Source organism: Elgaria multicarinata, chromosome 1, assembly GCF_023053635.1.
Source record: "Elgaria multicarinata webbii isolate HBS135686 ecotype San Diego chromosome 1, rElgMul1.1.pri, whole genome shotgun sequence".
Classification (NCBI taxonomy): Eukaryota; Metazoa; Chordata; class Lepidosauria; order Squamata; family Anguidae; genus Elgaria; species Elgaria multicarinata.
The window spans coordinates 210,188,215-210,306,015 of NC_086171.1; the positions used below are offsets into that span (position 1 = coordinate 210,188,215).

Consider the following 117,801-nt stretch of genomic DNA (forward strand, 5'->3'; position numbering starts at 1 on the left):
TAAAGCAGTAATATTTAAAGTACAAGAATAAAATAGGAATTAACAATAATGTTGCATTAAAAGTGCATATTGCACAGGAACAAATATCCAACATAAACAACATAAAATGAACAGGCCAAATGCGTTTCATCGCAAAGTCTTCATCAGTGGCTAATGTAAGCTGCTGTATGCTCCCTGAAGATTTAATTGGGCTGACTTTACAGTTCCCACAGTTGTGTGGTACAAGGTGTCACTCCCTTTTAAAGGCAGTACAGGGCCTCAGCCTTTTCCAAAACCGCCTGGATCATAGCCTTTAGATAAATGGCGTTAATGGAGAACTGACACAGCAGGAGTCAAGGAACAGCATGCTTTGCCATCAAACTACCAGCGCCCATGGCGACATGGTCTTCACACTAGTATAATAGATAGTATTTATAAAAGATACTCTACCTCAAAATAGGTTCAGCACTTTGGATACCTCCTTTGGAGTTCTGGCTGGTCGTGAGTGAAACCCAGAATGGATTCACAGCCTCACTGAATTCAGAGTCACCAGCTTCCAATGAACTTTTGGTAGCTTTAGGGTAGCCGAAAGAGAAAGGAAACCCCAGATAATGAGTGAGCAAAAAAGCCAAAAGGCAAGGGGTGGAATCAGGAGATGTGTGTCCGAAAGGATTTTTTATTGCCAACACGTTTCGGACTAAATCGAGTCCTTCATCAAGGCAATTCTTATAACAATATAAAATCACTTATCTCCTGAGGGACGGTGTCCTTTGTGTGAACTTATGGTAGCTTTAGGGTGCCATTCTATGCATGTCTAGGCAGAAGAAGAAGAAAGTCTGACAACGCCCAGCATTCCCCAGCCAGCATGGATCCCACCCTAAAGCTCATATTGCCCGGAATGAAGAAGCATTTCAACTTTTCAGAATGTGGAAAAGGCAGCGAAGGCAGGGGGCGCAGCGGGTGGATAGTCCTGAGGCTCTGGTACAGGGATCATAGGCCCTGCTTGGAGGAAGTTGCTAAGTCAGGATGGCATTGACCCAAATCAACTGCAACAACCCAACCAGAGTGAAAACCCAAAACCCAAAAGGCAAATGCTATTTTGGGCTGCATTAATAGAAGTAGAGCTTCCAAATCACGTGAGGTACTGGTTCCTCTCTCTTCGGCCCTGGTTAGGCCTCATCTAGAGTATTGCGTCCAGTTCTGGGCTCCACAATTCACGAAGGACGCAGACAAGCTGGAGCGTGTTCAGAGGAGGGCAACCAGGATGATCAGGGGTCTGGAAACAAAGCCCTATGAAGAGAGACTGAAAGAACTGGGCATGTTTAGCCTGGAGAAGAGAAGATTGAGGGGAGACATGATAGCACTCTTCAAATACTTAAAAGGTTGTCACACAGAGGAGGGCCAGGATCTCTTCTCGATCCTCCCAGAGTGCAGGACACAGAATAACGGGCTCAAGTTAAAGGAAGCCAGATTCCAGCTGGACATCAGGAAAAACTTCCTGACTGTTAGAGCAGTACGACAATGGAATCAGTTACCTAGGGAGGTTGTGGGCTCTCCCACGCTAGAGGCATTTAAGAGGCAGCTGGACAACCATCTGTCAGGGATGCTTTAGGGTGGATTCCTGCATTGAGCAGGGGGTTGGACTCGATGGCCTTGTAGGCCCCTTCCAACTCTGCTATTCTATGATTCTATCACCTCTGCATCAACTGTATCAAACAAGGTTGACACCCCAGAGTATTTAAAAGAAACCAGAACAGCTTGCCACTTGTGACAGTCATCGACATTAGAACAGCCATATTTGATCCATCTAATCAATCCAGATAGAAAAGTCATACATTAGGCACCGATAATAGCTGAACAACAGTTTCAACTGTCTGTGTTCCACCCACACATACAGAAGCTGGTAGCTCGCTTCTGTGAAAAGGGTCTGTGGTGAGGAGGAATTTCCTCTTTCACCAAGTTGCCTTAGTAACAAATCAATGGCAGGAAAGTTGTGGTTAGCTAGAGATTCCCGCTGTTTCAAACAGCTTTCTACGCATGCTCTATTTTCTTGTCGAATTGACTAATAAAAAGCTGACACACCCAGAAATCCTCAGAGAAGAATTTCCTTGGCAAAAGGATAATGTCTTCTCCCATTGCAATGTAAAATGCTTCCTTTCTATCAATAAAACATGTGTTGGACCTTAGGAAGCGTCTTCGCAATGTTTCGGGCCACAACACACTAAAAAAAATATTTTACTCTAGAGCTCCACATTGAAAGTTTAGAGCTGGAAAAAAACCGATTCTAGCTCGCTTGCATTGGCTGCCTATACATTTCCGAGCCCAATTCAAGGTGCTGGTTTTAACCTATAAAGCCTTACACGGCTTGGGACCACAATACCTGACGGAACGCCTCTACCGACATGAACCTACTTGCTCACTGCGCTCAACATCTAAGGTCCAACTCTGAGTGACTACTCCGAGGGAAGCTCAGAGGATGATAACAAGGGAGAGGGCCTTTTCAGTGGTGGCCCCCCAATTATGGAATGATCTCCCCAATGAGGCTTGCCAACATTGTTATCTTTTCGGTGCCAGGTCAAGACTTTTCTCCCAGGCATTTCACAGCGTTTAACAACATATGCTAAGTTTGATTGTTTTTTAATGGACTCCAGAACTGTTGTTGTTTAAATGGATACTGTTGTTTTATACTGTTGTGTTTATATTTTTGATGGTTTTAAATTTTGCATATTTTTTAATGCTCACTGTTTTTAACTTTTGTAAACCGCCTAGAGAGCTTTGGCTATGGGGCGGCATATAAATTAATTAATTAAATAAATAAATAAATAAATATGCTTCCCCAACTAGGTGATCTCCAGATGTGTTGGACTGAAACTCCCATCATTGATGAGAGTTGCAGTCCAACACATCTGGAGAGCACCCAGTTGGGGAGGATTGGTGTATACCATTTGACACCAAATAGTGAAATGGGTTTCACCTTGCAGTTAGCAACAACAGGGTTTCCTTTGTTTCTGGCAATCCGCCCTTCTCTCTACAAATCTTGGAACCACAAGCAGAAAGGTACCTCCCGGAGGGATCGCAGTGATCATTGGCATAATAGGGACACTTCCTGTTAAAGTCACTCCACCTGGTGCGGGATGATGGCTTTTCTTGGCACGGTCGGTGTAACCTGCTGTCACCACTGGAAAGGTAGTGGGTGGATCGAATTGTCCCGACTCAGCACTGGCAACGAACAGCTCCCACTTTCAAAAGCCTTATGAATTTTTTAGAGAAGGCCTAAAGTGCCTTGCTGAGTCAGCCAATCAGAAGCGGCGGATTGGCGAGTCGTCTCTTAAATTATTAAGCAAGCAAAGCTAGATGGGAGGTCGAGCAGGAGAGACGGAGGAGCTCGTTTCTCTGAACTGAAAGACTTAAAATGGTCAGGGGCACAAGAGCTCCAGCAGCTGGGAAGGCCAGAGAGGAAGAGGTCTCCCTAGGGAGAAAGAGAGATCACGCTACAGAAGAATGGCTGGAATCAGTGAAGCCTCCAGTGAAAATGTGTTTGTCTGCTGTTCAGAAGTAGATCGATACGTTCTATAAATCTTGGAGCTGCCACTTTTAACTGGTAGGTTCATCAAACTGATTGTCAACTGATTATTGGGGCCCCAGCAGTGGTGGCTGGTGGCTTCAAAGTCGATGGCGTAATACATCTGTTCTGGGTTTCAGTCAGAACCATCCAGAACTCTAAAGGAGTTGTCCAAGGTGCTGAACCCAAGCCCCAAAATGGGCTCGGCACTTTGGATAGCTCCTTTGGAGCTGTGACTGAAACCCGGAGCAGATTCGCGGCCCCACTGAAATTGAAGCCACCAGCCTCCACTGTGGGCAAGTTTAAACTGTGAGAGTACATTTTAATGGATGGGGCTGAGAGTTAAGAGGCTGGAGCCAGCTTCTAAGAGAGGGTGGGCAACGTCTGACCCTCCAGATCTTGTTGGGATGCATCTCCCATCAATCCTATCCAGTGGAACTAATTTGGAGGAAGGAGAGTTGCAGTCCAAGAGCACCTGGAACGCCACAAGTTGCCCAGCCCTGTCCTAAGGGGTGATGTCTGGTTCTCCAGTTGTCAACAAAGAGGAAACAAAGGACATGGAGAAACAGCACTGGTAGCCATAGGACTTGTATCAGGAACTATCAGGGCTTGAAGCAAGAGCCTTCAGATCTGTGCTCTGCTGCCCACCTTGAAGTGAGGCACTCAGGGCTGCTAATTAAAGCTATGATGTGGTCCCAGCCTCCAGAGTGACTCCACCTACCCAGGACCAAATTGGGGTCCAGTTGCTGGAGAACATAAGAACATCAGAAGTGCCCTGCTGGATCAGACTGAGAGTCCATCTAGTCCAGCGCTCTGTTTACACAGTGGCCAACCAGCTGTCGACCAGGGACCCACAAGCAGGACACGGGTGCAAAAGCACCCTCCCACCCACGTTCCCCAGCAACTGGTGCACACCGGCCTCGGATCCTGGAGGTATGTTCTCTTGGTCTGATAGACCTATAAAGACTTCCTGGAGGTGACCTTAGTGGCTGGCCGGCCCAGTATTCCTTGCTCCTGTTCTCCTGCCTGCGGGATTGCTGGCATGCCCCCAATGCAAGGGTGTTGAACCTCTTTCTAGCCGAGGGCCGAAATCCATTTTGGAGACGCTCTCAGGGGCCGCATTCCACTGGTGGGCGGAGCTGAAGGCAAAGGGGGTGGAGCAAAAACACCAGGATATTGTCGCTTGAAGCTCTTACGGACTGTATCTGAGCCATATGAGAGGCATTTCAAGCTTTTAGAGTGGTGGGGGAGGGAGTGGCCTTCAGGGGAGGTGAGAGGGCCAGATTAGGAACCCAGGAAGGGCCACATTTGACCCCTGAGCCTCGTGTTCCACACCCTTGCCTAGCTAGGGCTGATAGGAGTTGGAGTCCTATCGGATCTCTTCTCGATCCTCCCAGAGTGCAGGACACGGAATAACGGGCTCAAGTTAAAGGAAGCCAGATTACAGCTGGACATCAGGAAAAACTTCCTGACTGTTAGAGCAGTGCGACAATGGAATCAGTTACCTAGGGAGGTTGTGGGCTCTCCCACACTAGAGGCCTTCAAGAGGCAGCTGGACAACCCTCTGTCAGGGATGCTTTAGGGTGGATTCCTGCATTGACCAGGGGGCTGGACTCGTTGGCCTTGTAGGCCCCTTCCAACTCTGATATTCTATGATTCTATGATTGTATGAACCTGTGGAGGACCATAGGCTGCTCACCGCAGCATATTGCTGGGCCTACACAGATCATATAGCTCTGGTCCTTCGCCATCACTTTGTTGAAAAGTCCTTTGTTGTGGGGAGATCCTAAGAACAGGAGGGATATCCAGATCAGAATTCACTCTCTAGTTCAGCCTTCGCCAACATGGAATTGAAGTCCAGAGGTTTGGAACATCAACCGCCATTATCCCCAGCCAGCATGGTCAATGGTCAGGAACGTTGGGGGATGTAGTCTAAAACCTCTAGAGAGTACTAGGTTTGGGGAAACTGTTCTAGTTCATCCTTATGCTCACGGCAGTGAGTGCTTCTTCTTTAACGCTACACCTTTGATCTTATTCATGCGAAGGTTTCACGCAGCCACTGAGGATGCAATCCTATGCACATTTAGACAGGAAAAAATCTCCTACAACTCCCAGAATGCTGGGAGTTGTGATGGGGTGGGGGGTTCTGTCTAAATAGGATTGCACCTTAAGTTCCAGATCTACCCCAATGTTTGGGGCGTTTCCAAGCCCGAGAAGAAAATGAGGTGTTAAAGTTGGCATCAGCAGTTGGCAGAGGGCATTTTTCATAGATGCTGAGTCCCCACGCTAAACCCTCCTCTTGACATTGGAGCTGCAATACAGCACAGTGCAAATATCGCTGTGTAAATACTGGTCCCCCAGGAAAGAAATTATGACAAAGTTTGCAGCAAATCCAAGGTTAATCACTCCATGACAACAACCTACACTGCTTTGCTGTTTGATTTAAAAGAGGATATGGGTGTTTTTGTCTCCTGGAATAGCAATGTCCCTGGACCACGGATACTGCACCCTCTCACTGATGCCCACCTACTGACGGAAAGCAAGGGGCTTGCGGAATCAGCCCTTAAATGCTTCATAGTTAAGAATTGCAAAACCCAAACAACCTTGTCTCGCTGCAGTTTTTTGGCCGCTGGGCCAGTTGCTAGAATGTTTTGTGCAACTGCTAGAATTATTATTATTATTAAGTAAAGCTGGATTTATTTTTTTTAGCAAATGTTAGAAGTGTCCCAGGATCATGATTTTTTGCATTGCAGCACCTGGTGAAATTCCCTCTTCATCACAATCGTTAAAGCTGCAGGAGCCCTGCCCTCTTTTTATCTGGTCAAGAAAGCAGGGCTGCTGCAGCTTTAACGGTTGTGATGAAGAGGGAATTTCACCAGGTGCTGCATGCATAACAATGACACCTGCTATAATTCCCTTTTCTATGCAACTCTTAAAGATACAGGAGCCCAGTCCTCCTTTCCATATGGTCACCCTATCAGCACCCTTAAGAGCATAAGAGGAGCCCAGGCAAAGATCTTTATTTTCTCGCAGGCATTTTAGAGACCTAGTTCTCGATTTTTATGGATGTTTTACTGATTCCTGCCCTGTTTATTGTATTGTATTGTATTCTTTCAAATATTTGTATTGTATTTTATATTTTTAACTATTTGTATGGCAGTCTTTTAACTGTAATCTGCCCAGAGAACCTTGCTTATTGGGCAAAATAAAATGAAGTAAAAACAGTAAATAAATAGTGGAGAAGCCAAGGTGTGCAGGTGGACCTGTCCGCCATTTTTGCGACATGTTTTGGATGGGTATTGGCATGTTTCATCACTGAGTGTCTTTGTTGTTGTTTTTAATACAAACATATCTCTGCACTGGAGCGCAGATTCATAGAATCATAGAATAGCAGAGTTGGAAGGGGCCTACAAGGCCATCGAGTCCAACCCCCTGCTCAATGCAGGAATCCACCCTAAAGCATCCCTGACAGATGGTTGTCCAGCTGCCTCTTGAAGGCCTCTAGTGTGGGAGAGCCCACAACCTCCCTAGGTAGCTGATTCCATTGTCGCATTGCTCTAACAGTCAGGAAGTTTTTCCTGATGTCCAATTGGAATCTGACTTCCTGTAACTTGAGCCCGTTATTCCGTGTCCTGCACTCTGGGAGGATCGAGAAGAGATCCTGGCCCTCCTCTGTGTGACAACCTTTTAAGTATTTGAAGAGTGCTATCATGTCTCCCCTCAATCGACAGAGTGCCTGTCCTCCCTATTTTTTGTTGCGTATCTGCGCTACTGCGCACCCCTCAAGTCATTAAAAAAAAAACACAACTCTGCCCCGTAGCCATCTGCCTAGCCCTGCCCAGTTATTATTATTATTTATTTATTTAGAATATTTATATACCGCTCCCCATTGAAAAATTTCAGAGCGATGTACAAGGTAAAATGAAAATAAAAACAGAATAAAACAGTTAAAACAAAATTTTAAAAGAAGCAAAAATCAGAACTCCAAGGCTGCGTGTTAAAGAAAGGCTTCTTGGAATAAAGATGTTTTCAGGAGGCGCCGAAAGGAGTACAAGGTCGGAGCCTGCCTGACCTCCAGAGGCAGGGAATTCCACAGTTCTACCAATACCCATGCAGAAATGCCGTAACACTGCACACGTGCTCCCAGAATGGCACTCCTGCAATTGCAGTAAAGATCAGTTGCATGTGCCCTGTGAGTGGCAATTACAGAAGGGAGCATCCTTTTTCTGTAGCGAACGGTGTAGATTAGCCCTTAGGCTCTCTTAACCGTAAAGGCATAACTGGACATCAGGAAAAACTTCCTGTTAGAGCAGTACGAGAATGGAACCAATTACCTAGGGAGGTTGTGGGCTCTCCCACACTAGAGGCATTCAAGAGGCAACTGGACAACCATCTGTCAGGGATGCTTTATGATGCATTCCTGCATTGAGCAAGGGGTTGGACTCCATGGCCTTTTAGGCCCCTTCCAACTCTACTATTCTATGATCTAAGTTCAGTGATCCTGAGTCTACTACACACCTTCGCTTATAAGGGTATTGAAAGTGGCTTGCTGGATCAGAGCAAGTTTTGCCTAGTCTAGCATTCATTTTTGGCAAGGATTCCAATGACCAATAGGTACTTCGTGGTCCACTGGAACTTGGCCAGGGATCCACCAGATGATCACAATCTGTTTTCTGCCTACTCCTGCTATGGAGCTGTCTTTTCACTAGGCTATTGTCGAATACAAATTCCTATTCATACCCACAAGGCGGTACCACTGAGTCTTACTATAGGCAGCAACTAGATTGCACTGAGGGTAGAAAGGCACGTCCTAGTTGTGTGCATTGCACATGCAAAAGACACAGAACAGGGAAACACAGGGTAACAGAGCCAAGCCCAAACCTTAGCATCGGTGTAACATCAGAATTGTCTACACATCCTCCAGTGTATTTCAGCCTGTGTGGATACAGCCATCATGATCTCTATCCAGTGCACCATAAGAACATTAAAAGAGCTCAGTGCATAGTTCATTTCCTGCAGTGGCCAAACAGGGAAGGGCTGTAGCTAAGCGGTAGAGCCCTTGCCAAATGCATTTGCATGTAGAAGTCTCCAGGTTCAACCCTCAGCATCTCCAGGCAGGGCTGGAAAAATCCCTGCCTGAAACCCTGCAGAGCTGCTGCCAGTCAGTGTCGACAATACTGGGCTAGATTCTCTGCATGTGCATAAGAACTCAATGGAAGGGAGGAGTCAGGCCTGGAAAAGGACTGGGTGACAAGAATCTCTCTAGTCATTTCCAAGTGGCCAGCCATCCGCCCGCTCACCATGTGGAATGGGCCCGTTGCTTCACGACTTGTCTCCAGGCTGCTAAAACATATGCTTGTTGGCAGCTGGTGGCACCATAGGGAAAATGGCTCCCTGTAAAAAGTGAAAGCACCAATCACCTATCCAATGTTGGCAGTGATGCATCCAGCTCTGGTACTAATCCTGGCAGTCTCATGCACAGACCAGAACCCATTTCAAATCTTGCATAAAGAGCTTTATCACACCAGCATTATACTGTGCAACCAATGTGAATTGCATGCAAAGGACTCCGAAGTTTTCCGTCTTATAATCTGCTTTGATTTGTGAAGTACTCTGAAGTTTTCCAGTTTATAATCATAGAATCATAGAATAGCAGAGTTGGAAGGGGCCTACAAGGCCATCGAGTCCAACCCCCTGCTCAATGCAGGAATCCACCCTAAAGCATCCCTGACAGATGGTTGTCCAGCTGCCTCTTGAAGGCCTCTAGTGTGGGAGAGCCCACAACCTCACCAGGTAACTGATTCCATTGTCGTACTGCTCTAACAGTCAGGAAGTTTTTCCTGATGTCCAGCTGGAATCTGGCTTCCTTTAACTTGAGCCCGTTATTCCGTGTCCTGCACTCTGGGAGGATCGAGAAGAGATCCTGGCCCTCCTCTGTGTGACCTCACCAGGCAACTGATTCCATTGTCAATCTTTCCATTGTCAATCCACAGTCAATTGTGATTCCATTGTGATTGTGATTCCATTCCAACTGATTGTGATTCCATTCCAACTGATTCCATTGTCAATCCACAGTCAATCTGCTTTGACTGTGAAGTACTCCCATGCATCCTGCTTGAATTGTGCTTCAAAGGCAAAAGACCTGCCCTATTTTGGTACTACTTTTGGAGCGAACCATTTGTTGTTTTCCGAGCGGCCACTGGGGGCGCAGGAGCAGGATTTGATATGTTTAAAGAACAAATTAAACAAACGCTTACATCTGCGTAAATTTTAAAGATATAGACATCAAAAATTGGCACAGTAATAGATATTAAGGAGAGCTTTAAGCATACCAAATTTGAATCGGATTGGGTCATCCGTTGATTTTTTTTAATGATTTTTTACATTTCCCCCCTTAAACCCATTTCCTGGTATGCAAAGGATCTTAGGAGCGCTGCCGCCTGGGGTGTGATTTAGCTAGCAACAACGACGACAACAACCACAGCTAAACGCTGTAAGGGATAATTCGAGGGAAACAGGTACATGGGATGAAGCTTAAAGACTGATCTCTTCCGGCAGGCCTACCCAGTTGAATTTTAAGATGCCTTTTAATAATGTATTAGTTTTATATGGTTTTAATCAATTATATCTATTTTATGGTGCTTTGTACTTGTGCTGTACCCTGCCTTGATCCAGAGAGAGATGCAGGTGAGAAATAAATTATATTATTATTATTATTATTATTATTATTATTATTATTATTATTATTATTAGGGATGCACATGTGCCAATCTGCTTCTCTTCTGTGCTTGTCATTCTTGCTGGATTAAAACATTTGTTAATCCTTCCTGCTTGCGTTCATGGCACAAGGTGACCCAAAAAAGTGTCCCCAATTTCAAATGGCCTTCATAAGATAGTGGGTTTGTGTATAACTTCTCCGCTGTGGAATGAGCTCCCCAGAGAGGTCCGCCTGGCGCCTACACTGTACTCCTTTCATCGCCAGCTGAAGACCTTTTTATTCTCTCAGTATTTTAACACTTAATTGTAACTTAAATTTAAATGTTACTGTTCTAACTCTGTATTTTAAGCTTATATCAATTTTGCTGCGTGGTTTTTATCCTGGTTGTGCTTTTTATACTGTATTTTGTGTTTGTGTTTTTAACCTGTTGGTTGTTTTATTATGGTTTTAATTTTTGTGAACCGCCCAGAGAGCTTCGGCTATCTTGTAAGTTTGCCTCCTTACAAACTTAAGGAGTTTGTATAAAATAGCGGTATAAAAATGTAATAAATAAATAAATACCATTATGGCAGTTGTATTCCTGTCTGGGAATGAGAGTTCTTAGAAATGCGAATCTCTCTCTCTCTTCACGCAGATACACAGGTACAACTCCCAGAATTCCTTTGGGAGGAAACCATGGCTGCTAAACCAATTTATGTGAATCAGCAGCACATTTTAAGGGAAATCCCTGGGGTCCCCCACTCTCCTTCGTTCTCCCTCCCTCCCTCTCTCTCTCTCTCTCTCTGAAACCACAGTTAATTACATTGGATAATGATCTCTACAGATCATCTGTAGCTCCACCAAGAAATCCCTGTGGACATATAAATGGTAGCTTACTTTTTATTAAAACTGCAAAATGTATTCAGTAAATGGGGCTTCTTTGCTCTGTTTTGTTTCTTTGCAAACTACAAGGATGCCACAAATACTGTGGGTCGTTGCACAAGGAGGAGAAAACTATAAATGGCTACTAGCCCTGATGGCTATGTGCTACCTCCAGTATCCAAGGCAGTAAGCCTATATGCACCAGTTGCTGGGGAACATGGGTGGGAGGGTGCTGTTGGTCCCCGGCCGACAGCTGGCTGGCCACTGTGCGAACAGAGTGCTGAACTAGATGTCCTCTCAGTCTGATCCAGCAGGGCTCTTCCTGACTGTTAGAGCAGTACGACAATGGAATCAGTTACCTAGGGAGGTGGTGGGCTCTCCCACACTAGAGGCCTTCAAGAGGCAGCTGGACAACCATCTGTCAGGGATGCTTTAGGGCGGATTCCTGCCTTGAACAGGGGGTTGGATTCAATGGCCTTTTAGGCCCCTTCCAACTCTGCTATTCTATGATTCTATGTTCTTATAACAGAAAGTGGATGAGATAGGTGCACAAACCACTCTGAGTGCTTCTTCCAGACAGAGGACTCCTAGCACTATCAATGAAAAGGGCCACCACATTAAAGACGGGCCTTCAGTGTGGTGGCCCCCTCCTTATGGGACTCCCTGCCACTGGAGGTCAGGCAAGTGCCGTTGTATTATTTACGGCGCCTCCTGAAAACTTTATTCTTCCAAGAACCTTTCCCGGAATCACCAGCCATGGTTCAATCTGTACCTGTTCTTTTAAAATCTAATTTTTCATGATGGTTTTTATTTCGTTTTTATTCTTTTATCCCGTTTGTTCATCGCTCCGAAATCCTCGGAGAGGGAGCAGCATATAAATATTGTAAATAAATAAATAATAAATAAATTGTACTGCTATTCCATCTTTTCACCTTCATGGATTGTTTGTGGAGAGGAAAACAGACAGAAGCAGTGGAAAAAACATGAAAGGGTAACAGGCAATAGATGACATGATCTGGATCTCCTGTTAAAATTCTGGGGAAAAGGCAGGGTGACATGTACATAATCTGACAACTGGCCTAGAAATAAAATAAATAAACAAACAAACAGCCGTGCTGTGATGTGTGTGTGTGTGTCTGTTTTGTCCTCGTTGCTTCGTCAGCTTTGATCAACAGTCCCTCCTGCTGCGTTTCTACACACCTTTGTGTCTGTTGAAGTGGAGAAATACGCTTTCGAGACCTGTGCATAGGGTGACTCAAAAGTCCCACTGTATGTTTAATGGAACTTCCTCCCAGTTGGGCACAGAACTGCGGTTTTACTCATAAAAACGCAAGGGGAGGAATGATAGGAAGACCATGTGGATTATTGCTGGAGGATGTCTCAGGTGGCACCTCTTTCTTCGGGGCTGTGATAGGAAGCAATGGCAGGCTTGTCTGGTTGCCTAGCACTCCTCTTCCACTGTTAGGATTGCACCCGAGGAAGCCTCCTCAGATGAGGAGGAGGCAAACTTACAAGAAGTAGAGGGTGTTTCCTCCCCCGCAGCCGGACCAGAGACCAGTGCGCAGTTGGTAGGGAGTCATTCCATGGAGGAGAATGCAGGTCCCGTGGAGGAGCCACGGGCCAGTCAGTTGCTTCCTCTGCCTGTTGCTCCTGAGGCTGAGTCAGACACGGAGGTGGTTCGACCACCCAGCCCCCACGAAAGGAGACGAAGGAGAAGGGCAGAACAAATGCAGGTGGTGAGGCGAAGCATGCGCCTGCAGAACAGGCAGGGAAAAGACGCTGAACTGTAGGAGGGGGTTGGGTCAAAAGGTGGAGGAATGAGGCACAGCTGGGATCTGGGTGGGGTCATGCTGGCAGGGTTTGAAAAGGGAGAATCTGACTGCTGGTCTGGTGTAGCAAACACCTTTCGTTCTTCCGGTTGCTACTGTGCCCCGACGCCTTGCCTTTTGACTGTGACTCTGGATTGCTGACCTGGACCGGCTTGATTGACTCCGCTTGAACGTGTATCCCTGGGACTCTGGACGACTGACTCGGCTATTGATTTAGGACTGGACTGGACCTTCGCTTACTCCTGGCTCCTTGATGCCCACACCCTCTGTTTTGGTGCTTCGACCCGGACCGGTAGGCTTACGCTGCAGAACGTGCCTCTGGCTAAGAACTCTTGGACTCTTTTTAAAAGACTGGGCTGTTCTTAAAACAGCAGCAGCTCCCTCCTGCATTCCTGGCCAGAGATTTATGGCCGGGTAATTGACCATAAAACCCTAAAGCAATAAAACCATTTAGAGGAACGCTTGACTGGTCACTGAAATCCTCAAAGGAAAGGGAAAGGAACCTCTCGTGCAAGCACTAAGTCATTACTGACTCTTGGAGGGACGCCAGCTTTTGCTGACGTTTTCTTGGCAGGCCTTATATAGTGGGGTGGTTTGCCGTTGCCTTCCCCGGCCGTTATTACCTTTCCCCCAGCTAACTGGGTACTCATTTTACCGACCTCGGAAGGATGGAAGCCTGAGTCGTCCCGAGCCAGCTGCCTGAAACCAGCTTCCGCTGGGATCGAACTCAGGCCGTGGGGAGAGTTTATAAATACCAGTGCACCTTGCTGGCATGAAGCTAGCAGGAAAATTGGAGCAACAGCTGTTGGTACTACCTAAGTTCAATGTGGCAATACAGAGAAACAAACAGAGCTCCCCAGGAAGTATTGAGATCTCTTTGGGACCAGGGGATCTCCTGACAATGTTCCAAATTCAGGAGGGAGGCAGGGGGATGTTTCTTATTAATTCTGTGTATTTAAATACAGAACTGCTCCAACCCTGGGCATCACCAGACGAGCATTTTATTGCACGCTCGTTAATGGGCACTCACGGATTTTCGAGGGTCCCTCTCACGACGACGTCTGCCTCTGCCCCTTCTAGCCTTCTTTGTGCGACAAAAGAACAGCCCAGTAAGTCCGACTTATTTTTAAAGACGGATATTGCCGCTATCTCCTGCTGTGTGCAGGAGAAGCAGCGGGATCAAAACGGCCCACTGAATGGGCCACGCGCACGTTGTTTACTTCTTCTTTCAAAAGAGGAAGTATTGAGGGACAAATGCGTGGCTGGAGAAGCGACGGTAAGCAAACACGATTTTCCCGTGTGTGATGGCGCTCCATGAATGAAGGTGAAGTTCATCTGGCTTAACGCTCTGTAGCCCCTGGGTGTTTTTCACTCAGCGCCAGGATCATGTTGGGAGCTCAGAGAAGAAAAACACTGAGGGAGAGAAGGCAAGTGGAGGGCGGGGGGATGGTTCAGCACTCAATTCTGGGGCAATTTTGAGCTTCATTACACCAGCGTTATACTGTGCATTCACTGTGAACCCTACTTTATAATCTGCTTTTATTGTGAAGTACTCCGATGCATCGTGCTGTGATGGCGTTGCTTCCCTAAAAGAAGCGCCAAAAATAGAATGGCAGAAAGAGCGACTCTTCTTACTCCCCCCACAATTCCAAGGCTAATTTTAACATAGTTCCTTGTCCTTCTCCGAGCGGTCACTGGGGGCGCAGAAGGATGATTTTTAAACTTCAAATTAAACAAATGCTTATACCTGTGTAAGTTTTAAAGATAAAGACATCAAAATTGGCACAGTAATAGATATTAAGGAGGGCTTTCAGCATACCAAATTTGAAACGGATTGGGTCATCCGTTGATTTTTTAATGATTTTTTTACATTCCCCCCCCTTAAACCCTTTTCCTGGTATGCAAAGGTTCTTAGTAGCGCCGCCAACTGGGGTGTGATTTAGTTAACAACAACAGCTTTACGCTATGGGGATAGAATCATAGAATCATAGAATAGCAGAGTTGGAAGGAGCCTACAAGGCCATCGAGTCCAACCCCCTGCTCAATGCAGGAATCCACCCTAAAGCATCCCTGACAGATGGTTGTCCAGCTGCCTCTTGAAGGCCTCTAGTGTGGGAGAGCCCACAACCTCACCAGGCAACTGATTCCATTGTCGTACTGCTCTAACAGTCAGGAAGTTTTTCCTGATGTCCAGCTGGAATCTGGCTTCCTTTAACTTGAGCCCGTTATTCCGTGTCCTGCACTCTGGGAGGATTGAGAAGAGATCCTGGCCCTCCTCTGTGTGACCTCAGAGGACCTCTGAGTGACCTCCTCTGTGTGACCACAGAGATAGTCCGAGGGAAACGGGTACGTGGGATGCAGCTCTTTGTTGATAGAACTGGACCTCTGCCCTCTTTTTATACTTGCTTAGGGCTGTGGAAACATCATTAGAGATGGGTGAAGTATGTTCCAGGGAAGGTTACCGGCCATTACGGATCTTCTCATCAAGAAATGTCTGAATTTGAAAAACCAGTTGTCCAACCAACCAATGCATTCAAACACACATACACACACACACACACACACACACACACACACACACACACGACACCCAGATGTTTTCGTTATGGATGTTGTACCAGTTTTATTGGTAAAATTTAACACAAAGCCTCACGAACGCTGGGACATGCTTTTCCTTTTAAAGAATTTCCACTGGACCTTAATAGTGAGCATCCAGTCGTTGACGTACAAACTCTTACAAGCGGATGTGCACACATGCGCCTCGGGGAGAAGGTGACGGCATCCTGGTCGAGGGGATGGTTTCTGCGCGAGGCACTGGGCGCCTACGATTCATTTGCCAGCTTTCTGGGCCTTCTGTGCCGACTTGGTGACTTTGCCGGCGCCACCACTCTTCTTCTCCACGTTCTTGATGACACCCACCGCCACGGTTTGCCGCATGTCGCGCACGGCAAAGCGCCCTGCAATGGAATCGAGAGATGTCAGGTAGAGAGCGGCGCCACTCCGCGGAGTCCGTGGTACTCTATCCCCCCCCTAGTGGTGAAATGTGGCCATGCAGCTTATAGAATCATAGAAGAGTAGAGTTGGAAGGGGCCTCTTTTTTATTACTACTACTATTATTATTATTATTATTATTGATTAACAATACATTAATACAATACTACAATATTCTCAACACAAGACAACAACAAAACAATAAGAAATACATGATACAATCTTATTTATCCTTATAACATTTCTAATTAATATTTTACAATATTACATAACATATAGTGCACACCCCCACCCCGGGATGTATTTCCTGTTTCCAAAATCTCATTGATTCTTCTGGAGGTGGTCTTCCACTTCCCCTAGATAATACATATTCCTACTGAGTCCAACCCCCTGCTCCATGCAGGAATCCACCTCAAAGCATCCCTGACAGATGGTTGTCCAGCTGCATCTTGAATGCCTCTAGTCTGGGAGAGCCCACGACCACCCTAGGTCATTGATTCCATTGCCATACTACTCTTACAGTCAGGAAGAATCTGGCTTCCTGTAACTTGAGTCCATGTCCTGCACTCTGGGAGGATCGAGAAGAGATCCTGGCCCTCCTCTGTGTGACAACCTTTCAAGTGTTTGAAGAGTGCTATCATGTCTCCCCTCCATCTTCTCTTCTCCAGGCCAAACATGCCCAGTTCTTTCAGTCTCTCTTCATAGGGCTTTGTTTCCAGGCCCCTGATCATCCTGGTTGCCCTCCTCTGAACCCACTCCAGCTTGTCTGCATCCTTCTTGAAGTGTGGCACCCAGAACTGGATGCAATGCTCAAAATGAGGCCTAACTGGTGCCGAATACAGAGGAACCAGTACCTTGTGCAATTTAGAAGCGATTCTTCTATTAATGCAGTCCAAACTAGCATTTGTTTTTTTTGCAGCCACAGCACACTGTGGGCTCATATTCAGCTTGTGTTCTGCAACGATTCCAAGATCCTTCTCACCTGAGCCAAGAATCCCCCATCTTGTAACTGTGCATTTGGTTCCTTTTTCCTAGGTGCAGAACTTGGCATTTATCTCAATTAAATTTCATTCTGTTGTTTTCAGCCCAGCGCTCCAGCCTATCGAGATCACTTTGAAATTTGCTTCTGTCTTCCAGGGTTTTTGCTATCCCACCCAATTTTGTGCTGTCTGCAAATGTGATAAGCATTCCCTGCACCTCCTCATCCAAGTCACTAATAAAACTGTTGAAGAACCCTGGGCCCAGGACTGGGATCTCTTATCACAGCCCAGGTCATATGATGGCACTAAGCTGGGAGTTCCAGCTTTCCTTCTGCTACACAGGTGAAGCTTTTACCACCAATTACCTGCAGCCCAGAAAAAGCTTCTGCTGCTAATTTCTATGCATTAGGGCCAAACTAGATGGGACAATGGCAGACTACGGAGACTGGGGGCAGGAGGAAGGGTTGGCCCCTGAAACTGCATTGTTATGGGATGTTCTTAGTGCTTGTTGAATTCCTAAGGCAAGGACAACGGCTTTTCCAGAAAGCCAAAGGTGACATGATAAGAACCACTGATGGCCATGTTGTGCACACTCATAGCACTGTTGTCTCTAGTCAAATAGGTTTTAGGGAGATTTGCAAGGCTTCAAAAGCCTACACAATCGGGACAAAAGAAATAAGCGTGCCTTCAACATACTACCTACAACTTCCTTTCAGAATATTGCTTGGCTGCAGCTTGAGTGCCTACCTGCTGTGGCAGGTTTTCAAATTCTTAACATGCTCTGTTACACGTCTTTGCACACTGAGGAACCTTAGCAAGGGAAGGCATCTAATCATTTCATTAGAAATAGCCGTCAGTCGTCTGCGTTGGTAGGCATTTGCCAAAGATGCAAAGAAAGAAGCAATTCTCACCCAAGGGTGGGTACTGGGAGAAGCTCTCCACACACATGGGCTTGCCAGGGATCATCTCCACAATCGCAGCATCTCCGGATTTCAAGGATTTGGGGTTGTCCTCCAACTTCTTGCCGGAACGACGGTCGATCTTCTCCTTCAGCTCGGCAAATTTGCAAGCAATGTGGGCGGTGTGGCAGTCAATGACAGGGGAATATCCGGCACTGATCTGGCCGGGGTGGTTCAAGATGATCACCTGATAGGCACGAAACGAGACAAAAAAACTTAGCCCGGGACGAATTCTGGAAGAACAGGATCCTACAGTAGGTCTTTCACATCCCAGCATGGGATCATATCACCAATTTGCTTTGGGAAGCTGAGCAATGCTGCCCTCTAATGGAAGATCATGGAAGACAGCTGGTTGGAAGAATTGGGTTTTACAAAATCAACCTCCACTTTAGTTAACATGAAACTAGTATGCTATCGTTGCATTTAGGGATGTGCTCTGCTTCTCCTCGAACCGGAGAAGCAGGAGCGGAGCGGGGGGCTTCGCCTGCCCTTAAGGTGGAGGCGAAGAGGATTGGGGGGCCGGCGGAGCGTGGCGAAGAGGATCGAGGTGAAGGCGGATCCTTCGCCTCGATCCGGAGCTCCGCCAGAAAGGTAAGTGGGGTTTACCGGGCCCTGCCGCTGTCGCCCATGCGGCGACAGCGGCAGGGCCCGGTAACCCCCCCTCCTCTCCCTTACCTGCCTCCGTCCGCGGTCCCTCGGCTTCTTCAATTGAGCCCACGGTTCAACCAGGAAGTCTGAGCCGCACTTGCAGCCCAGACTTCCTGGTTGAACCGTGGGCTCAATTGAAGAAGCCAAGGGACCGCGGACAGAGGCAGGTAAGGCCCCCCTCCTCCTTGGTCCCTTACCGGGCTCTGCCGCCGTCGCCGCACGGGTAGCGATGGCGGCAGGGCCTGGTAACCCCCCCCTGCCCTCCTCTCCCGGCCTTACCTGGTGCCACTCCCCTCCACTGCGGAGCTCTGATTCGGAGCCGGAGCTCCGCGGCGAAGAGGAGCGGAGTATGGGCGGAGCGGAGCGGGCCGATCCGAAATTTTCGGATCGGCCCGCGGGGCGGAGCGGGGGGTCCGTGCACACCCCTAGTTGCATTACCTCTCCTGTTCTTTGCCTTATAAGAGGCCAGTATGTTCTGGTTTGTGCCAGAGACATATTTTGTGTATTTATTTATTTATTGCATTTCTATACCGCCCAATAGCCGAAGCTCTCTGGGTGGTTTACAAAATAACTATTTTTCAAAGAGGAATCAACTATTGCTTGTCGACTCCAGCATGATTTACCCTGAGCTCTAAGCTGAGGCAACCCAATGCTGAGAATGCTGTTTGACACCAGCAAGCAGTTTGACTTTTAGGCTGTAGTCCTGTGCATACCAACTTGGGAGCAAGAACCACAAAAGCCAGCAGAGCTAGGGTGACCATATGGAAAAGAGGACAGAGCTCCTGTACCTTTAACAGTTGTATTGAAAAGGGAATTTCAGCAGGTGTCATTTGTATGCATGCAGCGCCTTGATTGCAATAGTTAAAGCTGCAGGAGCTATACTAGAGTGACCAGATACAAAAGAGGGCAGCTTTAACTGTTGTGATGAAGAGGGAATTTCACCAGGTGCTTCATGCATACAAGTGACACCTGCTGAAATTCCCTTTTCAATACAACTGTTAAAGGTACAGGAGCCCTGTCCTCCTTTCCATAAGGTCACCCTAGAAGAGCTGACTTACAAGTAAACATACGTCGGATCGGAAGCTATTCAAATGACAGGTTTTGTTCACACAAATATCATTTGAGCTGACAAAACTGCTTCTGAATTGTACCATACAAGAGGCTAAAACTATACAGCCCAAACATACACAGTTCTACTCAGAAGTACCTTCCACTGAATCTATTCAGACGACACTTCAAGCTCTGTGGTTAGCAAAACTGTGATTCTCTTGGGTTAGCACTAACCACGAGCCGTGCTGTCACACACAACACTTTAAGCCATGGTTAGAGCCGCTAACCTTGCTGCAGACGGTCCGACTGTGGTTAGTGAGTGAGCAGGGTTTAGCGAAACGCAACGCACAAGACACCTTAAACCTTGCTGCTTAACCAAAAGCCTTAGCCAGCAGGGTTTAAGGTGTCTTCTGAACAGGCCCAAAGTGTTCAATGGGCATGAGGTTCTCCCAGATAAGAGGGCATAGGATTCCAGCTGAGTAGCCAGTTAATCACACCAATGGATTGATTAAACCTTTCATCCTGAAAAGCTTTAGTTAATTGGGACTGTAATATTGGACCTTCCACATGAGCCACTAAAGGTACAAGTCTCTCTCACATAATCTGTGCCCCAATGGGGTGCAGACATAGCCCCAAATGTTTCGCTCTGAAGATGTGGCCTTTCAAAATGGCCACCATGTGATTGCTGCTGACCTGAGAAGTGAACTGGGCGGCCTCCTGGGGCGGGTCAGATTTGCTGTCACCGCAGACGTTACCACGGCGGATGTCCTTCACGGAGACGTTCTTGACGTTGAAGCCAACATTGTCCCCAGGCAGGGCCTCACTCAGGGCCTCGTGGTGCATCTCAACAGACTTCACCTCTGTGGTGATGTTGACGGGGGCAAAAGTCACCACCATGCCGGGTCTCAGGATCCCCGTCTCCACACGGCCCACTGGGACAGTCCCGATACCTGCAGAGGGCCACAAGCAGTGATTAATCAGTGCAACAGAATGATGTAATCCTTACAACTGAGAGAGGCACCTCAAGACCTACAGCAATTGTGGTTTCTCCGTTTAGCACCTGAGATCATATCAGATATATCAGACCACTAGAAATGAATACTAAACTGCAGATCCAATTCTAGTTCTGCTGATTTCAGTTGTATATAATTGACAGGATATATCTTCAAATACTTAAAAGGTTGTCACACAGAGGAGGGCCAGGATCTCTTCTCGATCCTCCCAGAGTGCAGGACACGGAATAATGGGCTCAAGTTACAGGAAGCCAGATTCCAGCTGGACTTCAGGAAAAACTTCCTGACTGTTAGAGCAGTACGACAATGGAATCAGTTACCTAGGGAGGTTGTGGGCTCTCCCACACTAGAGGCCTTCAAGAGGCAGCTGGACAACCATCTGTCAGGGATGCTTTAGGGTGGATTCCTGCATTGAGCAGGGGGTTGGACTCGATGGCCTTGTAGGCCCCTTCCAACTCTGCTATTCTATGATTCTATTACTGTAGTGAACTTGAGAGATGCTAAGAGCTGTTTGCAGGACTCCGTGGTACTAGGTGTTAAGAAAAAATAAAGCATTCTGTATCAAGAAAATATTCACTGTTGTGAATTGTACAGAACGGGTTTCCCACCCTAAAAATCTCAGCTGTAGAAAGTGCTGACATAGGCCGTGCCCAGAGGTATAACTTATATGTATGATGCACAGAAATCATGAAGAACTACTGGTAGACCTCTGAATAATTTGCAGCATATTGGAAAATATTTCTGACTCTCAATTTTTTAACCAGAACAACAAATGACTCACCTGTTTCCATCCACAAAAAATATTAGGCTGCTTAAACAAAGAAATCTGGAGGGGGGGGCACCGTGGATTTTGCCTAAAAGGACTTTGAGCTTAGTTCAGGCCAGGGACTAAAAATAAATCTCTGGGTTGAGCACATGTTCCTGACGCTGCAATCCTATGCACGCTTATCTGGGAGTACGTCCCACTGAATGCAGTGGAATTTATTTATTTTATTTATTACATCTATATACAGCCCCATACCCGAAGCTCTCTGGGTGGTCTACAAAGATTAAAACATGGAACATTAAAAGCAAATATACAACATTTAAAAGCATAAAAACAGATTACATACAATATCCATCTATCCTGAGTCAATGAAGAACTCAGCCTATGCTGTTAAATGCCGGTTAAACTTACTTCTGAGTCAACATGCATAAGACTGCGCTGTTAATTCTAAGTGTAATCTGACACGTAGCCCAGCACTATTTTGTACCTAAATCTGGTTAGTGGAACTTGGGGTCCTAGTAAAAAACAAAGTACATCCTGCAAGCCGGAGGTCTGCGTACTCCCCTGGTATAAATAATCCCAATTCACCAAATCCATGCTTGCTTATTTTGCGTAACCAATTTTGATTCTGCTCTTCACAGGAAGAAGCAAGGAGATATGGAGGTCTCTGCCCACCCAACCCCCTGATCACTGGAAATCCTGAGGGTTGTCTTCACGGTATTGAGGTGGCACCGTTCCACCACCAAACCCCACGGCATCGCTGGTGCGGATGGGTGACAAATAATCCCCAATTGGGGGAGGCCGCGCAGGCTTTCCAGCAGCCATTAGGCTTGCTAGGCCCGTCCCCTCCCCTTTCTGCGGCTTCCGGCGACCAATGGGAGGTCGCCTTCCGCCCAGGAGTGCCTCTAGAGCAGCGCCGGAGCAAGGACAGATGACCTTGTTCCAGCAGGAAAACTCAGGGTAAGTCCCCAACTTTTCTACTACAAATCTTTGGGTCTTTGCCCAGGGGTGACTCCGAATCGACAGCTGCATCATATAATTGATGCAGCGCGGATTCGGAGCCACCCCCGGGGCTTCAAGAAAGTATAGACAGCCCCCTGATCAAGCTTCGTTGATTTTACCATGCATTTTGCACACATTTTCAAGCTTTTCCTTGTGGCCTCAAGAAGTAGAAATTGCCTATAAAAAATAGAGGGCATGGCTAGACAGGGCGATAGCCCAGTGATCGCCCCAGGATCATCCCTGTGCGTCCACATGACGCACAGGGCATCCCGGAAGCAGGGAGCGTGTTCAGAGGAGGGCAACCAGGATGATCAGGGGTCTGGAAACAAAGCCCCATGAAGAGAGACTGAAAGAACTGGGCAGGTTTAGCCTGGAGAAGATAAGATCGAGGGGAGACGTGATAGCACTCTTCAAATACTTAAAAGATTGTCACACAGAGGAGGGCCAGGATCTCTTCTCGATCCTCCCAGAGTGCAGGACACAGAATAACGGGCTCAAGTTAAAGGAAGCCAGATTCCAGCTGGACATCAGGAAAAACTTCCTGACTGTTAGAGCAGTACGACAATGGAATCAGTTACCTAGGGAGGTTGTGGGCTCTCCCACACTAGAGGCCTTCAAGAGGCAGCTGGACAACCATCTGTCAGGGATGCTTTAGGGTGGATTCCTGCATTGAGCAGGGGGTTGGACTTGATGGCTTTGTAGGCCCCTTCCAACTCTGCTATTCTATGATTCTTTGATCCCTCCCTTGCCCTGGGATATTGCCCTACAGTTTAGTTCCGATTTTTCCGTGGTCTCGGGATGATCCTGGGACCGCAGAACGTGTGGCCCGCCGTCGCAGTTTTGTCCCAGCTCCTCGTGAGTAACTGCGAGCCGGGCATGGGACCCAGGCACAGGACATAGAGCTCCTCAGAAGCTCTGTGCTCATCGGGGGTGGGGTGGGGGGGAGCAAGAGGTGTTTTTTTAAAACAACAACAACAACAACAACTTAACAGTCTTCACAGGAGCGCTCCTGCACTCTTCTCAGATTCAAAAAACAAAACAAAATGGTGGCCGCGATGTCCTCTTCTCCCTGGGACGTTGCCGCCGCGTGTAGATGAGGGCGACGATCTCGCGATCATAAAATCGCAAGATCGTTGCCCTCCACCTCCCTTCGTCTAGCCATGCCCAGAACCTAAGATGGTTGGGGTACTGAGTTCTGCACTGAATGCCACCTTCCACACTAGTATATTATGTAATATACAAAGCCCCAATTCACCTTCCTGCTGGCACGTGTCTATGAAGATGCCATAACGTCGTAGCAATTCTGCCAATGGCTAGAGATTTTCCAAGCAACGGACTTCCTGAAATAGTCTCGTTCTGAAACTGAAATGTTCTTGCATGATTTTCGACAAATGGATTTAGAAATAAAAGCTGGGCTACGGATTGGAGAAGGTTCTTTTCCTTGGCAAACCTCTTTGTTTACCATCCTCTAGTACTTTTATCATCATACAAATTATCCCTGGATAATTACTTAACAGAAAAGAATGTTTGTGACTGCTGTAGATGCTTTGAACTACAGCTAATACTGAGTTCAATACTGAGTATTAGTGATACTAATACTAACAGTACTAATACTGTTAGTACTAATTAGTACTATTAGTACTAATACTAATGCTGTTTGGAACTGTAATTTTAAACATCTGGTAGGCACAAGCTTATACATACATAAAAGGTGGCTCAAAGAAGTAAATCGTCATCACTTCCTGCTTCTTAAATGCAAGATTGCATCACACGGGTCAGGAGAGGCCTGTGTGACGCAGGCCAGGCATTGCAGGTAAAGCTTTTGGCTCACCTCCAATCTTGTAGACATCTTGAAGGGGAAGACGCAGAGGTTTATCTGTGGGGCGGGTGGGGGGCAGGATGGTATCCAGAGCTTCCAGCAGGGACACTCCGCTGGCGTTCCCTTCCTTGCGCTCCACTTTCCAGCCTTTGAACCAAGGCATCTGCAAAACAAAATGGCGGAAGTGTACATTGAGCAGGGTTTGCCCTATGCAGACGAACCTGGTGGCACCTCCTAAAATCCATCACTGAGGAGAAAGTGACCTTCTTACATGGAACCATAGAGTTGCCAAAATGTCTGAGGAGGGACATGAGAACAGTTTCACCAAGTCACATCAATCTGTGCCTCAAGCTCAGGGCCCATTTCCATGCCTCAGAGAACTACAATTCCCAGGGTTCCCTAGGAAGAAACCCCAATTTTCCCCTGCATTTTGGCTCCCACAAGAAGTATTTTCTGTAGCACTTGGGAAGATCCAAAGCTCAGTCATAGAGCACCCACAGCCAAGAGGAGGGACCATGTTCAATCCTTAGCATCTCTGGTTAAAAGAATCTCAGTCTGCAGAGGCAGAAGAAAGTGGGGAGAAAGAACCCACCTAAAACCCTGGAAAGCTGCTCACCATCAATATTGGGCAAGATGGACCAGTGGCGTGCCTGACTCAATAGGATGCATCTTTGGGCAACACCATAAAAGATTTCTCGGGCAATGGCACCACCTGGTGGCTAAGCACATCCAAAGCCATCGTGTTTGCGTTCCTTACTGAAATACCTCAAGGAATCACAGGGAACTTATTCCAGTGCAGCCTGAGGCGCTCATGGCGGCTTCTTTCAAAAGCCTCCTGCCCACAATGGTCAGAGATACCCCAGCAAACAACCAACGGGCCAAAATGTGGTGTGGTAGCCACCAAAACACCTCCCTCACCGTCTGACTCCGTGTTGCCTCATTAGCCAATGAAAGCTCGGATCCCATATTATTCCCTTCGTTACATCATTACGAACCACATCAAAGCTACCCAAACCCTGCCAGCCACTGACAACCTTACTCTTTCCGTAGGTCGGGAGTAGGGAATGTGTGGCCCTCTAGATGTCAGGAACACAGGACTCTGCCTTAAACTGAGTCAGACCAATGGTCCCACTAGCGTAAAAGTGGTCGTTTCTACACCGGCCTTTTTCCCCAGGGTTGTCCCTGGGTCCTCCCTGTGCGTCCAAATAATCACCATGGACTCCTGGGGGCAAAGAGGAGATGGGCACGGGTTTTCCCAGGGTTAATGAAACCCTGGGAAAACCGGAATCTTCCAGCAGTCCTGGGACCGTCCTGAGACCGCAGGAGGTGTGGGCGCCCATCCTGTCTGGTGCCCACTTACTTACGAGTAAGCGCAGCACCAGAAATGGGCACGGAGCCACACAGCGCGGCTCCGTGCCCATCAAGGGAGGGGGAGGCAGTAATTTCGCCGCTCCTGGGATGGCAGGGAGGGGGGTTGGGGGGCAGTTTCAGGTGCATTTTTTTATTAAAAAAAACCCTCACATTTTCGATGGAGTGGGGCCTCGCTCTTGCGCAACCGGTCCCATTGCTTAAAAAAAAAGGGGGTATAGCTATTAATGATAAATTAACAAGTAATATTAAATGGAGAAGAGGTATAGCTAAATCAAATGATTTTGAAGGAATTTGGAAACAGTTCCTAATATTTGTGTTTTCAAAAGGAAGTGGGAAACCACCAGCAGAAGAAAGTATGAGATTCTGGAATCAGGAATGAGATCCCGAGGTGGGGGGTGCACTTGTAGGTTATTTTGATTATGTTATTAAGATAAGATTTTGTATTCAAATTGAACATTACGTAGTATGTTGTTGTTGTTGTTGTTTTTATGTGAATATAAATGTGTATGTTTAAGTATTGTAGAAAATAAAAAAAATTATAAAAAAAAAAGAAAAAAAGGGGGGGTTACCTGCACCATCCCTGGGCATGGCACGGGTGTGTGGACCCAGGGGGAGGATCTTGGAAGCAGGAAATCCCGAGATCCTCCGCCCTCCCTCCCGGAAGGCCAGGAGATGTAGTGTCAACACTGACCGACAGCAGCTCTGCAGGGTTTCAGGAAGGAGTTTCCCCTGCCCCACCTGGAGATACCGAGGTTTGAACCTTGGACCTTCTGCATTCAAAGCAGATGCTCCACCACTGAGCTATGGCCCTGCCCTGTTGTTAGCTTGCAACTCTCATCAGACTTCGCCAATATAGCCAATGGTGAGGGATGATGGCAACTGCAGACCAACATCTGTATGGCCACATGTTCCCCATCTCCAACACAGAACATAAGAGGAACCCTGCTGGATTAGACCAAAGGTCCATCTAGTCCAGCCTTCCTTCAGCTCCCATCTGCCCTGGCCAGCATGGACAATGGTCAGGAATGCTGGGAGTTGTAGTCCAAAACTTCTGAAGGGCAGCAGGGTTGGAGAAGCCCGATCTAGTCCAGTATCAAATTTCCCATGGTGGCCATCCCGATGCTTCCAGGAAGCTCAGAAGCAGGGCATGGGCGCAAACAGCTCTCTTGTACTGTTGACGTCCAGCAACTTTCAGCAGGGAAGCCCAACCTAACCATCATGGAGGATAAGGCTATCAATGGCTATTCATCATGATGGTTATATAACCTGGAGGATCAAAGGCACCATTCCTCTGAATACCAGTTGCTGGGGAACATGAGAGGGAGGGACCTTTTGCACTCATGTCCTGCTTGTGGACATTGCTTGGCCACTGTGGGAACAGGATGCTGGATGAGTCCAGCCTTCAGCCTGATCCACCACGGCTCTTCTTGCAATCTTTATGACTACTAGTAGCCTCTTTTATAGACCTCTGCTCTCCTTCATGAACTTGTCTAATCCCCTCTTAAAGTCAACAAAGCCAGTCAGCATCATCACTTCTTGTGGGCAATGAGTTCCATAAGTGAATCCTGTGAAGAAGACCTTCCTTTTGTCTGTCCTGAATTACGGTTATGTTACTGTCATATAAAGCCCTAAACAACTTGGGACCAGGATACCTAGCAGACCGCTTTCCCTTATACATACCCAGGCGACAAACCAGGATGATCAGGGGCCTGGAAACAAAGCCCTATGAAGAGAGACTGAAAGAACTGGGCATGTTTAGCCTGGAGAAGAGAAGATTGAGGGGAGACATGATAGCACTCTTCCAATACTTAAAAGGTTGTCACACAGAGGAGGGCCAGGATCTCTTCTCAATCCTCCAAGAGTGCAGGATACGGAATAACAGGCTCAAGTTAAATGAAGCCAGATTCCAGCTGGACATCAGGAAAAACTTCCTGGCTGTTAGAGCAGTACGACAATGGAATCAGTTCCCTGGTGAGGTTGTGGGCCCTCCCACACTAGAGGCCTTTAAGAGGCAGCTGGACAATCATCTGTCAGGGATGCTTTAGGGTGGATTTCTGCATTGAGCAGGGGGTTGGACTCGATGGCCTTATAGGCCCTTTCCAACTCTACTATTCTAGCTCCTGCCTATCTCTCCTCTCTCATCTCACACTATTGCCCCGCTCGTGCTCTCCGCTCCTCTGATGCCATGCTTCTCGCCTGCCCAAGGACCTCTACTTCCCTTACTCGGCTTCGTCCTTTTTCTTCTGCTGCCCCTTATGCCTGGAACGCTCTTCCAGAACACTTGAGAACTACAAACTCAATCACAGCTTTTAAAACTCAGCTAAAAACTTTTCTGTTCCCTATAGCTTTTAAATATTGAGTTTGTTCTGACTCTATACTGTTTAGCTTCACCCTACCCAGTGCCCCTGTGCCTGTTTGCATTCTCTTTCCCTCCTTATTGTTTACTACAACTTTATTAGATTGTAAGCCTATGTGGCAGGGTCTTGCTATTTACTGTGTAATCTGTACAGCACCATGTACATTGATGGTGCTATATAAATAAATAAATAATAATAATAATAATAATAATAATAATAATAACAATAACTTTAAGATCCACACAGGAGGTCTTGCTTGTCATTTCAAAATGGACGGAATGTCACCACGAAGTGCCCAAACGTCAAGCCTTTTCAACAGCAGCATCCACCAGCTGGAAACCCTCCATCACGTAGTTCAGGAGGCATCATTCAAACGCCTCCTGAAGAGACACTTGTTCACCCAGACTTTCCCTGGGCCTTAATTAAACTACCCCACTCCATTTTACTGCTCCATATTACTGTTTTTAACGCTGTGTTTTCATGCTATGTGTTTTAATATTGTATTTTGACGTTGTGAGCCGCTGAGAGATTCTATTATATTCAGCAGTATATAAATGTTACAAAATAAATAAATAAATAAATAAAATAATATCCTGTCTGGCAATTTCATTGGATGACCCTGAGCTGCAGCTTTCTTTGAATTCTCTGGGGTTTGCCTGGCAGAATGTTTCTCCTCTAAGCACATAGCTCCTGAATATCTGGATATTTGGGGCTGAATATCTGGATACTGGGGGCTCTTCAGTCTTTTTGTGTATTTATTTATTTATTTATTTATTGCTTTTCTATACCACCCAATAGCTGAAGCTCTGAGAGAATCAATACAGCCTCTGTATCTGATACTCTGTTCTATTTTAAATGCACACACATTAATGATCTTATTTATCTATAATAATAAAAGAAGACTTAAGGAATTCTGACTGTCAGCACCACAATACCAAAACCATGACACATAGGCCATAGCTAGACCTAAGGTTTATCCCTGGATCGTCCAGGGGTCAAACCTGTTCATCTAGCTGACTCACAGGGGATCCAGTGCTCAGGCAGGGGCGAACCCTGGATGATCCCAGGATAAACCTTCGGTCTAGCTGTGGCCTTAGATTCCTGAAACTTGGCATGCATACTAAGAGAATCCTAGGGATGTGCAACTCAGGTTTGTTTTTGTAAAGAAGGCAAACTCCATGTTAGGCATTATAAGAAAAGGAATTGAGACTAAAACAGCCAGTATCATATAGCCTTTATACAAATCTATGGTGCGACCACACTTACTGTGTACAGTTCTGGTCACCACACCTAAAAAGGATATTATAGAGCTGGAAAAAGTGCAGAAAAAGGCAACTAAAATGATTAAGGGGCTGGAGCATCTCCCCTATGAGAGAAAGTTACACCAACTGGGATTGTTTAGCCTGGAAAAAAAGAGGCTAAGGGTGTACAAAATTATGCATGGTTTGGAGAATGTGGATAGGGAGACATTTTCCTCCCTCTCTCAAAATACTAGCACCCGGGGTCATCCCATGAAGCTGATTAGTGGGAGATCTAGGACAAGTAAAAGGAAGGACTTCTTCACACAGCGCATAGTTAAATTATGGAACTCACTACCACAAGATGTAGTGACGGCCACCAACTTGGATGGCTTTAAAAGGGGGGTGGATAAATTCCTGGAGGTGAAGGCTATCAGTGGCTACCAGCCCTGATGGTTGTGTGCTATCTCCAGTATTCGAGGAAATAAGCCTGTGTGCACCAGTTGCTGGGGAACATGGGTGGGAGGGTGCTATTGCACCATGTCCTGCTTGTTCATCCCTGCTCAATGGCTGGTTGGCCACTGTGCAAACAGAGTGCTGGACTAGATGGACCCTTGGTCTGATCCAGCATGGCACTTCTTATGTTCTTAAAGATACACTGCTCCTGATCCAGGAGGTTTCAATAAGCTATTACAAAATCTAAATATAATTTTAAAAATGATCTAGCAAATCCAGTATAAATCAACAAATGCATGTGTCCATTTAGAGACGAGAGACTGCGTCCATCTGCTCACACATTTTCTATGACCCTGTTCAGACGACAGAGTGAATTATTTTGAGCTAAACATTATGGCTTACCGTGTCGTGTGAACAGATGACTTAGCGTGTCATGTGAATCATGCCTAACCATGGTGGCTACATAACCATAGTTTAAACACGCTCACTGACCACTTGCTACAAAGGGGTTAGCAGCCTAACCAGGGCTTAGCATGTTGTCTGAATAGGCCTTGTGTCTTTAAATATTGGGCCTGTTCAGACGACACTTCACGCTCTGTGGTTAGCAAAACTGTGGTTCTCTGAGGTTAGCACTAACCACAAGCCATGCTAACGCACACAACACTTTAAACCACAGTCAGAGCCGCTAACCCTAGGGTGACCATATGAAAAGGAGGACAGGGCTCCTGTATCTTTAACAGTTGCATAGAAAAGGGAATTTCAGCAGGTGTCATTTGTATATATGGAGAACCTGGTGAAATTCCTGCTTCATCACAACAGTTAAAGGTGAAGGAGCTATACTAGAGTGACCAGATTTAAAAGAGGGCAGCTTTAACTGTTGTGATGGAGAGGAAATTTCACCAGGTTCCCCATATATCCAAATGACACCTGCTGAAATTCCCTTTTCAATACAACTGTTAAAGATACAGGAGCCCTGTTCTTTTCATATGGTCACCCTAGCTAACCCTGTAGTTACTGAGTGAGCAGGGTTTAGCAAAACACATCTCACAAGACACCTTAAACCCTGCTGCTTAACCAAAAGCCTTAACCAGCAGGATTTAAGGTGTCTTCTGAACATTCCCATTGTTTCATTTTGAAACTTCTATGGACAACGTAACACTCTCACACACACCAATTTCCCAGAAGAATCTCTTGTCTGGCTTTCAATCCATGTCCTATTTTCCCTGAAGGAGGTCATGGAGCACTGTGGGGGTTTCAAACAGCTGCCTACGACTGTCAAATGATTCTAATTTCTGCCAAGACACCAGCACTGACTTGCTGAATTTCAGAGGAGTCACATGATGGTCGAAGAGGGGTCATCTAACTGGCTTTCACATTAAGGAAAAAAAAGAGACTAGAATATAAGAGATTTGGGGTGAAGAACCACCTGTATGGTTCTGTATGCACTGGCTGCCTATATGTTTCCGAGCCCAATTCAAGGTGCTGGTTTTGACCTATAAAGCCTTACACGGCTTGGGACCACAATACCTGACGGAACGCCTCTCCCGACGTGAATATACCCGGTCACTACGTTCAACATCTAAGGTCCTCCTCCGGGTGCCTACTCCGAGAGAGGCTCGGAGTGTGGCAACGAGGGACAGGGCCTTTTCGGTGGTGGCCCCCAGACTGTGGAATGATCTCCCTGACGAGGCTCGCCTGGCGCCAACGCTGCTATCTTTCCGGCGCCAGGTTAAGACTTTCCTCTTTGCCCAGGCATATGGCGGCACATCTTAATCATTATTATTATTATTTATTTATATAGCACCATCAATCACCCACATGTTTAGTTTTTTTAACGGTTTTTAATACCTTATGTGTGTATGTTCTGTGTTTTAGAATTTTAAATGTTGTATACTCGTTTTTATCTTAATTTTAGAATTTCTGTAAACCGCCCAGAGAGCGCTGGCTATGGAAGCGGTATATAAGTGCAATAAATAAAATAAATAAATAAGCGAGGAGAAAAGAGGGAACACCTCATTTCTGAAGTCAAACAGTTATTCAGGAAACAGACAAGCTCTGTCTGAGCAGGGAAAGCACGAGGGTAGTATTTTACTTTGTAGAATTCTCCACTGATATTTCCTTTGTAGGCTCTGTACTAGGTTACACAAATAAAGCCGATTTGTATATATTTCCAGAGTTTTTATCATTCATTCCCCCTCCTTTGTTCTCCCTCTTTCCTACTGTCCAAGCTTATTGCTGTAGCTTTAAAGTCTAGAAGCTTGATTATTATTTTTAAATGAAAGCAGACATACCCAGGCTACTGAATTTTATAACTAATATCAAATTCTTCATTTATGCAGGTGACTGTGGAATCATCGGATTAGGGTGACCCTATGGAAAAGATGACAGGGCTCCTGCATTTTTAACAGTTCTATAGAAAAGGGAATTTCAGCAGGTGTCCTTTATATGAACATGCAGCACCTGGTGAAATACCCTCTTCATCACAACAGCTAAAGTTGCAGGAGCTCTGCCCTCTTGACCAGTTACAAAAGACGGCAGGGCTTTAACTGTTGTGATGAAGAGGGAATTTCACCAGGTGCTGCATGCATACAAATGACACCTGCTGAAATTCCCTTTTCTATGCAACTGTTAAAGATAAAGGAGCCCTGTCCTCCTTTTCATACAGTCACCCTAGATACATACCAGCCTAAATTTGTTGGGTTTTATTAGTTTCTGTAGGCTGCATTCAAGGAGAGGGGAGTGTTCAGAGGAGGGGCAAGCATCCCTCTTTAGAGATTAATCATAACATCTTTTGATAAATGGTCCTCAACATTTTAGAATCCGGCCCTAAACACCAGCAGTATGTATGAGTCAAGAGTCAGGGACTCCCTGGCCTCAGCCCTCCCTCCAATTGTAATATAGATCAGTGGTTCCCAATTGGGGGTCTGTGGCATCATTCACCTATTAGCTCTGCAAGGTCTGTATTTTAATAAAAAATATGCTGTCTCCCGCACTCTGTTTGCTTCGACGGTGATGTCATGCGCGAAAGCACCTGCATGATTTAGCAACTAGCTTCAGAAATTACTTCCCTGCACCTAATCCTGAAAACTCATGGATAAGGAATGCTTTTGAATGTGGTGATGTACAACTAACAACTCTATCTACGGACGAGCAAGATGCACTTGTGATGGTTCAATGAAATCATTTTTCAAAGAATATAGACTGTGAAGGTTTTTCCTGATTATGAGAAGTTAGGTGAAAAAGCTTTGAAACATCTTGTTCCACATATCTTTGTGAACAAACATTTTTGACATTTTGTTATATGAAGAACAAGCATAGAAATTGGCTCGATGCTGATCCAGATTTGAGATTAAAAGTAGGAAATATTGAACCGGATGTGGAAGGGATTGTTCGGGACAAAAAGAGGCATGATTTCTCCCATCACATTTAGGTTTCGTAGCTTCTAGACATGTCAAAATTTGTTCAATTGTAAACTAGACATTAGTAAAATTAAATTCATCTTTATATTCCTAACTAAATCAATGTCATTTTTGCGTGGTAATATTGCAAATATCACAAATTTTATGGCCTACTTTTTAGTATACCTACATCCTTTGCTTATTAGGGGTTACCTCTTATTTTCTCCAAAAAATTGCTTCACACAGGTAACTACCATAGAGATAACTTTTTTTTTTCAAAAGTAGGGGGTCCATAGCTTGGCATTTGAAAAACAAGGGGTCCGCTGTACTTAGCTAATTGGGAACCACTGATATAGATACTATAGTGGCCAGCCTTAACAAGGTTGCTGTAAGCAATACAATGAAAGGATTGCTGAGATAATGCATGTGAAATGCTTTGAGCACAGAGAAAAACCACTTTAAAACACTATTATAATTTTTACCAAAGAAATTTAGGTAATCTAGCAATTTTCTTTATATCCCACTTTTTCTCCAAGGAGTTCAAGGCAGAGCACATGGCTCTGCCTCTCCCCTTTAATTCTCACAACAAACCTGGTTGAAAGATAATGGCTGCATTTGAATGTTACATTAAGCCAGGAATTCTGGCCTAATAAACCACAATGCAAACAAACAACATGCTAACATACAGAGCCTCTTTACTCCTGCTTTGCTCCTCCCTTCACGAAAGGAGACTAACTAACTAGGAAGAGATAACTTCACACTACATTCTGGGATTATGGTTAACAAGCCAGAGTAAGGAGCCATCTTTAAACTAGGGTTCAAGTTGACTTACAAATCCTGGCTTGTTTGGGAATACTGAACTATAATCCCAAGTATGGATGGAACATGAAACCTTTCTGGTTTGTTTATCCCTGTGAAGAGAGGAGCAAATGGGCTGTGTACACCAGTGTGCTGCCTATTCACACCATGATTTATTCAGCCAGTGTTCTTGGCATGTTCTAGAGCGCACATTCTCTTCCCCAACATGGCACCCTCAATATGTTGGTCTGCAACCCCCATCATCCCGAATTAGCTGTCATCCTGTGTAAACTGAGAGTGCCTTCCCCAAACTGGCACCCTCCAGAGGTGTTGGACTGCAACTTCCAGGATTCCCAGCGAATATCAGCTTGGGAAAGTCAGCCCCTCGGATGTGACCAGAAGAAAGAAAGAAAACAATCCCAAATCATATCATATTTGCCCCTAGGCTCTACCTATCTGGACTTGGAGTGAGGTTCATCTTACAAGCTGAGCTCTCTCAAATTCCCAACTTGGGTCTTTGACCTGGAGACATGATGATGGTGGAGAAGCAGGTCTGAGTCCACCAGGGAACTATTAATTCCAAAAAGGGGAGCTCAGCCCTGCCAATGGCCACCAAATACTTACATTGGGAGATGGCTCCAGCATGTTATCGCCATGCCAGCCAGAGATGGGCACAAAGGGAACAGTTGATGGATTGTACCCGATCTTCTTGATGTAGGCGCTGACTTCCTTGACAATCTCATCGTAGCGCTTCTCGCTGTAAGGCGGCTCTGTAGAGTCCATCTTGTTAATGCCCACAATGAGCTGCTTGACGCCCAGGGTGTACGCCAGGAGGGCGTGCTCACGGGTCTGCCCATTTTTGGAGATGCCAGCTTCAAATTCACCTACACCAGCAGCCACGATCAGGACGGCACAGTCGGCCTGTATGTCGGGAAAACACAAACCCCTTGAGAATCAGATTAAGAAGATCATGCTGCATCTCTCTGCACAGCTTGGATGCTACGCACATTTTTGATGCGTAGCTGTGCACAACATCTTGAAAACCGTGTAGAAAGGTAACCTCCTCAGAATATTTCCAGCTCACGAGTACTTGTGGAAAAATATTAAACAGCTTTATACCAAGTCAGGCTATTCTTCCATCTATCATTTTAAATGAATATATCAGCATTACTAAGCAATTTTTGAGAATTTACACCCGCACCCACTCCAGCTACAATTGTAAGTTTAAATATTCAGGATTCTAAGCTGAAGCTGTACTTAGCCATGTTTAGAGCAGACTTCTGAAATCAAATGGAGACATTACATTCCACTGATTTCAATGAGTCTATTCAAACCATGATTAAGTTTTCCTATGCATGTTTAGACAGAAAAAAAAGTCCTACAACTCCTAACATTCCTCAGTTGTCTTAACACGCATAGGATTGTGCCCTAAATCTGGATCTATCCCTATGTTTTCACACCCATGCTTTGAGGAACATGAACGCCATAAAAATTAACAGTGCATCTAGGGCCTTAGCTAGACCTAAGGTTTATCCCGGGGTCATCCCTGCCTGCTCTCGGGATAAACCTTAGATCTAACTAAGGCCTGAGTATAGCCAGTACACACCATTATTTCAGCATTCCCTAAACAAACAGGTTCATGTTGGGCATATTAGCCAACGTTCTCTTTATATTGTAATTCAACTAGTTCTGAGAATGTTGGCTTGATACCCGAAACCTGATGCTGCCATCTGCTCCTATAAATAGTAAATGAGCCTTTGGGGAGTTCATCCTTTTCACTCACTTGACGAGGGGTGGGGGGCGGTGGAGAGAAGCATGCATCAAATGTATTCTTAAGCATTTCTATAGCCCCTTTCAATGTGCAAAGCGTAATATAATCATCAGTTGGATAACTAGATGCAAAAGCGGGCAGGGCTTCTATGTCTTCTATTATATAAACCCAAGTTCACAAGGTTTCGTCATACTCCAGTGTGCTCAAAGAACAGGATCCAAAATAGGGCAACACACAAAGAGGAAGGCAGGATTCTTCTTGGCTGGATCACCCGGGGGGGGGAGGGGGAGGATGCTTACTTAACCCCCCCACATACGATATCCCCAAATGCACCTGCTTACTTTCTACTATATAGGTTCATGCTTGCCATGAATAACTAGAAGGAAAAGCAATAACTTGTGAGGGCCACCCAGCCTCAGGACCAGAATTCCACAAGCAAGTGCAATGCGGTTCTGCATGTAGACATTTTATTTATTTTATTTATTTATTACGTTTATATCCTGCCTTTTCCCCTCAAAGCACAAGGCAGCTTACATATTCCTCTTCTCCATTTTATCCTCACAACAACTCTGTGAGGCAGGTTAGGCTAAGAGTCAGTGACTGACCCAAAGCTACCCAGTGAGCTTCATAGCTGAGTGGGGACTAGAACCCTGGTCTCCTGAGATGCAGTCCAACACTCTAACTACTAGGCCACACTGGAGATGCATTGCACAAACATAGCTTGGGTCTTTGAAATAGACAAGCTCTTCCCTTTAGGTTATCCATGATAACCATAATGGTGGACATTTTGCGTGTGTGTGTGTGTGTGTTTGCTTAGAACTTTTCTCACACCTCTAAGGAACTGCAACGAGACAAGCAGCACCTACTGAAATTCCCTGCTTCCTACCATAATCAAACATGTAAATGCTTCAACATCATTTGCCAGGCAAGAGGGGTTTAAAAAGACTTCTGCAAATGCCTTGGCTTGCATAGAGGTGAGTCAGCAAGTGACGCCAATGTCACTGGCCCTTTAAATTCTTGTGTAGCTCAAATATGCACCAGTGAGCACACTGGCAGGGTGCTTCCAGACATACCAGTTCAGAATTGGTCTACAAAGGTGACAGGGACCCACCCAGAAAAAGGATACTGCTTACGTTCAAGCAAACGAGCAGGAAGTTGACTGAATTGCTTGTTTTTCCTCCTAAACCTTCTCCTCATCTCTCATTCTCTCTTACCGTCAATGATGTTACACTTACTCCAGTCAAGGAAGCTCGTAGTCTTGGCTTTATATTTGATTCCTCGCTCTCCTTTATTCCTCATATTGAGACAGTAGCTAAATCCTGTCATTTTTTCCTGTATAATATTGCCAGGATTCGATCATTTTTGTCTGTCTCTTCTGCCAAGACTCTTGTTCATGCATTGGTTATTTCTCGGTTGGACTACTGCAACCTTCTTCTCACTGGCCTTCCTTCTTCTCACATCAGTCCATTGGTTTCTGTTCACCACTCTGCTGCTAAGATCATCTTCTTGGCTCGCCGCTCTGACCATGTTACTCCACTGCTGAAATCTCTTCATTGGCTTCCAATTCACTTCAGAATCCAATATAAACTTCTCCTGTTGACCTACAAAGCTTTTCACTGTCTAGCTCCTTCCTATCTTTCCTCTCCATTCTCACACTATTGCCCCGCTCGTGCTCTTCGCTCCTCTGATGCCATGTTTCTCACCTGCCCAAGGGTCTCTACTTCCCTTGCTCGGCTTCGTCCATTTTCTTCTGCTGCCCCTTATGCCTGGAACGCTCTTCCAGAACATTTGAGAACTACAAGTTCAATCGCAGCTTTTAAAGCTCAGCTAAAAACTTTTCTTTTTCCTAAAGCTTTTAAAACTTGATTTTGTTCTGACTTTTATACTGTTAGTTTTACTCTACCCTGTGCCTGTTTGGTGCATTCTCTTCCCCTCCTTATTGTTTTATTATGATTTTATTAGAATGTAAGCCTATGCGGCAGGGTCTTGCTATTTTATTGTTTTACTCTGTACAGCACCATGTACATTGATGGTGCTACATAAATAAATAAATAAATAAATAAATAATAATGAACCAAATCTCCAATCTGCCCCACGTCTAAGCCCTGCATCTTCTCTTTCTCACCTGTGAAGTCCCAGTGATCATGTTCTTGATGAAATCCCTGTGGCCAGGGGCGTCAATGATGGTGATGTAGTACTTGGTGGTCTCGAATTTCCACAGGGAGATGTCGATGGTGATGCCCCGCTCTCGCTCAGCCTTCAGCTTGTCCAGCACCCAAGCGTATTTGAAGGACCCCTTCCCCATCTAGCAGGAATACAAAGAGAGAAGAGAGAAACCTAAGTCTGTAGAACATAAAGGCTACCGGAGTTCGCAACCTTTCTAGGTCAATGGACACATTTGGAATTTTGAGAGAGCGTTGTGGCATTCTCACAAAATGGCTGCCAGGGGGGATTGCCCATTCATAAAATGGCCGCCATGGTGGGCATGGCCGGTCACAAAATACTCATCTTCCAGAAGGCAAACTAGGAAGACTAAAGAAAAGTAATTGTCAAGAATAAGTAGGAGGCAAAGATGGATTCTAAGCTCCAAAACACAAAACCACTCTTTTGAACTCAAATAAAGATGTCACGGGAGGGCAGCACTTTGCTTTGCAATATGCCAACCTCCCCCTACAAAAAAAAAATAGTTTTTTTAAAATGTTAAGAATTTTTTAAAAAATCAGGAGGGTAGGGAGTTTGGTGGGTATCAAGAGAGATGTCAGTGGTACATTGGACTCTATGTGCACCATGTTGGAAACCCCAGGGCTAAGGCCTAGTTCCGGCAAACATCAGACAAGATTATATACCTGTGGTTGGACTGTACCACTTCATACTGCTGGAGAGGACTCATAAGAGTGAATGATCTTCCATAAAACAAAAATTCCCTGCCCCTAAAAACTAGATGTAGTGTTGTCCTGAACATGCTAGTTTTTTATGTGTAAGAATATTTTCTTCATGGGAAAGAATACCAACATGTAAGCTTTCCCTTGTGAATCTGAAATGTACAATCCAGACATTTCATTTCATTTATTACATATCTATACTGCCCAATAGCCAAAGCTCTATGGGCGGTTTACAAAGATTAGAAACTGGGTTGGACTTGATGGCCTTATAGGCCCCTTCCAGGTCTACTATTTTATGATTAAATATACATTATACAAAGTGTAAAACCATTTAGAGACAAACATATAAACAGACAGCACACACACGTAACTAAAGCAATTTCAAACAATCAGCAATAAGAAAAATCCTAGACCTGATTAATCTCATCATGTGCTGCCAAATGCCTGAGAGAAGAGAAAGGCTTTAACCTTGCACTGAAAGATAACAGTGTTGACACCAGGTGAGCCTCATTGGGGAGTTCATTCCACAATTGGGGGGCCACCACTGAGAAGGTCCTCTCCCTTGCTGCCGTCCTTTGAGTGTTCTTTGGAGGAGGCACCCATGGGAGGGCCTTAGATGCTGAACACGATGTACAGGTAGGTTCACGTTGGGAGAGGCACTCAATCAGGTATTGCAGCCCCAAGCTGAATAAGGCTTTATAGGTGAAAACCAGCACCTTTTATCAGGCTCAAAACATACAGGCAGCCAATGCATGTGGGCTGGAATCAGTCTTATATGCTCAGACCTTCTTGTCCCCGTTATCAATGTGGCCACAGCATTCTGAACAAACTGCAGCTTCTGAACCATCTTCAAAGGCAGCCCCACTTAGAGTGCATTCCAGCAATCTAACTTTGAGGTTTTTAGAGCCTAGACAACTGAAGCCAGGTTATCACTGTATAGATAGAGGCATAGCTGGGCCACCAACTGAAGTTGCTAGAAGGCACTCTGTGCCACTGAGGCCACCTGATCCTCAAGTGACAAAGATGGCTCTAGGAGAACCCCCAAGCTACAAACCTGCCCCTTCATGGGGAGTGCAACCTCATCCAGAACAGGTTGAGCACCCTCCATCCCGTCAGAAGAACCATCCACTAACAGCATCTTGGTCTTGTCTGGATTGAGTTTCAGTTTATTAGCCTTCATCCAGTCCATTGTTGCAGCCAGACACCAATCCAGCACATCTACAGCCTCACCTGATGAAGATGGAGAGGAAGTAGAGCTGTGTGTCATGCTAGCGACAACACACTCCAAAATTCTGGATGACCACACTCAACAATTTAATGAAGATGTTGAATGGCATGGGCAACAACCGACACCTGTGGAATCCCATGCTGGAGGATCCATGGGGCTGAGCAATGTTCCCATGCACCACCTTCTGGATCTAACCCTCCATAGAATCATAGAATCGCAGAGTTGGAAGGGGCCTACAAGGCCATCGAGTCCAACCCCTGCTCAATGCAGGAATCCACCCTAAAGCATCCCTGACAGATGGTTGTCCAGCTGCCTCTTGAAGGCCTCTAGTGTGGGAGAGCCCACAACCTCCCTAGGTCACTGATTCCATTGTCGTACTGCTCTAACAGTCAGGAAGAGAAACCACTGCAGTGCCGTGCCTCCCACTCCCAACTCAGACATTTGTCCCAGAAAGATAGCATGGTCGGTGGCATCGAAAGCTGTCAAGAGATCCACAAGAATCAACAAAATCACATCTCCCTGTATCTCTCCCAACGTAAGTGATTATACAGGGCCAAAACCTGGCTTGATCCCCAAAATGAAACAGATCCAGATTATCAGTCTTATCCAAGAATGACTGAAACTGGTTTGCAACCACCCATTCAAAGACCTCGCCCAAGAATGGAACATTTGCCACCATCCTAAAATTATTAAGATTTTCCAGGTCTAGGGAGGATTTCTTGAGGAGTGGTCTCACCAGTGCCTCATTCAGGTGGCCCGGGACCACTTCCTCTTGCAAGGAGCTGTTAATCTCCTCCCTGGCTAAGCTGGCAATTCCTTCCCTTATCTTTTTTTTTTTAAGCCAAGGGAGACAAGGATCCAATATGGAAGCGATTGCACAAAGCTGTCCAGCACCTTGCCAATGTCCTCCAGTTTTACCAACTGAAACTCATTCAAGAAAACTGGACAAGGCTGTGCTCTAGATACCTCACCTGATTCACCTGCACTGTTATTGAAGTCTAAGTCCTCGCGGTTGCAAGAAATCATATCCTGAAAGTACCTAGCGAATGTATTACAGTGGGCCTCAGACGGATCTACAATGTCTTTAGGGCCAGCATTTATTATTATTATTATTATTAAATCATAATAAAACAATAAGAAAGGGAAGAGAATGCACCAAATAGGCAAAGGGGACAATAAAACTAACAGTGTGAAAGTAAGAACAAAGTCAAGTTCTAAAAGCTGTAGAAAAAAGAAAAGTTTTCAACTGAGCTTTAAAAACAGTAATTGAACTCGTGATCTAAATAAGAATTCCAGGCATAAGGGGCAGCGAGAGAAAATGGACAAAGCCGAGCAAGAGAAGTAGAGAACATGGCATTCAATGAGCGAAGAGCATGAACAAGGCAATAGTGTGAGATGTGAGAAGAAAGATAGGAAGGAGCTAGACTGTGACAAGTAGGATTGCCATATTCTGAATCCACAAAACCGGAACAATTTTTTGGGGTGGGGTGGGGTGGGGTGGGGCTAGGATTTTTTTAAAAAAACTGAGCAATATGTAAAGGTCTAGGGAAAGAAAGAAAGCTATTATTATTATTATTATTATTATTATTATTATTATTATTATTTATCTATATAGCACCATCAGTGTACATGGTGCTGTACAGAGTAAAACAGTAAATAGCAAGATCCTGCCGCATAGGCTTACAATCTAATAAAATCATAGTAAAACAATAAGGAGGGGAAGAGAATGCAAACAGGTACAGGGTAGGGTAAGCAGGCACAGGGTAGGGTAAAACTAACAGTAGAAAGTAACAGTAGAAGTCTGCACAACATCAAGTTTTAAAAGCTATCTAAGCTTTAGTTATCTAAGGCCTTAGCTAGACCTAAGGATTATCCCAGGCAAATGGAGTAGTCGTCCCTGTCTGCTCCCAGTATCCCCTGTGTGTCATTTGGACATTCAGGGATGATCCCGGGATAGAGGCCTGATCTAGCCATGGCCTAACACTGCAATCCTATGTGTGTCTACTCAGAAACAAATCCTATTAAGTTAAATAGGACTTATTCCCAGTATGCACAGGATTGCAGCCTAAAGTACTTAAGCACCTGCAAATAACTAATAGGCAAAGAACAGTTTAAGCAAACAAACAGAAAAAAATGACACTAAATTACATTTCTCCACTAGTTCTCAAAAGCTAGAGGAGACTTCAATATGGAGACCTACACTCCACCGAGCAGGCTCAAAGCACCATTTCGGAGGTTGGAATTTCTCCCGCCAGCTGGAACAGGAATTGGGGATTCTTGACTGACTGGCTGGGACATTTTGGAAATGCTTGGAAACCGTGACATTCCCGGTTTTCCGGGACGTATGGCAACCCTAGTGACAAGCTTTGAAAGTCAACAGGAGAAGCTTATATGAGTGGCAGACCCCTTGGCCCAAACTAGAAGCAATCGTTGGGACACACCGTCAGCTCTGAGAGAGTTTTTATGTCTGCCTGCATCCTCTCCCTGTCAGGGCCGGTGCCAGACTATTTTGCGCCCTAGGCAGGTGATCTGCTTTCACCCACCCACCCCCACCCCAGTGTACCTGGGCGCGGGGCGCCATCTCGCCCGCCCAGCCGAAGCGAAGCCAGGACACAGGGAGAGCAACTTCTGGGCGTGTCGTTCCGAAGCTGCCCGCCCGTCCCCCTACCCCAGCATTCTGGCTTCGCTTCGGCACCCACCCAGCCAAAGTGAAGCCAGAACGCTGGAGTGGGGAGGCAGGCGTGGCTTCGCTTTGGCTGGATGAGCGCCCAGCCGAAGCGAAGCCAGGACGCTGGGGCGGGCAGGCGGCTTCGGAACGGCATGCCCGGAAGCCGCCTTCTCAGAGCTGCTGTGGGAGAGCGGCTTCCAGGTGCGGCATTCGGCGCCCCCCTTACCTTGGCACTCTAGGCGGCCGCCTGAGTGGCCTCTATGGTAGCACCAGCCCTGGGGAAGCAGAACCATGTAATTTACTTTAAGGCTCCAATCCTAAGCACAAAGTATCACTGAAATCAGCACGTCTTACTTCCAAGTAAACATGGATATGATTGTGTAGTAACAGCCTAGTAGAGCAAGGGGGGAAGGTCAGCAAAGTTTCCAACCCAGTCTATCTCTGCTATAGCACTCAGCCCGCCTCTCAAGGTGTTAAGCTGTTGAAACCCCAGCCTTTGACGGAAAGGCAATACGAACATTTTTTAAATTAAAAAGTACAGTCTAGGTTTGTGGAGGGTTATTAGGCCTGCAAGGTCCCAGGCAAAACAAGGAAGAGCACCCTCCCAGCGCCTCCCATGGTTTGAAGTTAGGTCGCTCCAAGGAACTTAAGGCCAAATTAGATGTGATGCTAAACATGTAGCTTAATGTAGCACAAATCTTTTCCACTGTAAATAGCAGCTGCAGGGGGGTAACCCTTTCTTCCAGCACCAAACAACTACAGGGTTTTTTAATCTCGACCTTGTTATGGGAAGAAAATGTTAACCTGTCCCCCTCCCTACCATCCCAATCAGTGCCCTACATATACCCTGTGGCTGCTACCGTATTTCTTTGATTGTAAGACACCATCGATTGTAAGACGCACACTAATTTCAGTACCACCAACAGAAAAAAAAAACCTAAGACACACCTGTGATTCTAAGACGCACCCCATTTTTAGAGATGTTTATATGGGGGGAAAAGTGCGTCTTAGAATCGAAGAAATAGGGTAGTTACAGGTTGTTGTTGTTTTAAAAAAAGCACAAGACATTAAACTATAGAGGTCCCCAGAGAGGTCCGCCTGGCGCCTACACTGTACTGCTTTCGTCGCCAGCTGAAGACCTTTTTATTCACTCAGTATTTTAACACTTAATTTTAACTTAAATTTAAATTTTACTGTTTTAACTCTGTATTTTAATCTTATATCAACTTTGCTGTGTGGTTTTATCCTGGTTGTGCTTTTTATACTGTATTTCGTAATTGTGTTTTAACCTGTTGGGTGTTTTATTGTGGTTTTAATTTTTGTGAACCGCCCAGAGAGCTTCGGCTATTGGGCGGTATAAAAATGTAATTAATAAATAAATAAATAAATAAATAAATACAAGTTTATTGTCACATGCAGTTTGGCCCTTAGAGAGAGGGAAGCTGAAAGCATGAGGGAAGAGTTGGTACTGGATAAATGAGCAGATATATTTAATTTATTCTCATCATAATAAATAAATAAATAAATATGCTTTAAATAAATATTTAAATAAATAAATAAATATGCTTAATGTGTGTATGTTCTGTGTTTTAGAGTTTTAAATTTGGTATACTTGTTTTTACCTCAATTTTAGAATTTCTGTAAACCGCCCAGAGAGCCCTGGCTATGGGAGTGGTATATAAGTTTAATAAATAAATAAATAAATAAATAAATAAATAAATAAATAAAATAATGCACCTGTGGCGATACCCACCTTTCTGTCCTTAGGTATGTCTGTGGGGTTTGTATGTCTAGTGAGACGAGTGCGGAATGTTTGACTGAGTGGGTGTGGCTAGTGATGCGGTGAGAGAGGGGGAGGGAGGAGTATAAATAGGTTGGCTGAGGGGATTGTGAGTTTAGTTTGAGGTTTAGTTTTAGTCTGGGAGTTTTAGTCTGGCTTGTGCTTCGTGAGAGTGTTTGGTGTGAGAAGAGACAGAATTTTAAGGGACTTGGGATTATTGTTTTAAATATAAAAATAAGCAGGTTTGATCTAAATTGAAATACCAAAGTTGTTAAATTTCAATAAACTTCACTTTGTGTTGTGTTCCCACAAACCACGTGTCAGCTCAGATTTATTACCTTCTATATTACACAGTGTAAAAACATCTAACATACACCTGCAGTTCAGTACCTCAGCAATAGAACCTATTTTCCAAAACCTTGTTCCCTCACATACAGGGGAAAGGTGTTGCTGTTTTTACCCTTTCCTCAAGCTTTTCAAGAGGTGGTACTTGGCTTGAGAAGGGTGTTCTAGGCAAGGCCTTCTGTGTGAGGTCGGTGCCGTCACAGCACCCTTCAAAAGGCAAGCATTAAATTCCAAATCAATATTTTGCAAAAGAAGATTGGACTGGGTGGCTTATGGGTCTCTAGAGGCAGTCCCTCAGGACCACAGGATGTTTGTGAAGAAGCGATCCCTGAGGCCAGAGAACATTCTGGAATTGTGTGTTGGGGGCGGGATATTCTTCTGACAAAGCCTGTGATAAAAGTCACAGAGACGGTGCCCTGGTATCCTTGGTCAATAAATAAAACTTCTTCTCTCATAAACTGAATCACTGTAATCTCTGAGGAATAATATAACTGGCTTTGCTGCTAGAGCAGTGGTTCTCAACCTGGGGCACTCCAGATGTGTTGGACTGCATCTCCCAGAATGCCCCAGCCAGCCTGGCTGGGGCATTCTGGGAGTTGTAGTCCAACACATCTGGAGCGCCCCAGGTTGAGAAAGGCTGTGCTAGAGGAAGCCACAAGGCTACAGAACAATTTCATCCCCTCCCCGTCTCCCTTCCACAACCCTACTTTATTTCTAATTCCCACATAGATTTGTCTGTTTAGCATGTCTATTACGTATTCCACACTGAAAGAATATTCTGTGCCCACGCAATCCAGATTCTGGGGTGAGAAAAGCAGGATCCTGTGGCATGTACGAATTATCCATATTTAATGGATTTTCACACTTTTGCTCATTTGCCATATTTTTTTCTGCATTTTTACTATTTTACATAATTTATTCTATTTTCCCAATAAGGAATAAGGCCCCTGAGCACAAAAGCAGAACCTTGGTGCATTGTTTTTAACAAAACTGAATCGTTGTTTTTTCTGGAAGGTGACTTCCAGGCCCACTGCAGCATATAAACAGCCCTGAGTTTGTCTAACCATCTAGTTTTTAATCTAGAATATAATATCACGGTGTTATTAATCAACAATGGAAAATTTGCAAAAGAGACCTGCTGAAACCAAACAAACCGATATGCTAAATCAGTTAGAGGGAAGACTGTTACTAGAACAAACCTAAAACCAACAGGCTATATTAGAATGGACTGAGGCCTTAATTTTGAACATGTATCCATAAGAATATTATTTAGGCTCAGGAAGGCTGACTTAAGCAGGCCCGGGAGAGGGGGCGATCAATTCGTGATCTGTATGTGTCAGTACAATTTTCCTGTGAAGTGGGCACACAACCCAAAATACTGATGATAAAAAAGTCACCACTCCTGCCCCAATGAATTGCCCATCAGCCAAAACTGGTCTCTTCTGGCTGAAAATGGAACGCACTGAATTTTTGCTGCATCACACATCACTTTGAGACAATGACAAACCTCTATTTAGTACAGTTCCCCCCCCTTACCCCCCCCCCCTTTTCATTTGGCTATATTCAATTTCCCGGAGAGATTGTAGGCCAAAAAATAAAAGCCTTTATTTTCTAGCTTAGCACAGTAACAGCTCTGTTACACGGCCTGATATGTCTTGATTTGGCTGGACAGAAGGAGCACTCACATTGTTAAGACTACAAAGGGGTTTTTTTAAAGGAAGGAAAGAAAAAGCCCTCCAAACTGTTGCTATCTCTGTTCTCTAAGCCAAGAGTCCTCTTCCATTATATTATTGTTTTAAAAAAAAACAAAAAAAACCCTAGTTAAGCAGCACCTTTGAAAATCTTATTAGAGCCAGCCTCCATTTCCTATAAATGCAAGAGAGTGAAAAGGAATATCCCATCCACAACCCTGCATCAGAAAATGGAGTCTGAAAGCACAGTCAGTTGGCTATTAATAGCGGGTTCACCTCCTTCTGCATTTTCTGCTGTGCCAGTGAAAGTGGCACAAGGCTTGTCTGATTGATTTAAAGAAATAGCAGGTCATTTTAGAAGAAACCAGATATTTCTGCATCTCTTCCGCTGATATAAATCTATCGTAGCTAGATACGACACACATAAATATTAGACTATCTTCAGCACTGTTAACCATTTCTAACATTTTCAAAATCCCAGTTTTATTTTTAAGTATCTAGTCCTTGTGATGGCAGAGATGAGATATCTATTTTATTAATTCAAATGTGTAGCAAACATAATTCTGAAAAACAGGGAAGGGAACTAACAGCACATGTAAAAAAATAAGCATATATAAAATATTCCATTACAAATCTAATTGTTAACAGCTAAAAAAGCTAAAATTCACATCTTCAGCCCTCAACTACCTTAATCTGGACACCCTAAAGCCAGCCAGCCAAAATGGAAGTCTTTAAAAATGTTTCCAAAGGATGTTTGGAAGCATCACCAAAGAGATGCATCACCCATCACCATCCCATATATAGAAAAGCCTTAAGAGACAGTATAGGATTCATTAAGAAGATGTCCAGGCCTTTATTAGATTGTTAGCTATATTTGATAGACAGATCAGAATGATAGATATATGAAAAATATATTATATTTATTTATTAATTTATTTATTTCATATTTATACTGCCCAACAGCCTAAGCTCTCAGGGCAGTTTACAACTAAAACCATAAAATCCAGATTAAAATTTTAAAATCACATAAAACCAGAATAAATTACAGTCCAGGGAAGGCTTGTTTAACTGGATCAAAAAACATGAAAGTGCTATATCAAAATGATGTCATTTTTAAACAGTCTGGGGGTTTAGTTACTAGGCATGTATCTAGGCAAGCAAGTTAGAATACACTGAAGAAGAAAACATTGTCAGAAAAGAAAACACACACAAATGGAATAATAGGATGTTATTCCCAATGCTCAGAAAGGCAAGAGAATCACCAAAGCTAGCCTGCATTTTGACACTTTTTGCATTTTTTTTCCAAGGCTAAGGCACAAATCCAACATCTTGAAGGTTGAAGGAAATTTGCAATTTATATGTGGCTGATCAGACATTAAAAATCTGTCCTTGGAAATAATAGCCCAATTGTATTTTGAGAATGGTAGAGATGGTAGCATAAAGAAGAATTTACTGAGATTTCTCTCTCGGTTCTAACATAAGGCAGGCTATGTGGCTGTTTTAACAGATGTCATTATGAAATGGCGTCTCTCTTCTCCCTGCCACAGAGGGATTTCTTGGCCTCCGTGATGCCTAACACGCAATCATGAGGCAAAGTTTTTAAAAAAACTACGTCTGTAGTTGTTACACATTTCGGTACTATGCATCATCGTCATGTTCTGCATTAAAAATAAATAAATAAACAAACAATGGGCACCAAGAAAGGACAAATTCTGTGACCCTTTCAAAATATGCAAAATGCATGACTTTCCATGCACTGTCCAATTTTGCATAATTTATTCTGTTCCTGGGGAAGAGCAAGTACTTCTGCAAAGGTACTGGAATCCTCCCTCTGGCCCCTGAGATATCATGACACATTGCTGCTTACATATTTCTAAGGCTGTCTTTTCAACTGTAAGAGCTAGAAGCTCGCTAAGTTCTGAAAAGCAGGTTGCTGAATTCTGGACCTACCGTCAACTTCCATGCTTGCACAGGATGGTCACGGAATTCCAACATTCACATATAGCTTTGCTTATCATCTATTTGTGACCTCAATGGTTAGGGAAAACTGGTCCCATCTCCTGGCCAGATAAGGAGCAAGGAAACTTTGCTTCCCTCCTACCAGCCAGAAAGAATACTGGGCTTCAAGTGCTAGATGCCAGGGGCTGCAGAACTGAAGAAAGCTCCATCCATCAGCGACAGGATGAACATAAGAACATAACAAGTGCCCTGATGCTGGATCAGACCAAGGGTCCATCTAGTCCAGCACTCTGTTCACACAGTGGCCAACCAGCCATTGGCCAGGGATGAACAAGCAGGACATGGTGCAACAGCACCCTCACACCCATGTTCCCCAGCAACTGGTATATACAGGCTTACTTCCTCAGATACAGTATTGGGCTAGATGGACCAATGGTCTGACTCAGTATAAAGCAGCTTCCTATGTTCCTAGTCCATCACTTCTTTTAAGGATCTCAGCAACCAGCAGACACTAAGTGCTCCAAGTGAAATTGGCCAGTGATCCTCTGGCGCACTGTGGTCCGCCTCCAGCCCAACCCTGAGCTATATTTGATTATTTTTTTTATTATTTATACAGTAAGTATGGACCTCCACAAAGTGCAAGAGGATGGGTCCCTGCCCTGAGGGGCTTCCAGTTTAAAACTGACACTGGGCAGACAACAGAGAAGGGAGGGAATCGAAGCAGAGGTAAAACCACAGGAAGAATATGCATTTATTTCAGTTACATGAGCTGCCAGATAGTGGAGTCATGGGAAGACTGCAGTTTTTCATGACTAATCCTAGCAGTGAGTGTAAGACAAATTAAATGAGTATGCTCAACCAGTAATCATAGAATCATAGAATACTAGAGTTGGAAGGAGCCTACAAGGCCATTGAGTCCAACCCCCTGCTCAATGCAGGAATCCACCTTAATGCATACCTGAAAGATGGCTCTTCAGCTGCCTCTTGAAGGCTTCCAGTGTGGAAGAGCCCACCACCTCCCTAGGTCATTGGTTCCATTGCTGTACTGCTTTAACAGTCAGGAAGTTTTTCCTGGTGTCCAGCTTCCTATCAAACCCCTGGCAGGACTTCCTTTTTGTAACACCTTTCCACCAACATTTCACCAATGGGCATAATAGAGGGAAAGAAGGAGGGTCTTTTTCCCTTGGAATATACTGGAAGGAGGAGAAGTGAAGCAGAAGAGACTAGGGCCCTTTCTACACCTAAGGATTATCCCAGGAAAATGGAGGGATCGTCCCTTCCTGCTCCCAGGATCCCGTGTGTCATTTGGATGCACAGGGATGACCCCAGGATGATCCCGGGATAAATGGCTGTGTAGACATGCCCTAGATTTCTTCACATTGCCCCACTCCTCCAGGTAAGGGACGTTTGCAGTGATGGGATCATTTAAGGCGGTTTCCTCCTATCCCCACTACAATTCCTTGCAAATTCCTCCTTGTTGTCCTATTTTAAAAGCAGCAAGATTAAAATGGCATGACTTGCCCATGGCCACACAACTAGTCCATGCCCTTGAATCAAATGCCAACTCCTTTCCCACTACAGAACAATGTCAATGGCAAACTGATAAGGCTGTTACTTATTTCTTCAACCTGTTCTGCTGGACAAAATGAGTGTGCAGCCATAGGCCCGACGTCAAAGGAGCTATTTAAGAATGGGATCAATGAAACTAAGAACCCAATAAATCAAGAATTATAAATGTTGGTCCATTAGAAAACAAAACAAAACACAAAAGTCACAATAGAGTAAATTCGTTATATCTTTATTAGGACCAACTATGACATCACAAAACTGTGAGCAAACTTTTGAGTTCTCCAGAACTCTTCTTCAGGCTTTTTTTAAAAAACAAACAAACAGGGGAGTAACTGCTGAGATCTTCCACATGCACTTTCTTCTGATATTACACAGCTCACCTAAGTAGACTGCTTGAGCAACTGGTTATTTACAGAAGTTATCCAGATGTGATAACATCTGCACCAGCTTTTAAGCATCTCTCATGCAGAATGTTCAGCAGCCTCATGAAACTCCCATTCCTTGGGTTCTTCCGGAGAATTGAACCAGTCTGACACTGGTTTAAATCTGAAGTATAAATAAGCTCTAATTCAGATTAAAAGACCCAAATAGATAGTATTTGGTTTGGCTAACACAGACTACAGAGGTTAGATGTTAAGCCACCTGCTCTCAAAGGACAGTTCCGCCTAAGGCTGATAGATCAGAAGCTGTAATACACACACAAAATGGATATATTAACCATAATACTGAAAATGTCCCATTATCCTCATTCAAATGACCTCGTTTCACTGCACCTCCAGCTCATCCACCAGCCATTCCTTTACTACTGTAGCTTGACCTCACTTTTTCATCTTACTTCTCATTCTTTTCTTGTCTGTGAAATATATACTGCGACCTCTCTAGGCAGGGACAGTGTTTTCTCAGCATCTGAATGGTGCAAAAAATCCCACCAAAAAGGTCATCTAATTGTTTGCCAGCTGTAAGCATCTGGTCATTTATTTTTTGATGAACAAACTCTACAGGCCGAAAGCAAACTGAGTCCATCAACTCAGTAAGGCTTCACGGTAATTCCCGTGACAATTCTCATCACATCACTACTACATTTTGCCAGCCATAATAAAGGGTGTTTTTGGTGATGGGCTTTGGGCCAGTTTGGAAAGGAAGGCGCAACAGTCATGTATGGCACCTGTTGTGAAGGGCAGAATGTACAAAGTGAGGTTTGGGCATTCAGCGGGTTTTATTTTGAGTTTACTGGGCCGAAGCCTCTGGAACCTGCTTTCAGTCCCAGAAATCTGCAAAACAGTGATTCTGAGCGTGTGCAGAGAGCATCCCCCTCACTGCTGAGTAACTTCAAGCCACTTGCCAATGTATTGGGAATTGGAGCTTGGCTTCCAGATCAGGGAGTGTGACAGCAGACAGGCAGGCCGCTGCCTCAAACATTAACCACTGAGTGGACAGTGAAGCAACGGAAGGCAGCACCCTCTTGTGTCTGATTGTAGGACTCAGCTCTCACACTTATGAACTTCGGTTGTCTTTCTTATATGGATGACTACGAGGACTACAGTGAACCTAACAAGATGTCCTTTCAGCAGATGCTGTGGATAGGTTTTTTGTTCATGTTTAGGGCTTGGGAGAGGCGAATTCCCCCTAGGTAACACTGGCCAGTAATCCTGCAAGGCTTTTCCTTTCATTTGTTCATAGTCTCTGATCCTGGAACATTGGATATAGAAAGCAGCTCAGAGCAGACCACTGCTTTATCTAGCTCAGTGCTGTCTACACTGACTGGCAGAAACTGTCCAGAGGCTCAAGTAGAAGGTGGTCTTTTCCAACACCTGCTACCGGATCCTTTTAAGTGGAAATGCAGAGAGTTGAACCGGGGGGGTTTCTGCAAGCAAAGCACACCGAGGTCTGTTATTGTGTGGGTTATCAGGAAAGGGATAGTGTTTGAAAGATTTAGTATTAGGGGAGAGAGCCCTTCTGGTCTCTTCCAACAGGGGATCGGGGGGGGGGGGGGGTGCCGGGTGCAGAATTCAGCTTCTTGAGCTTCTCAGCTTTCGTTTTCACAAAAACAAAAGAGAAAGCCTCTAGTGCTTTGGTGGGCGGCTGAGAGAGGTTCCCAGTTTCAGGGAATGGAACTTTGATGGCCTGCACAGGTGCTTGCCCTCCGCTCCCCTGCCATGACTAACAAAAGCAGAATGAATGATACCAAAAAATAATAATAAAGAAAGAAATGTAAAGTAAGCTATGCAAAGAGATATTTTGCAGATTTGTATAATTCACAATTCTCCTTTTGTTGGTGCAAAAGTAGGGTCCTTTGGACTTGGCAAAGAAATGCATTGTTAGATGGTATCCAATGCTGGCCATCTACCAGCAGAACAGAAACCAGAGGAGGAATTTCCCCTCTCCCTTGCAGCTCCTTCATGCCCCCCCCCCACATCTGCTCCAGACAGTTGGGGGCTGCATGGTACAGGGGGAGCAAAGGGAAAATCCTATTTGGAAAGCAGACATTCACTGGCATGAGTTTGGATGTCGCTTTTAATTTGTTGTTATTTTTATTAGGTTGAGCTTTATATAACTATGCCCCAAGAAGTCCAGAAAAGATAAACAGCTACAGATAACTGAACAGAAAACAGTTACGGACCATTTTCATTGTCTGAAATCTGTGTTTCAGCCAGGGGAGCTAGGAGGGCACTGATAAAAGCGTTAGCTGCAGAAGAATGTAGGTTTCCAAGTCCTAGTGCCAGAGGGTAAGTGCATGGAAACTCACCCTTAGTAGCTGTTCTTATAACAGGAGGATCCCGTTCTTATAGTCCCCTCTAACTCACAGAGCTAAAATATCCTTGCACAAACAAAAGATCTGGAACCATGAGCACAAATATTATCAACACAAATACACTGCGACACATTCAGGTGTGGCTAATTAACAACTCCAGAGAAAGACGGGGTGGAAAGTTATTGCAGGGCATCCATCCTGATCTACACACACACACACACACACACACTTCACCCTACCCTCTTCAGAGACTGAATCAGAAAGAAAGAAGGAAGGAAGGAAGGAAAGAAAGAAAGAAAGAAAGAAAGAACGAACGAACAGGGGAAAGGAACAGGAGAACAAAGACAGGCATAGAAAAACAAGGGAGAAAAACAGAGAATATTCTAAACATGGGAAGATGCTTACAAGATTGATACTTTTTTATCGCTCATTTTCTGTGCCAAAAAGAAAAGGGCAGACCTGAAGGTGAAGTGTGTGTGTGTGTGTGTGTGTGTACGCACACACAAACAAGCCTTACCTCGGCAGCTTCTTTCTCAAATTTCTCAATGGTCCTTTTGTCGATGCCGCCACATTTGTAGATGAGGTGGCCAGTGGTGGTGGATTTGCCAGAGTCCACATGTCCAATGACAACGATGTTGATATGGGTCTTCTCTTTCCCCATGCTTCCACTCGGTTTCGGTTTGTGCTTAACAGCCGATGCTAGCTAAGGGATGGAAAACTGAGCAGCGGCTGCGGACCGGAGGCTGCTGCAAAGAAGAGAGCAGAAGAGGAGGCGGTCAGAAGTGTCACCAGGAGCAACAGGAGCACAACACAGCGCCAGCCACACAACGCTGAGCCTTTCCAGTCCCGCGTCTCCAATAGACAACATGCCCGGAGGTTCCAGTAATATAGTTAAGCCTGTACTTTAGGTATTAGAGATCTTTTGCTGGATAACAGCAGCTCGAATGTAGGCCAGACAGAAGGATTTTCTGTCTGCGATTTATTTTATTTTATTATTTATTTAAGAAATTTATAGGAAAGGGATTTCAGGGCACAATACGCATAAATTAAATACTGAGAGTAATAATAAAAAAATACAATTTTAAAAAACCCTATAACAATGAAGTCATAAAACAATTTCAACTGGTTAAAAATATTGTTTTTGAAAATGCCTGGGCAAAACTCAGCATCTCAAAGAATACAAACGTGGCACTAGACATATCTCCTGCTTGAGAGCATTCCATAGTCGGGGTGCCACCACAGAGAAGACCCTCTTATCTGTAAATGTTAAATGTGTTTCACTTATAGACGGAATACACAAAAGGCCCTCCTGATTCAAACCATGATGCACCAGCAGGCTGATATGGGAGAAGGTGCTCCTTAAGATATTAGAGCCCCATGATGTTTAGACTTTTAAAGGTAAGCCCAAGCACCTTGAATTGGGCTCCGTAGCAAATGGCCAGCCAACGTAGCTCCTTCAGAACTGATGTAATATGCTTCCACCTAGGCAAACCCATCCAAACTTCCTAACCATTTTCAAGGACAGCCCCACATGTAATTCATTACAATAATCCAACCTGGAGGTGATGGGAAAAACCTTCCCTCTACTTCAGCCAAGAAAGCAATCCGTTTCTCTTCTGTTTCTACATCACACCTCAACACCTACGACCGCATTAACCCTCACTCTGCCAGCCAAAAGATAGCTGCGTCACCCCCTTCCTAACCAAACATGGCTTTCGTAGCACTAGTAACCTTATATGACTCAGGCATCTCAGTTTGCCCGGTTGCTCAGCTTCTCGATCAGGTAAATCACTCATAAATAGGAGGGCGAGTTTTATTACATCATGGTTTTATTGACATAGTATGTGCTTTCTTCCCCTCCACAACCTCGCCAAAAAAAATCCAGGTTAAATATTGCTCTCCAGTATTCATTCTTTCCTAAGGAATGAGAGAAAAGTCAGGGGGGGGGAGAGGGGTCTCCCTACCCCCCCCCAGCCAATATTCAGAATTTCCCAATAAGCTCATCTTCGGAATGGACAATATGGTGTCCACAAATGGAAAGAGCCAGAAATAGCATACCATGTGCTTCCCTAGAGCTTCTGAACTAGAAGCCGGCTGTGCGTAAAGGCTCATCCAGTGAGGGGGGGGAGGGGAGGGGGGGAGCTGGGCCTCCTCCCATGCACCAAGGTATAACATAGGCAGATACAGAAATCGTAGGTCAATTAGAAGCAAGACATCCAAGTGGCCAGTTTCAAATTCTTTTGCAAAATTCCGTGGCATCATGGCAAACAAAAACAAAAAAGTCATCTCTAACAGACGAGCAAACCAAAAACAGTTTTGTGACTCTGCAGGTAAAGATTTTCTTTAAATAAATTTGAAACCATTTTGCCAGGATAAAACCAATAACATCCACCTCTTAGTTATATACCTAAGAGTAGCAAAACCGTCCTACTCTCCTTACAGAGCTGGGAAGACAAGAGCAAGAATCTGAAATCTTTCTTTTTTAAAAAAGAAGAAGAAGATGCCAGCTGTTTGCAAATCATGCACTCGGGTTCTCCAAGTCCCAAATACATCGCGCATAATAAACCACCATATCTGGTTCCAGAAACCTCTATGCATGCAAATAGATCCCCGCCTCTTTCTATCGCTCTTATTTCAGGACCAAAGAGCTAAATTCATGATGTCACTGTGCAAAAAAAGGTTATTCGGATATTTTGAGGATGGGAGAGGAAATCTCATGATCGCCGTCGGTCCATCACCTGCCACCCACATGTGTGATCTGATCAGTCTCACAGGCACGCTCTCCACACCAACCCCCGCCCACTAGTCACTTTGCCGTGGGTTATTTTTAAAACCCGAATGACCCAACCTAGGCTATTTCAGATCCCCTATAAGCTGAACACCGGATAAATCTCCAGCGGGTAGAACAGGCTAAATTCTGCCAAAATGCAAAACGAAAACACATGCACAAACATACAAATCGGGGGGGGGGGCTTGCCCCTTCCTTGATCCCCAACCCCCTGGCCCACCCACACCACCGCAACAAAAAACAACACATGCAAAAAATTAGATATATATATTAAGGTGATTTTTCAAATCTTATAATCTGGCTGGGGTATGGGAACAAGGTCAAATGGAGCACCCAGCTTCATGGGGGAGGAATTCCCCCCCCCATGGCTTTGCTCCCCCCCTACACACAGGCAAAAAAGGAGGGGGGAGGATTCACTTTGTGCATTCTAAGGCCCTAGATGTGTAGGACGAGGGAGCGGGGGGGGCACAACGATCAAACGGGGGGTGGGGTGGGGGGTTTGGGTGGATGACATTGCAGTCAGCAGCCTGCCTAGAAGCAAAACCGGTAACAGATCCCAGAGACCCTAGCAAAGAACATCCCCAAGTCCGACCTTAGAGTCCGCTTATTACGCCCAGGCGCCTGGACTGATTCGAAGCCTGCCTGCCTGCTCCTGGCTTAAGCGCATCAGGGATCGCGCTCCGAAACCAACGTGCGCTTGGGAAGGGGGGGGGCTCCAGCTTCTAAAATGTCACCTGCGCAGCTTGCAGTTGGAGAGGGAGGAGGGCCGGGGGGGGGGGGTTATACATCAAGACGCGCGCAAAAACGGCTTGCAAAGCATCCTCCTCGTCAAAGAATATGCCCGCTATTTCTCCTTCTGGGATCCATCTTCCAAAAAGGAAAAAAAATGTATCCAACGCGTTCACCACCACTATTTATTATTATTATTATTATTATTATTATTATTATTATTATTATTATTATTAAGAAGGCTCCAAGCCCAGATCGCGCGCGCCCCCCGCACCCCACCCCATTGCACCTGTTCCAACTCTGTCCCTGTTATGCAATGTATCTCTTCCCCCACCCCTAAAGAAAAAGCAGGAGGTGGGGGGGGAGGTTGTGCGTTGTTATTATGCAGCAAGCTGCAGGAGCTCTTACCGGCAGCTGTGGTCTCAGACAGCAGAGGCTGCCAGCTTCGACTCCGGCGGCTTTATTGCACCGGGAGGGGGTCCACCTATTGACGGTGACGGCGCAATGCAGTCACCCCCTCCTTCCTCCTCCTCCTCCTCCTGCCCTCCCCTCCCCACTACAGCATTGCGGTACAGAGAGAAGAGGGAAGGGGGAGGAGGAGGGGAGAGGAACGAGAAGGAGCCTGGGAGGAGGAGGAGGAGGAGGAGGGAAAGAGGGAAGGCGAATGCATGATATGGAGGCAGGCAGAGGAGGCCGCAGGTGGAAGAAGGGATGGAGAAAAAGAAGGAGCCAGAGAGTGAAAGGGGGCAGGGCCGGGCAAAGCTGGTAATAGGCCCAGGCCAGATGGGAAATGTAGGCCCCATTTCAAACTGCTCATTAAGTGTTTTTTTTTAAAATCAGTTCAAAATACATATGAACTAGAATGATTTATAAGAGAGCTTCAGCTATTGGGCGGTATAGAAATGCAATTAATTAAAATTAAATTAATTAAATTTAAAAAAGGTAATGGCAGGCACTTTTATTCAAGATGTATATAAGACATCACTGCTTCACATTCAGAAATGCTTTATGTGCTTTGGGCAAATTCATCATCAGCGACAGAAAAATCAAACAACTTTGCCTTCTCAACGTTAATGTTCAAAACGGCTCATCCATTCAAATGTTCTTGCACCGTTGCGGACCGAAAGTATTGTCCCACAAAAAGAAAGATTCGACCGTACCTCCAAAGAACACAACAGCAGAATGCATTATTGACTGCACTGCATTACTAGATATCACCCTTGCTATCCAGTGGACACTTTGGCTTTTGGGCTGTCTCAAAATGGAGTCAGTACCGCTCACAGGAGAGCTACTTTGTAACAAATCTTTACCAAAGGGTCCCCCGTTGCCTCTACCAGGGAGACTTGGAGTGGGGCCCCTCAAAATCGTAGGCCCATGCCAACTGGTCCCACTGCCCCCACCCCCATTGCCCAGCCCTGAAGAGGCAGAAATGGGCCTTGATTGGAAGCAGTGTTAGGACTCAACGCTAGACAGGTTGTTCGGGTTATTATTTATGACTGAAACTCTGATCAAGGGATTTTGATGAATTAGTCGTGTGAATTTCAATCGATGCATCCAGCAGTTAAATTTGCATGTGGGCAAAACCAACATTTCCAAAGCCAAAATATATAACGATATAAAAACACTCACTTTCTTTCTCTTTGGTGTGTGTGTGTGGGGGGGAGTCATCAGCCACCTCAGAAGAGGCATGCATGCCCTCCTCCTTGGTGAAAGGAAGGGGAGGCCCCTTTTAAGATGCTGCTGGGTATTTGCGGTTTTTATAACCACTTGTATTAAAAAAAAATAGAAACGTGGAGGCTTGGGGTGGGGTGGGGAGAAAACAGAAAGAATTAAGGGGAGGAGCTGTTTTTTCCCTAGGGAATTTTGGAAAAATTGGGAGAGGGATACAGTTTCCCCCCATTTTTCTGCCATGCCTTAATATTTCTAAAATATATATAGTATACACACCTTGGAATAGTGTCTGATTAATCTAGCCACCTTTTTAGCCAATTAAGCATTTTAAGACGCAATCCTGTCTATGTTTAGATAGAGAGAAAAAGGCCTACAGCCTCCAACATATCCCATCAGGCCATGCTGGGAGTTGTAGGCCTTTTTTTCTGTCTAAACAAAAAGTTAACCCATGGTCACCACAGGTGGACAGTCAGAGCCCTTTTGACAGGCTTATAGTATCACATTGGATGTATAAATGTTCACCTCCCATAATGCAATGGATCGAGGACCTAATAACATTATCAACTTTTGAACGGGTGTTATATAGGCACAACTTGCAAGTGGATAAATACACGGATATCTGGTCTGCTTTTCTTGAAACCCTTGTATAACTCTCCCCCCCCCCTTTTTGGGGGCGGGAAACGGTACATATGATGGAAATGACAATAATCCTATATATGCCATGTATGGGGGGTTTCTTTCATTTTCACAATGTATTTTCTGTTCCGTTTTGTTGATATGCATAATAAAATTGGTTTTTTTTAAAAAAAATGGTTCCTGAAGAGTTCAAAAAGCATTGTTTTAGGTAATAATGCCACCACAAATGTTTGCTCTAGTTTAACAACAACATCACCCAGAGGAAGAGCCCCTCCTTTGTATACAGAATGTTCCAGGTTCAATCCCCAGGTAGGTCTAGGAAAGAATCTTGCCTGAATCCTTGGAGAACTCTGCCGGTCAGTGTTGACAATACTGGCTAGATGGACCAATGGCCTGACTCAGTGACCCTGTTCAGACGACACACTAAGCCACGGTGGTTAAGCATTTTGAGCTAAACATTATGGCTTAGTGTGTCATTTGAACCATGACGTAGCGTGTCATGTGAAGTATTCCTAACGATGGCGGCTACATAACCATTTATTTTATTTTATTTATTTATTTAATTACATTTATATACCGCCCCACAGCCGAAGCTCTCTGGGCGGTTTACAGCATTTAAACCATGGTTTAAACACGCTCACTAACAATTTGCTGCAAAGGGGTTAGCTGCCAAGCCATGGCTTAGCGTGTTGTCTGAACAGGCCCAATATGAGTATAAGGCAGATTCCTATGTTCCTAACAACAACTGTAGTTAACTGATTAATCAGTTAGGTGACTTTATATAAAAACAAAACATCAGCTACATAGTTATTGAAATTAATCCTGCAGCAGATTTTTAAAAATATGTTTAAATATGAGTTCTTATTAAAAACAAACAAACAACTATTGGTGACAAATGCCATGGTAGGAATTCCCTTGATGCAAACATCATATTGTCCTAACTTGGAGCAAGATTAAACTATCCTGTAATGTCCTAAATTGGTCTTACTGCAGTTCATAGAAATAGATCACCCACTTCATCCATACAAAGGGTTACCCATTCTGTCTATTATTGGTGCCAAGTAGGTAAAAGTTTCTCTCTCTCTCTCTCTCTCTCTCTCTCTCTCACACACACACACACACACACACTTCCCTATGGGCAGGGCTGGTGCCAGACTATTTTGCACCCTAGGCAGGTGAGCTGCTTTCACCCACCCACACCCACACCCACCCCACTGTACCTGGGCGCGGGACACCATCTCGCCCACTCAGCCGAAGCAAAGCCAGGACGCTGGGGTGGGTGGGTGGCTTCTGAACAATGTGCCCAGCCGGAAGCCGCTCTGGGAGAGCGACTTCCGGGCGTGCCGTTCCGAAGCCGCCTGCTCACCCCAGCCTCCCGGCTTCGCTTCGGCTGGGCGCCCACCCAGCCGAAGCGAAGCCAGGACGCTGGGGCAGGTGGGAGGCTTTGGAACGGTGCACCTGGAAGCTGCCTTCTCAGAGCCGCTGTGGGAGAGCGGCTTCCGGGTACGGCGTTCGGCACCCCCCCCCCTTACCTTGGTGCTCTAGGCGGCCGCCTGAGTGGCCTCTATGGTAGCACCGGCCTTGCCTATAGGACTCTTAGATGAGCAAATTTAAGAGACTATAGCAGTTCATAAGTAGCCAACCAGCATTTCTTGTTACTTGGGGTAAAATCCATGTAAGTCCTACTTAGAATAGTCCCATTGAAATGAATGGGACTTAAGTTACTCATGATTAATTTAAGTCCCATTCCTACCAATGGATCTACTCTACATAGGACATATGTTGGGTTTTACCTTTGGTTTCCTTTCTTTTCTCCCCATGAATCTTTGTAATCCCCCATCACAATGCAAACTTATTTCTGTATTGTTGCATTTTCAGTCAAAATTCACCTCCATTTTGTCCTGAAATGTGCATCTATAAATCATCCTACTGTCTTATTGCCTTTTAGCTATCTTAAAACCTAAACTGGGGACCGAAACAAAATAAAATAAGTAAACGCAATGTTCCAAAAAGAAAAGGACATAAAAAGACGTCTTATAGGATAAGACCAATCTAGGGCATGTTCAGACTGAAAAAGTTTCTACAAGCATCGTCTAGTACAGCCTTCCTCAACCTGGGGGGCTCCAGATGTGTTGGACTACAACTCCCAGAATGCCCCAGCCAGCTGGCTGGGGCATTTTGGGAGATGCAGTCCAACACATCTGGAGCGCCCCAGGTTGAGGAAGGCTGGTCTAGTAGCTTGTTTCACAAAGTGCCTAACCAGATGTCTCTGGGAAGGCAACAAGCAGAACATGAAGTCAGGAACTGCTGTCCCCCAGCGACTGGAATTCAGCGGCATATTGGCTCTGATCCTGGAGGTAGTGTATGTCCATCACGACCTGTAGCCATTGAAATCCTCTATGAAGTTATCTAATCCCCTTTTAAAGCCATCAGATTTGTTGTCCATCGCTGCAGCTTCTGGCAGTAAATCCCATAGTTTTATACCCTGTGAAGAAGTCCTTCCTTTCATCTCTGCTGAATACCCCCACCGTACAGCTTCATGGGATAAGTCGGGCGTTCCTTCGTCATTCATAACACAGGAGGGAATGACTCTTCTAACGAATCATTTAAAGAGACAGCGAGTATCCTCCCCCCCTTTAGAATAGTTATGCAGTTTTAGATAAATTAGGGTGCCCATATGAAAAGGAGGACAGGGCTCCTGAATTTTTAACAGTTGTATTGAAAAGGGAATTTCTGCAGGTGTCATTTGTATATATGGGGAACCGGGTGAAATTTCCTCTTCATCACAAAAGTTAAAGCTGCAGGTGCCCTGCCCTCTTTTAAATTTGGTCACTCTAGCATAGCTCCTGCACCTTTAACTGGTGTGATGAAGAGGGAATTTCACCCGATTCTCCATTTTTACAAATGACGCCTGCAGAAATTCCCTTTTCTATGCAACTGTTAAAGATACAGGAGCCCTGTCCTCCTTTTCACATGGTCACCCTATCAGCTAAGATTTTACTTTACTACTACTACTACTACTACTACTACTAATAATAATAATAATAATCACCAATTGGCATGTCTGACATAATATACTATAATAAAATCTAAGCAATTCAAGAGCTCTATTTAAAAACGCTCTAAGGGAGCAATCCTATGCAGGTTTGGGCAGAAAAAAGTCCTACAACTTTCAGCATTCCCCAGCTAGTATAACTAGCTGGATAATGTTAGGGTTTCTGGGACTTTCGAGTTAAACAATGCATAGGATTGCACCCTAAGAGCTTCACAGAAATTACTGTTGTAACAACAGACCTATAAGGTGCTAGCATTATTATCCCACTATATGCAGCAGCTTTCCAAAAAAAAGTTTAAGCTATTACAGAATGTGGCGGACCGCCTATTGACAGGTGTGGATCAAGTCCTCCATAAAGCAACTGCAGTTGCTGCCACTTGGCTTCTGGGCCCAATTCCAAGTGCTGTGTTTGACCTTTAAAACACTAACAGTACAATCCTATGCAAGTCTACTCAGAAGTAAGCCCTGCTCAACCTAATGGGGCTTAATCCCAGGAAAGTGTGTGTAAGATTGCTAAATGGCTTTAGTTTTATTTATCTCAAGAGAAATTCTCCTTCTGACATTTACATTTTCATGAGGTCCTGCTTCAGTTTCTATCTTCTGTGGATGGTAGGTCAACTTTCACAGTGAGCAGGGCCTTCTCTGTGGCAGCCCCAGTTCTATGGAACTCTTTTCCGACAGAGGTTGCATCCTGTAGCCTTCTTTCAGAGATCGCTGAAGACCGTTCTTTTTCAGAAGACCATTGATTCTTCATGCTATTTGCTCCTATTCCAGATATAATAGTATATTAGTGTTCTTTTTCAGGGATTGTTCTTTTGATTCATGGATGTGATTTGTTTTATTTGAATACAGGGGTACAGGACAGTATTTGGGGGGGTGCCTCCCTCCGGGCCCTCCACAGACGTACGGGGGGATCTACACATCGTTGTGAAGGCGCTTGCGTGCGCCTGCAGTGCGCCCCGAAACTCATCGTGTAGATCCTGCCCTATACTGGCCAGAAGAGGAGGAGGAGGAGGAGGAGGAGGAGGAGGAGGAGGCCCCGCATTGCCCCGTCCCCGCGAGGGGCGATGCGGGGCCGCCTCCGCCTCCGCCTCTTCTGGCCAGGATAGGGCAGGATCTACACGATGAGTTTCGGGGCGCACTGCAGGCGCACGCAAGCGCCTTCACGCAGCTTTTAGCATTCCTGCGGGGTCACCACAAACCACACAAAGCAACCCAGGCCATAGCTAGACCTAAGGTTTATCCCAGGATCATCCCAGGTTCGTCCCTGCCTGAGCACTGGATGCCCTGTGTGGCGCTTAGATGAACAGGTTTGACCCCAGGACAATCCTGGGATAAACCTTAGGTCTAGCTACGGCCCCAGTCAGGGCCAAAAAGAAGCACCGTGCACAGGAGAATCCCTCCAACAGCCAGATAGCGGAGACCAGCAGGCCAAGGGTTTTGCATCCCTGTTTTAATGGATATATCTGCCATGGCATTTCAAAATATTACAGTTGGGGTGGGGTGGGAATGCTGACCTGAATCATTGCAGCAGGTTGCCTAGGGGCAGCCCAGTGAGACCATGGCTGAGCTGAAATTAATTAATTTAGGAATGTCTATTTCACCTTACTAGCCACTTCAGCTCCCAAGGCAGCTTTTGAATGCAGGTGTTTTGGGCTCATGACATGTTGTAATGCTTAAATATTACCGCTGTGTATGGATATGTTTGTTTGCAGGCATGCAGGCACGTTCCTAATAAATGTAGGCTGGAAAAGCCTGAAGACGTGGTTATAACAGTCCAAATGAAACCGATTCGAGCACGGAGCGAACACATTGTAACATGTGCATTGTCCAAGACAAGCGGGTGAAGGCTGATTCAGATCCATAGAGTCATTCCTCTTATTTTAACAATGAAACCCAGCCTGACAGCTTTGACAGTGCTATAAATAGGAGAGAACACGGTTAAAAGACAGCCTAGTCAGACCGGATTCATCTGGAGTAGTCTTAGCTGCACGATGTGTCTTTTTTTTTTTTTTTTGCAAAGGATTTGGAATGGAAACGCTCGAGTCAAATGTTTCTGAACCGCTCGTGCATTTCCAGGCTGTCCCAAATCCCATCAAGACAGCCTTGAATATTATCATTCTTAGTGCACGCATCTCATGACTTCTGTCAGTGGAAGGCAGTTCTATGGAGCAGTTGCTAGGGGATCCCTTTTTCTGGGAGGAAAGACCATTGGAAACTTGTGTAATTTTTATATTATACATTTATTTACACAATTACATGTCATGACCGGGGATAACAGGGCAGAGGGCAGGAAAAGCACCCAGGCAGACAAGACATTTTTGAAGCTGGTAGTCATTCTTTAAAACAACATCAGTGCTTCCCAAAGCAACCAGTGCCCCCATGGATCCTCCACTCCCGAAAGTCCTTCTTCCAGCTGGATGCAAATCTCAGAACTTTGGTGGAAACACTCCAAATCCTAACTAGACCCCACCAAAGCATATGACATGGTCATAGTTAGTAGCTACCAACCATCAATGCCAGCTGCGCCCCTTCCTAGAGCTGGAAGACCTAAAGACGATAGTGCACTCAATGGTAACTTCAAGGCTCGACTTCTGCAATGCACTCTACATGGGGCTACCTCTGTGCCTAGTCTGGAAACTTCAATTAGTCCAAAAATATGGCAGCCAGGGTGATAACTACCTAGGGGTGATCACATTACACCAGTTTTAAAATCTCTTCACTGGCTGCCAATTAGTTTCCGGGCAAAGTACAAAGTGTTGGTTATTACCTTTAAAGCCCTACATGGTTTGGGTCTAGGCTACCTGCGGGATCGCCTTCTCCCATACAATCCGCCCCACACACTCAGGTCCTCTGGGAAGAATCTACTTCAGCCAGCAAAAACTAGATTAACAACTGTTACCCAGAGGACCTTTTCTTCTGCTGCTCCCAGACTGTGGAATGGCCTGCCAGAGGAGATTCATCATCTTGACAGTTTTTTAGAATTTTTAAAAAAGCAATAAGGACTGATCTATTCCGGCAGGCCTATCCAGTGAAATTTTAGGATGTTTTCAGGATGTTTTCAAGATGTTTTAATCATGTATGGTATGTTTTTAATCAGTTTTTAATGTGTATTTTATATCATGTTTTTATACTGCTTGTTTTATACTTTGAATGGTTTTAGTTTTTGTGAACCAATAATAATAATTTAGAAACATCTAGATATCAAGTCATTGAACCTTGGTCAGGGCCAGGTAGGAAAACTCTGGGGCCCCCAATTCCACCTTGGTGAGCCCCTGTTTGAGCTTATCAGGGGTGGAGGAAGATTCAGAGATGCTTCATGGGTCTGGTGCCGGCTTTCCAAGTCTGCTGCAGGTAGCCAGCCCTGCTGCTTGCCTTACCTTCATTAGAGGCTCCTTCCGTGGTGAATTGCTGGGAGAGTGAAAGCCTTGTCTGTTGTTTCCAGAGAACTCAGTGGTGAGAAGGGGAGATGATGAGGAAGGGACAGAAAAAGCAGCAGCAACAAAAGAATAAAGCAATAAAATGGGAGAACTGAAAGATGGTAGTACAGAGAGAGAGAGAGAGAGAGCTGTGCATGAGGAAAGAAAAAAAGAGGTTTTATTTATTTATTTATTTATTACATTTATATACCGCCCCATAGCCGAAGCTCTCTGGGCGGTTTACAAAAGTTAAAAACAGTAAACATTTAAAAAGTATACAAAATTTAAGAATCATCATAAACATAAAAAACAACAATATAAAAACAACAGTATCCATTTAAAACAACAGTTCTGGGGTCCGTTAAAAACAAACTTAGCGTTGTTAAATGCTGATAAATGCCTGGGAGAAGAGGAAAGTCTTAACCTGGCACCGGAAAGATAGCAGCGTTGGTGCCAGGTGAGCCTCATCAGGGAGATCATTCCACAGTCAGGGGGCCACCACCGAAAAGGCCTCTCCCTTGTTGCCATCCTCCGAGCTTCCCTCGGAGTAGGCACTCGGAGGAGGACCTTGGATGTTGAGCGCAGTATATGGGTAGGTTCATGTTGGGAGAGGCGTTCCGTCAAGTATTGCGGTCCCAAGCCATGTAGGGCTTTATAGGTTAAAACCAGCATCTTGAATTGGGCTTGGAAACATATAGGCAGCCAATGCAAGCGGGCCAGAATCGGTGTTATATGCTCAAACGTCCCTGTTCCAGCTATCGATCTGGCCGCTGCATTTTGCACAAGGTTAATAGAGAAGGAAGTGCAGAAAGAAGAGAGCACATGCTATGGGGTACAGGGAGAAAAGGGGGAGTAACATGGGTGCAGATAGGCCCGGGGAACAGAAAAGGAGCGTTACAGAAATGGGGGCGCACAGAGATCTTGGGTGATGCAGAAACTGAAGAACAGCATGGGTCTCTGAGAAAGAAGAAGGGATAACAGGAACGAGGCAACAGAAATTCTGCTGGTAGAAAAACAGAAAAAGAAGGGATTTGTGACATGGGGGTTCGTAGAAAGAGAACAGAGCATGTGCTGTGTGGTGGCAAAAAGAGGAGGGAGCAGAAAAAATTGAGCTCTGGTGATGCAAAGAGAGGGAGAAACAGCATGCTGTGAGGCAGGGCCAGGTCTAAATTTGAGGAGGCCCTGAGCAAAGTGCCCTCTGGAATGGAGGCTTCAATGTCAGTAGAGCAATGAATCAGGACTCTAAAGGAGTAGATTCGTCACCCCACTGACATTGGAGCCACCAGACTCCACTGTCCTCTGGTGGCCGGCCACCTCCTCTACCAACAGGCCCAACAGCCAGCAGCAGTGGGCAGCAGCAGTGCCCCAAGAAGCCTCAGCTGGCTGGGAGCAGCCATTTTAACTACCCACAATTCCCCAGAGTGATACTACATTGGGGGTACCAGGGCAAATTAAAACAGCAACTTGACCCAGCCGTTAAAAGCAAACGTCCGTGTCAGGCCCTGCCTGGTTGGAGGCCCAGCACCTCCCAAGGATGCCATCTGCTCACACCCGCCTTGCTGTAGGGTGCAAAGGGAGAAGTTAATTAACACATTACGTGCATGTCAGGCATTTCTGTGTTGAAGCAGGAATGGGGCCCTGCATCACAACTCCATCCTCCGACATCCACAATTTGACCACAGTTGTCTGCAAAGGAACCACAGCACACGAGCAACTACTTGTGTGCAGGGACAGTCCTGGTTACGCAGCTGCTCGTACACTGGGGTTGTTTTGCTGACAACCACAGTGCATTGCACAAGCTGTTGTGCAAATCGTGAAACAAGGCATTTTACAACTTCATTGGACTAGATGTCACTTCTGCTAATTGTGCTAGTTCTGGGTTATATCCAATGTTATGAGAATTAATGTTAAATGTTTTAATCTTTTGTAAACCGCCCAGAGAGCTTCTGCAATGGGGCGGTATTGAAATGTAATAAAATAATAAAAGTAAAATAAATAACCACGATCATTGCGTAGATGCCGGAAGGAGGAGGTGCGACATCAGGTGGTGCAGCTAAAAGTGTGCCTCTGCTTCTGCTCACCCATTTGTCACCTGAAAAGGGGTTGGTTTTCATCCCTTGTAAAGGGCTACTTCTCAGTAGTAGAACAACTGCCAGGTTCGTGTTGCCTCCAGTTCCCAGGGCAAGGACCAAGACATTTTGCTGCCCATGATATTTTGCCGCCTGAGGCAAAGAACAAGATGGCGCCTCCTCCCATTCCATGTACAAAAGCTGGCTGGACTGGCAATTGAGTCTTTTTTCAACACCGGCAATGGGAAAGAATCCTCCACAGCACTGGAAGGCAACAGGCTAGCTCAGGAAGTGCAGGGCAGGTCTCATGACAGAGCTCTCACCCCTCAACACCTTGCTGCCACCTCCCAGCATTTGTTGCCTGAGGCAACCGCCTCACTCTGCTTAATGGTAGGGCCGGCCCTGTGACTGAGATTCTGAGGAGCTCTTGCCAGTCACACAGTGTAGGTTGCATTATGCTGAGGGCAGCGATAGCATTACTCACTTCAAGGTAAGTCCTCTTCAAAAGAGAGGGGCTATACAGCCTGTGACTTGCACATACAAAGCCTTCTGCTCCAAGCCCAGGAGAGACATCGATGGCGGGCCTTCTCTGTAGCGGCACCCACCCTCTGGAAAACCCTCCCTCGTGCATTTTGGGAGGCGGAACATGTCATAACTTTTAAACGCCTCCTAAAAACATATCTTTTTAAACGAGCCTTCCCTGGACTGTAATTTATTCTGGTTTTATGTGATTTTAAAGTTTTAATCTGGTTTTTATGGTTTTAGTTGTAAACTGCCCAGAGAGCTTAGGCTGTTGGGCAGCATAAATATGTAATAAATAAAATAAAATAAATCTATAGATTACTGCTCCAATTCAGCTTCCATCGTTGGGCAGGCCTACATCGCCCCTCAGAAGTACGGGAGGAGGAATGAAATGCACGGGCTGAATTCTGGAATATTTGGAGTGGCTGAAATCTCTAAGGCCTGCTGACGCCCTCAAACTGGAGTCAGGGGGTTAAAAATAAACGGTGGTGTGAAAGCGACAGCCAGGAAAATTTGAGCCAGCTGGGTGCTATATTTAATACCGACGGCCTCTCGCCAGTCAAATTACCCAGTCATTTCTGAAGAGCGTTTGAAATGGCGGCACAAGCTTCATTCATTCAGCTCAGCAGCCACCAGTGTAGGGTGCTAAGTTCTCTGATGCCCATCCTGCAACAATTGAAGCATGTTGTGAACCATAAGAGAAAGTGAGGGACAAGTTGGCTGACAGAGGTGGGAGGGAGCATGAGCATTTGCCTTCTGTGAAATAAATTTTTGTTGGCACTGAGATCAAAAGAGATGTTTAACGTGTTGGGGCTCAGAGCCCAACTCTGCCTTGTGCATGGTCTTTGGGGCAGGTTATATGTCTTTTATGACTAACCACACCTCCCCTAGCAGCCATTTTCCTGTGGTGCCCAGGGGAGACATGATAGCACTCTTCAAATACTTGAAAGGTTGTCACACAGAGGAGGGCCAGGATCTCTTCTCGATCCTCCCAGAGTGCAGGACACGGAATAACGGGCTCAAGTTAAAGGAAGCCAGATTCCAGATGGACATCAGGAAAAACTTCCTGACTGTTAGAGCAGTACGACAATGGAATCAGTTGCCTGGTGAGGTTGTGGGCTCTCCCACACTAGAGGCCTTCAAGAGGCAGCTGGACAACTATCTGTCAGGGATGCTTTACGGTGGATTCCTGCATTGAGCAGAGGGTTAGACTCGATGGCCTTGTAGGCCCCTTCCAACTCTGCTATTCTATGATTCTATGATTCTATGACACTTTTTTTCAAATTGCCAAATGTGCCAAGAGGACCCAAAAGTTTGCCTTCTCCAGCTTTAGAATCATAGAGTTGGAAGAGACCTCATAGAATCATAGAACCATAGATCCCTTTGGGATCATGCACTTCTCTGTAAACTTCCAGGCCGTTTTGATTTTTTTAAAAAAAATATTATTTAAATTGGGTGGACTCTGGAAACACGTCCACGTTGCTGAGAAATCTCTACATCAGTGTCCAGGATGGCCCAAGTTGGAATCAGGCTCCTGCGAGGTTTACAGAATGGCACAGAATAACTTCTTCTCTCTAAAGGGGTTTTCTGAAGCAGGAACAGGAGTCAATAACGGGTCCTCTTTGGCGTGGGCTTCACAATACGCCATCAAGTCTGCCGCTGCTTTGGAGACCTTTATTCTGTCGATGTTTGCCTCCATTTTGAGCTGTTTTACCAGTTTCCTGGCTTGCGCTATGCTGGTGTTGTTGTTGCTGGCCATCGGCGCCTTCCTCGCGGGGCTGTGTTGGCTTGCTTCCCCTCCCTTCTTCAACGGCACTGAAGGCAACCTCAGACGGTCCCCTGGGACGGTTGGTGCAAAGCAGAACCAAACTCAAAGATTGTTCACCTCAAGAGGAACCTCAAAGATCATCTTTCTAATCCAGCCCCCTCTAGCCCAGCTGATGTAGAAAATCCACTCTACAGCATCTCTAAGGCAGTGTAGGTTGTTGGCGCCTATATCAGTAGGGCGGTGAATCCACTCTGGGTTTCAGTCAGAACCAGCCAGTGTGGTGTAGTGGCTAAAGTGTCGGACTGGGAGCCGGGAGATCCGGGTTCTAGTCCCCACTCAGCCATGGAAACTCACTGGGTGACTTTGGGCCAGTCACAGACTCTCAGCCCGACCCACATTTTATTGTGAAGATAAAATGGAGAGAAGCAGGATTACGTACGTGCCACCTTGGGTTCCTTAAGAGGAAAATATGCTGGATATAAATGCAATAATAATGGAGCTGTCCAAGGTGTGGAGTTCTTTTAGAGTTCTGATTGGTTTCTGGATATCTCCTTTAGAGTTCTGACTGGTTCTGATTGAACCCTGGGTGGATTCACCGTCCCACTGACATCAGAGCAACTGGACTCCACTGCTAGTAGGTGTCCATCCAGTCTCTGCTTAGAAACTTCAGATAGCATAATCTGAAGCTGTTCACTGCATGGAAACAAGCATCATAGCCTGCTAATGTCTACAGATCAACTTACTGCTAAAGGCACAGCAGCAAAGGCTATTTTAAAAATTGGCAACCTTAGCTTTTATTGACTCCAATTCACAACAAACAACCCCGAGTGCTTCTGCTGTCTCCCCATATATTTATTCAGCTCCCCACACCTTTATTTTTAGCATATGAAGCAGATTTATACCGAGTCAGAACTCTTGTCCCTCATGTGAGAGTATCGTCGACTCTCTGACTGGCAGTGAGTCTCCAAGTTGGCTGCAGAGTTCTTTCACAGCTTGTCCGGAGATGCTGGAAATGAACCTTGGATCAGGAGGTCCAGCCTCTTCCTGAACTGGTTTAACATTACTTTGTTTCAATATATGGTGGAAATCATAACTATCTATGCTGTCAGTGAACACCCAGTGCTGCAGATGGCTCAGTCCTGGGCTTATTGCTCTTTAACATTTTTATTAATGATTCTGATGAGGAGGTGCAGGGAATCCTTATGAAATTTGCAGATGACACAAAACTGGGTGGGAAAGCTAATACCCTGGAGAGCAGAAACAAACCTCAAAGTGATCTTGATAGGCTGGAGTGCTGGGCTGGAAACAACAGAATGAAATTTAATAGGGATAAATGCCAAGTTCTACACGAAGAAAAAGAAACCAAATGCATAGTTATAAGATGGGGGGGGGAATACTTGGCTAAGCAATACTACAAGCGAGAAGGATCTTTGAATTGTTGTAGATCACAAGCTGAATATAAGCCAACAGTGTGATGTGGCTGCAAAAAAAGAAAAAAGAAAAAAAGTAAATGCTATTTTGGACTGCATTAATAGAAGTATAGCTTCCAAATCACATGAGGTACTGGTTCCTCTCTATTCGGCCCTGGTTAGGCCTCAACTTGAGTATTGCATCCAGTTCTGGGCACCACACTTCAAGAAGGATACAGATAAGCTGGAGGGGATTCAGAGGAGGGCAACCAGGATGATCAGAGGTCTGGAAACAAAGCCCTATGAAGAGAGACTGAAAGAACTGGGCATGTTTAGCCTGGAGAAGATAAGACTGAGCAGGGACATGATAGCACTCTTCAAATACTTGAAAGGTTGTCAAACAGAGGAGGGCCAGGATCTCTTTTCAATCCTCCCAAAGTGCAGGACACGGAATCATGGGTTCAAGTTACAGGAAGCCGGATTCCGGCTGGACATCAGGAAAAACTTCCTAACTGTTAGAGCAGTACGACAATGGAACCCATGACCTAGGGAGGTCGTGAGCTCTCCCACAGTAGAGGCCTTCAAAATGCAGCTGGACATCCATCTGCCAGGTATGCTTTAGGGTGGATTCTTGCATTGAGCAGAGGGTTGGACTCGATGGCCTTATAGGCCCCTTCCAGCACTACTATTCTATGATTCCATGAAAACCCTGCATCTGCATAAATAAAACTAAACAAAAACATAGGAGCGTGTACACAGTGTAGAATGTCTGTAAGGATTTAACTGGAAATGTGCAAATATATGAACAGCTGTCTCATAGATGAAGCAAATTTTTCTCTTGTTCCAAAGGGCAGGACCGAAACTAATGGGTTCAGATTACAAGAAGAAAAGGGATTTTGACAAAGCGTTAGGAAAACCATCCTGAGAATAAGAGCTGTTAGTGGAACAGAGACTTCCACTGAAGGTAATGGGCTCTTGTTCATTAGGAGTTTTCAAAGGCTGGGATGCAGCAGTAGCCGGATTTTCTGATTCAGCAGGGAGTTAGTATTAAATGAACTCTAAGGCCCCATTCAAGTCTATATAGTTTCTGTGTTAGTTCTTTTTAAGTAGTTATAAGACTGTTGTTGCTGCTGTTGTTCCTTTTAGAAAAGGAGTCATGTTGATCAGAATGTACATTCAATTTTATACAGCTCTCTTCAGGTCCCTAGGGTTACAATAAGAACTTGAAAAGAGCTGTTTAAAACTTGAATGTACTTTCTGATCAGCATCTTTTCTAAAAACAACATTCTTATAATGAATTAAAAATCACTTAAGGCCATTGCATTACGATCACATCATGGTAACACTATATCCTTCTCGCACATTTATACCTCATAGGACACACACTGACATATTATTATTATTATTATTATTATTATTATTATTATTATAGCACCATCAATGTACATGGTGCTGTACAGAGTAAAACAGTAAATAGCAAGACCGTGCCGCATAAGCTTACATTCTAATAAAATCATAATAAAACAATAAGGAGGGGAAGAGAATGCAAACAGGCACAGGGTAGGGTATTTTGGATAATGTGGAATAAAAAGCAGAAAATGACACGATGAAAGCGGTAGATGGAATGTGTAATGGGCTCTTCAGTTTCCAGCCACATGGTCAAGGCCCAGGACAGAACACTTTCCCACACAAGGCAGTTATTGTCTTGGATCCAGGGGTGCTCTTGGATCCAGAACTGTCACTTGAGGCACAGGTGAACTCAGTGGCAAAGAGCACCTTTTATCAGCTTAGGTTGACATACCAACTACGCCCTTATCTAGACAGAGATAGCCTAGCTACAGTTATCCATGCTCTGATAACCTCTCATTTGGATTACTGCAATGCGTTATACGTGGGGCTGCCTTTGAAAACGGTCCGGAAGCTTCAGCTGGTACAAAACAGGGCAGCCCGTTTACTAACAGGGACTGGCCAGCGAGATCACATTACGCCAGTCCTTTTACAACTTCATTGGCTGCCAGTCCAGGTCCAGGCCCGATTCAAAGTGCTGGTATTGACATTTAAAGCTCTAAACGGTTTGGGGCCAGGTTATTTGAAGGAACGCCTCCTCCCATACGTACCTGCCCGGGTCTTAAGATCATCTACAGGGGCCCTTCTCTATGAGCCCCTGCCAAAGGAAGTGAGACAGGTGGCTACTAGGAGGAGGGCTTTCTCCGCTGTGGCACCCCGGTTGTGGAATGAGCTCCCCAGAGAGGTCCGCCTGGCGCCTACACTGTACTCCTTTCGTCGCCAGCTGAAGACCTTTTTATTCTCTCAGTATTTTAACACTTAATTTTAACTTAATTTAATTTTTCCTGTTTTAACTCTGTATTTTAATTTTATATCAATTTTGCTGCGTGGTTTTTATCCTGGTTGTGCTTTTTATACTGTATTTTGTATTTGTGCTTTTAACCTGTTGGTTGTTTTATTTTGGTTTTAATTTTTGTGACCCGCCCAGAGAGCTTCGGCTATTGGGCGGTATAAAAATGTAATAAATAAATAAATAAATTGTACGCCAGCCTCTGTGACTCTCCTTCAAACCTCTCCTTCACTGCCACCGCCCTATTCTTTATCTTCTAAAAGAATGAGGGAATAATACACCTTCGTATGCGAGTGTGAGTGTGTATTGTCTACCTGAAGTAACGCAAATGACTGAGCAGATGTGGTGGTTAAACAAAATAATAATGTTTATTCATATAGAAAAAGATTTAAAACGACACTTTGAGTTTATTGGACTTTATCCACATATATCTAACTCTCTCAACCTCTCAGGGAATACTAACCACCTCCAAATCCTATAACCTCACTTTCTTAATACTATACTGAAACAAGCCTCTATTTAACCTCACTCACTCTCTCTCCCCATTCAAATCAACCAACCAATCAGATGACACCATTCACACTGCTCACCATTCTAACTCCCCCCTCCCACTTACTTACCATTTCCTGAAAATAAAAGCCTAGCAGCTTCTGCAGACAACTGCACTAACGTTATAAAGCCCTGAGGAAGAACACAACCGCGTTAGAAACACGTAGGCACCTGGTACTTTAATAAAACTTGGTTCCACCCTTGGCTTTGGCTATTTTTTACTCCACAGCAAATCCAAACCTGAACCAAACACTTAAATATATACATATAAACAATAACATAAATTATCATTTTGTCCCATGCGCGCTCATCACTCCTACTCATGGTTGTTTACAGCTTCTTTGGATGATGACGTGACCCTCCAGTTTCACTTCTATGTCTAAAGAGCACTTTCAAGGAGGTTTTGGGTTTTTTTTAAAGTGGGGACAATGAACCGTTTAACTGTGAAAGCAAAAGAAAGAGCTATTTCCTTTTGTATATTTGCTCTAGTCTGCTATGCCACAGGGCCACCTAGAGGTTATGAAGCAGAAAAGCAGGAAAAGAAACGTTCCTCGTGTAGTGCTTGGATCTCTGTTTTGTGATGGAACCGAAAGTAGATACAGTAGATTAATATTATTGTGTAGAAAAGCGCTCTCTCTCCTTATCTCTCTCACTTCCCCATTCCCCCCACTCTTTTTGCAAAGAAAATGTGCAGCGGAGGGAATGTAGTCAAATAGGGTGACCAACTGTCAGGATTTCCCCGGATTTGTCCTGGTTTTTGTTCTTTCCATGGTGTCAGGGGGGATTTTCTATAATTTTCAATAATGTCCTGGAATGACACACCTTCCTCTTTAAGGCTGCCATTAGCATGGCAGGAGGGAATGACATGCTTTCTTGAGGCACATCATTCCCCCCCCCCACGAGCTCCAATTGAGGTCTTAAAGGGGAAAGTGGGTCATTCGTGGACATTATAGAAAAGGCCCCAAATGGAGTGGATGGTGGTGGTGCAGAATGAAATCCTTTCCCCTCCTCCACTCCAATCGGGTTCTTTAAGGTGGCGGGGGAATAACGTACTTTCTGCAGGACTCAGAAAGCTGCTTCCCCACACACATACTAAGTGTCCCCTTTTTTGGTTTCCCAAATATGGTCACCCTAAGTCAAAGAGAGTGGGCAGGGCTTGGGGAAGAGGCCAGTGGGCCAGTCAGGAGGCTAGTGGTGAAACACCAGAGGTTCCCCATCCATGTACATAGAATTGCAGCCTAAATCTGCATAAATTAGTACATGAGAAAAAGAACAAGCAGCTGTTCTAAATAACACACATTCCGTGTTTTTTGAGATGATTCACTTGTGTATCACAGCAAGCATCATCCAAGAAGAGGCAGCCTCCGTTCTCTGCTTCTTCTGAGGTGGCATTTGCCACTTGTGGTTTTTAAAGGCACTTGTATTATAACTTAAAAATTAAAATCTATTGTCTTGTTAATCATGGGTAACTTTTTAGTCCATCAAAAGGCTTTCAATAAATTCATCTGACTAATTTATCGATTAAACATTTCAGCTTTCATTGCCCCACTTAGCATAACTTACTCTTTAGCAGCATAAACTGAATAGGATGGTGAAGTGAAGTCCCTGGCTTTGAAACTCCAGCAATTTAACCAAATCTCTGAAAGGGGGTCTCCCTTGAGTTAATGTTTGATATCAGAACTGGCTCCCTTCCAGCGTCCCTCTTCGTATTACTGGCAGAGTCACCAGCACTGAAATCAGCCTCAGGTAACTTGGAGAGAATATTTTGAATTTCCCACAATGCACTTCATGTAGCGTCCCTCTAGGGCATTGTGGGAAATATTAAATGGTGGCTCCAAGCCATGCAAATGAAGGCAACTGGCCAAGGAAGCCAATGTCCTAATGGCGGGCCAGTTGGCAGGTTTAATTTCTGAACATCATTAGGATGCTTAACACTCAGATTTCTGGCCTTCTGTGACATCCCTCAGTGGCTAATAGGATGGCCATGTGTCCTCTTTTATAGAGGACAGTCCACTATTTGAAGAGCTGCCCTGTCTGGTTGAAAGATAGAGAACTGAGAAGCACACAAGTCATCCAGCTAATATATATATATATATATATATATATATATATATATATATATATATATACATACACACATACACACACACACACACACACACACACACACACACTTTGAGCTAAATATTTCAGCTTCTGACAAGGTCAGAAGCTGAAACGTTTAGCTCAAAATATTTTTTTCAAAATACTTTGTTGACAATCTTTCTACCATATATATATATATATATATATATATATATATATATATATATATATATCTATCTCCCTGCCACGCGTTGCTGTGGCTCAGTCTGGTTAAATTGAAAAGAAAAAAAAGACAAAGCGGATGTTTCTAATATGTTTAATTTCACAATGCTTGTGGATATACAATATTTTTAGTTGTTCCATTGTCTGTGTAGATATAGAGATTGTCTGGTTTGCCGACTCTAGAACACGCAACATATAATTGTCCATGTGAGAAGCAATCTGTGTCTAGATCTAAACCGCACAATTCTAAAGATTGGCCCTGAACTTTGTTGATGGTGATTGCAAACGCCAATCGAATTGGGAATTGCAATCTCTTAAATTGAAATGGCATATCTGTTGGAATCATAGGAATGCGAGGAATGAGGACATCTTCACCTTTGAAAGGTCCTGTCAAGATTGATCTCCGACTATAACAATTGCCACTTCGTCTATAGTTGGAGCATTGAATCTTCGCACATGTTCTCCAGCAGGCGTTTTGTCAGCATGAATAACAATCTTGTGTGTATCAGATGGCATCATGTCAATTGCTGTTTTGAACAAATGTACTAAATTGTTTTTTTGTGAAGTAGCTGTTGCAGTTTTGAAACGATGGACCTTTTTATGCCGGTATAAATTCTGCAGCGTGCATTCAATTCATCATTGCCATCACCAATGAAATACATTTGTAGGAATTTATGTTGACTATCTTGAAACGGAAGGAAGGAGCCGGCTTTACGATAAATTTGTCCTTTGACTTTGAAAGTTGGCATAAATGGAGCTGTGATGATTTCTGCGCCGAACAACGTCATTTGGAAGCATGAGTTGTATTTCCTGATGTTAGATAGGAAATGCTTTGATTCTGCGGTATATCCGGCAAGCAAAGTTTGTAATGGCTCTGATGGTTCTCCAAGTTGAGGCAGTTTAATTTTTCCAGCAGCGCAACACATTCCTTTTGTTTCTCCATTAAATTTAAGAGCCTTGCAATAAGGACACACTTCAGTCATAGTGCCGATGAGAACATGTCACCTCAAACTATAATCATCAGCTGGGTTGTATCAGAATGCAAGGCGATTGTAATCGTGTGATTGTTTACCACGGAGTCGTGTTTGACGCTGATGTGCTGTTTCTCGTTGACGTCTTTCAGCCACTCTCAGCCTGTCGCGTTCATTCTGTTGAGAACAAAGCAGATCTGAAGCTGTAGAACGCGATTGCCGTGCTCGCAACCGTGCATCCTCAAGTCTGGCTGAACGTTGCTTGGCTGGTTCCTTGGCACGTATTTGAGACATTCTTTTTCTTTTTTTCTCGTTTGCTGATGCCCGTTCTTCCTCAGTCTGATTTGCAATTTCTCGTCGCAGTGCTTCCGCTCTGTGAGTACGACGACCTAAGTGTGATCTTCTGCGAGGCATTATTTGGATGAAGTAAAGCAGATTGTTTGGTTTTTTAAAAAAGGATGTTTTTACAGTGAGGAGGTTAGTGGAAACTCCTGGCAGTTACCTTTCTTCAGAACGTGTAACTGCCACAGGTGTGACATCTATATTCACTCAGCCAATTGTGAGAGAATATGCAAATAGGAGAGGAGGCAGAGGCAGTGGATTGGCCTACTGGTTGGCGATATCACAATGACTTATAAGAGCAAATAGGAGAGAACATGCAAATAGGAGAGAAGGCAGAGGCAGTGGATTGGCCTACTGGTTGGCGATGTCACAATGACATATAAGAGCAAATAGGAGAGAACATGCAAATAGGAGAGAAGGCAGAGGCAGTGAATTGGTCTACTGGTTGGCGATGTCACAATGACCTATAAGAGCAAATAGGAGAGAACATGCAAATAGGAGAGGAGGCAGAGGCAATGGATTGGCCTACTGGTTGGTGATGTCACAATGATCAGCAGGACTGGTTTTGAGGAGGCCTATTTCTTCGATTTTAAGACAAACCTTTGACCCCATAGAGAACATAGTTACATAACAACGCTCGCGTAGTCGAACGCAACGCTGTGTCAAAATTTCAAAGCAATCGGTGAAGAACTTTCGGAGATATAAAAGCATGTTTTTACAGTGAGGAGGTTACTGGAAACTCCTGGCAGTTACCTTTCTTCAGAACGTGTAACTGTCACAGGTGTGACATCTATATTCACTCAGCCAATTGCGAGAGAATATGCAAATAGGAGAGGAGGCAGAGGCAGTGGATTGACTGGTTGGTGATGTCACAATGATCAGCAGGACTGGTTTTGGGGAGGCCTATTTCTTCGATTTTAAGACAAACCTTTGACCCCATAGAGAACATAGTTACATAACAACGCTCGCGTATTCGAACGCAACGCTGTGTCAAAATTTCAAAGCAATCGGTGAAGAACTTTCGGAGATATAACGACAGTAACGAACCGTCTTTTTCATTTTTATTTATATAGATATATATTGGTTTTGCAAAGAGGTGACGTTGCACAGTGTTGCCATAGTAACCAGCTGCTTCCCTCAGCTACTCCCACTGGGGTTGATGCTACGTATTGTAGCATCAACAGAGAAGGAAGCATCCGGGGGTAGGTGAGGTTTAATTTCATCCTGCGCTGTCTCAGGTAGATTGGCAACTTCTAGGCTCCTAGGCCCTAAGATGCAAGAAATCAAGGAGGTGACAGAAAGCTATCGTAGAGATACTAAGGGTGTAATCCTATCCTGTTTAGACAGAAAGATGGTCTGCAACTCCCAGCATGCTATGCTGGCTGGGGCATGCTGGGAGATGTAGGACTTTTTCCCTGTTTAAAGTAACATCCATAAGATCGCACCCTAAGTAAGATTATGATTAGCACTATGGTGGGGGTGATGCTGTGTGCTCCCTGCAGGAATGCCCTCAGAACATTGGCCCTGTTCAGACAACACGCTAACCCATGATTAGACCACTCACTAAGTGGTTAATGAGTGTGTTTAAACCATGGTTATGTAGCCAACAGGGTTAGGAATGGTTCACATGACACACTAAAGTCATGCTTCACACAACACACTAAACCATAATGCATGGTTTAGCATGTTGTCTGAACAGGGCCATTAGCTGTCTGGGCCAAAGAAGGTGCCCTCTTACTCCATGCACAGAAGTTGACTGGACTGGTAGTTGAATCTTACTTCAACAGTGGCAACAGGACATCTACAGGGGTCCTTCTCCACAAGCCCCCGCCAAAGGAAGTGAAGCAGGTGGCTACTAGGAGAAGGGTTTTCTCCGCTGTGGCACCCCGGCTGTGGAATGAGCTCCCCAGAGAGGTTTGCTTGACACCTACAGTGTATTCCTTTCGTCGCCAGCTGAAGACCTTTTTATTTTCTCAGCAGTTTAACACTTAATTTAACTTAAATTTAAACTTTGCTGTTTTAACTCTATATTTTAACCTATATCAATTTTTGCTGTGTGGTTTTAATCCAGGTTGTGCTTTTTATATTGTATTTTGTATTCATGTTTTAAAATTGTTGGTTGTTTTTATGCTTTTCATGGTTTTAATTTTTGTGAACCGCCCAGAGAGGTTCAGCTATTGGGCGGTATAAAAATGTAATAAATAAATAAATCCTTCAAGGGTGCAGAAAAGCTTAGGTGGGATGCTGATTACACACAACTCTCTCCTCCAACACATTAAGAAGATACAAAGAGCCATCCTGGATTAGACCTTCACTTTCTAGCGTGCTTCCAGACAGACGGCTCCCAACACAATACCAACTAAAAGAACATAAGAAGAGCCATGAGATGTACTGCATTTCTATTTAAATTATTATAATACTTCTAGATATTTTGTATATTTTTAATGTTTACTGTTTTTAGCTTTTGTGAACCACCCAGAGAGCTTCGGCTGTGGGGTGGTATATAAATGTAAATAAATAAATAAATAAATGTGTGCCTATACATATAAATAAGCAAATGCAAATTTTATGCAAGCCAGTGTCCTCTTTCCTCTTTTTTAGTGAAGTATTTCCTCTTTGGGGCTGATTCAGAAATGGCCACCCTACCCCGCCACTCTTGGTGGTCATTCCGGAAGAAGGATGAGCTCTGGACTTTAGCCTAGCTGCACCACTGTCATAGAATTATAGAATCATAGAATAGCAGAGTTGGAAGGGGCCTACAAGGCCATCGAGTCCAACCCCCTGCTCAATGCAGGAATCCACCCTAAAGCATCCCTGACAGATGGTTGTCCAGCTGCCTCATGAATGCCTCTAGTGTGGGAGAGCCCACAACCTCCCTAGGTAACTGATTCCATTGTCGTACTGCTCTAACAGTCAGGAAGTTTTTCCTGATGTCCAGCTGGAATCTGGCTTCCTTTAATTTGAGCCCGTTATTCCGTGTCCTGCACTCTGGGAGGATCGAGAAGAGATCCTGGTCCTCCTCTGTGTGACAACCTTTTAAGTATTTGAAGAGTGCTGTCTCCCCTCAATCTTCTCTTCTCCAGGCTAAACATGCCCAGTTCTTTCAGTCTCTCTTCATAGGGCTTTGTTTCGAGACCCCTGATCATCCTGGTTGCCCTCCTCTGAACACGCTCCAGCTTGTCTGCGTCCTTCTTGAATTGTGGAGCCCAGAACTGGATGCAATACTCTAGATGAGGCCTAACCAGGGCCGAATAGAGAGGAACCAGTGCCTCACATGATTTGGAAGCTATACTTCTATTAATGCAGCCCAAAATAGCATTTGCCTTTCTTGCAGCCACATCGCACTGTTGGCTCATATTCAGCTTGTGATCTACAACAATTCCAAGATCCTTCTCGTTTGTAGTATTGCTGAGCCAAGTATCCCCCATCTTGTAACTGTGCATTTGGTTTCTATTTCCTAAATGTAGAACTTGGCATTTATTCCTATTAAATTTCATTCTGTTGTTTTCAACCCAGCGCTCCAGCCTTTCAAGATCACTTTGAAGTTTGTTTCTGTCTTCCAGGGTATTAGCTATCCCACCCAATTTTGTGTCATCTGCAAATTTGAGTGGGCCAGGAAAATAAAAGTGTGAAAAGAACTGGGTGTGACGGATGTGAATCTCTGCTTGTACTTGTATCCGTATTCTATAATGAGGGCCTTCATCAAATCAATAATGCCTAAGTGTGAATGGGTCCCCAGGTATATTACAAGTCCAAGCCAAATCAAAGGAGGGCACACCCTGAGAATGAGCACAACAGGGCAGCATTTACACACAGGCAGGACTCAACCGATATGCAGCCGATGTAATACCCACGGTACAGCAGTCCAAGCCAAACAAATGATTACAAGTAGCGCATCCAGTTTATAATTTTTATAGATTTAAATTTTAAAAAATTCTAAAAAATATATTTTTAATTTTTTTACATTTTTAAAACTATACATCTATAAACAGATTTTAAAATGTGAAAATTTTTGTTATAAAACACCAGCTTCAGTCACCAAAATGTTTCACACTTTAAAATCTGATATAGATTTTAAAAAATTTAAAGACATAACATTTTTAAATTTTAAATTTTTTAGACTTTTTTTTTAAAAAAATTAAATCTATAAAAATTATAAACTGGACGCGCTACTTGTGACCATTTGTTCTGTCTGGAGCACACAAGAGACTAGGGGGACGTCTACACAGCGTTCCGAAGGTGCCCCGAAGCCCCTTGAGGGCGCCCCGAAAACGCTCGTGTAGTATGTACCTTAATCGTCCCCAGGAGAGGCGGAGGAGGGAAGAGAGCAGACGGGCGAGGAAAGGGGCGGCGGCGGTGGCGGCGGCCCCTGCGCGGTCCCGGGGGCGTGGGAGGCGCCCTCCCCTTTCCTCGCCCGTCCACTCTCTTCCCTCCCACGACCCCGCCCCGCTGCTGGGAGCTCTCACAGGGCCAGCTGGCTAAAGGGAAACAGAGCCTGGAGCAGCCCGCCCACAGTCTGCGCTGCCGAAGCACGCCTCCTCCTCCGCCTCTTCTGGGGACGATTAAGGTACGTACTACACGAGCGTTTTCAGGGCGCCCTCAAGGGGCTTCGGGGCGCCTTCGGAATGCTGTGTAGACTTGGCCTCTGAAACTCACTGAGACTAGGAAACTGTCAACCCCAGAGAGGTCCGCCTGGCGCCTACACTGTACTCCTTTCATCACCAGCTGAAGACCTTTTTATTCTCTCAGTATTTTAACACTTAATTTTAACTTAAATTTAAATTTTACTATTCTAACTCTGTATTTTAATCTTATATCAATTTCTGCTGCGTGGTTTTATCCTGGTTGTGCTTTTTATACTGTATTTTTTGTATTTGTGCTTTTAACCTGCTGGTTGTTTTATTATGGTTTTAATTTTTGTGAACCGCCCAGAGAGCTTCGGCTATTGGGCGGTATAAAAATGTAATAAATAAATAAATAAATAAATTGAGACAAATCCGGTTGGTTTGGGACGGCAATGCACTATTTGATTGATTTGATTTGTAACCTGCCTTTCTACGAAGAAAAAGTGTCACTGGAGGCAAGCTGTTTTTATTTCGGCTACAGAGAGTATGTGGAAGTACTTCTAAACTGCTGAAAAATACTTGAAATACTTCTAAATTGCTGAAAATATTAACTTTACGGTGTGTACACACACACACACACACACACACACACACACACACACACACACACACACTTTGTCCTGAATTGTTGTGCTGGCGTTCCACTAGAGGGCGATGTCCGCCTGAAGGAAAAGAATTAAAAACCTAACACCAGTTCAACCCTGGTTCTTCAGCTTGCCTGTGTGTGTGTGTGGGTTGCCAAATAAAAAAAAAGCTTTGGAATACAAACTGGGGTTAAATGAGGACTTTGCTTTTGTTATTCTCCTGTGCAAGGCTGCTGTTTATAGACACACCCAGGTTTTGAACACATGACCCAGTTCTGAAGAATGTTTACTAGGAAGTAAATCCCATTTGTTTCAGTGGGACTTGCTACTAGGCAAAAGTGCTTAGGAGAATGACCTGAAGAACAGAAAGCCAAACCAGGTGTATTACAAGAAGAGCATGGGGGGGGGAGAGCTTAACTCTCCCCCCAGGCCCTCTACACCATGGGCAGCCAGAAAGTAGATCGCCAGATGGTTTGGCCTTCTACCGCCAGCATTCCTGGCCATGCTGGCAGGGGCTTCTGGGTGTTGGTGCCCAAACCTGGAGCTTCGGCTATGGGGCAGTATATAAATGCAACAAATAAATAAATAAATAAATAAATTTAAGAACATAAGAACACCTACCCACTCCTGCTCTACATCTCAGTACACTCCATCCATGTCCAACCCAAGACATTTTGCTGCCCAAGGTCGCCCATTCCATGTACAAAAGCCGCTCAGATTGGCACTGAACCCTTACAACACTGGTGAGGGGATGGCGTACTCCACCACGTCTGAGGGGAGAAAGTTAAGGGGCCCAGGACAGGGGGCCTGGCACACAGAGCTGTGTTCTCACCACCTCACTTCCAAGATGGCTGCCTCACTCAGTTTATCCCAGGGCCAGCGGCAGGTTTTCTGTGAATTCTTGAGCACAGGATGTTCATCATTTCCCCCACCCCATCTTGGCATCATTCATCTCTTCCCTCCAATTCAGGCTCTGACAGAACAGGACTCCCATGCGGGCAGGAGTCGCTGGCTAGGGGATACTGGGAGTTGCACGGCACTTTGAAGATAAAGTCGCTCAGATTCATCATGAATTGGACACCACACATAATGCAGCTCCACTAGTAGAGGCGTTCAGAGTGCCGTCTGGTTCAGTTCTATTGGATGAGTTTCAGTTATTGAGGCCTGAGGATGTGGACAAGGTGCTTGGCCAAGTCCGGTCGACCACCTGTGTGCTTGCCCCTTGCCCCTCGTGGCTCATTATATCAAATAAGGAGGGGATCGCCGGCTGGGTCCAGGAGGTTGTAAATGCCTCCTTGAGAGAGGGAGTGGTGCCGGCCTCTTTAAAAGAGGCGGTAATTAGACCACTCCTGAAGAAGCCTAATCTGGACCCGGAAGATGTTAACAACTACAGGCCGGTGGCTAATATCCCTTTCCTGGGCAAGGTGCTTGAGCGGGTGGTTGCAGGACAACTCCAGGCACTCTTGAATGAAACGGATTATCTAGATCCATTTCAATCGGGTTTCAGGCCTGGTTTTGGAACGGAAACTGCCTTGGTCACCCTGTGGGATGACCTCTGTCGGGAGAGAGACAGGGGGAGTGCGACCCTGTTGGTTCTCCTGGACCTCTCAGCGGCCTTCGATACCATCGACCATGGTATCCTTCTGGATAGGTTGTCTGAGCTGGGAGTTGGAGGTACTGCGTTGCAGTGGTTCTGCTCCTACTTGGATGGCCGATTCCAGAAGGTGGTGCTGGGGTTAGGGTTACTGCTCTGTGCCGTGGCTCCTAAGCTATGTGGTTCCACAGGGCTCTATCTTATCACGTATGCTGTTTAACATATACATGAAGCTGCTGGGGGAGGTTATCCGGAGATGTGGACTGAGGTGTCATCAATATGCAGATGATACCCAGCTCTACCTTTCCTTTTCATCAAACCCAGGTGAGGCAGTAGCTGTTCTGAACCAGTGCCTGGGCACTGTAATGGACTGTATGAGGGCTAACAAACTGAGACTCAATCCAGACAAGATGGAGGTACTGTTAGCGGATGGTTCATCTGTCCGGTGAGGTGATGTTTGCCCTGTCCTGGACGGGGTTGCACTCTCCCTAAAGGATCGGGTCCGTAGTTTGGGGGTGCTCTTGGATCCAGAACTGTCACTTGAGGCACAGGTGAACTCAGTGGCAAAGAGCACCTTTTATCAGCTTAGGTTGATATACCAACTACGCCCTTCTCTGGACAGAGATAGCCTAGCTACAGTTATCCATGCTCTGATAACCTTTCGTTTGGATTACTGCAATGCGTTATACGTGGGGCTGCCTTTGAAAATGGTCCGGAAGCTTCAGCTGGCACAAAACAGGGCAGCCCGTTTACTAACAGGGACTGGCCAGTGAGATCACATCTCGCCAGTCCTTTTACAACTTCATTGGCTGCCAGTCCAAGTCCGGGTCTGATTCAAAGTGCTAGTATTGACATTTAAAGCCCTAAACAGTTTGGGGCCAGGTTATTTGAAGGAACGCCTCCTCCCATATGTACCTGCCCGGACCTTAAGATCATCTACAGGGGCCCTTCTCCGTGAGCCCCTGCCAAAGGAAGTGAGGCAGGTGGCTACTAGAAGGAGGGCTTTCTCCGCTGTGGCACCCCGGTTGTGGAAGTATTTTAACACTTAATTTTAACTTAAATTTAAATCTTACTGTTTTAACTCTGTATTTTAATCTTGTATCAATTTTTCTGCGTGGTTTTATCCTGGTTGTGCTTTTTATATTGTATTTTGTATTTGTGCTTTTAACCTGTTGGTTGTTTTATTATGGTTTTAATTTTTGTGAACCGCCCAGAGAGCTTCGGCTATTGGGCGGTATAAATTTTTTTATATATATAAAAATAAAACACCCCCCTGCCTAGGTCTTCAGCTGCTACCCAGCTGGCATAAATTGACCATTAACAGGTGGTGACCATTAACAGATGCTTCTGAATGCCGCAGGCCCTCTTTCCACCTCCAAAAGACACACACAACTGGTTCTATATGGGAGCAGTGGCAGTCAAGAGAACCAGGGTAGCAGAACTTCTGGATAGTGCGGGGGATTGCTCACACTAAATCCAAGTCCTGCAGAATACTCGTACCCTCATGTCCGTTCTTTTGAGCAGCAAGATCGCAAGACCTTCGTCCTAGTTCTCTGATTCCAGCTCAATGTCAGGCAGGCTGCTGGGAAACGCTCTGTCACAGACAGCCTTCTATTTGTCTCGGAAGCGGGTTTATCTTACTCATGCTGAAATCAGTGATGCAACAGGCTGAGTGGATTTGATCAGTGAGCTTAGAAGTCCCAGAAGAAATGAGGGGAGGTTTTCCTCTTGAGAATGCAATGTTTACCAGAAGGTTGCGTGTGAAACTGTTTCGTAAAATCCCATTTCTCATCAAGGACCAAGATACTGAGAATGCACATTATCACTACTGTGATTACGTCCATGTGCCGCTGACCTCTATGGAAGGAGATCAACATGGGTCCTTTTCTTCCAGAGCTCAAAGTCCTTGGCCATTTTCCCAGCATAGGAAGCCACAGAACAGTGAACAAGCAGTGTGGTGTAGTGGTTAGAGTGTTGGGCTGGGAATGGGGAAGTCTGGGTTCAGCTCCCTCCTATGCAGGGCCAAAGTAGATGATGTGTGAAATGTGCCAATGGTAATTTCCCTTCTAGGGAGACTAGCCATTTCAGAGGGGCAATTTCCCCCAGGACTGTAGCATGGGGAGAAACTGTTAAACTGCACACATAACCTGTGTGGTGCCGTGGCTAAAGTGTTGGACTGGAGTCAGAAGATCTGGGTTCTAGTCCCCACTTGGGCATGGAAGCTCACTGGGTGACTCTGGGCCAGTCACAGACTCTCACAGGGTTGTTGTTAGGATAAAATGGAGAGGAGGGCGACCATTACACTGCCTTGGGTTCCTTGGAGGAAAAAAGCCGGGATACAAATGCAATAATAAATAAATAACAGTGTGAATCCTAATTCTCTCACACACATACACATTCCTAGTATTTAATTTTTTTATATAAAAACATGTACACAAAATGAATTCACACATTTCACATACTATGGGCCTCAGTTAACAGCTTTGTAAATGCTAAGTCACTACTTTTCAGCCAACCTACCTCGCAGGGTTGTTGTGAGGATGAAAGGGAAAGCACTATCTATTTTGCCTTTATCTTCTTGGCAGAAGAGCAGGCTAAAAATGGCTTTGGGAAGTGGGGTTAAAACAGGGGACAGAAACTGGAGTACCAATTGTCTAACCTTACCCTCCTTGTCCTCACCACAATTATTTTGCCTTGATCAGAGGCAAAGGAGCTCTTAACAACTCCCTCCTTACCAGTATTGACAAAGATTCTGCCAGAGTTCTCCCTTTAAGCAGATGAGCTGCTTACTACTGTGAGGAAGCTAGACACATGCAAATAGGAGTGTGCAGCCCGCTTGGGTGCATAAAGGGAGCTCTGTTATTGTTAACTCTCTGAAAAAGGTTACTGGATAGGGCCGGGTTTCAGTCGGAACCACTGAGAACTCTTAAAAGTGCTATCCAGGGTTTCAATTTTTAGAAGAGTACAGTGTAAAGCGAGGAGGAGCTGAGGAGCCTTATGACGAAGGTGAAAGAAGAAAGTACAAAAGCTGGGTTACAGTTAAACCTCAAAAAAACCAAGATTATGGCAACCAGCTTGATTGATAACTGGCAAATAGAGGGAGAAAACGTGGAGGCAGTGACAGACTTTGTATTCCTGGGCTCAAAGATTACTGCAGACGCTGACTGCAGCCAGGAAATCAGAAGACGTTTACTTCTTGGGAGGAAAGCAAATCTTGATAAAATAGTTAAGAGCAGAGACATCACACTGACAACAAAGGTCCGCATAGTTAAAGCAATGGTATTCCCCGTAGTAACCTATGGCTGCGAGAGCTGGACCATAAGGAAGGCTGAGCGAAGGAAGATAGATGCTTTTGAACTGTGGTGTTGGAGGAAAATTCTGAGAGTGCCTTGGACTGCAAGAAGATCAAACCAGTCCATACTCCAGGAAATAAAGCCAGACTGCTCACTTGAGGGAATGATATTAAAGGCAAAACTGAAGGACTTTGGCCACATAATGAGAAGACAGGATTCCCTGGAGAAGAGGCTGATGCTAGGGAAAGTGGAAGGCAAAAGGAAGAGGGGCCGACCAAGGGCAAGATGGATGGAGGATATTCTGGAGGTGACAGACTTGACCTTGGGGGAGCTAGGGGTGGCAACAGCCGACAGAAAGCTCTGGCATGGGCTGGTCCATGAAGTCACGAAGAGTCGGAAGCGACTGAACGAATAAACAACAACAACAGTGTAAAGGCACATGCCATCTGGGAACTTGATGTCTGCCATCTTGACTTCCATGTTGGAAGAAATCCATTACCTTGTTATCTTTGGCACATCTGCACGCACACACAATCCCAGCAATCCTGATACAGGTAACATTTCCTTCATTGCTGCTACCAGTGAGGAAGGAATGATCTGTATCAGGTCTGCTGGGGGAAGTTATTCAGCAGCAGGGGTGGTGGTATCAGGCATCCTTGGGGGCCACAATTAAGGCCTTGGAGGGCACATGTGGCCCCAGGGCCACAGGTTGTGCATCCCAGCCTTACAACCTGCCACACTCCAGGTTTGGGCTACATTTCCCATACGTTCTAACCACCATGGAAAATAGGGCTGTGCAAATCCGACTATCGGAATCAAATACTTGCATCTCAGCGGCCATTCTAGGAGGGATCCACCATTTTAGGGGGGATCTGCCATTTCCTCTCAAAGCCGTAGGCCCCTGTACAGCCTACAACTCCCAACATGCAGTGGCTGGGAAGGCTGCCCAGGAGCAGAGGCTATACATGTCCTTGCCACCACCATTGCCACCTTCCCTGCGTGATCGCCAGGGGAAGGTGGCAGTGGCACGAGGAAGGCTGCAATCGTGTCAATGAGCGGCCAATGGCAGCAGCAAGGACATGTACAGCCTCTGCTCCTGGGCCCCGGTAAGTACAGCCCTCCTAGCCACTGCATGCTGGGAGTTGTAGGCTGTACAGGAGGCCAGGGCCATGCTACATACCCTGTATGCAATTGAGTGACTTTCTTTTCAAGTCCAATGCATGTAATATCATGATGAATGGACCCTCTCACGTCCTGATAGAGGCCAGAGTTTATTCAGTTCTCCAGCTTGACGTGATTTGTTATCCTCTCTCAAGGTGTTTTTGCCAAGAACATGGTGTTACTTGAAAGGGTTTGTTTCACTGATGTTTACCAAACTGATAAGAAAAGCAGCAAGCTGCAAAAAGCCAGCTACACATCCAGCAGGGAATCCAAAGCCCTACACACACACACACACACAAAATGAGGAAAGGGGTACCTTGAGCTCATAGGTGGGTGTCCACAAGGGAAAGGGCCTTTTCTGCGGTGACTCCTGTAAGGGTAGGGCGAGGGTTAACCGGACCTTGGGGCTGGCATGTCTTTTAATTTATGAATTTTATGGTTCCCTAGGAAGGGAGATAAGAACCAGGCAGCTGTATGAGGGGGAGATGACCGGAGCCAAGCTGATTGTAACTGTCTTGTGGCCTTGAGTGATTAACCATCCCGGGCGGAGGTGTGAAGAAACTCCACGCATCAAAGCTGAAGGGAGGGGGGAAGGAGCAAAAAGAATAGTATAAAGACGTTCCTGTGATTAGAACAGGGGGTGTCGGCTGAGTGCGGTCTGGGTGACGTATGACTTTGTACTTTAGTTTTTAGCTTGCTTGGTCTGGGTTCTTATACATTTATGCATGCTTTTATGGTTTTATTCTGCTAATCCCATGTATTCCTACCCTTTTCCAAATAAATGGTCTTAAACCTCATCTTGTGTGAGCTGTGAGTGTCTGAGCCTGGGGATCCATGCTAAATCAAGTCAGGAGCCAGCAGGTCGCTGGGCGCTCTTCCTTTACAGCTCCAAATCTCTGGAACAAACTCCCATCAGAGGTCCGCCATGTACGATCCTTACAGGCTTTCAAGAAGGCCTTAAGAACATTTTATTTTACCATGGCCTTCCCATGACGAATGCTCTTATTGCTGCTACTGTGGTTCCTGCGGGTTTTATTGTTGGTTACCTGTGGCCAGAAAGAAAAACTAGGCCCAGGTAAACTTCCCTGGGGAGAGCATGCATACCACAACTGGGGCACAGCCACCATTCCCCCCGCCTCTGCATTGTCACTTGCCTCCCCTTGGACAGCAGAGGTAAGGGGCAAGATGAACTTAATATATGGGCAGGCTGAGGTAGAACAGATAATCCTTCCGGTACCCCAGTCTTAAGCCATGCAAGGTGTTAATAGCAAGCACCAGCACTCTGAATTCTGCCAGGCATGGAAACGGCCTGGAAGCCAAGTGTTTTAAGCACAAGCAAGATATGATCCCAATACCCAGTCCCTTCATTAAGGCCATCTAATGAACAAGGCCTGGTCCTGCCGAGTGGTCATTATAATGCTTATATAGCTCATGGCCGGCCTTCCCATGAGGTGGGGTGAATCCCCCACCTCAGGCAGCAGATCCTGAAGGGCTGCAGTTCCTCCATGTCCTACTGCTGGGAGAGCCATGGGTGTCAACACTGCTACTCTCCCAGGCCTCTTAAGGTGAGGCGTAGGGCAGGCGGCCACTCCGGAGAGACCCCCTGGCCATTCCGCTGTGGTGGCGGCAGAAAAGCAGCCATTACAGTTTTCCGGAGCGGCTGCCTCTGCTCACCCTATGCCTCACTCTGAGTCAGTCATAAGCAGGCGGTATCTCGTGGGTCCCTGGAACACTGCCCACTTGTTGCCTTGCTCAGAGAGAGGCCAAGGGCCCTCGGTGGCAGCTGTTTCACCCCTTGCTTTGAGGGATCCTTCATGAGAAAGACAGGGCCGGATTAAGGCCAGCTAATGCCCTAAGCACAGCCCAATAATGGTGCCCCCTTGGCCCTTCCATGCAAGACATTAAGACTCAATAAGAACTGAAGGTGAACCAAGACATTAAAAACTCAGTTTTCTTCAAGCCCATCCCTCACGCCAGGTTGAAATGATAAACAAAACAATCAACGCCTGGTTGATTGGGTGTAATAAAATAAAGCACATTGGCCAAAAAAATTCCTACAACTCCCAGAATTCCCCAGTTTTCCATGAACTATTTTCTGTCTAAACACGCATAGGATTGCCTCATTAAAGACTAAGGCATTTATCCTGGCATAAACGTTTGTGGACTACCGGTGAGAGATGGAGTTACAGTTGTAAACAGTGAGGCCAGAAGGAAATCAAATGCAAAAAGTCACAGCTGTATTATTATCAGTGGTCATTAACAGAGCAGTTGTTGTTGTTGATAAAACCAACATCCCAGTAACTGGGATGTGCAGGTGACGTTTGTGTTATCAGCAACAGCTGGATGACCACTGATAATAATGTGATAGTCACTTCCTACATTTAATTGTCTTCTGACCTCTGTTTACAATTCTTTCCACCACCAACACCATATGCGCTGTATATAAACCAGAAACTCTCCATAATAGTCCATGCATCTAATGAAATGGGCCATAGTCCATGAAGGCTTATGCCAGAATAAATTTGTTAGCCTTGAAGTTATCACAAAACTATTTTGTTGTTTTTAAAAGAACTTAATACTCTGTACATTAAACTTAGATATGCTGCATTTTTTTAATTGCATTTATATCCCGACTTTTTTCCTCCAAGGAACCCAAGGGGCCGTACATAGTCCTCCTCCTCCTCTCCATTTTATCCTCACAACAACCTTATGAGGTAAGTTGGGCTGAGAGTCTGTGGCTGGCCCAAAGTCTGACCCACTGAGCTTCCATGGACAAGTGGGGACTAGAACCCAGATCTCCCGACTCCAACATTCTAACCACTATATCACACTGACTCTTACTGTAAGGAAAGGTAGGGAAAAGGCAAATAAAGTTAACATACATTATGAAAATTGGAATTGCTTTGTGTAGGGTGACCATATGAAAAGGAGGACAAGGCTCCTGTAACTTTAACAGTTGTATTGAAAACAGAATTTCAGCAGATGTCATTTGTATAAATGGCGAACCTGGGGGGGATCTACACTACTGCTTTAAAGCACTTTAAAGCGCTTTATAACAGTTTTGACAACTGTTGGGGCCCAGGACACACTGCATATACAGGTTTCAAAACGTTTTCAAAGTGCTTTAAAACGCTTTAAAAGCAATAGTGTAGATCCCCCCCCTGGTGAAATTTCCTATTCATCACACCAGTTAAAGCTGCAGGTGCCCTGCCCTCTTTTAAAATGGTCACTGTAGTATAGCTCCTGCAGCTTTAATTGTTGTGATGAAGAGGGAATTTCACCAGGTTCCCCATATATCCATATATACCAATGACACCTGCTGAAATTCCCTTTTCTATGCAACTGTTAAAGATACAGGAGCCCTGTCCTCCTTTTTATATGGTCACCCTAGCTTTGTGTCCTGTTAATATCTATGTTTAAACCAGAATGTGGCCATTAAAATGCTAATATTTTGAATGAAATAAAAGGGTTATTGGATAGAAATGAACATTCCTGTCGCATTTAGTAATCTGTCTGTTAACAACTGAAGGAAATTTCTGAACTGAAGCAGACTAGTGGAATTAATGATAATTCAGAAATCAATATCCCTGGTTGTTTGGTTGCTATCCTGAAAGTGGCCATTCTCTGCCAGAGGAATTTCAAAGCGAGATTCCAGTGCGCAAAAGACGGACTGGGCCTCAGAAGGACATTTGATTCTATTCATTTGGGTTTGAATAGAGACAATTGTTTCTTGTCTCACGACTGGTGTTAATTTAATTAGCAGGCCTAAGCTAATTATGTTATCACCAGTTACTTCTGTTGTAATGGCTCTCTGCTTTATTTTGCATGCATGTAAACTCGATTTATTTATTTATTTATTTATTGCATTTTTTATACCACCCAATAGCCGAAGCTCGCTGGGCAGTTCACAAAAATTAAAAACATTCAAAGTATAAAACAAACAGTATAAAAACATGATAGAAAATACAATATAAAAGCACAACCAGGATAAAAGCAGCAGCAGTGCAGAAATACAAATTTAAAATACAAATTTAAAACAGCAAAGTTAAAATTAAATTGATAGACTGTTAAAATGCTGAGAGAAAGAATTACTGGCGTCTGAAAGAATATAGTGTAGGTGCCAGGCGAACCTCCTTAGGGAGCTCATTCCATAGCCGGGATGCCACAGGCCATACTTCCAATTTCTCAATTTCTGCAACCCCTTTACACCTGGGCAACCCTGGAAAAGGAGTTGCTTCTAAAACATCCAAACCCCAGCTATCTACAGTGTACCATTTCTTTTTCATTTGGGATGTAACCTTATACTGCGGAAACCATTATATGTTCCATGCCTGCATGCCTACTGCCACCATGCCAATGAAGAGGCTGGCCACTCCAGTGACTACTATAGGAACAGCCTCAGGCCTGGACTTGGAGAAGTATTTGAAACCATCAAGGACCCATCTGTGATCAGAAGTTTTGGCCATCGAAGGAAGACCTTCCCAGCTTCACTGAGTACACATAAGGTGGGACCAGACCTGGCCTCCTCTCTCTCTGTCTTTGGACTCTCTCTCTCGCTCTCTCCTGATGGGGAGACGTAGAACTGTCAGTCTTTCACCCCGAAAATAACTTTTATGCCAGATGAGCTGCTACTGTTACCCATATTTATTTGTTAACAACATCTGTATATTTTCTTATTAGAAAGAAATCCTGCTTGTGCCAGACTCCAGGAGACTATCAGGCATGATGCTGGTGGTGCGGCTGTCACTGTTGCCACACACACACACCTGCTATCCCCCCTCCCTTTGTCACTGACTCATCTCACCTCACAAACCTGGACCATGTTTCCTTGGAGGACAGCTGCATTTCTGAATGGGAGCTGAATTAGTGCTTGGCTCAGCTCCCCACTGACCAGCTGCCATCTTAGATTACCCCAAATGCAACGGCTGATGCCAACATCAGGGGAAGGGCTGTAGATCAGTGGTAGAGCCTATGCTTTCCCCAGCCTCTCCAGGTAGGGCTGGGCAAACTCCTGCCTAAAACCCAGAAGAACCGCTGCCAGTAAGTGTTGAAAATGCTGAGCTAGATGGACCACAGTTACTATGTTCCTAATGCTTAGGGTGACCATATGAAAAGGAGGACAGGGCTCCTGTATCTTTAACAGTTGCCTAGAAAAGGAATTTCAGCAGGTGTCATTTGTATATATGGGGAACCTGGTGAAATTTCCTCTTCATCACAGCAGTGCCCTGCCCTCTTTTAAATCTGGTCACTCTAGTATAGCTCCTGCACCTTTAACTGTTGTGATGAAGAAGGAATTTCACCAGGTTCTCCATATATACAAATGACACCTGCTGAAATTCCTTTTCTATGCAACTGTTAAAGATACAGGAGCCCTGTCCTCCTTTTCATATGGTCACCCTACTAATGCTGGGTTGGGAATTGCATTTAGGGTCATCTAAAATGTTGGCTGGTGCGGAACCAAGCACCAACTTGGCTTCCATCCAGAAACACAACTACCCGCAGGACTGACATTGAATCATAGAATAGTAGAGTTGGAAGGGGCCTATAAGGCCATTGAGTCCAACTCCTTACTCAATGCAGGAATCCACCTTAAAGTATACCTGAAAGATGGCTGTCCAGCTGCATCTTGAAGGCCTCTAGTGTGGGAGAGCCCACAATCTGCCTAGGTCACTGGTACTGTTCTAACAGACAGGAAGTTTTTCCTGATGTCCAGCCAGAATCTGGCTTCCTGTAACTTGAGCCCATTATTCCGTGTCCTGCACTCTGGGATGATCGAAAAGAGATCCTGGCCCTCCTCCGTGTGACAACCTTTCAAGTATTTGAAGACTGCTATCATGTCTCCCCTCAATCTTCTCTTCTCCAGGCTAAACATGCCCAGTTCTTTCAGTCTCTCCTCATAGGGCTTTGTTTCCAGACGCCTGATCATCCTCGTTGCCCTCCTCTGAACATGCTCCAGATTGTCTGCATCCTTCTTGAAGTGTGGTGCCTAGACATAGTTGAACGGCCCTTCAACAGTGGGCCCTTGGCAGCTGACCACTGACATAAGTCCTGAATACACTTGCATTTTCAGGAAACAATACATGCTGCTTCCCCGCTTATACCTTAGCTTGTAACTTCAACCATTCCCTAATAAAAGATTTACCTACCAACAGAAATTTACACTTCATACATCCAGTGAAGTGGACTCTAGTCTATGAATGCTGGTGCCATTACAAATTTGTTAATCATTAAGGAGCTACAGGACTCTTGCTTGTGTTTGCGGCCACAGTCAAACACATTCCTCCTCTTTAATATTTATTACACAGCGTTAGTTTTTCTGAAATTGTAGGAGTTGTAGAACTGTGAATACAGTTCTTTTTTTTAAGAAGCTACCATTGGGGTTTTGTTGCACTCATTCACACATATGGTGTAAAAGCTGCCCCAACATGCACCTAAATAATAATTAAAAATCTATATTAGCATAATACTGGGAAAGAGCCTTCTCTGTGGTGGCCCGATCTGCGGAATGCCCGTTCCGGGGAGATTGGCGTGGTGTCCCCATTACATACATGTGGGCACCAGGTTAAGAACTTCCTCTTCAAACAAGCATTTATTTTTCAGTCTGTTGCTATGTCTACGCTTCTGGCTTTTAAATATTTTGATCCTTTCATTGCTGTATTTATTTGGGGGAGTTTTGTGATTGTTCTGAGGGCATCTGCAAGTTGAGCAATAAATATGTCTGCAACATAAACACAATTACTAAAAGATCACAAAAGCATCTCTAGATCTCCCAGTTTCCTGCTTTTTGTAACTGGTCTCTTCATCTTTCTTGAGGAAGAGATCCGCAGTTCTCAAAACCTTGCACATTTTAGTGATGCTTTGGTTGGCCTAACGAAAACAATATACACTAATATTATTTTAGCCTTTTTTTTTTTCTTGTGGCCAAGACGGGCTACCTTGCTTTTTCACATAAACAAAGTTTCCTCTGTTTGTTCTTCAGAGACAGAAACAGCCACCAGGGCTGTGTGTATTCAACCCTGATTATCAGCTCACTCCCCACCCTCTTTGGGGGAATGGAGGCGTCACCTGAGCTGACGTAACTGGGCTGACTGGCCCTATATAAAGCAGCGCAGCGGCAGCTTGTTCCTTTAAATCCATTTTCGCTTCGGTGCTTTTTTTGTGGACGTGGAGTGTACTCCCAGTATCTCCTTTGCAAATGGGTTCTGTAGCCTAGCGTTTCCCCCCCTGAGCCAGGTCACCTGTGGTCTCAAGCCGTTAGGATTCTGCTGGGCGCAGCACTAAGACTTAAAGGTAATGGAACCCCTTCTTTTAGAATGCATCCGTGTTGCATGCCATTGCGTGGATTTCAATGGTTCCTAGTGTTGTTTGTTTATCTCTGTTTCCCCTCTCCCCCTCCCCACAAATTAAGTGTCTGTTAAACCAGGGCGAGCTTGCAACGGAAAGATCTCCTTTTCTGTTCTATTCTTCAGATTAATTTTCTTTCAACTGATAACGTTCCTGTCTAAGCTAATTTTAAACCTACTGAAAAATGACAAGGAACGAACACGCAGCGATCCTACTCAGAAGTAATTACTCGGAAGTAATTCACACGCTGCTCAACGCGACTTACTCCTGTGTAAGCGTGTTCGGGGGTGCAGCTTGAGCCCGCATTGGAGTCGGCGGCGGGACTTACTTCCGAGTAAGCATGCCCATGGATCAGGCTTCTAACTTCAGGGGCTGCGGAGTTTGCAAAACGCGGGTCTGTTTGTTGGCTGTAGTGGGCGCTTAGGGTTTGGGGGGCTTGCTTAGCTGTTTGGGGTGGGGAGGTGCGATCTTCATTATTTGCCTTAAAGTTTTTATTTTAAAAATAAAATAAAGAGGGGTATCCGGGTCTCAATCTTCGAGGGAGACGGAGCACGCATTGGCGTTAAGCGCCTGCTTTCGGCTTCTGGGGGTGGGGTGGGGTGGGGGCTCGGCTCTCTTTGGAGACGGAATGTTCGGACGTTCTACCCTTTTGCGAAAAGTTCCATTCGGTGTCTCAACGTTCCATTCGATGTCTCAACGTTCCATTCGGTGTCTCAACGTTCCATTCGGGCAGCCGCCTTTTCTCGCGACCCCGTCAATCGTAATCAGTCCAAAGTTCTGGGTGGGCAACATTAACTGCCGCACTTTGATTGAATTTCCTTGCAAGCCCGTTTTCTCCACGCGGCCGCCCAGCAGGACAGGCGGCTTTGCCTGTATGCGTTTTCTCGCGCGCTAATCAAAATTTAATATTTAATCTGTGTTAACGTCGGCTGAAATGTTGTGTGTGTGTGTGTGTTTCACCGTTCGGCTCGCCGCTTCCTTCCCTGGGCTGACAGCTGTCGAGTTCTTAAGTGTGGTTGCTCCGTGGCCATGTTGCCTCGGAACATAAAAGGTCGGGGGGCACCTCTCACCCACCCCCATGCCCAGAATCAACCCACTCCTTGAGTTTGGCATAATCGCTTCTAATATTTTTCTTCCACTTCTCGCCCCAGCCCTGAATTCCACACGCTCGAAAGGCACGCATCTCGCTGGCGCGTAATGCAAAGGCTGGGGCTGAGGAAGGAGGGACGAGGCTCCCTTATGTGTAGGTTGCAGCAGCGAGCCAGTTCAGTCCGGTTTTTTGCAGCTTGGCTGTGCAGTTTCGAGCGACTCTTTCCCCACCCCCAAGAAAAGAAAAACAAAAAAGCACAGCATAGATATACGTGAGAAATCTGTCGAAGGAAAGACAAAGGATCTGAAGATTTTTCAGTCCACCCCTCCGGGGCAATTGAATGTGCTTAATCAAGTCAAACTCTTCCAAGTCTCCCCCACCCTTGCTAAAAGCTAACCACATTTTTAAAATTGAGATGGGAGCTGTTTCCATCTCTCGTAATAGTTTGTTTGGGGTTTGTTTTTGTTTCTAGGGTGTAGCATGTGTTTATGGAATAGTCCGGTTCTTCAGAATTAATTTTATAGTCCTAAATCTTTTCCATATGAAAGGAAATTTCAGGAATATGAGTCACTTGTGCCAATAGTAGGTCACTGGAGTGTGGTGTATGTGTGCGTCCAAACTGGTATAAACTAGATTTCTGGTTTCCTGTAGGCAGTCTCTTAACTCTTTAGTGCCATGTGCCCTGGGTTCTGTAAAATAAAATGCATAATGTTCAGTGTCAGCATCTTGCATCTGTATCTCTTGGCCAGCGGAATGTTTACAATAAAATAGAAGGTGCCTTTCGATTGCAAAGGACGTCAAAGAGGCATTTGCATAAAATAAAGCCAGTTGTTAGGTTTAAAAACAAGACCCAAACTACACAGATTCAGAAGGATTTTTGCTTAATGGCCAAGGTCACAAAGAGTAGACCCCCCCCCAAAAAAATGCTGCATCCTTTTATCTTTCTCCCCTATTTTATACCCAACTTTTTAGCATAACTGCTTATAAGGTGGCCTACAAAAATGTAAAATAAAGTAGCACAGTTGGAAGGAGCAAAGAAATCATAACAGGGTAAGAACATAAAAAGAGCCATGTTGGATCAGACCTAGGATCAGTCCAGCACTCTCTTCACAGAGTGGCCAACCAGCTGCCCATGGAAACCCACAAACAGGACATTAGTGCAACAGCACCCTCCCACCCCTGTTCCCCAACAACTGGTACACACAGACTTACTGCCTCTGGTACTGGAGGTAACACAGAGCCATCGATAGCCTCCTCCTCCAGGAATTTATCCAACCCCCTTTTAAAGCCATCCAAATTGGTGGCCATCACTACATCTTAACTATGTGCTGTGTGAAGAAGTCCTTCCTTTTATTTGTCCTGGATCTCCCACCAATCAGCTTCATGGGATGTCCCCGGGTTCTAGTATTATGGGAGAGGGAGGAAAATGTCTCCCTTCCACATTCTCCAGTGACAAAATAACATCTGGTCCAAGTAAATGAATGTTGTTCAGTATTATGGGGAAATGAGAGCACTGTACTTGGGATAATGTTGTGCAGAAGTAACCCACAATATATAGCTTTTGAATTAATATTTGGTGGATGAGTTCTGCCTGTTCGCACAAACGGAATCTTAGGCCATGGCTAGACCAGGCCTACCTGTATATCCCGGGATCGTCCCTGTGCATCCAAATGATACACACGGGATCCCAGGAGCAGGCAGGGACGACCCCTCCATTTGCCTGGGATAATCCTTAGGTCTAGCTAAGGCCTTAATGTTATGAATTACAACCCCACAAGGAACATCTGCATTCTGCACCAAAAGCCGTGGTGTTTCTCACACTCAAACAGCAGCCCTCGTATTTTTAAGAGAGTGAGGACACATTTTCAAGAAATAGCATATTGTGGGTTGATGTGACAGCAGTGTGCAAATCCTGAATATACAGAGATATGCCTTGGATTGTGAAAACTTTCTAGGTAGAAAGCTGTGACAGAGCTATCTCCTAAAAGCAGCCTTCCCCAATGTAGTGCCCTCCAAATGTGTTGGACTACAAAGCCCAGTATCCCCTAGCCAGCCATGCTGGGAGTTGTAGTCCCTACTTGCTCCAGTTCTTGTGTATACCAACTTGAGCCCCTTTCCTCCAAATAATGTGTTTGGATGTAAATTGCTGAGAATTCTTGGCTCCTCCTGCCAGCAGAAGCGGATAAATGAACCAAACATTAACCTTCCCAATACATCTGAACCCAGATTCCTGGTTTGTTAACTCCCATAACACACCAGAGTCTAAATCCTGGATTTAAAGTCGGCTTCCTGTTTCTGCTTTTGTTTGGGGACTGACAAACTGGGTTGAAGGTAACAGAAAGCTTTTGCTTCCTTGTTGGTCTAGCCCCTCCCACTGGTGGGAGGAGCCAAGCAGAGGCGATCAGTGTGCTGGCATGCACTGCCCAAAGGATAAACCCGTCTTCTCGGGAATGCCGGCATATTGCATCACAACATGCTCACTGCACCAGTCTCTTTGAGATGACTTGGAGTTGTCTATTAATTTCTTGGAATGTCTATGCATGTATTTAAATAGGAATACTCTGGTTCTGGGTATCAGCCAGCCACATCCTCCTTCTGTAAGCCGTTCTATCTTTCTCCACCTCATCCTTTCCCATTTTTCTTCTCCGACTGATGGCAATACGCTGTGTCCACATAATAGATTTGGTCCTCATTGGGGGTGTTTTTTATTCAAGGTGGGGATTGCCTCAATGGTTTCCCCCCCTAAAGATTTCTTTATACTTCTCCAAGCTTCAGGGTTCCTCTTGGCGTCCGGCTGCCTCCCTCTTTTTCTTAGTGGCCTCATTTTGGCTACAATCTGTCAGCACTTGCTATTAGGAGTGACCATGCATGCATGCAATAGCATTAGTGCCTTCTCTCAGATCATGTATTATAGGCTTCCAGAGGAATAAATAAGGACTGCTTTTATCCCATATGAACAGATTTTTTTTTAAAAAAAAAACACCATTCAAGACGTTTCACGGGGAATTATTACAGCATGTGCTGTAAGTTTCCTGTTGCCGCTACCTCTTTAACATAGGTGCAGGGCTAGGGTGACCATACGGAAAGGAGGACAGGGCTCCTTTATCCTTAGCAGTTGCATAGAAAAGGGAATTTCACCAGGTGCCATTTGTATGCATGTAGCGCCTGGTGAAATTCCTTCTTCATCACAACAGTCAAAGCTGCAGGAGCCCTGCCCTCTTTTGTATGTGGTCACTCTACAAAAGCGGGCAGGGCTCCTGCAGCTTTAACTGTTGTGATGAAGAGGGAATTTCACCAGGTGCTGCATGCTGAAATATCCATTTCTATATAACGGTGAAATATACAGGAGCCCTGTCCTCCTTTCCATGTGGTCACCCTGTGCAGGGCTTGAGATTCAAACTTGAAATGTAGAATTGTCTATTGTGCATACAAAACTTCACTCTAGTATCTTAGAGGTAGAATTTTGTTGCAACCCAGCCAAGAATGCCCAAAGAGAACCTTGCTCCATTTGGCTAACTACTTCTCCCCTTGATCCTGTTTCTCCCCTCTTCCCCCCCCCCCAACCCTGGAAAGTTGCACTTTGTCACATTTGGACCATACCTGTCAAGTAATTCTAACCTACCATTTTAAAAGCTGCCAGGAACTGGTAGTACCTCTCTGTCTTGAAGGACACGTTAACTCAATATGGGCAAGTGTCAGTTTACAGCTAGAGGGAGCTTGTAGCCGAAATACCAGCCGGTTATATGACATCCATCCCCTACCACCAACTGCTTCTTTGCTCTTGATGCCCCCATAGACTTGCCAGGTGCTGATGCTGCAATGATAGTGCAAGACACAAGAGACAGAATCAACCTAGGACTGCACTTTCCCTTGGCCCACAGTCCCTTATCTGGCCATTTTATTCCAGCCAACAGCACACAGTCCCTGCTGCTTCTAGTCCCTATCATAGAATAGTAGAGTTGGAAGGGGCCTATAAGGCCATCGAGTCCAACCCTTTGCTCAATGCAGGAATCCACCGTAAAGTATACCTGACAGATGGTTGTCCAGCTGCCTCTTGAAGGCCTCTAGTGTGGGGGAGTCCACCACCTCCCTAGGTAACTGGTTCCATTGTCGTACTGCTCTAACAGTCAGGAAGTTTTTCCTGATGTCCAGCCAGAATCTGGCTTCCTGTAACTTGAGCCCGTTATTCCGTGTCCTGCACTCTGGGAGAATCGAGAAAAGATCCTGGCCCTCCTCTGTGTGACAACCTTTCAAGTATTTAAAGAGTGCTATCCTGTCTCCCCTCAATCTTCTCTTCTCCAGGCTAAACATGCCCAGTTCTTTCAGTCTCTCTTCATAGGGCTTTGTTTCCAGACCCCTGATCATCCTGGTTGCCCTCCTCTGAACACGCTCCTGCTTGTCTGCGTCCTTCTTGTATTGTGGAGCCCAGAACTGGACGCAATACTCTAGATGAGGCCTAAGCAGGGCCGAATAGAGAGGAACCAGTACCTATGGCAAGCCTCCAGAAATCCACTCACCTGGGACCAGTGCCTCTGGCTCTTTGAGGATACCTAGCAGCGCACTGATCCTTTCCCCCCATGCTCTCTGCAGTTTGCCCTCTTGCATCATGCGCAACGTAAGACTTTTTCTTACCCCCGCCATCTCTCCAGAGTTGTTCGGCACACGCAGAAGATGTGGCGGCGAAGGGAAGGGTGGGTGGTGAGCACAGATCACGGTATCTGAACCAAGCCAACTGACAACCTTGCCTTCCCTCACAGCGGTTGGACTGCAAATGGCTTATTTCTCTGAGCCGTGGACTCCTCCGAGCCAGAGTTGCGTTGGAGGAAACTCCGCCGTTCCAAGTGAAATACTGTACAGATTCACTTCAATTTCTGCCCACTCACTGTTTCAAAGAATGGATGGGTATTCTTCTGGAATGTGCTGCTGCAGCATGAAACATTTGAGGCTTTCAATAAAGCTGTGTTCAAAGGGATTTGCTACAAACTAGGTAGGGTTGAAACCTTCAGCGCTTGGAGCAGGGATTGCAGTTAATCCTTCACACACAGCAGATGTAGATACAGGCACCACTGTCTATACACTTTCCATGGGATCCTTTGTAGCCATGTGGGGAAGCACATTTCACCATCTTGCAGCAAATATTGCCACAGGGTAAAATTCCAACTAAAGTCTTACTTAGAGTAGGCCCCTTGAAATAAATGGCACTTAAGTTAGTCATGACTTTAAGTAGGACTTGAGTTGGAGTTTACCCACACCTTTCTCCAAGCTGCATTTCTAATTGAAGGCTACTTTTATCCCACATGCTTGCAACCAATTAGCAAAACAGGGTAATTGGAGTGTGATTTTTTTAAAACTTGGGGGGAGTTCACACAAATAGCCCTGCATGGTGTGTGCGTGTGCGTTTTATCCTTTTGTCTCTTCTGAAATGCATGATAGTAAAGCCTACTCTTCAATATGGAAGCATGTTGTGGTTGTTTCTTTTAACATTCCAGTGATGGATTTCTGTTTTGTCTCCCAGGGTTTACATCGTGCACAAGAACAAAGATCAAGAAACATGGCAGCAATCCCGTCTAGCGGCTCCCTGGTGGCAACCCATGACTACTACAGAAGTAAGAACGGGGAAGGGGCGTCATTTGCATGGACACAGTCTCCGCTTCAACTTCTGGCATCTCCCAGAGCTGCGAAGGTCTTTTGCTTCAGGCCTTGCAGAACCACTGTCAGTCACAGCAGTGGGCTAGGTAGAACATCGTTTTGACTCTACATAAGGCAGCCTCATATGTGCAAAGCCTCCACCGTGCTTTTTGGTTGAACATCGAAATGGGGAAACATTTTGGAAATGCTGATGATAACGGCCTTTCCCTTGGAAAGATGTACCATGACTCCCTGGCCCTCCAAATACTTTATTTATTTATTTATTTATTGCGATTCTATACTGTCCGATAGCCGAAGCTCTCTGGGCGGTTCACAAATACAGACCATGAAACCATAATCCAATTGTAGCATCTGCTAAAAGGGGCTTCCAGCCCTCCTAAAAAGGGCTGCCAATTTGTCCTCTTCAAGAGGTTGTGGGCTCTCCCGCACTAGAGGCATTCAAGAGGCATCTGGACAACCATCTGTCAGGGATGCTTTAGGGTGGATTCCTGCATTGAGCAGGGGGTTGGACTTGATGGCCTTGTAGGCCCCTTCCAACTCTGCGATTCTATGATTCGCTGCTGGGAGGCTTCATTTAGTCTACTACTACCTTCCCAAACACAAATAGCCCTGTCGCTTGTGCTTCTCTGCAATGCTTCCTGAGCTGATGGAGGGCATGAAGTCATGGCAGCAGTAGGAGGGTGGGTGGGGCTGATGGGACCCCTTCTATGTTCACCCAGAGGCAGATCTACCTTGCAGTACAAACAGGATCTCAATGTTCTTTGGCATGTGGTTAGCTTAACCATGCTTCTCTGTGGTTAGCACTAAGAAGCTGTACGCTTGCACAGGACACCGGTAAACCTGCCTGGTTCCTGGTTTCCTTAACCACACACTAACCACAAAGCAGTTAGATGAGCACCTAAGTCCTCCAAATGCTCTGCCCCATATCCTATCAGCCCTCGCGCTAAGAGAGCTGGCAGTTGCACGACTTAGGCCGCTCTATACAGCTAGCTCTATGATTTCAGCCCCTTAACCACAACTGCATCGCATAAGACAATGTAAGCCAAAGTTAGTGCCGCTAACCCTGCTGCAGAACAGGGTTAATGAAGCCGGCCATAACGTGGTTAGCGGAGGCACCTGGTTAAAGAAAACGCATGTCAGATGACACGGTTAACCAAAAACCCTTAACCAGCAAGGTTAACGGTGTTGCCTGAACGGGGCCTGTGAATTCTCCCTTCAAGAGCGTAGGAATCGCCGCCCTAAAAGGATGGATCCAACTACTTCACTAAACAAAGGCAGTTTTTATAAGGCACGAGGCCATGGCCTGCTTGCAGAATGTCCTTATTTGTCTTCCTCTGGGATCCACGCCTGATGTGTTGATCTAAATTGGTAGCAGCAAGGCTTCATAGCTAACGCTCCGGGAGACCAGGTGGTGGCAGAGGCAAGTTTTCTCTCCCCATTCCTGTGAGAACTGTAATTACTTGCCAAAGAAGTCTTGAAAGCAGTCACCTGCTCAGTTGAACAAGCCAAACGCTCCACGAAAATTCTAAAGGTGCTTTTATTGGCAGGCAGTGCATGGAACGTCCAGTTACTTTTATCTGTCAAGTGATGGTTTCGGAGTCTCACTGGACTCCTCCTGGGCCACAGAGTTTTACAGTGGACTGGGGGGCTTCTTGCTAGGAAAAATAGTCTGTGCTAGGAAAAATAGAGATGTCAGCCCATCCTTCCTGGCTTTGGATGGTCATCTTGTGACAAGTAGCGCTAGATCTTGGAGACGTGTCTGTCCCCAGATCCAAATTTTTATCAAAGGCCCATCAAGTGTCTAGAGAGCTTTGGCTATTGGGTGAGATAGAAATGTAATGAATAAATGTTTGTGTCTCCTTAAACAGAGCTCTTTTGGCATGCTTACAAAGGGGTGGGGCGGGGGAACCCCAACATTTGTGATAACAATCGAGATCGTGTTTTCTAGGATTGTTAAAGGCTGCACAGCTCCTTATCCTATATTGCAGACCCTACAGCAATTGGAACAATTGAGAGCACATTATGGTGTCTTCTTATGAAAAATGAACACCTTATTTCTTTCTTCTTCATAGAATCATAGAATAGTAGAGTTGGAAGGGACCTACAAGGCCATCGAGTCCAACCCCCTGCTCAATGCAGGAATCCACTCTAAAGCATACCTGACAGATGGTTGTCCAGCTGCCTCTTCAAGGCCTCTAGTGTGGGAGAGCCCACAACCTCCCTAGGTCATTGGTTCCATTGTTGTACTGCTCTAACGGTCAGGAAGTTTTTCCTGATGTTCAACCAGAATCTGGCTTCCTGTAACTTGAGCCCGTTATTCTGTGTCCAGCACTCTGGGAGGATCGAGAAGAGATCCTGGCCCTCCTCTGTGTGACAACCTTTTAAGTATTTAAAGAGTGCTATCATGTCTCCCCTCAATCTTCTCTTCTCCAGACTAAACATGCCCAGTTCTTTCAGTCTCTCTTCATAGGGCTTTGTTTCCAGACCTCTGATCATCCTGGTTGCCCTCCTCTGAACACGCTCCAACTTTATCTACTTCCTTCTTGAATTGTGGAGCCCAGAACTTCCCATCCATTGTAGGACTGTTATGAATGAGGCATTACCATGCTTTCTCAGTTTTCTCTTTGCCTCCCCCCCCAAAAAAATGTGGTGAGGCTTAATTGCCCAAGGCCACTCGGCAATACCAGAGGTCACATTAAAAGTGCATTATTGATCCAATGCCTTTCTCTCTACTTGCGGAGCAATGCTGCAACGTGGGATTGAGCTGGTGTCTGGCAGCAAATCAAGTCTCGCTAGAAGTATTCTAGTGGTGTAGATGCCATGTGTACCTGCTTGTGTAAAGTCCAGAGTTCTTCACTGGACTTTGGAGCACACCTGATAAAGTCGGTAGAACTTTGCTGTGGGTGTTTCGGAGCCGGAGGCTGGCGGTTTTAGAACCAAATCCTTAGCTCTTTATGACTAACCCAGAGAATCTCCTCCTTGCTTTACACTAGACTTGGACCTTTATTCCATCCCTCTGCTCTCTCATCCTCATTTATTTTTCAAAACATGTTTGTAATGTGTGTTCTGTTTTGGCTAGCTGTGAAGCTGGAAGGTTTGCCAGCAGATCCTAGAAACAAATGTCATATCAGCCTTCCCCCAATCTGGGACCCTCCCAACGTGTTAGACTACAATCCCCAGCTGAGATGTGTAGTCCAACAGATGTGGAAGGCCCAAAGTTGGGGGAAGCTGCACTAGGAGGTGATCTGGGACTAAATCTTAGCTCAACTGCAGATGTTCTCATGGCACTGTTTCAAGACCTCTGCCTCTCTCTTGCTTGGGTTTTGTCTTCGTTTTTTTAAATCCTCAACCTTCTCTAATGCAGGATTTTCTCACTACTTTGTTTTTGAGTGTGGACTATTCAGGATCTGCGTAGCTTAAATCCTGCCCCTTCCCAAACTGCAGCAGGAGGGCCTCCTGCTGGCAACTGCCCAATATTTGGTCTAAATGATGTGTCTTGCCTTGCAGGGCGTCTGGGTTCCACTTCCAGCAACAGCTCCTGTGGAAGTGCTGAGTACTCTGGGGAAGTCATCCCGCACCATCCAGGTCAGTATTTCAACACCTGCCCTGAGGTGTCCCTTTGAAGAAGCCCATGTTAGGGGATTGTTGCCCTTGGCAGCTGACAGTACATGTGGAGCACTTTCTAGCACAGTTGGGCTTGCTGTTGGCTGTGCTTGTAATTGGGCATGACCTGGAACACCCCTAATGCATCCCTGTGGCTGTTGCCCACTACAGTGGAAGACCAGTAATGGTGGGGAGGCTAGTCTGCTTTGGGTGTTTGCTGAAGAGGGCTTTACTGCGACTATAAAAACTAGCTTGACTCACACAGACCATCTGCGCTAGGACTTTATTGCTCAGTATCATACTTTTCCGACTTTTCTGTTGGTGCCTGGAAAAGCTGGGCGCAAGGCCAAACAGGAGTCCATTGGACTCCTACCCCTCCCAACTTCTCCCCCCCCCCCGCCTGCTTGCGGGACTTAACTGAGGCCTCCATGTGTGCCACCCAGCCTCCTTTCTGGGCTATCCCTGCTCCCTACCAGCCGCTCGGTCCCAGTTGTGTTAATATATCTTGTTTCTTAGCAATACAAAGTTCTTCTCATAGCTCAGAACCTCCAGCACACAAAGTTCTTCTCATAGTTAGGAGCCTCCAGCGTGTCCTAGCTAAGAACCTCCAGCGTACAAAGTTCAGTACCACGCATTGCCATGTACCTTAGCATTATATTTATATAGATTCAGGGAAGTGTACTTTGGCCCTGCTCCTCCACTCTCAACTTCTCCGTATTGACGAGGAAGGTCTGCAAAGGATTAACATGGTTACAGAGCCCCATGTGTTTACACTGCCCTTGCAGACGTTCTCCATCAATACAGGGAAGTCTGGAATGGAGCACAGTTACAGTAAAGCCCATTTCAGCAGATGTCTGAAGAGGCTGCTGCGTTGCTGAGAAGTGTGTCAGCCATGATGGATCTTCTCTTTTAAGGAATCCCTGATGAGTCTCTGAGGGGACTATACGGTTCCCTGGAACACATTTTGAAAACTGATTTTAATCTGCGATGCACTGGCAGCTGAAAGGGTATCTACCCCAGCTTATGAACCTGGTCTTGGAAGATTCCACAGCCTATCACGTGGGCCCTTCCCATTCTACAGTTCATCTCTTTCCCCCACCTGAACCAACTGAGTTATCATAGGAAGCATCCTTATATTTGAAAACTCCACTATTTCACTAATATGGCAGGGTGGTTTGGAGCAGATGCAATTGCACTACACAGGGCAGCAGTAGGCAGGAGGTAGATCTCCAGATTTTTGAAGATCCCAGAAGGCAGATCCTCAAACTCCCAGAAGCCAGAACAGCTTGAAGTCCAAAACATCTGGAGATCTCCTTTCTGCCCACCCTTGATGTAGGGGACATAAATTGGCCCCACGAATTGGAATTGGTAACAGCTCCTCATATTTAATGGTTCTGCATTCTGACGGTGTCGCTGTTTGTGTAGGTCTCCCGAAATCTGACCCTGGACACTGGTGGGCCAGCTTTTTCTTTGGAAAGCCAACTCATCCAGTCATGACAACCGTATCGGAATCCCCAGAGAAGTAAGTGGCCTTATGCTGGGGTTGAAAATGGAATGTTCATCCTGGTTGTATGTGCACGTATGAGTGGATTTTGGTTCTTGCTGACAACATATTGCCTAAATATATAGACATGAAGTTGGGTTACCCTTGGGGAGATAATGAATTCTTGTGTTCCAGAGCCAGAATTGGAAGTAGGGGTTGGAGAGGGTTGTATTTTTTTTCTAGGTGAGGGGTGGAGGGTGTGCAATGTAAAGAGCTCGTATCAGTTTTCTATGCCTCCTCTGTAGGGAGAGAAGGCTCAAGGAGCACTGACTTCTCTGTGTACACACTAGGTGCCCGTTTAGGGGTATTAATAGGGGTGAGGGAGCCTATGCACGAACCCATACCTCATCTTGCCAGCTCCGGCATTTCTGGAGAAGTAGGCACGAGTTGCAATCCTGTGCACGCTTAATGGATGGATCCCAAATTCCATTCAGTTTAGTGGGATTTCTGGTGGATATGAGCCAGCATGGCCTTTGGGGCTGACAATGTCGCACACCCTGCTCTACGTGAACGGTGTTGAACCTCTTTCTGGCTGAGGGGCGAATGCAAGGTTGGAATAGCTCTCAGGGGCTGCATTCCAGTGGTGGTGGGTCTAAAGGCAGAAGCAATGGGGTCAAACGTACAAATGTTTTAGCTTAAAGCTCTTACTGTCAGTAACAAAGCCTTAGATGAGGCATTTCAACCTTTTTTTAGAATGGGGCAGGGGAAACTGCAAAAACTTGGAAAGGGGGAAGTGGGTGTGGCTTTCTATAGAATCCCAGAAGACCATATGTGGCTCACAAGCCTGTAGTTCAATGCCCCAGCTCTACATGCTCCCCTTCTCGAGAGTGAGTATCGACAGGATACTTCCTATGTCGCAATAACATATATTGATAGGTTATTGATATGGGCTACTTATAGGCTACTGATATGGCCAGGATCTCTTCTCGATCCTCCCAGAGTGCAGGACACGGAATAATGTGCTCAAGTTAAAGGAAGCCAGATTCCAGCTGGATATCAGGAAAAACTTCCGGTCTATTAGAGCAGTACGACAATGGAATCAGTTGCCTGGTGAGGTTGTGGGCTCTCCCACACTAGAGGCCTTCAAGAGGCAGCTGGACAACCATCTGTCAGGGATGCTTTAGGGTGGATTCCTGTATTGAACAGGGGGTTGGACTCAATGGCCTTGTAGGCCCCTTCCAACTCTGCTATTCTATGATTCTATATTGATAGGATATTGATTGGGGCTACTTCCATGTCGCAATAACATATACTGATAGGATATTGATTGGGGCTACTTCCATGTTGCAATAACATATATTGATAGGATATTGATTGGGGCTACTTCCATGTCACAATAACATACTGATAGGATATTGAATGGGGCTACTTCCAATTCACAACATATATTGATAGGATATTGAATGGGGCTACTTCCAATTCACAATAATATATACTGATAGGATATTGATTGGGGCTACTTCCATGTCGCAATAACATATATTGACAGGATAGTGAATGGGGCTCCTTCCAATTCACAGTAACCTCACCTAACTCGTGGCTCTTCTTTCTTCTCTGCTTTTCCAATCTTGCAGCTCAGGAACTTTCCAGGTGGCGAACGGCGTGATCACATGTGGCCTGGCTCAGGAAGTAATGAGGAAGCGCCACGCCAGCGAGCCAAGCAAACCCAACACCGGTCCCACTGCATGAGCAAGCTGATGCTCCCTGGCTGGTGCTTCTGATCCAAACGCTAGGAGTCAGAGCCCATTTTCCACTCCCCCTCCCTGTAGAGTAGGCCAGGCTGCCTCGAGTACTACATTAGACGTAGGTTTTTATAAAAACGAAAACAGCAACTAAAAAAAATAATCTTCTACACCATCCTTTTCTACTTTTTTTTAAAATCAATGCAGCTACGTCTTTTTTTCCCACACAGCCTTGATAACGCTTTGTTTTGTTCTTTTTGTACTCGTCTAATGAAAACTTAATAAAATCCTGAGCAGCCGTTTAAACTCTGTGTGGCTTGAATTCTTCTGAACTTGAGCAAACTGGGGGGAATCAATCCTGTGTTTGTTGTCTGGACCTGATCTCTTAGTGCCTCGCAAAATGTTCAGCTTTGCATGGGAGGCTGCCTTAATACCTGTTTGATGGATTATACCACAATATTATTTATTCCAAGGGACAGCAACTCAACAGGGTCCTTTTCAACAAACAAACACACTTGGATTGAACATGGGGCCTTCTGTAGGTAAAAATACATTGTTATTTTTACCAACATTATTAAGATACTGACTTATTTGCTGAAATGTCATCAAGGTGAACAGTCCAAAACAAGAATATTAAAATTATTAAAGCAACCTAATTTTAAAAGCTATATTAAAAAGACGGATCTCCACACCATTTCTTTATACTTTATACTGTTAGTTTTACCCTACCCTGTGCCTGCTTACCCTACCCTGTGCCTGTTGGCATTCTCTTCCCCTCCTTATTGTTTTACTATGATTTTATTAGATTGTAAGCCTATGCGGCAGGGCCTTGCTATTTACTGTTTTACTCTGTACAGCACCATGTACATTGATGGTGCTATATAAATAATAATAATAATAATAATAATAATAATAATAATAATTTCTAAAAGCCAGGAGTAGGCTGTCATCATAGTTCTTGAAGTCCATCTCACAGTTTGGGAGCGACATAGGAGAAAGCTCTTGGACACAAATTTGACAAATGGCCTCCAAGAGGGTTTCATCTCCAGATCTTAGTAAGTAGACAAGATACATAAGACAGGCAATCCCTTAGATAGCTAGGTGGTAAGCGATTTAGGCCTTTTAAAATTTGAAGCAAACACATTGACTTGACCCCAGAAAGCGATGGCCAACCAGTTACCTTTCAAGCTAGGTGTAATACGGTCCTGGTACCGTTGCATTTTACATCAGTGGAAGCTTCCGGACACTCTTCAGGGCAGCCCCATGTAGATTACATTGCAGTAGTTGTAAGCGTGATGTAACTAAAGTATGGATAGCCTGCCAAGTCAAACCAACTCAGGAAAGGTTGCACCAGGCACCCTGAGCATCACTGTGCAAATGTGCTCCTTGCCACCACTGTTACCTGAAGATCCAGAAACCGCACAGGATGAAGGAGCACTCACGAGCTGTGGGCCTGATCCTTCAGGTGGAACATAACCCCTTCCACAACAGGTTGAACCTCAATCCCTGAGTCAGGCTTTCTACTCACCAACAGTACCTCTGTCTTGTCAGGATTTACTTGTTCACTCTATTCCAGCTCAATATCAAACTCAGGCAGAGTTCAAGAGCTGTGTGTATTCAGCATATTGGTGGCACCTTACTCCAAGCGGCCTCTCCCAATGGTTTCATATACATATTAAATAATAGGGACAAGATTAAATCCTGTCGGACACTGTAGGCCATGGAGTAATTCACCATCTGGATGCGGCCTGAAAAACTACTGGAACCATAGCAAAACAGCAGTGTCCAGTGGTCCAGAAGAATACCATGGTCAATGGTATCAAAAGCTAGTGAGAGGTCCAAGAGAACTAATGGGTTCCACTCCCATTTCCAGTTCCTGGCATCGGTCAGCCACCAAGTCAATTGAAGTAGAATCAGATCCATATCCCAACAAAAAGCCCAACTGGAAATGGGTCCAGATGATTCCTCTTGTCCCATGGGTCGCCGTATCACCACCACCTCCTCCATTGTTTTATCCAAGAATGGTACATTTGAGGCTGGCCAATGGTTAGAAAGTTCTGTGCGGACACAATGGTGGTGGAGAAGAGAATGTTATTCACTGCCCTCACCACCACAATCTAGATCTTTAAGTGGTTACATGCTTCTTTCCCACTGAGCTACAGACACTCCCAATCTGTTTTAGAGAACCCTTTCCATAATTGTTTCCTGTGAGAAGCCCTGTTGTTTGCAGAGTCTTCTAGGGGCATTTTCAAGGGGTGCTCTTGGTTCACACAGGGCAGTTCTTGGCCGGGCATTCTGAGTCTTGCTATTGCTTCGTATGGACCAAATATTGTAACCTAGGTCATCCCCTGCGCAATGTGGGGGGTGGGGGGCACATTAATAGAGATGAACAAGTTTCACTGTACTCGTGGAGGAGAGATCCTTGAACTTTTTTTAATAGCTGAAGGATCCCCCAACATAGTTAGAAAATCACTGAATATAATTCATGCTTAAAGTGGGAGAACACCACACACACCTTAATTGTTTCATCTAGCTCAGGACAGTATATGCTGACCACCAGCAGCTTTCTAGCATTTCAGACAGGAACTTTCCCCAGCCTTATGTGGAGATGCTGAAGTTTGAACTTTGGACTTTCTGCAGTCAGACTGACCTAGGACTCCCACCCTATTTTGGTTTCCAGTAAACAGGCTTGGCAGGTGTAGCGTTTCAAAAGTCCTTTTTAAGTAGAGGCAATATTGGGATCTGTGACTACACGTGGAACATGAAACACTTCTGTTTTTATTAAACAATTGCCCGTTTCCTGCTTCATCTGTGAGCCATGGGCACTCGAGGCGGGGACTCTAGTGTGTAGCTTCCACCATTCTGGAGTGATGACATTGACAGCCTCCAAACCTCACAGCGGCAACTGGCCTAGCTTTGCTTTCGGTCTGGCAGAACTGCTCGGGTTGCATAATGTGTTCCAACTGCAAGCCTCTGGTTTTACTTGGTTCGGTTTATTTCCTGCTGCTGTCCGCGCAACTTTTCTCCGTAGACGTTCTGGCCACAAATGCCAGAAAGCGCTACAAAGAGATCCAGGTTTCCATCAGACATCAAACCTACACATTTCTGTCTATAGCCAGATTGATAACTGGAACCAGAAGGTTCAAACATATAACACCGATTCTGGCCCGCATGCATTGGCTTCCTATACGTTTCCGAGCCCAATTCAAGGTGCTGGTTTTAACCTATAAAGCCTTACACGGCTTGGGACCACAATACCTGACGGAACGCCTCTCCCAACATGAACACTGCGCTCAACATCTAAGGTCCTTCTCCAAGTGCCTACTCTGAGGGAAGATTGGAGGATGGCAACAAGAGAGAGGGCCTTTTTAGTGGTAGCCCCCCAATTGTGGAATGATCTCCCCGATGAGGCTCGCCTGGCGCCAACATTGTTATCTTTTCGGCGCCAGGTCAAGACTTTTCTCTTCTCCCAGGCATTTTAACAGCATTTAACAATATATGCTAAGTTTGTTTGCTTTTTAATGGACCCCAGAACTGTTGTTGTTTAAATGGATACTGTTTTATACTGTTGTTTTTATTTTTTTTGATTGTTTAAAATTCTGTATACTTTTTTAATGTTCACTGTTTTTAACTTTTGTAAACTGCCCAGAGAGCTTCAGCTATGGAGCGGTATATAAATGTAATAAATGTAATAAATAAATAAATAAATATAGCCGGAACGATGTGTCCAAGAGTAAGTCACGCTGCAGCTGTTCCCTCTTGCAATTCAGGGCATGCCAAAACCATGGGAAAAGTAAGCGGCACTTATTCTGGTATGTTCTCAGCTGTTTCAGGCCGGCGAGCTGCAATAGGCTTCTGCATGCTTTTTTGTCTTTGTTGATCGCGTGCCTTTCGGTGGTTTCTCCCTGCTTGGGCTTTAAAAAGATGGCTTTGTTCTGCCTTTGCAGACTTCTGTAGCTCAAAAAGCCAGCTGCTTGCTAGTAGAGCCGCCTTAGCAACCGTTTAAGGCCTTGCCCGTTCCAAAGAAGACCACACACACACACACACACACACACACACACACACACACACACACACACACACATAAACATTAATAGGAAATGGCCCTGTGGTTTTCAGTTAAAAACAGACACCAAAAAAACCCTGACGACATAGCAGACTAAAAAGACGTTTCGGCCTCATTCGCAGGAGTGTCCGTGGCTGAAGTTCTTCTGCAACTGTTAAAAAGCAAGAATTTGACATACAATCCAGGACATCTTTGTATTTAAGAGCAGGAATTGCATGGTGGTGACTGAGTGGATTGGCAGGGGAAACGTGGCATGCTCAATCTCTCTGGGCACAACATGGAAACCAGACAGGCTCCAAGAGTGGGCAATCTCCCTCCTCTGTGTCCAGCGTAGAAATACAGCTCTCTGTCCTTCCTCCAACAGCCCCAGCAGGCTAGGAAAACAACCGCAGGCTAGTTATATATTTTCAAACTGGTCCAGTAGATTTGTTACCAGCAAAAGTCTGAAAATGGGACTACTTTGGCTCCTTTGACATGTGGGGCTTGAAATCTGAATTGGTAGAGGCCTTTAGTTCAGCACAGATGGCAAGGCACAGAGCACCCTTTATTGGGCATGCTGGCCAGGGATGTTGGCAGTTATAAAGCTCCTTCAGACAGGGGGAAATCATGAACGCTGATGATACCCAGTAGCGGATCTACACAGAGTCCTCGGGGCGCCCTGAAAACGCTTGCGTGCGCCTCCAGGGCGCCCCGAAACTCCTAGTGTAGATAGAGGCGGAGGAGGAGGAGGCGGCCCCGCATCGCCCCTCACGGGGACGGGGTGAAAAGTTCCAGGGCTCGGCGGCTTCGCTGGTGAGTCCTTGCCGCCACCGCCGCCCACCTCCCTGCCGGCCTCCTGCTGCCGGCGAAAGAGCCACCCGGGTTGGAAAGCTCGGCGGAAGAAGAAGGAGTTTCGGGGCGCCCCGGAGGCGCACGCAAGCGCCTTCAGGGTGCCCCGAGGACTCTGTGTAGATCCGGCCCAACTATACCTTTCGTCTCCTGATTTGTTTTCCGATGTTCAGGATCGTATCTCGGCTTGTCTCACCGATGTCTCAGCCTGGATGCTTCAGCGTCGCCTGAAACTAAACATGGCAAAAACAGAACTGCTAGTTTTCCCTCCTAAACCCTCTCCTCTTCTCCCATTTTCTATCACTGTTAATAACATTATATTCTATCCTGTTGAGGAAGCTCGTAGTCTTGGTTTTATTTTTAACTCTTTACTTTCTTTTTCTTCCCATATCGAGGCTGTAGCGAAGTCTTGTCGTTTCTTCTTGTATAAAATCTCTAGAATTCGCACATTTATATCTCTTAGGACACACAATGGCATTCGTTGTGGTATTTTGGATCATGTGGAATAAAAAGCAAGAAGTAACACTATGAAAGCGGTAGATGGAATGTATAATGTGCCCTGACAGTTATCAGTGCATTTCAATACTGTTATAAAGCAGTAGTGTAGACTTAGGCCTTAGCTAGACTAGGGTGGGCATATGAAAAAGAGGACAGGGCTCCTGTATATCTTTAACAGTTGCATAGAAAAGGGAATCTCAGCAGGTGTCATTTGTGTATATGGGGAACCTGGTGCAATTCACCCTTCATTACAACAGTTAAAGCTGCAGAAGCTATACTAGAGTGACCAGATTTAAAAGAGGGCAGGGCACCTGCAGCTTTAACCGGTGTGATAAAGAGGAAATTTCACCAGGTTCCCCATATATACAAATGACACCTGCTGAATTTCCCTTTTCAATACAACCGTTAAAGATACAGGGGTCCTGTCCTTCTTTTCATATGGTCACCCTAGCTAGACCTACCTTAAAATCCGTGCCTGACGAGGGGAGAGTCCGCGATGCAAGTATCTTGGGATCTCGCCCTCATCTACACGCAAGGCGCAACGGGCTAAAGGAAAGACCCGTCGTGTCTGCTTTTTTTAAAAAAAAATTTAAAGGGGCTGGATGCGCAAGAATGCTCGTGCACTCGGGTTAGTATTTTTTTTTAAAAAAAAATGTTCTCCCCGCTCCCCCCACCCTGCGCCCCGTGCATGGTTTCTCCCGGCTAGCCAGGAAAAGTGGCGGAATGGGCTACATGCTTGCAATCTCGGGCTCAGCCTGAGACCGCGGGAAAAATTGGGCCAAAAGTGGTGCCCATTATCCTGGGGCAAGGGAGGGTTGATCCCTGCCTGAGCCTGGGATCCCCTGTACGTCATCTGGATGCTCAGGGGCTATCCTGGGTATCAGCCCGGGATAACCCCTCGTCTAACTAAGGCCTTAGTGCAGCCTTCCTCAACCTGGGGTGCTCCAGATGTGTTGGACTGCATCTCCCAGAATGCCCCAGCCAGCTGGCTGGGGCATTCTGGGAGTTGTAGTCCAACACATCTAGAGCACCCCAGGTTGAGGAAGGCTGCCTTAGTGTCACAGTGATGGGTTAAACACTGTAAGTGGGGGACCTTACATCAGTCCCTTTGTCATGGTCGGATCACTGCTTGCTGAGGTTTAGACTTACAGCAGCTTTTCCCCTCTGCAAGGGTGGGGGACCTATTAAGATGGTCCACCCCCGGAGACTAATGGATCCGGATCCATAGGCTTTAACCTATAAAGCCCTACATGGCTTGGGACCACAATACCTGATGGAACGCCTCTCCCGACATGAACCTACCCGTACACTGCGCTCAACATCTAAGGTCCTCCTCCGAGTGCCTACTCCAAGGGAAGCTCGGAGGATGGCAACAAGGGAGAGGGCCTTTTCAGTGGTGGCCCCCTGACTGTGGAATGATCTCCCCGATGAGGCTCGCCTGGCGCCAACATTGTTATCTTTTCGGCGCCAGGTCAAGACTTTTCTCTTCTCCCAGGCATTTTTAACAGCTTTTTAACAGCATTTAACAACGTTAAGTTTGTTTTTAATGGACCCCACAATTGTTGTTTTTAAATGGATACTGTTGTTTTTATACTGTTTTTATGTGTGTGTTTTTTTTTTAAATTGTATACTTTTAATGTTTACTATTTTTAAATGTTGTAAACCACCCAGAGAGCTTCGGCTGTGGGGCGGTATATAAATGTAATTAAATAAATAAATAAATAAATAAATAAATAAATAATTAAACAGGCAGTGTAGAAAAGCCTTAACTAGGCCAAGTCATATACACAGATGCTTTACTTTGAGCAAGGGGTATGGGGATTTCAAAATTTGGGAGCTGCAAGAGAACAGACAGTGCCTATCCAGAGTCATCGAAGGAAAATGCTATGTGATCCAAGACTCATTTAGCAAGAGGATGACCAAAATAACAGAAACCCACTGTGGGATAATAAGTTTCAGATGTCTCTGCTAATGCTTTTATATTCCAGGCACAAATGCACAAATTGCATCCTCAGTCATTTCCGAGCCAACAAAAACCTTTTCGCAGCCATAATAGCACAGGCTGCCTTGCACCATAACCAGGGGAGAACAAGCGTGTGAGCAGAAGAAGCTGACACGTCAGTGACAGGATCAGATTTGCGAAACGCTGTTCCTGGTACCAGATAGCAGGGACTAGTAATCCTCGTTGTTCTGGGCTGCACACACAGGGGCCACTTCAGACATTACATTTAAGATATTGCACTTAAAATGAACAGTATGAACATTAAAATGAGTGTGTAAATACAACAGAGAACACTTTTGGAAGTGTGTCCTATCCAGGTACACTCATCAGGACGTTATGAGGGATTGCAGATTCTGGTTGAGCATACCCTAGGTCGATGGGGCAAACCTGGGTGATGATGCACCTTCTCTTTCCGGTGTACAATGTCACAGGAGAACATGGTGGCTAGGACCGGCGTGCTTGCTGCCAAAATAAACAGGGAACATTTGGAAGGCTGATGGGAGAGATTGGGTCAGGCTCCTGCCTGTTGAGAAATACAGAATATGGGTAAAAGAATAACTGGAGGTATGAGTGAGGAATAGATGTGCATCGCATTGCATCACATTGCAGGGTTTAAAATACCTCAACATGAAGATCATTTGCAGATACCTGTTTATGGTCTAGCAAGCTCATTCCCCATGCAGCTGGGATTGCAAATAATATGTATAAAAGGACTTAAGCCTCAGACATCTCAAAACAAATGTTTGGACTGTGTTCTCAGAATGTGGTCAAAGAGGCAATGCTTATTTTATTTTTTTAAAGATAGGTGCTGGGGTTCCTGCTTGTGTGAGAACACGCCTGTCTAACCCGGAAGGAAGGCCTGTTCTGTAATTCTAAGGGTGCTAGGGGTAGGCTGCAGTTGCTGGCAGCAAGGAAAAGCCGCTCTGTCCATGGGCAGGGGAAATTTTCTTTATCGTTATAATGTCAGGTGTTGCTTTTAGAAGGGGGCATGGCCACTGATGGGAGGATCTAGGGCCACGTGGACAGGATTAAAGGAGGAGGTAGGGATTCAAGACTAGAGGTGCCTGCAAGTTTCCCTCTTTACACCGCTAAAGGGTTTTTTATTAGGGCTGTGCACCGCCTCGGGCCGAATCCCCAAAACCGAGGTGAGGCGGACTGATTTGGCCCACTTTGCCTCAGTTCCGAGTCGGTTCCGGGTCAGCCCGAGG

The 117,801-nt window shown here is 45.3% G+C and overlaps 3 protein-coding genes across 3 annotated transcripts; 1 reads left to right on the forward strand and 2 right to left on the reverse strand.

Moving 5' to 3' along the window:
- Positions 1-15,546: 15,546 nt before the first annotated feature.
- On the reverse strand, positions 15,547-53,211 carry EEF1A2 (eukaryotic translation elongation factor 1 alpha 2). Its single transcript, XM_063147070.1, has 7 exons — positions 52,958-53,211; positions 37,692-37,871; positions 34,420-34,716; positions 24,190-24,340; positions 20,271-20,527; positions 17,832-18,066; positions 15,547-15,906 (listed from the first exon to the last, which is right to left on the reverse strand). The coding sequence occupies exons 1-7, from the start codon at positions 53,099-53,101 to the stop codon at positions 15,779-15,781; spliced, it is 1,392 nt and encodes a 463-aa protein (XP_063003140.1). The 5' UTR covers positions 53,102-53,211; the 3' UTR covers positions 15,547-15,778.
- Positions 53,212-68,826: 15,615 nt separating this feature from the next.
- Positions 68,827-69,228, reverse strand: LOC134394998 (guanine nucleotide-binding protein G(I)/G(S)/G(O) subunit gamma-2-like). The gene has a single exon (XM_063120924.1). It carries the CDS (start codon positions 69,086-69,088, stop codon positions 68,873-68,875), a length of 216 nt encoding a protein of 71 aa, XP_062976994.1. The 5' UTR covers positions 69,089-69,228; the 3' UTR covers positions 68,827-68,872.
- Positions 69,229-95,412: 26,184 nt separating this feature from the next.
- PPDPF (pancreatic progenitor cell differentiation and proliferation factor) lies at positions 95,413-109,509 on the forward strand. The gene is made up of 5 exons (XM_063120935.1): positions 95,413-95,578; positions 102,238-102,328; positions 105,879-105,956; positions 107,400-107,496; positions 109,092-109,509. Exons 2-5 carry the CDS (start codon positions 102,274-102,276, stop codon positions 109,204-109,206), a joined length of 345 nt encoding a protein of 114 aa, XP_062977005.1. The 5' UTR covers positions 95,413-95,578; positions 102,238-102,273; the 3' UTR covers positions 109,207-109,509.
- The last annotated feature ends 8,292 nt before the right edge of the window (positions 109,510-117,801 follow it).

Bases quoted from the DNA above. Each gene is read 5' to 3' on its own strand.
- PPDPF (XM_063120935.1), top strand. From the start codon at position 102,274: ATGGCAGCAATCCCGTCTAGCGGCTCCCTGGTGGCAACCCATGACTAC. The intron at 102,329-105,878 runs GTAAGAACGGGG...CTTGCCTTGCAG, and splicing joins AACCCATGACTACTACAGAA to GGCGTCTGGGTTCCACTTCC. The intron at 105,957-107,399 runs GTCAGTATTTCA...CTGTTTGTGTAG, and splicing joins AGTCATCCCGCACCATCCAG to GTCTCCCGAAATCTGACCCT.
- LOC134394998 (XM_063120924.1), bottom strand. From the start codon at position 69,088: ATGGCCAGCAACAACAACACCAGCATAGCGCAAGCCAGGAAACTGGTA.
- EEF1A2 (XM_063147070.1), bottom strand. From the start codon at position 53,101: ATGGGGAAAGAGAAGACCCATATCAACATCGTTGTCATTGGACATGTG. The intron at 37,872-52,957 runs GTAAGGCTTGTT...TATTCCTGCTAG, and splicing joins TTGAGAAAGAAGCTGCCGAG to ATGGGGAAGGGGTCCTTCAA. The intron at 15,907-17,831 runs GTGAGAATTGCT...ATTCCATTGCAG, and splicing joins CTCCCAGTACCCACCCTTGG to GGCGCTTTGCCGTGCGCGAC.